The sequence below is a fragment of the Elaeis guineensis genome, chromosome 3 (genome assembly GCF_000442705.2).
Source record: "Elaeis guineensis isolate ETL-2024a chromosome 3, EG11, whole genome shotgun sequence".
Classification (NCBI taxonomy): domain Eukaryota; kingdom Viridiplantae; phylum Streptophyta; class Magnoliopsida; order Arecales; family Arecaceae; genus Elaeis; species Elaeis guineensis.
The window spans coordinates 109376589-109496364 of NC_025995.2; the positions used below are offsets into that span (position 1 = coordinate 109376589).

At 38.7% G+C, this 119776-nt stretch overlaps 8 protein-coding genes and 1 pseudogene across 10 annotated transcripts; 6 read left to right on the forward strand and 3 right to left on the reverse strand.

Annotated features, from left to right (window-relative positions):
• Positions 1–12468: 12468 nt before the first annotated feature.
• On the forward strand, positions 12469–14534 carry LOC140856315 (polyketide synthase 1-like). Its single transcript, XM_073253423.1, has 3 exons — positions 12469–12829; positions 13325–13920; positions 14244–14534. Exons 1-3 carry the CDS (start codon positions 12652–12654, stop codon positions 14532–14534), a joined length of 1065 nt encoding a protein of 354 aa, XP_073109524.1. The 5' UTR covers positions 12469–12651.
• A 14296-nt stretch (positions 14535–28830) lies between these two features.
• LOC140856580 (uncharacterized) lies at positions 28831–32107 on the reverse strand. The gene is made up of 3 exons (XM_073254340.1): positions 31718–32107; positions 31308–31375; positions 28831–29100 (listed from the first exon to the last, which is right to left on the reverse strand). The coding sequence occupies exons 1-3, from the start codon at positions 31899–31901 to the stop codon at positions 28963–28965; spliced, it is 390 nt and encodes a 129-aa protein (XP_073110441.1). The 5' UTR covers positions 31902–32107; the 3' UTR covers positions 28831–28962.
• Positions 32108–32343: 236 nt separating this feature from the next.
• Positions 32344–34306, forward strand: LOC140856579 (chalcone synthase-like). The gene is made up of 2 exons (XM_073254339.1): positions 32344–32602; positions 33086–34306. The coding sequence occupies exons 1-2, from the start codon at positions 32425–32427 to the stop codon at positions 34075–34077; spliced, it is 1170 nt and encodes a 389-aa protein (XP_073110440.1). The 5' UTR covers positions 32344–32424; the 3' UTR covers positions 34078–34306.
• Positions 34307–47268: 12962 nt separating this feature from the next.
• LOC105036416 (chalcone synthase-like) lies at positions 47269–65674 on the forward strand (annotated as a pseudogene).
• Positions 65675–66930: 1256 nt separating this feature from the next.
• Positions 66931–73437, reverse strand: LOC140856582 (uncharacterized). Of its 3 annotated transcripts, none has more exons than XR_012139942.1 (4): positions 72923–73437; positions 71092–71169; positions 69426–69493; positions 66931–67200 (listed from the first exon to the last, which is right to left on the reverse strand). XR_012139942.1 is itself a non-coding variant. In XM_073254343.1 (4 exons), exons 1-4 carry the CDS (start codon positions 73104–73106, stop codon positions 67063–67065), a joined length of 495 nt encoding a protein of 164 aa, XP_073110444.1. In that variant the 5' UTR covers positions 73107–73399; the 3' UTR covers positions 66931–67062. The 3 variants fall into 3 exon arrangements, 2 of the variants coding, with proteins under 2 accessions (XP_073110444.1, XP_073110445.1); XM_073254343.1 differs by lacking the exon at positions 71092–71169 and adding an exon at positions 72516–72620 and having other exon boundaries at positions 72923–73399; XM_073254344.1 differs by lacking the exon at positions 71092–71169 and having other exon boundaries at positions 72923–73380.
• Positions 73438–73553: 116 nt separating this feature from the next.
• On the forward strand, positions 73554–75417 carry LOC140856581 (chalcone synthase-like). Its single transcript, XM_073254341.1, has 2 exons — positions 73554–73807; positions 74292–75417. Exons 1-2 carry the CDS (start codon positions 73630–73632, stop codon positions 75281–75283), a joined length of 1170 nt encoding a protein of 389 aa, XP_073110442.1. The 5' UTR covers positions 73554–73629; the 3' UTR covers positions 75284–75417.
• Positions 75418–88951: 13534 nt separating this feature from the next.
• Positions 88952–92247, forward strand: LOC140856316 (chalcone synthase-like). The gene is made up of 3 exons (XM_073253424.1): positions 88952–89129; positions 89625–90424; positions 92227–92247. Exons 1-3 carry the CDS (start codon positions 88952–88954, stop codon positions 92245–92247), a joined length of 999 nt encoding a protein of 332 aa, XP_073109525.1.
• Positions 92248–98893: 6646 nt separating this feature from the next.
• On the reverse strand, positions 98894–105320 carry LOC140856586 (protein RKD1-like). Its single transcript, XM_073254356.1, has 3 exons — positions 104884–105320; positions 101386–101453; positions 98894–99161 (listed from the first exon to the last, which is right to left on the reverse strand). Exons 1-3 carry the CDS (start codon positions 105065–105067, stop codon positions 99135–99137), a joined length of 279 nt encoding a protein of 92 aa, XP_073110457.1. The 5' UTR covers positions 105068–105320; the 3' UTR covers positions 98894–99134.
• A 186-nt stretch (positions 105321–105506) lies between these two features.
• LOC140856585 (chalcone synthase-like) lies at positions 105507–107548 on the forward strand. The gene is made up of 2 exons (XM_073254354.1): positions 105507–105768; positions 106254–107548. The coding sequence occupies exons 1-2, from the start codon at positions 105591–105593 to the stop codon at positions 107243–107245; spliced, it is 1170 nt and encodes a 389-aa protein (XP_073110455.1). The 5' UTR covers positions 105507–105590; the 3' UTR covers positions 107246–107548.
• The last annotated feature ends 12228 nt before the right edge of the window (positions 107549–119776 follow it).

Genomic DNA, 119776 nt, shown 5'->3' on the forward strand with positions numbered 1-119776 from the left:
TTCAGAATGCCAAGAATACATAACCATTGCTGGAACGGTGTTTTTGTTTAATAATAAAATATTTTGTGATGTAAAATATCAAAATCTTTAAATAAAATATAAAATATTTAAAATATGTCATTATTTCACTCTCGTTTGTTGATACGAGCCATCATAACGGCTGCTGTGAGGACATGGGCGATAGTATGTTTCAAAACTGATGACATTTGTGGGCCAAATAACAACCCGTTATAATTTTGAGGTAGTTTATCATCCAAAAAAAAAGGGGGGGTGGGGGGAGGGGGGGGGGGGGCGGGGGGAGGGGGTGTAGTCATGACATGCCCCTGCTGTGGTTGTTTTATGAATATGGCAGCGTCACTACTTTTTTACTTCAATTTAAGTATTAGTATTAAGTTGATTTTGTTTTTCTTTGGATAGAGGGAGGGGAAATTATCCAACTTCATTCTAATTACCTAGGTCACCATAAGGACCAGTACAAGCATGTTTTTAGTCCAATATAAGTTATGCATTATGAAGATCTATGATACCTATACAGGGTCAAAGAACCTAACTAATATTATTTGGCTAGTCCTTTTTGATAAGGTCCTAGGCTGCTACAAAAGTATCAGAGTGGGATCCGTTATATGTCTATATGGATTAAGGGATATTATAGCATGCGCAGGCTCATTGGGTCATGGTGTTTGCAGTTAGATTCATAGTACTTATGAGTATACTTGAACGGATGTGGACTCTTAAATTGACAAGGATGTTAGGATTTAAATGGGGTATATTTGGTCATGTGTGGGTGCGCATGTGTTTTGTCCAACATCAATTATGCAATAAATGGATCTTTAAATTTATACAATGCCAAAGAATCCAAATAATATCCTCTTATTTGCTTTTTTAGTGAGGTATTACATTATTATAGTCCTAGTATATATTCGGATGCATTCTTGAATCAACCGAAAATCCTTTGTTGCAAAGTTGAGAAGCATGACCATTAGCATAAGCCTTAGCTTGAACATAAACCTATGATTTCTTTTCAAAACATTTAATTAACGCTGCGAGATGCTCCTTAGTAGTCAAATCCATTGCTTTGTATAAGAACAAAAAAGGAAAAGAAGAAGAAGAAAAAGATATGGCAAGAAAGACATCTTATAAAGCAAGGATAAAAGATTGCATAAAACTATATGTCAAACCATATCTACAAGGGTAACAAGATTAAGTATATGGTGGTTAATTCCTTATGATATACTTTTGGTATCTTAATGTACTTGCTTAGAGTTTTGCTAATTGGTGCGAATGATGAGAATCTCCATTACTTGAAAATTAGCTCTTTTTGAAAAGCTGAGAAAATCTATTCTAATTTATAAATTTTGAAAGGTTCTTTTGGCCTTCCAGGTAGATAAAACTATATAGACTATATAAAAAATACTACTATATATACCTTCTTGAGACCGACCAGATGTTATTCGCTCCTGATTAGTCTTGTTTAGAGATAGGTCATATCATATAAATGATCTGTATGCGCATATTATATTTGATTAATGAGTAGTTAAAGATATGATGGCAAATATAATTGCTCAGTTGGCTAGTAGGCTACTAGGGTTGCCGAACCAGCTATCTTTTCAATGGGCAGCTTGAGTTTCAGTTGGAAATTTGGCTCAAATATGTCTGCTTTAATTGCTAAACCGGACAACTTAGAATTGGATAGACTTGCTTGATTAAACTTGAAACATCCATATGTGCATATTGTATTAATTTGATTAATGAGTAATTAAAGATATAATGGCATATATAATTGCTCAGCTAACTGGTAGGCTATTAGGGTTGCCAAACCAACTATCTTTTCAATGAGCAGCTTGAGTTTTAGTGGGAAATTTGACTCAGATATGTCTCTTTTAATTGCTAAACAAGACAAATTAGGATTGGATAGACTTGCTTGATTAAACTTGAAACAATATATATAAATAAAATTATCATCATAATATTTAATTTTTATTTATAAATAAAATTATTTGATATCATAAATTATCATCATAATAGTTAAAAAAATATTTTTAACTGTGATGCAGATCAATAGCTCAAGGTATATGTATGCAGAAATTTTTGGTTTCCAGATGATCAGTTGTTCAAAGAGTGGCTCGAGTCCACTTAAAATGGCTGAAGTTGAAATGCGGAACCTGCGCTATCCTTGGTGTGTTTGAACCTGCCTTCTTTACACCCCCATTAGCCATAACAACTCTGGCACTCTTCACATACGAAATGATAACAGCTTAAGTTTATGGATCACACAACAAATCAGACCAATGGAGACAGGGCCACTAAATATATAGGATGAGTCAAGAAAGGTATTAAAACACCATATTGCCTCCCACTTTTGATTTTTCTGAGCCCTAAAAGGCGTTCAAGTCATGGAAAGTCCAATACATGTATTTTGTTCGCGGCTGTCATTTTCATTTTGGACCTGCCTTCTTTACACCCCCATTAGCCATAACAACTCTGGCACTCTTCACATACGAAATGATAACAGCTTAAGTTTGTGGATCACACAACAAATCAGACCAATGGAGACAGGGCCACTAAATATATAGGATGAGTCAAGAAAGATATTAAAACACCATATTGCCTCCCACTTTTGATTTTTCAGAGCCCTAAAAGGCGTTCAAGTCATGGAAAGTCCAATACATGTATTTTGTTCGAGGCTGTCATTTTCATTTTGGATGCATTAATTGTAGTTGAACCTACTCCCGGCCCGTGCAGTTGTTTAATGCCCTGTATTAGAAAAACTGCCCTTGCTTCTACTGAATTCCTAGCCTTACAACCAAAGAACCAACCAAAACACGTGCAAAATTATCTTATCCTTAAAGGAATCAAATTAAGACAAAACAACCTCAGGACGGAACAGAAACCGAGTCGCATCACGCCATGTGATCACAGGCGTACCGACTCGAAAGTCATCTCTTCCAATGAGCAAGGCAGTTACCACGAAGCCACCTTAATCTTAGTAAACAAATAATTATCCAAAATGTTGGTCCTACAAACGTGCTCGCGAAGACGTTTGGTGCGTTTGCCGGGTCTTAAATAACTGCTACTTTTTCCGTTTGCTTAAATAACATCTGATTAATGAGAGTATTTGCTCCAAGTACGTACGTTTTTAGTATGTTATCTACATTTCATTTTCGAATGCAACTACATTCACTTTGTATCGACATTCTTGGAAATTTGGATATCAACTATAAGTTGAATTGGCTCCTGGAATGGAGGTAGCTAGAAGATCGTGAATGGACCAGGCTGAAAAAGAAGTGCGAGGTTAAGATGACTCTCGATGTCCGAAAAACTACATGGCTAGTAGTGAAGTTGTTAAAAAGTCAGGTTGTAAGGAAAATGGGAAAGAGGCCGCAAGGAAGAAGTAGAGGTAGCGAGCTGCATTGAGGTAATTCATGACGCAAATCAGACACAAAGTTAGGTTTTGAATTGGCTTATGACCAGGTCGGTCAATTTTTGCGATCCCTAAAAAAAAAAAAAAGCACAGAAATTGAACGGTCCTAATTCTTTATCACGCGTGTGGGGATACAAAATAGGCCAGGCCCGGGCCAAGGATTTGCAAACTATTCCACAGAGCTGGCCCGAAAACCCCACAGAGAAAATTTTCTTCCTAAATGCTAAAGGCGCAGCTTGAAGCCTTTAGAATTAATGATACAAAGGCATTACTCCAGAATACGCAGTCAAATAGAAGTATCGTCCGAATCAAATCTAGCCGGCTGAATTTGGCTAATAAGCAATTTGGCCGTTGATGTCTTGCAACGGTTCTGAACGCAAAAGAACTGACCGGTAGGCTTGACCATTACGTAGGCCTGAGTGTCGGTCCAATCAGCCCAATATCACATCAATATGTCATCAAAGCTTGTATTCAAACAATGCTTGCGTATGCATTACATTTAAGTGGAGGCAAGTATCATCTTAAAATTAACTAGTTATGCATTTAGAAATTTTGAATTATTCTAATATTTCTGTGCATTCAAGCTACTCTTTCGCGATCACTTCCAACCACCATGTAACCTGATGTATTACATTAATTCCTAGCTACCCACTAGTCCCACGTGACTGTATGTCACATCATTCTTTGGCTGGTGGCTGCCACCGGTGCAAACTATGACTTTTTAGGAAAAGTTCATCTCCATTTTTGCGAGGCGACTTTTTGGATTAACTTATTAACACGTGCTTCACAATGCACATGAGAAAGTTTTTATGCACCACATACGTACAATAAGATGAACATGAAACACATCGCTCAACCGTATTAAAAAAAATAGTCATCATTGTCTAATATATATTTAATAATTTTTTTTAAATTTTTAATAATAAAAATATTTTTTTAAAAAAATTATAATATTTTATGATTATTTTTATAATTTTTTATATATAGAATATTATAATTTTTTTTAAAATTATAAAAATAAAAAATATTTTAATCATTAAAAATTTATAAATTTTTTAAATAATAAATATATATATTTTTTTATGACATACTGTATGCAAGAAGTCATAATTTGACTGTAGGATATTATAATATAGTCATGAGATATTATAATTTAAAAAAAAATATTTTTATCATTTAAAATTTTAAATAAAAAAAATTTATAAATGTTAAATATGTATAAAAAAAATGATGATTATATAATTTAATAAAATAAAATAATATATTTTTTTATATCAAATATGATGTATAAAAAATTACTCTAATACATATAAATGACATAATCGAGGATGGTACAAAACTAACATATTTCAATCTGAGAGCATCGTGGAGGTGAAAGTTGGTTGCCTCTTTGGGCTGCGCAGCAAGCTTACCATTCTATTATATTAGTTCTTGCTGAACGTGGCGTATAAAGAGTTACTCTAATGCATATAAATGACAAAATCAAGAACGGTACAAAGCCAATATATTTCAATCTGAGAGCGTCACGGAGGTGAAAGTTGGTTGCCTCTTTGGACCATGCAGCAGGCTTACCGTTCTATTATATTAGTTCTTTCTGGAGGTACGTTCATCATTTATTTTAATACTCTGGATAAGTGAAAAGTCATCTTTTCTTTTGATAATATTTTAATATTTCCGTATGGTAAAAGTGGCAGCTTGGAACGCTCGGTGAGCACTATCGGCAACATTGTAAGAACTTAGACTGAAGGGGAAGAACAGATCAGAAAGCGTCGCCCTGGAGGAAATAAAATCGAATCAATGCAGTGCATGTCGGAGTTGAGGTACCCCTAGTTCCTCAAATTATATCTATTAATTTGCTAAGCCGGCGATGTGCTAGTTTTCCTATTATTTTTCTAATTTTGGTAGTGCATGGGTACCATCTCTAGCAACAATATTTCTTGATCCTTCCAAGTGATCATATACAAACTTTTGGCCAATTTTTGGCCTATGTAGCAAACTTAGATGCCCTACAAACAATCCCTAAATCATGGAAAACTCAAAACTTAGATATATGTTAGAGAAATCCAGAGCTTGCGCCTCTAATTTGATAATGAAAAAAATAAAGATTTCCTTCAATTTATGCAATTCGAATTTCTAATAAAAAAAATAAAAAAAATAAAAAATTATGAAACTAAGCTTTACATTTTTTTTTCTTTATTTATGATCCAAAATAAAGTTACACATTCTTTGTTAATTATAATAAGATCCGTTCTTGTACAATTTGGATCGGATTCTTCTTTCTATTTCAGATAGTAATCTCTTTCTAAAAATAGACATGCCCAAAAAAAATAAATTTAAAAAAATATTTTTTTTTAAAAAATAGAACTCGATTTCTATATCAACTGTCTTTTATTATTTCGACTGATGATTTTTCTCGAGTTAAAAAATAAGTCCAATCAAAATCTTGCCAAAAAAGAAAATCTTCGATTTGATTGACCCATTTTAGATCTTAAATAATGGAGTTCAAACTTGATCGCTGGGGCGCCATCTCTAAAAGGTGTGGCATCATGTCATAGGTATTAAAAAATTATCAGATTTAAAAAAAAAATTATCTCAATTAAATATTGTGTGATCAAATTATAACTTTTAAATATTTAATTTATAACTGATCTTTCCGAAATAGTGGATCTTGCATCTGAATCTTGTCTAATCCTATTTATAGTGGCTAACATAGATAACATCGAATCTAGAGGTCCTTTTGGATCAGCCTCATTTCATTAGAAATTTATTAGAATAGTACAAAACTACTAGCCCGAGCACTAATTAACAAACTATTGCCAAGGAACCAATTCACTATTTTCACTTTATGAAACCAATTGATCTTCCTACAATATATGCATATTCTTATAGTAGCAAATTCCAACAGATGCACAAACAAAAAAATTTACAGAAGCAAGTGACAAGATATTCACTTCTAATTACATTATGATACCAACCATCTATGATGAAGTCTTCTTTTTCCCTCACAGGGTCAAGGATGATGGGGTGGGGGACGTTAAGAAAAGATACTTTGGGTTTGTTTAGTTGGATTTTGTCAAATTAAAGAATAATCTAAGGATTCTTGAAAATTATTTATTTAAAAAATAATTGCAAAAAAAGAAAATTTAGCATGTTTGGTGAAAAAATTATTCTAAAAAATGTCATCAAAAAGAAGATTATTATGTTGGGTTAGAGAGAATTTTTTATAGAAATATTGTTAAATTTTCAACAATATTTTTAAATAAATAATTCAACTAATAGTATTTCTCCTCAATCTATTTGTTATTCATTTATGGCCTACTATTAATATTTGTTATTTCAAATATTAAGGTATATTTACATGAATCAATAATTTTTTTAAAAAATTATTATATATATTAGAAAAAATCTTTCATATTATAAATAAATTTTAATTTATTTTGATATATAAATAAATATATTAAGTATTAATGAATCCTCTATCAAATTTATTGATAACTAATGAATATTTATTATTATTGTGATATAAAAGGGAGGGCATCATTAGTTTCACTTTAGTTGTGAGTCAAGAAAGACTCTAGCTTATATAAGAAGGGATCATTCTTCTCAAGTGAGATGTCTTTTGAAGGATAAAATCATGAGGTCCTAAATGGTCCATACAATTTCAAGGCTGTAAGCCAAATGTCAGAGCGGACAATACCTCACATGCTAAGCCATGAACTCTTGATCGTAATAATTATTATTTATTAATAATTAATATTTATAAATAAATATATTCATATATTAAAAATATTATTATCGATGAAGATTATTAGTTCATATGCCCAAATGGATAATACCCCACATATTGAGCCATGAACCCTTGATCACAATTATTATTATTTATTAATAATTAATATTTATAAATAAATATATTCATATATTAAAAATATTATTATGGGTGAAGATTATTAGTCAATATAATAATAATTCTCCAGCTCCAGTGCCCCTCTGGGCACTCCCACACCCCACCCTCCCCCCACCCCCACCATATGATGTCAGCGTCCATCCGTGAGCCCTTGGCCCCGCACCCTGTTTGATCTCGAGTGGATTTACCGACGTCCTCCACCTCCCTTCTTCCATCTCTTGCTCTCCCAAATGGCGTCGCCTCTGCTGCCACCACCACCTCGCCACCAAAGCGACCACCTCCTCCGCCCTCTTCTCCCTCCTTCCCTCGTTCTCCCGTGCCCAAGCCCTTCTCCCTCAGATGGTCTCACTCACCATCAATTTCTTCAACCTCGCCCCCTAATGTTCCCATTGGTTCACCACCTTCCACGGCACCCTCCTCGCCTTCCTTCCCTCTGCTTCTGCTGCCATCAAAACCCTTAGACTTCCAACACTAATAATAGTACAATTAAGTTTATTTACTAACACCCCCCTTAAATTTAACTATATTCCATCCTTCATGCCAAGTAAGTTCTTGAGCTTGTGAAAATAATTTGCTGCAAGTGGCTTGGTGAAGATATCGACAACTTGATCATGAGTCTTCGTATAAGTTAACTTCACATTCTTCTTTTTTACATGCTTCCTTATGAAATGAAAATGGATGTCGCTATGCTTACTCCTTTCATAATGGATAGGATTTTTTGCTAATGCCATTACCGACTTACTATCCATATATATCTTAGTAGCATCAATTTGAAAGAAATAGATATCTTGTAACAATCTTCTAAGCCATATAGCATGGCAAATACATGAAGATGCCGCAACATATTCCGCCTCACAAGTAGAAAGAGTCACAATAGCTTGCTTCTTAGAAAGCCAAGTGAATGCCATATTACCCAAGTAGAAAATAAATCCGATTGTACTCTTTCTATCATCCGAATCTCTTTCTCAATCACTATCCGAATAGTCAAGAAGCCGAAAATCATAAGGAGAATGCATTAATCCATGAGTTATAGTACCTTGATGTAATGAAGAATTCTTTTTGCAGCCTTCCAATGTGTAGATTTTGGTTCCTTCATAAAATCACTTAATAAGCCAACTCTATATAGAATGTTCGATCTTGTGCATGTGAGATATCTTAAGCTTCCAACTAAGCTTTTATAAAGAGTAGGATCCATCACCTTATCTTCTTCAAATTTTGATAGTTTGACTCTACAATCAATAGGGGTTCTTATTGGCTTATAATCTTCCATCTTAAATCTCTTAAGAATCTCCTTTGCATATGCTTCTTGAGAGATAAAGATGCCTTCATTGTTTTGCTTGACCTCTAAGTCGAGAAAATATGACATAAGCCTCAAATCTGTCATCTCAAACTCTAGGATCATAGCTTGTTTGAATTCTTCAAAAATTTGAGGGTTGCTTCCTGTAAAAATAAGATCATCTACATACAAAGAAACAAACAATATATCTTCATTCTTCTTCTTCACAGGCATGCTCATACGGACATTGCATGAAGTCATTAGCTTTGAAGTATGCATCAATTCTACTATTTCATGCTCTAGGTGCTTGTTTTCAGCTATAAAGTACCTTCTTCAACTTTAAAATCTTTTCTTCATGACCCTTCTTCACATACCCTCTGGGTTGATTCACATAGACTTCTTCTTCTAAAATTTCATTCAAAAAAGCTAATTTGACATCCATTTGAAGAATTGACCATTTAAATTGTGCTGCAATAGAGATGAGTAATCTTATAGTTTCTATGTGAGTAATCGGAGTGAACACTTCTTCATAGTCGATACCGGCTTGTTGCTTGTAGTCTTTGGCTACCAATCTTGCTTTGTACTTCTCTATATATCCTTGAGCATTCTTCTTCTTCTTGTAAATCCATTTAACATCTATGGATTTATGGCCTTTGGGGAGAGTAGTAAGTTTTTAAGTATCATTTTTCTCTATTGCTTTGATCTCCTCATCCATGGTGGCTTTTCAAATCTTATCTTGTATTGTTTCTTCAAAAGAAATATTTTCATTGTTAGCCGAAAGACAAACAAGATTAAGTTCATTTGTTATCTGATATAGCTCTTGCAAACTCCTTGTCTTTCTTTGCATTAGATTATCATCCAAAAGAGGTGATACTCTAGAATGTGAAGATGAAGATGGTGAAAAAACTTTAAAGTGCACCTTTGATTCTTTCTCTTCTTCTTTCTTCTCTTCATAAAATAGCTCTTTGTTTGATTGCCAACTCCACATACCATCTTCATGAAACTCCACATCTCTACTAATATGAATCTTTTTAGTTTTTAGATCAAAGAGCTTGTAAGCTTTAGATCGGGCATCATACCCAATAAAGATAAACTTTTTACTCTTGTCTTCAAGTTTCATTCTTCTTTGGTCTGGGGTATGAGCATAGACGATACTCTCGAAAATCTTCAAGTGTGAGATATTAGGTTGTCTTTCACTCCACACTTCTTATGGAGTTATGTCCTTTAGGCTCTTGGTAGGATATCGATTGAGCAAGTAGACCACACAATTTACGATCTCCACCCAAAATTCTTTCGGTATGACCTTCGTCTTTAACATACTTCGAATCATATCAAAAATAGTCTGATTCTTTCTCTCCGCCACTCCATTTTATTAAGGGGAATAGGGTGTCGTCAAGAGTCGTCGAATGCCATGCACCTTACAAAAATGTTCGAACTCTATGGATGTGAATTTGCCTCCATGATCGGATTGCAAGGCCTTGATGTAGTAGCCACATTCTTTTTCCACCATAGCTTTGAACTTCTTGAATATAAAAAATACTTCAGACTTCTCCTTCAAAAAATATGCCAAAATTTTTCTGCTAAAATCATCAATAAAGGTTAGAAAATAATGATGCTCTCCAAAAGATATTAGAGAAATTGGCCTACATATATCGGTGTGGATAAGTTTAAGTGGCTTCTTTGTGTGATAGGAAGCTTCTTTGGAAAAACTCTTTCTTGATTGCTTACTAAGAACACACCATTCACAAAATTATTCTAGAGAGTCAATATGTGGTAATCCCTTCACCATCTTCTTGCTTGATAATTGCTTAAGGCCACCAAAGTGAAGATGATCAAACCTCAAGTCCCAAAGCCATAAGCAATCCTTCACACTTGCATTCAAACATTTAGTATCAACATGTTTGATGTTAAGCATGAACGTTCTATTTTTTATCATTTGAACATGGACTATCAAATTATTCTTTTGATCTCTCAAAAATAGACTTCTATTTTTCATATGCACATCATATCCTTTCTTCAAAAGTTGCCCCAAACTCAAAATATTATTCTTCATCTCTGGTATATAATAAACATTAGAGATAAATTTATGACTTCCATCTTTTAATTGAATAAGAATTTTACCTTTGCCCTTCATGTCTACTTTGGAGGAGTCACCAAAAGACACATGTCTATTCACCGATTCGTCCAACTCCATGAACATATTCTTATAGCCACACATATGATTACTTGCACCGGTGTCCAAAAACCACATATTTTGCTCACCGATGTCATTTTCTTTGCAAGCAAGCGATAAGACTTCATCACCATCTTCTTTTTTTTTTTTTTGCTTAATGAGACTTCTCTTCAACTTGGTTAGTATCATTGTACCAACAAGCTGAAGCATAATGCCCAAGTTTGTTGCAATTAAAACAACGAACTTTGAAATTGTCATACCTTCTGCCTCTAGATGAGCCTCCTTGTCCACATCCTCCTTTTTGAACTTTGGCTTAACTCCTCTTTGTTATTGTGGCCTCCACATCATCGACCGTGTCCATAGCCTCTCCATTGGCCACGACCTCATCCTCAACCTCTTTGACACTTTTCATTTTTGGAGTCTTCTTTGTTCTCCTTCAAAAAAATTTTGGATTGAAGAACTTACTCGAAAGGCTCTTGCCTCCTCTTATTGAAGAACTTACTCCAAAGGCTCTTGCCTCCTCTTATTGAATCTTTCTTTATGAGCTTGTAAGAAACCCATAAGCTCGTCTATAGTCATCTCTTTCAAATCCTTTGACTCCTCGATGGCAACCACAATATAATCAAATTTGACATCCAATGAGCATAGAATTTTCTCTATTACTCTGGTGTCATCTATAGTTTCACCATTCCTCCTCAATTGATTGACAACGACTAAGACTCTTACGAAATAATTTGAAACACATTCGGATTCTTTCATTTGTAGGGCTTCAAATTTACCTCGAAGAGTTTGGAGACAAACTTTCTTCACCTTCTCTACTCCCTTATAAGAATTTTGAAAAATCTTCCATGCTTGCTTTGAAGTGGTTGCTGCCACGATCTTCTCGAAGACTGATTCATCTATAGATTGATAGATGAAATATAAAGCTTTCTTATCCCTCTTTCGAGACTCCCTTTGTTGATTGGTGAGAGCCTCTCCTTCTCTTGGCTCTTGATAGCTTTCTTCTGCTAGATTCCAAAGATCTTGAGACCCAAGTAGAGCCTTCATTTGCAAGCACCAATTTTCATAGTTTATTTTGGTGAGGCGAGAAAAAGAGGATTGGAGGAGACTATTGGTGGATATTATAGCTCTGATACCGCTTTGAAGTTGTCAATAGAAGAATGATGGGTTCAGAATAAAATAATATTATAATTTTTTGAAGGTACTCAGAGGTTTAAATGCTCATTGTTGCATTACAAAATGACCCCATGGGTATTTATAGCCACTAGAAAAATTTACTAGATACAATACATCACTAAATAAGTATTTATAACATTTTTTTCCAAGGATCACATTCATATTCCGAGATTATTAACTCATAATTATTCATGCATCTTCTAGATAATGAGAGTTTCTATATGACTCTTAGACTCCCAAAACTCTTAGACTTTCAATACTAATAATAGTACAATTAAGTTTATTTACTAATAGGGCAACGGCGGAAACAGTGGTAGGGGAGGTGGAGGGAGGGTGTTCAGGGTTTGGGCTAGGGTGGAGATTTGGGGAAAGAGAGGGGAAATGTGAATTGGCTGAGGCGGCAGAAATGGACGACACAGTGGTCATACCCATTGGTCAATTATACCACGGTCCCACGGATGATGTCCCTGGAGGTTGGTGGATGGCACAGGCTACCTTTTTGGTGGCTGGGACAGGATGAGTCGTGGCCAGACAACGCCTAGCAAAGACTGTCGCCATCCACTCCTCATTTTATAATTCCACCCAAAGGGGTATATGTATGGGAGCCAAGGGCATGACGCTCCTCACTCCTTGGTCTTCTTCCCTAAACAATTAAACCTTCAGTAACAGCTGCCCATCTCTCCATCTCCCTTCCACTTAGAATGGCCAGCATCCAGTCCATTCGCAAGGCACAGAGGGCCAACGGCCCGGCCACGATCATGGCCATCGAAACTACCAACCCTCCTCATGCCGTCGACCAGAGCACCTACCCCGACTTCTACTTCCGAATCACCAAAAATGAGCACAAGCTCGAGCTGAAAGAGAAGTTCAAGCGCATATGTAAGAGCTTAATTTTTGCATGCCTTGCTTCCTCGTATATTTTTGCTTATAATACATAAAATCAGTACTTGGGGACGTTCGCCTATCCCAGCACTCCTGCTTAGAATGCATGCATGATATGGAGGGAGCCGGAGCCTTCCCTAGTTCCCATCTTTCTTCTCAAAAGAAAAATGAAAAAAAAGAAGGGAATCTGGAGGGAGCTGTTCGTATATAATACATTTGTATCCAAATCATGTATGCATTCATATCCATACCCTCTCAGGCTGTTCCAGATTATCTGTCATAATTCCAGTATTTCTTCATCTTCCTGTTAGTGCTTGGCATCATCCAAGCTTCGACAAGACTTCGATTCTCTCTCTTAAACTAACCCCTATGTGCTCCTTGATGAGGAACAAAATGATCGATATTATTATTATTATCTAAATTAATGAATAAAAGATATTACATGAGTCTCCCGTTTCTTGATGCTAGTTAATCTGTTGCATCATTTTGAAGGTGAGAAATCTATGATCAAGAAGCTGTACATGTACCTCACCGAAGATGTCCTCGAGCAGAACCCGAACATGTGCGCCTACATGGCGTCCTCTCTGGATGCCCGGCAGGACATCCTGCTGGAGGAGATGCCGAAGCTAGGGAAGGAAGCCACCATGAAGGCCATCAAGGAGTGGGGCCACCACGAGTCCAACATCACCCACCTCGTTGTCTGCTCCACCAGTGGCGTCGACATGCCGGGGGCTGACTACCAGCTTATCAGACTCCTCGGTCTCAACCCATCCGTCAAGCGAGTCATGCTCTACCCCCAGGGCTGCTTCGCTGGAGGGACCGTACTCCGCATTGCCAAGGACCTCGTCGAGAACAACAAGGGTGCTCGCGTGCTTGTTGTATGCTCCGAGATCACTGTCGTTACCTTCCGAGGTACCGACGACATTCACTTCGATAATCTCGTAGGCCAGGCTCTCTTCGCTGATGGTGCAGTGGCACTTATCGTCGGAGCAGATCCAATGCAAGGTGTTGAGAGGCCGCTCTTTGAAATGGCTTCGGCAGCGCAGCTGATATTGCCAGACAGTGAGGGGGCCATCGAAGGGCACCTCGTAAAATTTTTTTTATAATTTTTTTTAAAATTATTAACTATAAAAATTAATTTTTATCGTAAATAATGTTATTAGTAAAGAAAAAATACGTCGCTAATACTCCTGCATTCAATCAATATCAAATCAACGTCTCTTCGTGCGAAACCACGCGAAATCCTTATTTCCCCCTCTCCTCTTCTTTCCATGATCTCTCTCGCTCTCCTTAAGCTCTCCTCTCTCCGTGCTCTCCCCTCCACCACCGTCGTCCACCGTCCGACCGCATCGCCCACCGTTTGTCGTTCGCCGAAGGTAAAGTTTTTCACTTTTTTTTTGTGTTGATCTAGCCACCGAGGGGCGAAGCCATCCGCCGGAGGGGGGGTTTCGTGGGCTGTCGACGACGCCATGGGATCAGGGAGGGGTCGATCGGCGAGGAGGGGGTGGGATCCAAATGGGGGTGGGGCGGGATGGTGCCAGAGGGGGGATGGGGTCGGAAAGGGGGTGGCCGACGGCGACGAGGTTGGGGAGGGGGTCGGTCGGTGGGGAGGTTGTCGGTCGGCGGGGAGGGTGTTTGGGGCATAGGCACGTGGGATGGGGTGGGGGGCGGGATGGGGCCGGGGATGGGCCACCGGCAGTGACGGGGATGGGGTCGGGGAGGGGGCGGTCGGCGGTCGGGGGAGACGAGGCCAGGGAGGGGGCGACAATGGGGAGGGGTTTGCACGGTGGGGAGGGAGGAAGGGAAGAGAGAAAGGAGGGGGAAAAAAAGAAAAAAAAAGAAAACAAAGAAAAAATAGAAATAAATAAAATAAATAAAATATTAATCAAATATTTTATTATTTAATTAATAAAAATAAAATCTAAATCATGATCCGAATTGGATCGATGTCAGAATCCAGGTTGAGACCTCGATTCAGATTGAGATCCAGATCAAGATCTGATCCGGACGGTGCAGGGTCTGTGACAGCGTCAGCATTGAGGGAGTGGGGGCTGTGGGAGGCCAAGTTCGGGCGGTGCAAAGTGTGTGACGGCACCAGCACCAGTGCCGTGGGAGCGGGGGTCACGGGGGCCGAGTCCAAGCACTACGGGGTGTGTGACAGCGCCGGCATCATAGTAAGGGCCATGGGAGGCCGAGTCTGAAGCTCGTTCAGAAAAAAAATTATTTTTAAAAAAATATTTTTAAATAAAAAATATTTTTAAAAAAAAATAAAAAATTTTAAAATAAATTTAGATAAAAATATTTAAAAAAAATCATCGAGTCCTCGGGATTAGGTTTTATGTTATTATTTTGCGTTAATATTATTTTGCATGCTCAACTGCTTATAGTTTATTTTATATTTGTTGCATAAATTTATTTTATATTTATTACTTGCTCAACTACTTATAGTTTTCATTATTATTATTTAATATTATATTCATTTATATATCAAAAGTTACAAGTATGGCATTAGGAGACAGACGATGATGTTCGTGTTCGCTGTCTACCTCAGAGGCTGAGGCACCTTCATCGATTTCTACTGCCGCACCAGTTCCATCATCAGAAGGTCCTGCACTGGTGGGTCCCAGCGAGACAGGTCCGAGTGAGACGGATCCGAATGGTATTATTATATTTTTTATATAATAAAATTTAATTCTTTTATTTGGATAGCTATCATACTAATGATTTATTTATTATTGTTTCAGGCCAGTCTTCATCGATAGTGAGGCGAGGGTGAGGTCCATCGAAGAACTTCGCTCTAGAGCGTTAGAGATGCGAGCACCCGAAACAGTATCTCCGTATCGAGATACCACCCGACTACACCAGGCCCATTAGGAGATAGTGCGAGCCGTGGCAGACTAAGCTGGGCATTATATGCCGCAGCTATGCCCCCATGATGCTTTTCGATTGGCGCCATGTTCTACCGGCTCAGACAGAGATTTTCTATACCCACTTACAGATAAAATAAATTATATTATGAATATTTAATTTACATAGTATTCTTCTAATATTTGTTATTGGCAAGGTGTATTCAACATCATTGAATTTTAGGAGGATCGTGTGCGGCGAGCAGTGGACACTCATTTATCGTTGCATTTCAAGGATTATCGCCATCACATGCATCAGCATTAGTACCATATGATGTAGGATCATGGAGAGGAGGCAGTGCGGCAGCAGCCCTATGGTAGCATCACTATGGATGATTGGACTGTCATATGCCGGCATTACGATGATTCGACATATCAGATTACACATCTAAACTTTTTTTTTTTTTTGAGTTTAATGATTGAATCATTTATTCTTAAATTAAATTTATTATTTACTAATTTGACTGATAACTGTACAGAGAAGATGTGCTTAGAATGCTGCGAATCAGACGAGACAGACCGTACTGCATGGTGGGGGTTCGAGATCGTTCGCTCGTCACATGGAGCACATGACAGATAATTTTTAATTTTTAATTAATATATAATTTTCTAGTTATTTAAAAAAATTTTAATTAATTATTCTCAAATTACAGAGAGATGCTGAGAGTGACGAGCTTCTTGGTAGGATCGATATCTACTAGTGGACCTACCAGTGACGGTCAGGAGAGTGGAAGACGGGGAGCCAGGAGCTCTTTATAAGTTTTTTCAATTATTTTTTCATTCACAGTCTGATTTTTATTACAAAATTAAAATAGCTATAACTTTAATTTTTAGGACTGTATGACAGACATGAGATCCCAGCCAACCCCTGAGGGTTCGACCACACCCACAGATGATGAGATCTGTGATCAGATGCTTGGTACGAGATCCTATTATATTAAGAATCTAGGGTATGAGATCACTACTCTCTCATCCTCACACTCGTCTAGGGCTAACATCCATTTTATCTGTGAGGCTCGATTGACGGAGGTATAGAGGCAGACTGTCGAGGATCGACAGCGGACTGAGCAGCGAGCTCAAGAGTTGGGTGCATGCGTCGACGAGTATCAGCAGCTTCAGATCCAGATGATGGAGTGGATGGCACAGATAGAACAGACGATACAGCTGATGAGGCAGCAGGAAGCCGGTCCGAGTTCTTTCGAGCGCTCTCTTTCCCCAGCTCGTTCTCCAAATGCCGACGCTTGATGGCTTCTTCATATAGTTTTTTATTTTTATTTCAAATATGTTATAATTTTAATTTAAAATAATAAAATAATAAAATTTATTTATGAATTTATTATGCAAATTTTTTATTTTTATTTTTTATTTTTAATTTATAAAAAATATTATAAATATAAATTAAAAATATATATTCATAAATTATTTTTTTAAAAAAATATATTTAAATTATTAGCGATGAAACTATTTTTGATGAAATATTGGTTGTCAAAAATATTTTAGTATGATAATTTAATTTTTTAATAAATACAAAATTATTAAAATTTTATATAAAATTAATAGCGACGAAAATTTATTCATCATAAATAATTATTAGTGACAAAAATTTTTGTCAAAAATTATTATATTTATGACGTAAATTTTATGTCACTAATATTATTTAAATTTGATTTTTAAAAAATTTATTATTAAATTAATAGCGATGAAAAATTTTCATTGCAAAAAATGTTATTTGCGATGCAAAATTTTTCATCGCTAAAAATTTTTAAAAATTTTATTTTAAAAAAATTTTAATTAAATTAAAAATGATGAAAATATTTTCATCGCTATTAATTTTTTATTTATTTACGATGTTATAATTCGTAGCAAATATTTTTTTTATGATTAAAATTTTTTATCAAAAATTTTTTAACAATGAAAATTGTTGGGTATAAAATACCCCCCAGTCGAAGTTCGTGTCAGGAGTGATCCTCCCGGGATTTTACCGACGTCCGACCTTCGACGACATCTTTCCGAACCTCTCCGACGGTCGAGCCTCCGCAACGTTCTCAAGTCCTGCCGACGGATAAACCCCCACCAGTGTCGACCGGGTTCTCCACGACGAACGGACTCCATCCAAGTTTCTACGGTGGCCGACCACCTTCTACACTTCGCCCGAGCTCCTATGGGAGCCGGACTTCTTCCCCGAACTCCGACTGCAGGTAAACTTCGTCCGAGCTCCTACGGGAGCCGGACTTCTTCCCCGAACTCCGACTGCAGGTAGACTTCGTCCGAGCTCCTACGGGAGCCGGACTTCTTCTCCGAACTCCGACTGCGGGTAGACTTCGTCCGAGCTCCTACGAGAGCCGAACTTCAGCCCCAAGCTCTTATCGCAGGTGGGCCTCATCTGAATTCTGACAAGGGTCGGACTCCAGGCCCCCACCACAAGCGGTCTCCTTCGAATTCCTACTACAAGCGGTCTGCTCTGAATTTCTACTACGAACGGTCCACGTTGGATTTCTACTGTAAGCCTCCACCTGAACTTCTATTGTGAACGAATTCCTTTCGAACTTCTATTGCAGGCAGGCTTCGGCCGAGCTTCCTCGACAAATGATCCCCATCCGGACTTCTACGGAGACCGGACTCCGATCGAACTTCTGTAGCAGATAGATTCTGGACGAACTCCTATGATGCACGGACTCCAGCAACCGAACCCCTCCAGTGGATGAACCTCTCCAGCGCCATTCGACATCCACGGTCGGTCGACCTTCTGTCGAATTCTGTGTGAAACCGAACTTCGTCTACGAAAAGCCCTTGACCGAGCTCCTACAGCGAATGGCCCTCGCCTGCAGTACTAGCGCCCAAAGCACCCAACGGTAGAAGGCTCGCCAGCAATCGAGCTTCGGCCGACAGGCCTGGACTCCCTGGCAGGCCACAGTAATGGCCATGACTCTGCTCCACTTCCTGCGATGGATTCCGCGCAGCTCCACCACTCTCTGGTAAGTCACGACAACAGACACTACTCCAGTCCCCGCGACAAGCTCCACGTGGCTCTGAACAGCCCCTGATGCCACTACTCTCCGCAACAAACTCCTTATGGCCTGGAACAGCCCACTACCAGGCGGTTACAAACGTCGCTATCAGTCTGTTGCACCCTCCACCTATAAAAAGGGGATCCCAGATAAGTTATTCTCTAAGCTCTAATTTCTATCTCAAAACTCTGCTAAAATTTCCGTTCGAGCACTCCATTCTTGTTGAGGCAGAGAACTGACTTGAGCGTCGGAGGGTCTTGCCGGAGCACCCCCAACTCCGGTTTAGACTTTCTTTGCAGGTCCCGATGGCGACCGCGACTCGCTCGACTCCAGCTTCTCCGACGCCGGCAGATTTTTGCACCAACAGGATTGGCGCTAGAGGAAGGGGGGCTGTCTTCGCAGTACCCTTGTTCTTAAAGGAGCACTCAACGGGACCACCTTCGGTCATCTTCTCCGACATCCTCTTCTCCTTCCTCTACTGGATCTTCGCCCAATACCTCCCCACAAAGCATCCACCCGGCGATCCACAGCCTCCGCGGCCAGATCTCAGGCTCCGGCCTCACCTCCAGTTTCCCAGGCTCCTCCTCCTCCTCCGACAACGGCGGTTGGCACGGAGCAATTCGACCTACTGGTTCAGCAGATCAGAGGCCTCACTGAAGCGGTGCAGGCCATGCAGCAGCAGCAACAGCCGCAGGCGTCAGTGCGACTGGAGAGAACGTCGTCGGAACTCCAAAATCCGACGGTAGGATGGGCCACTTGGGCCAGTCGCCTCGTCTTTCCCAGAAAGATGAATCCGAGGGTGGAGAGCCCTCAGTCGGATCATGATTCTACTCCTGGAAGATCTCTATCTCCATTCTGTCAGAAGACCCTCGAGACCCGTAGTCAAGAGGATTTCCTGGATCGAAAGCTCCAGGAGATGAACCGGCAGATCGAAGAACTCCGCCACGCTCCCCTCGCTTATGGTGAGGACATTTGTACTGACCCTCCGTTCTCTCAAATGATCATGCAGGAATCGATCCTGCCAAACTTCAAGCTCTCTCAATTTGAAAGCTACGACGGGACTTCAGACCCAGTTGACCACCTGGAGACCTTCCAGATAATGATGCTACTTCATGGCGCGTCGGACGCCATCCTGTGCTGAGCTTTCCCATCCACCTTGAAAGGAGCAGCGAGAAACTGGTACTCGGCGCTGAAGTCGGGTACCATCTTTTCCTTCGATCAGATGAGCCACCAGTTTGCAGCTCATTTTGTTAGCAGCCGGCGTCCTTGGAGGGGCTCGGAGTCCCTCATCAACATCAAGCAAAGGGAGGGGGAGTCCATCCGAGCTTACGTCAACCGTTTCAACGTCGCCGCGTTGGAGGTCTGAAACTTGGACCAATCGTTCGTGATGGCCACTCTAAAAGGCGGCCTTCAAAAGAACGACCTTCTATTCTTCCTGGAAAAGAAGTACCCCAGGGATTTTGCCGATTTGCTGGCTCGAGCCGAAGGGTACGCTCGAGCAGAAGAAGCCTTCAAGATGAAGGATGAGGAGACCGAGAGAGAGCGGCAGGCGGGAGACTCGAGTAAGCCCGCAGTCGAAAAAGGTCCGAGAGAAGCTCGGCCACGTTCTCGAACTCCTCCCGGATACAAATGCGCCCAGACTCCTCCCCGAGCGCGCGGGCAGAGAAGCCCGGAGTGCAGGGTTCGATGGGGCTCTCCTCCAGGAAGATTCCGCCGCTATGCCCCCCTCAACGCGTCGAAAACCCAGGTGCTGATGGAAGTCAGAGAGCAGCTCCCAAGGCCAGAAAGGATGCGCACACACCTCGGGAAGCACAATCCTAACAAGTTCTGCCTCTACCATCGTGACCACGGCCACGACACAGAGGAATGCATTCAACTCCGAGACGAGATCGAGGAGCTCATCAGACGAGATCGGCTCGACAGGTTCATTCGACGTCGGTCTGAGGGTAGAGAAAATCGGCCAAGGGCCCTGCCACAACCTGAGCCGCCGAGGAGGGAAGAGCAGCCCGGAGATCGACCTCCAATTGGGATCATCAACTCCATCTCTGGAGGACCTTGATGGGGAGTAGACCTCCTACAGCCCTGAGATTTGAAAAACCTGTAAATATATTGCGAACGACTTCGCTTTAAATTAAGATTCCTTTCAGATTTGCATATCTTTCTCTTTTTGCATGAACTTGTAACGACAGGGGATAACCCCTTCAGACAACGAAAACAGATCCTAATATGGGCAAGGCCGAAGGCCCGATTATTTTTAGACTGGATGGGGGGAGAGGCCCTACAATGCCCTTATGTGCCCCCACAGCCATGTTAGGGACAGGAGGAGAACCTCGCCCTAACATGAGCAAGGCCGAAGGCCTGATTATTTTTAGATCGGATGGGGGGAGAGGCCCTACAACGTCCTTATGTGCCCCCACAGCCATGTTAGGGACAGGAGGAGAACCTTGTCCTAACATGAGCAAGGCCGAAGGCCCGATTATTTTTAGACCGGATGGAGGGAGAGGCCCTACAACGCCCTTGTGTGCCCCCACAGCCATGTTAGGGACAGGAGGAGAACCTCGCCCTAACATGAGCAAGGCCGAAGGCCCGGTTATTTTTAGATCGAATGGGAGGAGAGGCCCTACAGCGCCCATATGTGCCCCCACCGCCTTATTAGGGAAGGAGGAGAACCTCGTCCTAACATGAGCAAAGTCGAAGGTCCAGTTATCCTTAGATCGGATGGGGGGAGAGGCCCTGCAATGCCCATATATGCCCCCACAGCCATGTTAGAAACAGGGGAGGAACCTCGTCCTAACTTGAGCTGAAATTGACTGCATCAGAAATAGGAGAAGAACCTCGTCCTGACACCAACTAAGATCCGACCATTCGAGATCTGATAAGAAAGAAGAGAACCTTCTCGACGGCCCTTCTACGCTACCGCGACCCCGTAAAGAGCTAGGGAGAACCCTTGCTTAAAAGGAGGAAGGAGATGTGTAGAAAAAGCGGCGGACTACACCAGCGAAAAATGGAAGCCAAACCATACCAAAGACACAAAGGATCTCGTCTCCGTGAAAAAGGAGAAAGAGAAAGGGAGATCTACGGTCACGAACGAAAAGGCAAATTAACACGACGACGGCTAGGAACCTTCAAACAATGTCGACGTCGAACAAATCAAAAAACACAAGAAATTCGATAATGACGACCTAATGCAAAAATGAACAAGGAACTTTCGGACAACATCGACATCGAACGAGATGAAAAATGAAAGAAGTTTGGTGGACGACAATTCAACACATCGCGCGGGCAAGGTAACAAAAATCTTCTTTTCATTTCGTTAGCAAGGTATGCGTTACAGAGCACAGAAGGCCAAAAAGAGAAAAAAAAATGGCAAAAGAAGACACATAGAAGGACGAAAGGCAAAAAGAGCCCTAAGGGGGCCCGGCTTCTTCTGACTTCGAACTTTCGGCTTCGACCCTCATCAGGGAGTGCCTTAAGCTTTCGACTTCTTCTTCCAATTCTTTCTCCCTCATTAGCATCTTCATATACCTCCGATGAAATCGTTGGCTTTCGTTCTATGCCTCTCGGAGCCTCTTTTTCAGGACCTCGGATTCCGCCTCCGCATCCTTGACCGTCTGCTGCTCGTATACCAGCTGGATCTTCAACTGCTGCAGCTCAGCCTTCCCCTCCCCAAGGGCGATGGATAGCCCTTCTATGGTTCCTCTCAGGGATTGGAGTTCGTCGGGATCTTGAACAGGAGCAAACTGGGCTCCTTCGGATAACTACCTTTGGAGGCGGGCAACCTCGTCGGTCGCCGTCCTGAGCTTCCTCCTATAGTCGTCCACCTGCTTGCACCAGCCGGCCCGGTACGCATTATAGTTCACCTCAGTGTCCTGGAGCTGTTGCTGAAGGTCAGAGAACTTCTTCGACCATTCTCGATCGCTGTCGGCCCGAGTCGAAAGCCAGGATGAGCTTCCTTCCAACTGGTCGATCCTTTCCTGTGCAGCCGACAGCTCCGCTCTAAGAGAGCTGATCTTGGAAGCTTGAGCCCAAGATCGATCGCTGGCGTGCTTCTTATGTTCCTCGAGCTCCTTCTCGAAGTTCGCTTTCCTCCGACTATACTCCATGATCCCCTTCACGTGGAGGTTCCGAAAGTAGGTGGCCTCCGCAGTGGCCTCAGAGTGGCTCTCCCTCAGTCTGCGAAGTTCGTCCTCCATCTTCTTCGACTTTTTTGTTAAATGACGAACTTTCTTCCTTAGATGTCGGATCGTGGACTTCAGCGGAACTCCTTGGGGCAAGGGAAGCGCTTCGGCAGGACACTGCCATCGGGAGACAAAAGCGTCAAGGCGCGACTCATTGCAGAAAAAAAAAAGAGAAGAAAAGAAAAGAGTAGAGAAGCCCCCCATAAGGAGAAACCCAATTTTATTGATTGAATATTTTTTTAAAGACAAAAGGGAAAAGAGAAATTGCAGTAAAAGAAAAATACAAAGTCAGAGGTCTCAAACCTCCGAAGTAGGAGTTGGGGAGCTCGGTGTTCTTGGAAGGGGGCTGCGGTGGCAGCGGCAGCAGGAGAGGGCCGGGCTTCATCTTCAGATGCCTCGTCCAAGAAGCTGAAGTCGAGCTCGAAAAATTTCTTGACCATCTTCTCTTGGCAGAGCTCGAATCCTTTGATGAATGCATCTTGGCCGAACTTGACGTTCAGGTCCCTCATCTCAGCAGAAGCCTTGAACTCCTCCACCGCTTGGACCCTGGCCTCCGAGATCAGAACCGGAATTTGCTTCGTCAAATTTGTGACCTCGGCCTCCGCCTTCCTCACCATCTCCTCCGAGGCCTGCTTTTCTTTCTCAAGAGCCTCTTGGAGGTTGGCTACCTCGACAGCTTTTTTCTTGAGGTGGGCGGCCTCGGTCCGGTGGCCCTCCTCCGCCTGGATGGCATCCCTCCTCGCCTTGTTCGTCGCCTCGATGTTGGCGAGGAGCTGGTGCCCGATCTGCAAGGGCGGCCAGGAGGTCAGAATGAAAGTTGAGAAGTTAATTGAATGAAGGAGCGAGGGGAAGGAGGAAAGTGAATCTGTTTACCTCGAGAAAGGACCCTGAGAGTCCCAAACCCGCTATTCGGGATCGGCGCGAACGATCCTCTGGACGACTTCGGGCAGGACGCACCCGTCGACCAGTCGCTTTATCAGGTCCCTGTCATTAAAGGGATTCTCCACCGGCTCTTCCTCGGAGCCGTGGGATTCTTCGATGGCGGCTCGGCGGCCGCTGACCCTGCGGGCCACCGTCTTCTTTCTCCTCCCCCTCTCAACCCCTGGCACCTCCTCGAAGCGGGCCCCCGAGGCGGGAACCTCGGCGGGAGAACTCCTTGAAGAGGCCCGGAGAACCGGAGGCTCAGCGTCTGAAGGAACATCGACCGTGAGAGCCGCCTGGGCAGGCGTGGCCGAGCTCGTTTCCTCCATTCTGGCCTTTTTTGCAGACCCGGAGGCCGCAGCGCCTTTTCTTTTGTGAACCTTGAGGCCCCTGGCAAGCATCCGTACTGCTTCGACGTCCATTCCTAAAAAAAAAAAAGAGAAAGAGAGAAAAAGAGATCAGCAATGGAGTAAAAAAGGAAGAGGTGACGTGCAGTTAAAAAAAAAAGGGGGGAGAGAAGAAGAAGAGAAGAAGAAAAGAAGAAGAAAGGAAAGATGAAATACTCGCAGGATCCAGGGGACTCAAGCCGATGTTAAACAGAAACTGCTCCTAAAGAAGGTTGGGAAGGGAAGGAGTTGGATAACTAAGGAGCTTCCGGACGGCCTGAAGGTCGTCCTTCCCCAGGCTAGGAGCCCGACGGACAGAGTCCCTCAAGGAGCTCCAAGGGGGCAATCCCAACTTTAAGGTTGGGCATTGGACGTGGAGGTACTTCCCCTTCCAGTTATGGATAGAAGAGGGAGCACCTTTCAGTAACCCCTTCTTGCCGAATTGGGGGGAGAAGTACCACCAGTCTTTTGCTGAGGGGTGGCGCTTGAAGGTGTAAAAATACCTAAACAAAGAAAGAGATGACTGAACTTCGACTACATGGCAAAGGGAGAGGATCCCTATCAAAAACCTAAAGAAATTCGACGTGACTGAAGCTAAAGAAATGTTTAGAAAACGGAAAAGAGCGACGACGAAGGACGGAAGCGGAAGCCGGAGCCCAGCACGGAAGGCCTCCTGGTACAGGCAGAAGCGGCCAGGTGGAGGGGGTGCTAGCCCGATCGACGGGATCAGGAAGCTCCAGATCGTACTCCGGAGGAACTCCATACTGAACATTTATCAGTAAGAGTTCATCCGGAGTCAGAGAACAGGGAATGACGCCCGACGCAAAAATCGAACGAGGCCCAGCCCTAGATGTGGGTTCGTCTACAGTATGAGGGCTCTGGAGGACTGAGGCAGACGAGCTCTTGGAACCGCTAGAGGCAGAGGTGCCAGAAGATATTTCAAGCAAGAACCCTAAAAATCCCGGAGAGATCAGGCGAAATAAGAGGCGAAAGGTTCGTGGGGGACCAAACAAGTAGAATGCGGCAGAAGAAAAATGGAGAAGAAGGGGCACCTAGATGGCAAAAGAAGGAACGAAAGTTTCGGGACTAACCTAAGTCGCTCCGAAGGATGCAGAGGTGCAGGGACAGGGATGACTCGAAGAACACCTAGGGCCAAAGCGGATGCCAAGGAAGGTCAGAGCTTTCGGAGAGTAGGCGGGGACCAACAGGACTTTCAGACAAAATGAAACTCCTGGAGGCGGAAGGGCGGGTTTAAATAGACCCTGAGATCCGGTGCTATAATGATCGCGGATCTCCCCAGGCCGACCTATGTTCGCCACGTGTCCCACTCGCCATAGCAGGCGGCTAAAAGCGGCTGACAGCTGACAAGGCCATTACTGCATCGTACCTGGAGTGACGCTCTAGCGGAAATTTCGAAAAGTCTCTTCGGATCGCCCCGATTTGAAAAGATCCCAGCACGCGCGCATTAAATGCCAAAATATCTGAGGGCGATCGTGCACAGGATTCAAGGGAGCAACTTCGGCTGTGAAAATTTCTCTGTACTTCCTTCATTCGAAACTCGAACTCGAAAGTAGGGGGACTAGTGTTGGGTATAAAATACCCCCCAGCCGAAGTTCGTGTCAGGAGTGATCCTCCCGGGATTCTACCGACGTCTGACCTTCGGCGACATCTTTCCGAACCTCTCCGGCGGCCGAGCCTCCGCAACATTCTCAAGTCCTGCCGACGGATAAACCCCCACCAGTGTCGACCGAGTTCTCCACGACGGACGGACTCCATCCAAGTTTCTACGGTGGCCGACCACCTTCTACACTTCGTCCGAGCTCCTATGGGAGCCGGACTTCTTCCCCGAACTCTGACTGCAGGTAGACTTCGTCCGAGCTCCTACGGGAGCCGAACTTCTTCCCCGAACTCCGACTGCGGGTAGACTTCGTCCGAGCTCCTACGAGAGCCGAACTTCAGCCCCAAGCTCCTATCGCAGATGGACCTCATCTGAATTCTGACAAGGGCCGGACTCCAGGCTCCCACCACAAGCGGTCTACTCTGAATTCCTACTACAAGCGATCTGCTCCGAATTTCTACTATGAGCGGTCCACATCGGATTTCTACTGTAAGCCTCCACCTGAGCTTCTATTGTGAACGAATTCCTTCCGAACTTCTATTATAGGCAGACTTCGACCGAGCTTCCTCGACAAATGATCCCCATCCGAACTTCTACGGAGACCGGACTCTGACCGAACTTCTGTAGCAGACAAATTTCGGACGAACTCCTACAATGCACGGACTCCAGCAACCGAACCCCTCCAGCGGATGAACCTCTCCAGCGCCATCCGACATCCATGGTCGGTCGACCTTCTGCCGAATTCTGCGTGAAACTGAACTTCATCTACGAAAAGCCCCTGACCGAGCTCCTACAGCGAATGGCCCTCACCTGCAGTACTAGTGCCCAAGGCACCCAACGGTAGAAGGCTCGCCAGCAACATCCGAGCTCCTCTCAGATGGAGAGCTACCTCTCTCTGCCAGACCTCAACCGAGCTTCGGCCGACAGGCCTAGACTCCCTGGCAGGCCACAGTAATGGCCACGACTCTGCTCCACTTCCTGCGACGGATTCCACGCGGCTCCACCACTCTCTGGCAAGTCGTGACAACAGACACTACTCCACTCCCTGCGACAAGCTCCACGTGGCTCTGAACAGCCCCTGACGCCACTACTCTCCGCAACCAACTCCTTATGGCCTGGAACGGCCCACTACCAGGCGGTTACAAACGTCGTTATCAGTCTGTTGCACCCTCCGCCTATAAAAAGGGGATCCCAGATACGTTATTCTCTAAGCTCTAATTTCTATCTCAAAACTCTGCTAAAATTTTCGTTCGAGCACTCCATTCTTGTTGAGGCAGAGAACTGATTTGAGCGTCGGAGGGTCTTGCCGGAGCACCTCTAACTCCGGTTTAGACTTTCTTTGCAGGTCGCGGCGGCGACTGCGACTCCCTCGACTCCAGCTTCTCCGACGCCGGCGGATTTTTGCACCAACAAAAATTATTCATCGCAAATAACTGTTATTAACGATGAAATATTTTTTTTATCATAAAATAGTATCAACGATACGATTATTTATAACTAAATATTAATGATAAAATTTTTATTATTAATAATTATGAATAATAAAAATATATTATTGTCAGTCCATTTATTTTCATAGGAACTTTTTCTCTTGTATCCTCCGGGCACTGTATATTACAGAGCGCTGAATCCCCAGGTGCTATCTGTATATGCAGGCTTAGGGTGGAATTACCCAGCCAGCCATTATACGCAATCATGCAGGCAGGCCCCAATTGCTGCCTACACATAGATGGCAGGATTTACACTATTCCTTAAAATGGATCGAAGTTTCATGTCAAATCAGCAAATTGCAACATCATGGTCTTTCTCACCGGTGCCCAAACCCCAAGCTACAAGTTTCAATATGTTCTGATTCAGTTGTTAATTTCCAACATCATATTCACCATTTATAAAGTTATCGATAGGATTAAATTACTTGAAATAATTGAGCATGCCTTTTGGATGATCATTTATATAATTTGTTTGGAAAAATATAATTTTACTGGCTAACATTTCATTTTGTAGATTACAGTAAATCCACAAAATAAACTTAACTGTTTCTTTAATTTACCTTTTATTTCCTTTGATTTTTTCCTAGCATATTGCAATTTTTTTAGTCATATGTACATATATTCCTATTTTAATCTATTTTTCAACATAATTCATCTAGAAACCGACACTTTACTAATTTTATGCAGTCCTCTGAGCATCTATGTATTGCAGTTGCCTGCTAAAACACTTTCATCACATAGTTACAACGTCAAATTACAAGTTACATTCACAAATAGCTAACACATATTGAGTGCACAGAACGTGGGGTTCACTGCACTAAAATAAAAATAACATCTAATAGCTTGAAAGCACCTAGTTTTTGCGAAAATGAGCTCTATGATGCTTAGTCCACAGAACTGAAAAAGCAATACGAAGCACTTAAACTACTTGAAAATTTGGTCTTTCTTTGCCTATTTTAGTTTTCTGAGAACAAAAGCAAATACCTTTCTTACTCTCTCTAGATATTCTTTTCTAATCCTTCAGGATATCTTTAATGACTTGACCAAACAAAATATTAAAATGAGAGACCGTCCATTTATCTAAACTTTTGATCACAATAGTTGATATCGGATCGGTTAATAAAATTCTAAAAGGTTGTTAAACAATTAATAATTGTTGCTACCCTTCTATGTAATTAATTCGGGGGATGCAGAACTAAGCATGAGAACTTCGGGAAATAAATTAAAATGGTGAGACTCTGAGAGATAAATTTAGCCCCTATCAGTAGTGTATTTAGTTATCCAAGATTGGTGCAAAAATTATTTAACATCAATATCACAAAGAAAAGAGCCAGTATCTTTTAGTTGTCTTTATTGTTTCGGGAGAAAGATCTCCTTGTGATTCATATATTTTCGGAAAAAGATAATTTTAACAGATGGGGAAATTTTCAAATGAACCAGTATGCTACATTGTAAGGTGTATCATTCTAAGTACTGGAAGAAGCACTGAAATGTGTAAAAGATACTAACTTGACAAAGCAGTCATGTACAGACAAAAGATATGTTGCATTATGTTAAACATTGTCAGATAAAAATAAAAATGAAGAGTTTTTTTGCACTAAAACAGTAAGGCAGCTTTGCTCGCTAGGTTGTTGATGATGAACCAACAGACGTTGAAGGCATCACTTTTGAAACATCAGTTCTTTGGTTCGCTATCTTTGGCAACTCAGTTAGCTCTTTATTTCTCTCTCTTTCAGCATCCTTTCTGATATCTTCCACAGTCTTCCCAGCAAGAAACAAAGGAACATGAAGTTCATAAGTTGCAATACCATAAAAAAAGGGGGGGAAAAATGAAAATTGTACCCCACAAGAAAAGGCTCTCAAGAACCAATAGAGCTGTGATAGCTGATGACATGACTATCGTGTGCTAAAGAGAACTTTTTGAGTGGGAGCTATAAAAAGATTTACCATAAAGGAAAGAACAAGAAATCATCGAGAATCTTTTTTTAGAAAAGCTTTTCTGTACTATTATGTTAATAAGCAAGCAAATGGTTGTTTGATCTAACTGAAATTTGATTTGAGATCATGCTGAAGATGCTCATAAGTAGCAGCTAAAATTTCAGATTTAGTGGATCAATTTCATTAAAATCTTTGTCACATCTTATGTGCCTTTTACCTGATCTAACAGCAAATAGAGTCCTTCTGTTGGAACAGATGGTACATTTCTCATGCTAGTGTTCTTTTTATTTTATCGGTTTGAATGATCACATTCCCCAATGAAGTGGAATGAAATTAAAAGAACATAATGAGACAGGTGATCTGTCCATCTTTAGCATGATGGTACCCAGTCATATGATCACGAACTGAACTACACAAGCAAGGTTTGTGGAACCGGTATCGGTGGCTAGATCGACCGGCCGGCGGTACGGTTCGGCACGCCTCCGTTCCGTTCTGAACCAAGATGAATCGACGAAGAAAAACGAGACCGAACCAGAGAAGAAAAAGAGAGAGAAATAGAGAAAGAGAGGGGGAAAAAAAAGGAAGGGCTTTTGCCGGAGGGGCCGTCGGAGGGCCTCCGGCGGACCACCGTGGCCCGCAGGCGGCGTTTACACCCCCTGCGGCTCCGTGGTGTGAAACAGGAGCGATCCGCCCCTATTTTCGTTTTTTTTTAAAAAAATATTTTTTTAAATGAAGCCGGCACTGGATTTGCCGGCATCACTTAAGTAAAGCCGGCAAACCCCATGCCGGCTTCATTTAAAAAAATATTTTTTAAAAAAAATATGAAAAACCGGGGCAGATCATCCCTGTTTCATGTCGCGGAGCTATGGGAGGTGTTTATGCCACCCGGCGGCCACGACAACCCATCGGAGGCCCTCTGACGGCCCTTCGGCGGACACCCTCCCTCTTTTTCTTCCTCTCTCTTTCTCTCCCTCTCTTTTCCTCTTTTTCTCTCTTTTCTTCCCCAGCACCGGCATGTGCCGTTTTCCATGCCCGAACCGTCTCGGTTCTCCGCCGGTACGGTTCGGCATGCCCCGTACCGGACGGTTCGGCTTGGTACGGCATTCTTTATATACATGATTTTTGATCTTATCCCTAATCTTGATTTGAATCCCACTTTGATTCTGATTTCATTCAAGATATTAACAATGATCTCAAATATTTACCAATTTCATTATGATCAAATGTATACACATTTATGTGCATATATCATTATGAATTATACAGGGTGTTGAAATGGTTAAAAGGAATCCACTGAAATAAAAATTATAGATGGAAGGTATGAAGAAATGATTTGTATCCAGTATTCCAAGTTTCTAGATGATAAATCATTTATTTCGAAGCAATATATACCTTGCATTAGAAGCAGTATTCATGCAGAATCCGTAGGATTAGACTTTGTTTAGCATAAAAATGTCTCTAATTTATATAGAAAGTACAATAAAATCTTCTAGGAAAAGTTAGATAAATCAGCATTGGTAGAAAAAAATTCAAGTGTTAAGCTTGCCGGAGCATATCAGATCACAAATAGAAGTCAACCTAAAGCACATCTCTCTCTCTCACTGTTGTATCAATTGATGTACATGTGCAGGTGTCTATATATGTAATTTTGTATGATGCGCACATATGACATAGCATCTAGCTACTAAACCATTAGCGCATACAAGTGTGGAGGGTAAGAAAAGCATTCAGAAAAGGAAAAAGAAAAGAACAGAGGAAGTTCTTAGGAAGCAAGATTTCAGAGAGGAGGGCATCTTAGGCAAAGATTCCAGCTAGCAAGTTATAACTAAGAAAGTTTATTTTCATGCTATTTACAAAAACATATCATTTTAAAAGAAGGCCATTTTACAATATGAGCATAATAGATAGAAAATACTTAAAAAATTTCTATGTATTTTTAACCCATAATCAGTATGAGATGATGGTATTCCTAAACAAGAAATAATGCAGTATTGGATACGAATAAAATACATCTTATGGATTGGACAGACCTTACGATATGGCCACCTTATAATACCATTTTCACGGCATATCCTCTTCAATGCACTAGTACAAACACCTGCAAAAAGCACATTATTCAAACTCCATTATATATATGACACAGATGTCAACATTTAACATAACACAACAAGTCTCCTTCCCACCATTTTGGAATCTACAGTTAAATTACAGCATTTTGGAAAGATAAATTTGCACAAAGAATCAAGAAAAACCAATCCAAGAACTTCTCGAAGACAAAAAAGACATGATCAGGACACTACATGTCAACACGAGAAAAATCCAAGCTTCTCAACGTCAAAAGAAGAGATCTTCGCTCGAACACATCAAACCAAAAAAGAAACACCCTAAAATTGAATTCTTGCAACAGAAATCATGAGGCAAAATAGGAAGAAAGAAGTACCGAGGCTAGATGCGGCCTCCGCGATGGGGAGAGAGAAGTACTTGGAGATCTCCTCAAAGGAGAGCTTCCCGCTGGGCGGCGGTGGGGCAGCAACCGGCGACGGGGTGGCGCTTCCGCCCGGCTGCAGCTGGTGATCGATCTGCTGCTGTTGTTGGGGGTTTTCTGACTGGGACGCGGACGTCATTTACAAACATCCAATCGTAATCCAACAGATACTAAATCCAGCGTGAGGAGCGTGTCGGAGGAGCAGCAGCCGCAAGAAGGATTGGATACCGTTTCTTTGGCTGGATTTGGGATTTCGTAGCAAAGGGGCTTAAATCGAAATAGGCTACAGAAATGTTGCGCAGAAATGTTCTACATCCATCTAGCCTAGATCCTTAGCGGCTCCGACTGACCAAGGGACGAAGATAAGAACAAGTTGATCTTATGGGAGAGCGACTCCTTGCCTAAAGGAGCAACCTAACAAGACAAACTCAAGAGGTTGGTGGATAGCACGGGCCACCTTTTTGGTAGCTGGGACAGGACGAGCCGTGGCCAGTCAACGGCCATCGAAGACTGTTGCCATCCACTCATTTTATAATGATCCACCCAGAGGGCTATATATATGGAAGCCAAGGGCATGCCATTCCTCACTCCTCAGCTTTCTTCCCTAAATAATTAAACCTTCAATAATCACTACCCATCTCTCCATCTCCCTTCCACTTAGAATGGCCAGCATCCAATCCATCCGCAAGGCACAGAGGGCCGACGGTCCGGCAACGATCATGGCCATCGGAACCGCCAACCCTCCTCATGCCGTCGACCAGAGCACCTACCCTGACTTCTACTTCCGAATCACCAAAAATGAGCACAAGGTCGAGCTGAAAGAGAAGTTCAAGCGCATATGTAAGAGCTTATATAATTGTTGCATGCCTTGCTTCCTCGTTTATTTTTGCTTATTATGTACATAAACCCAGCACTCAGGGACGTTTGCCCATCTCATCACTCCTTAGCATGCATCCATGATATGGAGGGAGGCGGAGCCTTCCTAGCTCCCATCTTTCTTCTCAAAAGAAAAATGAAAAAAAAGAGAATCCGGAGGGAGCTGTTCGTAATACATTTTTATCCAAATCATGCTTGCATACATATCCATACTCTCTCGGGCAGTTCCAGATTAACCCTGTCATAATCTCAGTATCTCTTCATCTTCTCATTAGTGATTGACATCATCCTAGCTACGACAAGATTTTTTTCTCTTAAACTAACTATGCTTCTTGATGAGAAACAAAACGATCAATATTATTATTATCTAAATTAATGAAGAAAAGATATTAATTGCACGCGTCTCCCATTTCCTGACACTGGTTAATCTGTTGCATCATTTTGAAGGTGAGAAATCTATGATCAAGAAGCGGTACATGTACCTCACCGAGGATGTTCTCAAGGAGAACCCAAATATGTGCGCCTACATGGCATCCTCTCTCGATGCCCGTCAGGACATCCTGGTGGAGGAGGTGCCGAAGCTGGGGAAGGAGGCGGCCGTGAAGGCTCTCAAGGAGTGGGGTCGTCCCAAGTCCAACATCACCCACCTTGTCGTTTGCTCCACTAGTGGCGTCGACATGCCTGGAGCAGACTACCAGCTCATTAGGCTCCTCGGTCTCAACCCATCTGTCAAACGAGTCATGCTCTATCACCAGGGTTGCTTCGCCGGAGGAACCGTGCTCCGCATTGCTAAGGACCTTGCTGAGAACAACAAGGGTGCTCGTGTGCTTGTCGTATGCTCCGAGATCACTGTCGTCACCTTCCGAGGTACTGACGACATCCACTTTGACAATCTCGTAGGCCAGGCTCTCTTCGCCGATGGTGCAGCGGCACTCATCGTCGGAGCTGATCCTATGCCAGATGTTGAGAGGCCACTCTTTGAAATGGCTTCAGCGGCACAGTTGATATTGCCAGACAGCGAAGGGGCCATCGAAGGGCACCTCAGGGAAGTGGGCCTCACCTTCCATCTTCTCAACCAAGTCCCCACCATTATCTCTAAGAACATCGAGAAGAGCCTGGAGGAGGCATTCCAGCCGCTGGGTATCTCCGACTGGAATTCTTTGTTCTGGATTGCGCACCCTGGTGGTCCGGCCATACTTGATGCATTTGAGTCGAAATTGAAGCTGAAGCCGGAGAAGCTACGAGCAACACGGCACGTGCTTAGTGAGTATGGAAACATGTCGAGCGCTTGTGTGTTCTTCATAATGGACGAGATGAGGAAGTGGTCCGCGGAGGAAGGAAAAGGAACCACCGGAGAGGGGCTTGATTGGGGAGTGCTCTATGGATTCGGTCCAGGGCTCACTATGGAGACTGTCGTCCTCAAAAGTATGGCTATCTAGGATTTCCATGCTACATTTTTTCCCGTCGGTTCATTTGATCCAATGTTCTACCAATCAACATTTTAAAAAACTATATATGTATGAGATATTCAATGAATAAATGGGCAAATAAAAAGCCTGATAGATTGTGATAATACTGAATTAGTAAGTGTATTTTCCTCCGAGATTTATTGAAGTGTTTGCCCACAGGAAAAAAAATTGCGTACTGAAGTGGGAGATGTTGGTGTAAGATCCTATATAAGTTAATTCCTCCTGTGGTCAATTCCTATATAACGTAAATGAACATTTCTCCCTTGTACTGAAGTTCTTCTTCCTCGTGCGGTCAATTCCTACTTTAAACGCGCGTGCTTGCGGTTAAATTAAATGAGGTATTTCTATTTCACTTCTTCTGAAATCAATTACGACTTTTGCTTGCATCAGAAATGTATAAATTAGGAAATTTAGAGGGAAACCATTAATTGTATTGCATTTTTTGCTGCCGAACATGCGTGCTTACAGGAACTTTTCCATCACCAGTCAAGCCAGGGATTTTTGACTGCCATGCTCGGCAGCCATTTTCAGAACGCCAAGAATACATAACCATTGCTGGAATGGTGTTTTTGTTTAATAATAAAATATTTTATGATGTAAAATATCAAAATCTTTAAATAAAATATAAAATATTTAAAATATGTCATTATTTCACTCTCGTTTGTTGATACGAGCCATCATAACGGCTACTGTGAGGACATGGGCGATAGTATGTTTCAAAACTGATGACATTTGTGGGCCAAATAACCACCCGTTATAATTTTGAGGTAGTTTATCATCCAAAAAAAAAGGGGGGGGGGTGGGGGTTGGGGGTGTGGTCATGACATGCCCCTGCTGTGGTTGTTTTATGAATATGGCAGCGTCACTACTTTTTTACTTCAATTTAAGTATTAGTATTAAGTTGATTTTGTTTTTCTTTGGATAGAGGGAGGGGAAATTATCCAACTTCATTCTAATTACCTAGGTCACCATAAGGACCAGTACAAGCATGTTTTTAGTCCAATATAAGTTATGCATTATGAAGATCTATGATACCTATACAGGGTCAAAGAACCTAACTAATATTATTTGGCTAGTCCTTTTTGATAAGGTCCTAGGCTGCTACAAAAGTATCAGAGTGGGATCCGTTATATGTCTATATGGATTAAGGGATATTATAGCATGCGCAGGCTCATTGGATCATGGTGTTTGCAGTTAGATTCATAGTACTTATGAGTATACTTGAACGGATGTGGACTCTTAAATTGACAAGGATGTTAGGATTTAAATGGGGTATATTTGGTCATGTGTGGGTGCGCATGTGTTTTGTCCAACATCAATTATGCAATAAATGGATCTTTAAATTTATACAATGCCAAAGAATCCAAATAATATCCTCTTATTTGCTTTTTTAGTGAGGTATTACATTATTATAGTCCTAGTATATATTCGGATGCATTCTTGAATCAACCGAAAATCCTTTGTTGCAAAGTTGAGAAGCATGACCATTAGCATAAGCCTTAGCTTGAACATAAACCTATGATTTCTTTTCAAAACATTTAATTAACGCTGCGAGATGCTCCTTAGTAGTCAAATCCATTGCTTTGTATAAGAACAAAAAAGGAAAAGAAGAAGAAGAAAAAGATATGGCAAGAAAGACATCTTATAAAGCAAGGATAAAAGATTGCATAAAACTATATGTCAAACCATATCTACAAGGGTAACAAGATTAAGTATATGGTGGTTAATTCCTTATGATATACTTTTGGTATCTTAATGTACTTGCTTAGAGTTTTGCTAATTGGTGCGAATGATGAGAATCTCCATTACTTGAAAATTAGCTCTTTTTGAAAAGCTGAGAAAATCTATTCTAATTTATAAATTTTGAAAGGTTCTTTTGGCCTTCCAGGTAGATAAAACTATATAGACTATATAAAAAATACTACTATATATACCTTCTTGAGACCGACCAGATGTTATTCGCTCCTGATTAGTCTTGTTTAGAGATAGGTCATATCATATAAATGATCTGTATGCGCATATTATATTTGATTAATGAGTAGTTAAAGATATGATGGCAAATATAATTGCTCAGTTGGCTAGTAGGCTACTAGGGTTGCCGAACCAGCTATCTTTTCAATGGGCAGCTTGAGTTTCAGTTGGAAATTTGGCTCAAATATGTCTGCTTTAATTGCTAAACCGGACAACTTAGAATTGGATAGACTTGCTTGATTAAACTTGAAACATCCATATGTGCATATTGTATTAATTTGATTAATGAGTAATTAAAGATATAATGGCATATATAATTGCTCAGCTAACTGGTAGGCTATTAGGGTTGCCAAACCAACTATCTTTTCAATGAGCAGCTTGAGTTTTAGTGGGAAATTTGACTCAGATATGTCTCTTTTAATTGCTAAACAAGACAAATTAGGATTGGATAGACTTGCTTGATTAAACTTGAAACAATATATATAAATAAAATTATCATCATAATATTTAATTTTTATTTATAAATAAAATTATTTGATATCATAAATTATCATCATAATAGATAAAAAAATATTTTTAACTGTGATGCAGATCAATAGCTCAAGGTATATGTATGCAGAAATTTTTGGTTTCCAGATGATCAGTTGTTCAAAGAGTGGCTCGAGTCCACTTAAAATGGCTGAAGTTGAAATGCGGAACCTGCGCTATCCTTGGTGTGTTTGAACCTGCCTTCTTTACACCCCCATTAGCCATAACAACTCTGGCACTCTTCACATACGAAATGATAACAGCTTAAGTTTATGGATCACACAACAAATCAGACCAATGGAGACAGGGCCACTAAATATATAGGATGAGTCAAGAAAGGTATTAAAACACCATATTGCCTCCCACTTTTGATTTTTCTGAGCCCTAAAAGGCGTTCAAGTCATGGAAAGTCCAATACATGTATTTTGTTCGCGGCTGTCATTTTCATTTTGGACCTGCCTTCTTTACACCCCCATTAGCCATAACAACTCTGGCACTCTTCACATACGAAATGATAACAGCTTAAGTTTGTGGATCACACAACAAATCAGACCAATGGAGACAGGGCCACTAAATATATAGGATGAGTCAAGAAAGATATTAAAACACCATATTGCCTCCCACTTTTGATTTTTCAGAGCCCTAAAAGGCGTTCAAGTCATGGAAAGTCCAATACATGTATTTTGTTCGAGGCTGTCATTTTCATTTTGGATGCATTAATTGTAGTTGAACCTACTCCCGGCCCGTGCAGTTGTTTAATGCCCTGTATTAGAAAAACTGCCCTTGCTTCTACTGAATTCCTAGCCTTACAACCAAAGAACCAACCAAAACACGTGCAAAATTATCTTATCCTTAAAGGAATCAAATTAAGACAAAACAACCTCAGGACGGAACAGAAACCGAGTCGCATCACGCCATGTGATCACAGGCGTACCGACTCGAAAGTCATCTCTTCCAATGAGCAAGGCAGTTACCACGAAGCCACCTTAATCTTAGTAAACAAATAATTATCCAAAATGTTGGTCCTACAAACGTGCTCGCGAAGACGTTTGGTGCGTTTGCCGGGTCTTAAATAACTGCTACTTTTTCCGTTTGCTTAAATAACATCTGATTAATGAGAGTATTTGCTCCAAGTACGTACGTTTTTAGTATGTTATCTACATTTCATTTTCGAATGCAACTACATTCACTTTGTATCGACATTCTTGGAAATTTGGATATCAACTATAAGTTGAATTGGCTCCTGGAATGGAGGTAGCTAGAAGATCGTGAATGGACCAGGCTGAAAAAGAAGTGCGAGGTTAAGATGACTCTCGATGTCCGAAAAACTACATGGCTAGTAGTGAAGTTGTTAAAAAGTCAGGTTGTAAGGAAAATGGGAAAGAGGCCGCAAGGAAGAAGTAGAGGTAGCGAGCTGCATTGAGGTAATTCATGACGCAAATCAGACACAAAGTTAGGTTTTGAATTGGCTTATGACCAGGTCGGTCAATTTTTGCGATCCCTAAAAAAAAAAAAAAGCACAGAAATTGAACGGTCCTAATTCTTTATCACGCGTGTGGGGATACAAAATAGGCCAGGCCCGGGCCAAGGATTTGCAAACTATTCCACAGAGCTGGCCCGAAAACCCCACAGAGAAAATTTTCTTCCTAAATGCTAAAGGCGCAGCTTGAAGCCTTTAGAATTAATGATACAAAGGCATTACTCCAGAATACGCAGTCAAATAGAAGTATCGTCCGAATCAAATCTAGCCGGCTGAATTTGGCTAATAAGCAATTTGGCCGTTGATGTCTTGCAACGGTTCTGAACGCAAAAGAACTGACCGGTAGGCTTGACCATTACGTAGGCCTGAGTGTCGGTCCAATCAGCCCAATATCACATCAATATGTCATCAAAGCTTGTATTCAAACAATGCTTGCGTATGCATTACATTTAAGTGGAGGCAAGTATCATCTTAAAATTAACTAGTTATGCATTTAGAAATTTTGAATTATTCTAATATTTCTGTGCATTCAAGCTACTCTTTCGCGATCACTTCCAACCACCATGTAACCTGATGTATTACATTAATTCCTAGCTACCCACTAGTCCCACGTGACTGTATGTCACATCATTCTTTGGCTGGTGGCTGCCACCGGTGCAAACTATGACTTTTTAGGAAAAGTTCATCTCCATTTTTGCGAGGCGACTTTTTGGATTAACTTATTAACACGTGCTTCACAATGCACATGAGAAAGTTTTTATGCACCACATACGTACAATAAGATGAACATGAAACACATCGCTCAACCGTATTAAAAAAAATAGTCATCATTGTCTAATATATATTTAATAATTTTTTTTAAATTTTTAATAATAAAAATATTTTTTTAAAAAAATTATAATATTTTATGATTATTTTTATAATTTTTTATATATAGAATATTATAATTTTTTTTAAAATTATAAAAATAAAAAATATTTTAATCATTAAAAATTTATAAATTTTTTAAATAATAAATATATATTTTTTTTTATGACATACTGTATGCAAGAAGTCATAATTTGACTGTAGGATATTATAATATAGTCATGAGATATTATAATTTAAAAAAAAATATTTTTATCATTTAAAATTTTAAATAAAAAAAATTTATAAATGTTAAATATGTATAAAAAAAATAATGATTATATAATTTAATAAAATAAAATAATATATTTTTTTATATCAAATATGATGTATAAAAAATTACTCTAATACATATAAATGACATAATCGAGGATGGTACAAAACTAACATATTTCAATCTGAGAGCATCGTGGAGGTGAAAGTTGGTTGCCTCTTTGGGCTGCGCAGCAAGCTTACCGTTCTATTATATTAGTTCTTGCTGAACGTGGCGTATAAAGAGTTACTCTAATGCATATAAATGACAAAATCAAGAACGGTACAAAGCCAATATATTTCAATCTGAGAGCGTCATGGAGGTGAAAGTTGGTTGCCTCTTTGGACCATGCAGCAGGCTTACCGTTCTATTATATTAGTTCTTTCTGGAGGTACGTTCATCATTTATTTTAATACTTTGGATAAGTGAAAAGTCATCTTTTCTTTTGATAATATTTTAATATTTCCGTATGGTAAAAGTGGCAGCTTGGAACGCTCGGTGAGCACTATCGGCAACATTGTAAGAACTTAGACTGAAGGGGAAGAACAGATCAGAAAGCGTCGCCCTGGAGGAAATAAAATCGAATCAATGCAGTGCATGTCGGAGTTGAGGTACCCCTAGTTCCTCAAATTATATCTATTAATTTGCTAAGCCGGCGATGTGCTAGTTTTCCTATTATTTTTCTAATTTTGGTAGTGCATGGGTACCATCTCTAGCAACAATATTTCTTGATCCTTCCGAGTGATCATATACAAACTTTTGGCCAATTTTTGGCCTATGTAGCAAACTTAGATGCCCTACAAACAATCCCTAAATCATGGAAAACTCAAAACTTAGATATATGTTAGAGAAATCCAGAGCTTGCGCCTCTAATTTGATAATGAAAAAAATAAAGATTTCCTTCAATTTATGCAATTCGAATTTCTAATAAAAAAAATAAAAAAAATAAAAAAATTATGAAACTAAGCTTTACATTTTTTTTCTTTATTTATGATCCAAAATAAAGTTACACATTCTTTGTTTATTATAATAAGATCCGTTCTTGTACAATTTGGATCGGATTCTTCTTTCTATTTCAGATAGTAATCTCTTTCTAAAAATAGACATGCCCAAAAAAAATAAATTTAAAAAAATAAATTTTTTTAAAAAATAGAACTCGATTTCTATATCAACTATGTCTTTTATTATTTCGACTGATGATTTTTCTCGAGTTAAAAAATAAGTCCAATCAAAATCTTGCCAAAAAAGAAAATCTTCGATTTGATTGACCCATTTTAGATCTTAAATAATGGAGTTCAAACTTGATCGCTGGGGCGCCATCTCTAAAAGGTGTGGCATCATGTCATAGGTATTAAAAAATTATCAGATTTAGAAAAAAAATTATCTCAATTAAATATTGTGTGATCAAATTATAACTTTTAAATATTTAATTTATAACTGATCTTTCCGAAATAGTGGATCTTGCATCTGAATCTTGTCTAATCCTATTTATAGTGGCTAACATAGATAACATCGAATCTAGAGGTCCTTTTGGATCAGCCTCATTTCATTAGAAATTTATTAGAATAGTACAAAACTACTAGCCCGAGCACTAATTAACAAACTATTGCCAAGGAACCAATTCACTATTTTCACTTTACGAAACCAATTGATCTTCCTACAATATATGCATATTCTTATAGTAGCAAATTCCAACAGTTGCACAAACAAAAAAATTTACAGAAGCAAGTGACAAGATATTCACTTCTAATTACATTATGATACCAACTATGATGAAGTCTTCTTTTTCCCTCACAGGGTCAAGGATGATGGGGTGGGGGACGTTAAGAAAAGATACTTTGGGTTTGTTTAGTTGGATTTTGTCAAATTAAAGAATAATCTAAGGATTCTTGAAAATTATTTATTTAAAAAATAATTGCAAAAAAAGAAAATTTAGCATGTTTGGTGAAAAAATTATTCTAAAAAATGTCATCAAAAAGAAGATTATTATGTTGGGTTAGAGAGAATTTTTTATAGAAATATTGTTAAATTTTCAACAATATTTTTAAATAAATAATTCAACTAATAGTATTTCTCCTCAATCTATTTGTTATTCATTTATGGCCTACTATTAATATTTGTTACTTCAAATATTAAGGTATATTTACATGAATCAATAATTTTTTTAAAAAATTATTATATATATTAGAAAAAATCTTTCATATTATAAATAAATTTTAATTTATTTTGATATATAAATAAATATATTAAGTATTAATGAATCCTCTATCAAATTTATTGATAACTAATGAATATTTATTATTATTGTGATATAAAAGGGAGGGCATCATTAGTTTCACTTTAGTTGTGAGTCAAGAAAGACTCTAGCTTATATAAGAAGGGATCATTCTTCTCAAGTGAGATGTCTTTTGAAGGATAAAATCATGAGGTCCTAAATGGTCCATACAATTTCAAGGCTGTAAGCCAAATGTCAGAGCGGACAATACCTCACATGCTAAGCCATGAACTCTTGATCGTAATAATTATTATTTATTAATAATTAATATTTATAAATAAATATATTCATATATTAAAAATATTATTATCGATGAAGATTATTAGTTCATATGCCCAAATGGATAATACCCCACATATTGAGCCATGAACCCTTGATCACAATTATTATTATTTATTAATAATTAATATTTATAAATGAATATATTCATATATTAAAAATATTATTATGGGTGAAGATTATTAGTCAATATAATAATAATTCTCCAGCTCCAGTGCCCCTCTGGGCACTCCCACACCCCACCCTCCCCCCACCCCCACCATATGATGTCAGCGTCCACCTGTGAGCCCTTGGCCCCGCACCCTGTTTGATCTCGAGTGGATTTACCGACGCCCTCCACCTCCCTTCTTCCATCTCTTGCTCTCCCAAATGGCGTCGCCTCTGCTGCCACCACCACCTCGCCACCAAAGCGACCACCTCCTCCGCCCTCTTCTCCCTCCTTCCCCCGTTCCCCCGTGCCCAAGCCCAAGCCCTCCTCCCTCAGATGGTCTCACTCACCATCAATTTCTTCAACCTCGCCCCCTAATGTTCCCATTGGTTCACCACCTTCCACGACACCCTCCTCGCCTTCCTTCCCTCTGCTTCTGCTGCCATCAAAACCCTTAGACTTCCAACACTAATAATAGTACAATTAAGTTTATTTACTAACACCCCCCTTAAATTTAACTATATTCCATCCTTCATGCCAAGTAAGTTCTTGAGCTTGTGAAAATAATTTGCTGCAAGTGGCTTGGTGAAGATATCGACAACTTGATCATGAGTCTTCGTATAAGTTAATTTCACATTTTTCTTTTTTACATGCTTCCTTATGAAATGAAAATGGATGTCGCAATGCTTACTCCTTTCATAATGGATAGGATTTTTTGCTAATGCCATTACCGACTTACTATCCATATATATCTTAGTAGCATCAATTTGAAAGAAATAGATATCTTGTAACAATCTTCTAAGCCATATAGCATGGCAAATACATGAAGATGCCGCAACATATTCCGCCTCACAAGTAGAAAGAATCACAATAGCTTGCTTCTTAGAAAGCCAAGTGAATGCCATATTACCCAAGTAGAAAATAAATCCGATTGTACTCTTTCTATCATCCGAATCTCTTTCCCAATCACTATCCGAATAGTCAAGAAGCCGAAAATCATAAGGAGAATGCATTAATCCATGAGTTATAGTACCTTGATGTAATGAAGAATTCTTTTTGCAGCCTTCCAATGTGTAGATTTTGGTTCCTTCATAAAATCACTTAATAAGCCAACTCCATATAGAATGTTCGGTCTTGTGCATGTGAGATATCTTAAGCTTCCAACTAAGCTTTTATAAAGAGTAGGATCCATCATCTTATCTTCTTCAAATTTTGATAGTTTGACTCTACAATCAATAGGGGTGCTTATTGGCTTATAATCTTCCATCTTAAATCTCTTAAGAATCTTCTTTGCATATGCTTCTTGAGAGATAAAGATGCCTTCATTGTTTTGCTTGACCTCTAAGTCGAGAAAATATGACATAAGCCCCAAATCTGTCATCTCAAACTCTAGGATCATAGCTTGTTTGAATTCTTCAAAAATTTGAGGGTTGCTTCCTGTAAAAATAAGATCATCTACATACAAAGAAACAAATAATATATCTTCATTCTTCTTCTTCACAGGCATGCTCATACGGACGTTACATGAAGTCATTAGCTTTGAAGTATGCATCAATTCTACTATTTCATGCTCTAGGTGCTTGTTTTCAGCTATAAAGTACCTTCTTCAACTTTAAAACCTTTTCTTCATGACCCTTCTTCACATACCCTCTGGGTTGATTCACATAGACTTCTTCTTCTAAAATTTTATTCAAAAAAGCTAATTTGACATCCATTTGAAGAATTGACCATTTAAATTGTGCTGCAATAGAGATGAGTAATCTTATAGTTTCTATGTGAGTAATCGGAGTGAACACTTCTTCATAGTCGATACCGGCTTGTTGCTTGTAGTCTTTGGCTACCAATCTTGCTTTGTACTTCTCTATATATCCTTGAGCATTCTTCTTCTTCTTGTAAACCCATTTAACATCTATGGATTTATGGCCTTTGGGGAGAGTAGTAAGTTTTTAAGTATCATTTTTCTCTATTGCTTTGATCTCCTCATCCATGGCGGCTTTCCAAATCTTATCTTGTATTGTTTCTTCGAAAGAAATATTTTCATTGTTAGCCAAAAGACAAACAAGATTAAGTTCATTTGTTACCTGATATAGCTCTTGCAAACTCCTTGTCTTTCTTTGCATTAGACTATCATCCAAAAGAGGTGATACTCTAGAATGTGAAGATGAAGATGGTGAAAAAACTTTAAAGTGCACCTTTGATTCTTTCTCTTCTTCTTTCTTCTCTTCATAAAATAGCTCTTTGTTTGATTGCCAACTCCACATACCATCTTCATGAAACTCCACATCTCTACTAATATGAATCTTTTTAGTTTTTAGATCAAAGAGCTTGTAAGCTTTAGATCGAGCATCATACCCAATAAAGATAAACTTTTTACTCTTGTCTTCAAGTTTCATTCTTCTTTGGTCTGGGGTATGAGCACAGACGATACTCTCGAAAATCTTCAAGTGTGAGATACTAGGTTGTCTTTCACTCCACACTTCTTATGGAGTTATGTCTTTTAGACTCTTGGTAGGATATCGATTGAGCAAGTAGACCACACAATTTACGATCTCCACCCAAAATTCTTTCGGTATGACCTTCGTCTTTAACATACTTCGAATCATATCAAAAATAGTCTGATTCTTTCTCTCCGCCACTCCATTTTATTGGGGGGAATAGGGTATCGTCAAGAGTCGTCGAATGCCATGCACCTTACAAAAATGTTCGAACTCTTTGGATGTGAATTTGCCTCCATGATCGGATTGCAAGGCCTTGATGTAGTAGCCACATTCTTTTTCCACCATAGCTTTGAACTTCTTGAATATAAAAAATACTTCAGACTTCTCCTTCAAAAAATATGCCAAAATTTTTCTGCTAAAATCATCAATAAAGGTTAGAAAATAATGATGCTCTCCAAAAGATATTAGAGAAATTGGCCTACATATATCGGTGTGGATAAGTTCAAGTGGCTTCTTTGTGTGATAGGAAGCTTCTTTGGAAAAATTCTTTCTTGATTGCTTACTAAGAACACACCATTCACAAAATTATTCTAGAGAGTCAATATGTGGTAATCCCTTCACCATCTTCTTGCTTGATAATTGCTTAAGGCCACCAAAGTGAAGATGATCAAACCTCAAGTCCCAAAGCCATAAGCAATCCTTCACACTTGCATTCAAACATTTAGTATCAACATGTTTGATGTTAAGCATGAACGTTCTATTTTTTGTCATTTGAACATGGACTATCAAATTATTCTTTTGATCTCTCAAAAATAGACTTCTATTTTTCATATACACATCATATCCTTTCTTCAAAAGTTGCCCCAAACTCAAAATATTATTCTTCATCTCTGGTATATAATAAACATTAGAGATAAATTTATGACTTCCATCTTTTAATTGAATAAGAATTTTACCTTTGCCCTTCATGTCTACTTTGGAGGAGTCATCAAAAGACACATGTCTATTCACCGATTCGTCCAACTCCATGAACATATTCTTATAGCCACACATATGATTACTTGCACCGGTGTCCAAAAACCACATATTTTGCTCACCGGTGTCATCTTCTTTGCAAGCAAGCGATAAGACTTCATCACCATCTTCTTTTTTTTTTTTGCTTAATGAGACTTCTCTTCAACTTGGTTAGTATCATTGTACCAACAAGCTGAAGCATAATGACCAAGTTTGTTGCAATTAAAACAACGAACTTTAAAATTGTCATACCTTCTGCCTCTAGATGAGCCTCCTTGTCCACGTCCTCCTTTTTGAACTTTGGCTTAACTCCTCTTTGTTATTGTGGCCTCCACATCATCGACCGTGTCCATAGCCTCTCCATTGGCCACGGCCTCATCCTCAACCTCTTTGACTCTTTTCATTTTTGGAGTCTTCTTTGTTCTCCTTCAAAGAAATTTTGGATTGAAGAACTTACTCGAAAGGCTCTTGCCTCCTCTTATTGAAGAACTTACTCCAAAGGCTCTTGCCTCATCTTATTGAATCTTTCTTTATGAGCTTGTAAGAAACCCATAAGCTCGTCTATAGTCATCTCTTTCAAATCCTTTGACTCCTCGATGGCAACCACAATATAATCAAATTTGACATCCAATGAGCATAGAATTTTCTCTATTACTCTGGTGTCATCTATAGTTTCACCATTCCTCCTCAATTGATTGACAACGACTAAGACTCTTATGAAATAATTTGAAACACATTCGGATTCTTTCATTTGTAGGGTTTCAAATTTACCTCGAAGAGTTTGGAGACAAACTTTCTTCACCTTCTCTACTCCCTTATAAGAATTTTGAAAAATCTTCCATGCTTGCTTTGAAGTGGTTGCTGCCACGATCTTCTCGAAGACTGATTCATCTATAGATTGATAGATGAAATATAAAGCTTTCTTATCCCTCTTTCGAGACTCCCTTTGTTGATTGGTGAGAGCCTCTCCTTCTCTTGGCTCTTGATAGCTTTCTTCTGCTAGATCCCAAAGATCTTGAGACCCAAGTAGAGCCTTCATTTGCAAGCACCAATTTTCATAGTTTATTTTGGTGAGGCGAGAAAAAGAGGATTGGAGGAGACTATTGGTGGATATTATAGCTCTGATACCACTTTGAAGTTATCAATAGAAGAATGATGGGCTCAAAATAAAATAATATTATAATTTTTTGAAGGTACTCAGAGGTTTAAATGCTCATTGTTGCATTACAAAATGACCCCATGGGTATTTATAGCCACTAGAAAAATTTACTAGACACAATACATCACTAAATAAGTATTTATAACATTTTTTTCCAAGGATCATATTCATATTCCGAGATTATTAACTCATAATTATTCATGCATCTTCTAGATAATGAGAGTTTCTATATGACTCTTAGACTCCCAAAACTCTTAGACTTTCAATACTAATAATAGTATAATTATGTTTATTTACTAATAGGGCAACGGCGGAAACAGTGGTAGGGGAGGCGGAGGGAGGGTGTTCAGGGTTTGGACTAGGGTGGAGATTTGGGGAAAGAGAGAGGAAATGTGAATTGGCTGAGGCGGCGGAAATGGACGACACAGTGGTCATACCCATTGGTCAAGTATACCACGGTCCCATGGATGATGTCCCTGGAGGTTGGGGGATGGCACAGGCTACCTTTTTGGTGGCTGGGACAGGATGAGTCGTGGCCAGACAACGCCTAGCAAAGACTGTCGCCATCCACTCCTCATTTTATAATTCCACCCAAAGGGGTATATGTATGGGAGCCAAGGGCATGACGCTCCTCACTCCTTGGTCTTCTTCCCTAAACAATTAAACCTTCAGTAACAGCTGCCCATCTCTCCATCTTCCTTCCACTTAGAATGGCCAGCATCCAGTCCATTCGCAAGGCACAGAGGGCCAACGGCCCGGCCACGATCATGGCCATCGAAACTACCAACCCTCCTCATGCCGTCGACCAGAGCACCTACCCCGACTTCTACTTCTGAATCACCAAAAATGAGCACAAGCTCGAGCTGAAAGAGAAGTTCAAGCGCATATGTAAGAGCTTAATTTTTGCATGCCTTGCTTCCTCGTATATTTTTGCTTATAATACATAAAACCAGTACTTGGGGACATTCGCCTATCCCAGCACTCCTGCTTAGAATGCATGCATGATATGGAGGGAGCCGGAGCCTTCCCTAGTTCCCATCTTTCTTCTCAAAAGAAAAATGAAAAAAAAGAAGGGAATCTGGAGGGAGCTGTTCGTATATAATACATTTGTATCCAAATCATGTATGCATTCATATCCATACCCTCTCAGGCTGTTCCAGATTATCTGTCATAATTCCAGTATTTCTTCATCTTCCTGTTAGTGCTTGGCATCATCCAAGCTTCGACAAGACTTCGATTCTCTCTCTTAAACTAACCCCTATGTGCTCCTTGATGAGGAACAAAATGATCGATATTATTATTATTATCTAAATTAATGAATAAAAGATATTACATGAGTCTCCCGTTTCTTGATGCTAGTTAATCTGTTGCATCATTTTGAAGGTGAGAAATCTATGATCAAGAAGCTGTACATGTACCTCACCGAAGATGTCCTCGAGCAGAACCCGAACATGTGCGCCTACATGGCGTCCTCTCTGGATGCCCGGCAGGACATCCTGCTGGAGGAGATGCCGAAGCTAGGGAAGGAAGCCACCATGAAGGCCATCAAGGAGTGGGGCCACCACGAGTCCAACATCACCCACCTCGTTGTTTGCTCCACCAGTGGCGTCGACATGCCGGGGGCTGACTACCAGCTTATCAGACTCCTCGGTCTCAACCCATCCATCAAGCGAGTCATGCTCTACCCCCAGGGCTACTTCGCTAGAGGGACCGTACTCCGCATTGCCAAGGACCTCACCGAGAACAACAAGGGTGCTCGTGTGCTTGTCGTATGCTCCGAGATCACTGCCGTTACCTTCCGAGGCACCGACGACATTCACTTCAATAATATCGTAGGCCAGGCTCTCTTCGCTGATGGTGCAGCGGCACTTATTGTCGGAGCAGATCCAATGCAAGGGGTTGAGAGGCCGCTCTTTGAAATGGCTTCGGCAGCGCAGCTGATATTGCCAGACAGTGAGGGGGCCATCGAAGGGCACCTCAGAGAAGTAGGCCTCACCTTCCACCTCCTCAACCAAGCCCCCACCATTATCTCCAAGAACATTGAGAAAAGCTTGGAGGAGGCATTCCAACAGTTGGGTATCTCTGACTGGAATTCATTATTCTGGATTGCACACCCCGATGGCTCGACCATACTTGACGTGATTGAGTCGAAGCTGAAGTTTACGATAAAAATTAAATTCATTGCTAATAATAAAATATTTATGATAAAAATTATTTTTCATCGTCAATAGCTCCATATTTGCAACAAAAAAATTTTATTATAAATATTTATTATTTATGATAAAAATAATCATCGTAAATAATATAATATTTATTTTAATTTTATATTTTTAAATATTTATGATGAAAATAATTTCATCATAAATAATATAAATATTTACAATGAAAACTCATTTTTTGTCACCAATACTTGTGAATTACGATAAAAAATTTTCATCACTAATATTTTAAAAAAATTTTTAAAAATTTAAAAATTATAGATTATTTATTACAAAAATATTACATCATGAATAATGGAGTATTGATGATGAAAACTAAACTTTCACCGCAAATACCACATTATTTATGATGAAAATTTTTTATCACTAATATTTAAAAAATAAAAATATTAAAAATTTAAAAATTATAGATTATTTATGATAAAAATATTATGTCATAAATACTTGAGTATTGATAATGAAAAATAATTTTTTATTATAAATATCTGATTATTTACGATAAAAATCTTTCATCATTAATACATGAAAAAAATTAAAATATATTAAAAATTTAAAAATTATAGATTATTAGCGATAAAAATTTTACGTTACAAATACTTGAGTATTTATGATAGAAAGTCATTTTTCATCACAAATATTCAACTATTTACGATAAAAACTTTTTATCACTAATATTTTTAAAAAAATAAAAAATTTAAAAATTATAAATTATTCATGATTAAAATATTACATCATAAATAGTGGAGTATTTACGATGAAAAATGACTTTGCATCGCTAATACGCAAGTATTTATGATGAAATATTTTCATCACTAATAGATAAAAAATATTAAAAAATTTTAAAAATTTAAAAATTATAGATTATTAGAGACAAAAATATTACATCGTAAATACTTGAGTATTAGCGATGCAAAGTAATTTTTCATCGTCAATACTCTAGTATTTACGATGAAAAATTATCATTGCTAATATTTAAAAAAAAATAAAAAATTTTAAAAATTTAAAAATTATAAATTTTTTATGATTAAAATATTACATCGTAAATACTATAGTATTAGCGATAGATAATAATTTTTCATCATAAATATCTAATTATTTATGAGAAAAATTTTTCATTGCTCATATATGAAAAGAATTAAAAAAATTTAAAAATTTAAAAACTACAGATTATTAGCGACGAAAATGTTACATCACAAATACTTAAGTATTTGCGATGAAAAGTCATTTTCCGTCATAAATACTCTACTATTTACGATGAAAAATTTTCATCGCTAATATTTAAAAAATAAAAAAATTTAAAAATTACATATTATTTACGATGAAAATATTACATCGTAAATAATCAAATTTTTACGATGGATAGTGACTTTTCATCGTAAATACCTAATTATTTATGATAAAAATTTTTCATCGCTAATAGATAAAAAAATTAAAAAATTTTAAGAATTCAAAAACTGCAAATTATTAGCAACAAAAAATTTTTTTCATCGTAAATAGTCAATTATTTATGACGAAAATATTTTTGTAGTCAATATTTTTAAAAAAATAAAAAAATTTAAAAAATATAAAAATTACAGATTATTTACGATAAAAAATTGCATCGTAAATAACTTAGTATTTGCGATGAAAGTATATTTTTCATCGTAAATAGTCTATTATTTACAATAAAAAAATCAAAAATTGATCATTATTTGCGACAATACTTTTCGTCTCTAAGTTTATCTGAATCTGTCTCATTGCTCAATTTTGCATAGATTATTGGTTCTATGGACTGACCAATGGTCACAAAGTACAAATGCCTTGTATCTGCCCAAAAATATAGAAAGGAGATGATACTGAATCTTTATTCGTTAAAACATAATCTACAAAAAATTTATTCACATAGTACTTGATCTTTATAAAGAACAAAATATTATCAACTTCCAATTATATAAAGAACAAAATTTTATCAACTGTTCGATGGACTAAATTGTATTATATACTTCTAAACTGTATGCGAAAGGCTTTTGCTGGGTCTTTCAGTATTATTTTTCTAGGGTACATTCATGGTCTTAATTAGTATGCGATGATTATTTGTCGCAGATACTCTCTAACTAGTTGAACTCTTATTATTACTATCCAGTTCAAGATTTATCCTAAGATTGACATACCTTGAGCTGGTATTATCTTTTCTACTATGCTCTTTTTGTGTCGGATCTCAAGAGTTTTAGCTGCTCGCAGATTAAATTTGAGTTCAGATATCGATTTAAACTTTTTGATCAACACATAGTAATGTTACCATCAAAAAAATAAATCTAATTAGTTAGATTTTTTTAATTATAAATTATGTTTGATTGTTAGTTAACATTTATAATGTATCAGTAGAAAAATGATTCTCATCCGATAGTACATGATTACGTAATTTTTTTATGTATGTAATTTTTTTTGAAGAAAAAATTATAAATTAACTATTTATATATTTTTTTATTAATATTTTATTTTTCATCATGAATATTTTTTTGCTGTCATTTTTTATTGTTAAATTTTTTGGATTGAAAATTTTCTCAGTTAGAAAAATCTAAAATTAATTTTTTATGAAATTAATATTGAAAATTTTTTTTACAGAAATTATTTTTGACGAAAATTATATTTACATTGCTAATAAGATTATTAACCACTACAATTTAGTTTTCATCATAAATAATTTTTTTTATGAAATTTTTTAAGGAAAAATTTTTAGTGAATTTTTTTTTATTTTTTTGATAGAATTATGGACGATAAAATTTTAATTTTCGTTACTAATAACATTATTGACGATGAATTTTTTTCATCGCAAATAATTTTTTTATTTTTTGATAGAAATTATTAGCAATAAAAAATATTTTTCATTGCTAATAAGATAATTAATGAAGAAATATTTCATTTTCATCACAAATAATTTTTTAAAAAATGAGGATAATTTTTTTTGATAGAAATTATTAGCGATGAAAATTATTTTTTCGTTGCTAATAACTTACTTAACGATGAAATTTTTTTTTCATCGTAAATAATTTTTTTGGTAGGAAAGAAATTTTTTAGTTGAAAAATGGGAGAAAATTTTTTTGACGAGAATTATTAGTGACGAAAATTATTTTTCCGTCGCTAATAAGGTTATTAGCAATGAAATTTTTAACAACGAAATTTTTTTCATCATAAATTTTTTTTTTATAATTTTTTTTAAAATTATTAACTATAAAAATTAATTTTTATCATAAATAATGTTATTAGTAAAGAAAAAATACGTCGCTAATACTCTTGCATTCAATCAATATCAAATCAACGTCTCTTCGTGCGAAACCATGCGAAATCCTTATTTCCCCCTCTCCTCTTCTTTCCATGATCTCTCTCGCTCTCCTTAAGCTCTCCTCTCTCCGTGCTCTCCCCTCCACCACCGTCGTCCACCGTCTGACCGCATCGCCCACCATTTGTCGTTCACCGAAGATAAAGTTTTTCACTTTTTTTTTGTGTTGATCGGGCCACCGGGGGGCGAAGCCATCCGCCGGGGGGGGGGGGGTTTCGTGGGCTGTCGACGGCGCCATGGGATCGGGGAGGGGTCGATCGGCGAGGAGGGGGTGGGATCCAAATGGGGGTGGGGCGGGATGGTGCCAGAGGGGGGATGGGGTCGGAAAGGGGGTGGCCGGCGGTGACGAGGTTGGGGAGGGGGTCGGTCGGTGGGGAGGTTGTCGGTCGGCGGGGAGGGTGTTTGGGGCATAGGCACATGGGATGGGGTGGGGGGCGGGATGGGGCTGGGGATGGGCCACCGACGGTGACAGGGACGGGGTCGGGGAGGGGGCGGTTGGCGGTCGGGGGAGACGAGGCCAGGGAGGGGGCGACAGTGGGGAGGGGTTTGCACGGTGGGGAGGGAGGAAGGGAAGAGAGAAAGGAGGGGGAAAAAAAAAAAAAAAGAAAAAAAAAAAAACAAAGAAAAAATAAAAAAAAATAAAATAAATAAAATATTAATCAAATATTTTATTATTTAATTAATAAAAATGAAATCTGAATCACGATCCGAATTGGATCGATGTCAGAATCCAGGTTGAGACCTCGATTCAGATTGAGATCCAGATCAAGATCTGATCCGGACGGTGCAGGGTCTGTGACAGCGTCAGCACTGAGGGAGTGGGGGCTGTGGGAGGCCAAGTTCGGGCGGCGCAAAGTGTGTGACGGCACCAGCACCAGTGCCGTGGGAGCGGGGGTCACGGGGGCCGAGTCCAAGCAGTACGGGGTGTGTGACAGCGCCGGCATCATAGTAAGGGCCATGGGAGGCCGAGTCTGAAGCTCGTTCAGAAAAAAAATTATTTTTTAAAAAAATATTTTTAAATAAAAAAATTTTTTAAAAAAAATAAAAAATTTTAAAATAAAATTTAGATAAAAATATTTAAAAAAAATCATCGAGTCCTCGGGATTAGGTTTTACGTTATTATTTTGCGTTAATATTATTTTGCATGCTCAACTGCTTATAGTTTATTTTATATTTGTTGCATAAATTTATTTTATATTTATTACTTGCTCAACTACTTATAGTTTTCATTATTATTATTTAATATTATATTCATTTATATATCAAAAGTTACAGGTATGGCATTAGGAGACAGACGATGATGTTCGTGTTCGCTGTCTACCTCGAAGGCTGAGGCACCTTCATCGATTTCTACTGCCGCACCAGTTCCATCATCAGAAGGTCCTGCACTAGTGGATCCCAGCGAGGCAGGTCCGAGTGAGACAGATTCGAATGGTATTATTATATTTTTTATATAATAAAATTTAATTCTTTTATTTGGATAGCTATCATACTAATGATTTATTTATTATTGTTTCAGGTCAGTCTTCATCGATAGTGAGGCGAGGGTGAGGTCCATCAAAGAACTTCGCTCTAGAGCGTTAGAGATGCGAGCACCCGAAACAGCATCTCCGTATCGAGATACCACCCGACTACACCAGGTCCATTAGGAGATAGTGTGAGCCGTGGCAGACTAAGCTGGGCATTATATACCGCAGCTATGCCCCCATGATGTTTTTCGATTGGCGCCATGTTCTACCGGCTCAGATAGAGATTTTCTATACCCACTTATAGATAAAATAAATTATATTGTGAATATTTAATTTACATAGTATTCTTCTAATATTTGTTATTGGCAAGGTGTATTCAACATCATTGAATTTTAGGAGGATCGTGTGCGGCGAGCCGTGGACACTCATTTATCGTTGCATTTCAAGGATTATCGCCATCACATGCATCAGCATTAGTACCATATGATGTAGGATCATGGAGAGGAGGCAGTGCGGCAGCAGCCCTATGGTAGCATCACTATGGATGATTGGACTGTCATATGCCGGCATTACGATGATTCGACATATCAGATTACACATCTAAACTTTTTCTTTTTTTTGAGTTTAATGATTGAATCATTTATTCTTAAATTAAATTTATTATTTACTAATTTGACTGATAACTGTACAGAGAAGATGTGCTTAGAATGCTGCGAATCGGACGAGACAGACCGTACTGCATGGTAGGGGTTCGAGATCGTTCGCTCGTCACATGGAGCACATGCCAGATAATTTTTAATTTTTAATTAACATATAATTCTCTAGTTATTTAAAATTTTTTTAATTAATTATTCTCAAATTACAGAGAGATGCTGAGAGTGACGAGCTTCTTGGTAGGATCGATATCTACTAGTGGACCTACCAGCGACGGTCAGGAGAGTGGAAGACGGGGAGCCAGGAGCTCTTTATAAGTTTTTTCAATTATTTTTTCATTCGCAGTCTGATTTTTATTACAAAATTAAAATAGCTATAACTTTAATTTTTAGGACTGTATGACAGATATGAGATCCCAGCCTACCCCTGAGGGTTCGACCACACCCACAGATGATGAGATCTGTGATCAGGTGCTTGGTACGAGATCCTATTATATTAAGAATCTAGGGTATGAGATCACTACTCTCTCATCCTCACACTCGTCTAGGGCTAACATCCATTTTGTCTGCGAGGCTCGATTGACGGAGGTATAGAGGCAGACTGTCGAGGATCGACAGCGGACTGAGCAGCGAACTCAAGAGTTGAGTGCATGCGTCGACGAGTATCAGCAGCTTCAGATCCAGATGATGGAGTGGATGGCACAGATAGAACAGACGATACAGCTGATGAGGCAGCAGGAAGCCGGTCCGAGTTCTTTCGAGTGCTCTCTTTCCCCAGCTCGTTCTCCAAATGCCGACGCTTGATGGCTTCTTCATATAATTTTTTATTTTTATTTCAAATATGTTATAATTTTAATTTAAAATAATAAAATAATAAAATTTATTTATGAATTTATTATGTAAATTTTTTATTTTTATTTTTTATTTTTAATTTATAAAAAATATTATAAATATAAATTAAAAATATATATTCATAAATTATTTTTTTAAAAAAATATATTTAAATTATTAGCGATGAAACTATTTTTGATGAAATATTGGTTGTCAAAAATATTTTAGTACGATAATTTAATTTTTTAATAAATATAAAATTATTAAAATTTTATATAAAATTAATAGCGATGAAAATTTATTCATCGTAAATAATTATTAGTGACAAAAATTTTTATCAAAAATTATTATATTTATGACGTAAATTTTATGTCACTAATATTATTTAAATTTGATTTTTAAAAAATTTATTATTAAATTAATAGCGATGAAAAATTTTCATTGCAAAAAATATTATTTGCGATGCAAAATTTTTCGTCGCTAAAATTTTTTAAAAATTTTATTTTAAAAAAATTTTAATTAAATTAATAACGATGAAAATATTTTCATCGCTATTAATTTTTTATTTATTTACGACGTTATAATTCGTAGCAAATATTTTTTTTATGATTAAAATTTTTTATCAAAAATTTTTTAGCAATGAAAATTGTTGGGTATAAAATACCCCCCAGCCGAAGTTCGTGTCAGGAGTGATCCTCCCGGGATTCTACCGACGTCCGACCTTCGACGACATCTTTTCGAACATCTCCGACGGCCGAGCCTCCGCAACGTTCTCAAATCCTGCCGACGAATAAACCCCCACCAGTGTCGACCGGGTTCTCCATGACGAACGGACTCCATCCAAGTTTCTACGGTGGCCGACCACCTTCTACACTTCGCCCGAGCTCCTATGGGAGCCGGACTTCTTCCCCGAACTCCGACTGCAGGTAAACTTCGTCCGAGCTCCTACGGGAGCCGGACTTCTTCCCCGAACTCCGACTGCAGGTAGACTTCGTCCGAGCTCCTACGGGAGCCGGACTTCTTCTCCGAACTCCGACTGCGGGTAGACTTCGTCCGAGCTCCTACGAGAGCTGAACTTCAGCCCCAAGCTCCTATCGCAGGTGGGCCTCATCTGAATTCTGACAAGGGTCGGACTCCAGTTCCCCGCCACAAGCGGTCTCCTTCGAATTCCTACTACAAGCGGTCTGCTCTGAATTTCTACTACGAGCGGTCCACATTGGATTTCTACTGTAAGCCTCCACCTGAACTTCTATTGTGAACGAATTCCTTCCGAACTTCTATTGCAGGCAGGCTTCGGTCGAGCTTCCTCGATAAATGATCCCCATCCGGACTTCTACGGAGACCGGACTCCAACCGAACTTCTGTAGCAGACAAATTCTGGACGAACTCCTACGAAGCACGGACTCCAGCAACCGAACCCCTCCAGCGGATGAACCTCTTCAGCGCCATTCGACATCCACGGTCGGTCGACCTTCTGTCGAATTCTGCGTGAAACTGAACTTCATCTACGGAAAGCCCCTGACCGAGCTCCTACAGCGAATGGCCCTCGCCTGCAGTACTAGCGCCCAAAGCACCCAACGGTAGAAGGCTCGCCAGCAATCAAGCTTCGGCCGACAGGCCTGGACTCCCTGGCAGGCCACAGTAATGGCCATGACTCTGCTCCACTTCCTGCGATGGATTTCGTGCGGCTCCACCACTCTCTGGCAAGTCACGACAACAGACACTACTCCACTTCCCGCGACAAGCTCCACGTGGCTCTGAACAGCCCCTGATGCCACTACTCTCCGCAACAAACTCCTTATGGCCTGGAACAGCCCACTACCAGGCGGTTACAAACGTCGCTATCAGTCTGTTGCACCCTCCACCTATAAAAAGGGGACCCCAGATACGTTATTCTCTAAGCTTTAATTTCTATCTCAAAACTCTGTTAAATTTTCGTTCGAGTACTCCATTCTTGTTGAGGCAGAGAACTGACTTGAGCGTCGGAGGGTCTTGCCGGAGCACCCCCAACTCCGGTTTAGACTTTCTTTGCAGGTCCCGATGGTGACCGCGACTCCCTCGACTCCAACTTCTCCGACGCCGGCAGATTTTTCACCAACAGGATTGACGCTAGAGGAAGGGGGGCTGTCTTCGCAGTACCCTTATTCTTAAAGAAGCGCTCAACGGGACCACCTTCGGTCATCTTCTCTGACATCCTCTTCTCCTTCCTCTACTGGATCTTCGCCCAATGCCTCCCCGCAAAGCATCCACCCGGCGATCCACGGCCTCCGCGGCCAGATCTCAGGCTCCGGCCTCACCTCCAGTTTCCCAAGCTCCTCCTCCTCCTCCGACAACAGCGGTTGGCACGGAGCAATTCGACCTACTGGTTCAGCATATCAGAGGCCTCACTGAAGCGGTGCAGGCCATGCAGCAGCAGCAACAGCCGCAGGCGTCAGTGCGACTGGAGAGAACGTCGTCGGAACTCCAAAATCCGACGGTAGGACGGGCCACTTGGGCCAGTCGCCTCGTCTTTCCCAGAAAGATGAATCCGAGGGTGGAGAGCCCTCAGTCGGATCATGATTCTACTCCTGGAAGATCTCTATCTCCATTCTGCCAGAAGACCCTCGAGACCCGTAGTCAAGAGGATTTCCTGGATCGAAGGCTCCAGGAGATGAACCGACAGATCGAAGAACTCCGCCACGCTCCCCTCGCTTATGGTGAGGACATTTGTACTGACCCTCCGTTCTCTCAAATGATCATGCAGGAACCGATCCTACCAAACTTCAAGCTCCCTCAATTTGAAAGCTACGACGGGACTTCAGACCCAGTTGACCACCTGGAGACCTTCCAGATAATGATGCTACTTCATGGCGCGTCGGACGCCATCCTGTGCCGAGCTTTCCCATCCACTTTGAAAGGAGTAGCGAGAAACTGATACTCGACGCTGAAGTCGGGTACCATCTTTTCCTTCGATCAGATGAGCCACCAGTTTGCAGCTCATTTTGTTAGCAGCCGGCGTCCTTGGAGGGGCTCGGAGTCCCTCATCAACATCAAGCAAAGGGAGGGGGAGTCCATCCGGGCTTACGTCAACCATTTCAACGTCGCCGCGTTGGAGGTCTGGAACTTGGACCAATCGGTCGCGATGGCCACTCAAAAAGGCGGCCTTCAAAAGAACGACCTTCTATTCTCCCTGGAAAAGAAGTACCCCAGAGATTTTGCCGATTTGCTGGCTCGGGCCGAAGGGTACGCTCGAGCAGAAGAAGCCTTCAAGATGAAGGATGAGGAGACCGAGAGAGAGCGGCAGGCGAGAGACTCGAGTAAGCCCGCAGTCGAAAAAAGCCCGAGAGAAGCTCGGCCACGTTCTCGAACTCCTTCCGGGTACAAATGCGCCCAGACTCCTCCCCGAGCGCGCGGGCAGAGAAGCCCGGAGTGCAGGGTTTGATGGGGCTCTCCTCCAGGAAGATTCCGCCGCTATGCCCCCCTCAACGCGTCGAAAACCCAGGTGCTGATGGAAGTCAGAGAGCAGCTCCCAAGGCCAGAAAGGATGCGCACACACCCCGGGAAGCGCAATCCTAACAAGTTCTGCCTCTACCATCGTGACCACAGCCACGACACAGAGGAATGCATTCAACTTCGAGACGAGATCGAGGAGCTCATCAGACGAGGTCAGCTCGACAGGTTCATTCGACGTCGGTCTGAGGGTAGAGAAAATCGGCCAAGGGCCCTGCCACAACCTGAGCCGCCGAGGAGGGAAGAGCAGCCCGGAGATCGACCTCCAATTGGGATCATCAACTCCATCTCTGGAGGACCTTGATGGGGAGTAGACCTCCTACAGCCCTGAGATTTGAAAAACCTGTAAATATATTGCGAACGACTTCGCTTTAAATTAAGATTCCTTTCAGATTTGCATATCTTTTTCTTTTTGCATGAACTTGTAATGACAGGGGATAACCCCTTCAGACAACGAAAACAGATCCTAATATGGGCAAGGCCGAAGGCCCGATTATTTTTAGACTGGATGGGGGGAGTGGCCCTACAATACCCTTATGTGCCCCCACAGCCATGTTAGGGACAGGAGGAGAACCTCATCCTAACATGAGCAAGGTCGAAGGCCCGATTATTTTTAGATCGGATGGGGGGAGAGGCCCTACAACGCCCTTATGTGCCCCCACAGCCATGTTAGGGACAGGAGGAGAACCTTGCCCTAACATGAGCAAGGCCGAAGGCCCGGTTATTTTTAGACCGGATGGAGGGAGAGGCCCTACAACGCCCTTATGTGCCCCCACAGCCATGTTAGGGACAGGAGAAGAACCTCACCCTAACATGAGCAAGGCCGAAGGCCTGGTTATTTTTAGACCGGATGAAAGGAGAGGCCCTACAGCGCCCATATGTGCCCCCACTGCCTTATTAGGGAAGGAGGAGAACCTCGTCCTAACATGAGCAAAGTCGAAGGTCCAGTTATCCTTAGATCGGATGAGGGGAGAGGCCCTGCAATGCCCATATATGCCCCCACAGCCCTGTTAGGAACAGAGGAGGAACCTCATCCTAACTTGAGCTGAAATTGACTGCATCAGAAATAGGGGAAGAACCTCATCCTGACACCAACTAAGGTCCAACCATTCGAGATCTGATAAGAAAGAAGAGAACCTTCTCGACGGCCCTTCTACGCTACCGCGACCCCGTAAAGAGCTAGGGAGAACCCTTGCTTAAAAAGAGGAAGGAGATGTGTAGAAAAAGCGGCGGACTACACCAGCGAAAAATGGAAGCCAAACCATACCAAAGACACAAAGGACCTCGTCTCCGTGAAAAAGGAGAAAGAGAAAGGGAGATCTACGATCACGAACGAAAAGGCAAATTAACACGACGACGGCTAGGAACCTTCAAACAATGTCGACGTCGAACAAATCAAAAAATTCAAGAAATTCGATAATGACGACCTAATGCAAAAATGAACAAGGAACCTTCGGACAACATCGACATCGAACGAGATGAAAAATGAAAGAAGTCTGGTGGACGACAATTCAATACATCGCGCGGGCAAGGTAACTAAAATCTCCTTTTCATTTCGTTAGCAAGGTATGCGTTACAGAGCCCAGAAGGCCAAAAAGAGAAAAAAAAAACAGCAAAAGAAGATACATAGAAGGACGAAAGGCAAAAAGAGCCCTAAGGGGGCCCGGCTTCTTCTGACTTCGAACTTTTGGCTTCGACCCTCATCAGGGAGTGCCTTAAGCTTTCGACTTCTTCTTCCAATTCTTTCTCCCTCATTAGCATCTTCATATACCTCCGATGAAACCATTGACTTTCGTTCTCCGCCTCTCGGAGCCTCTTTCTCAGGACCTCGGATTCCGCCTCCGCATCCTTGACCGTCTGCTGCTCGTATACCAGCTGGATCTTCAACTGCTGCAGCTCAGCCTTCCCCTCCCCAAGGGCGATGGATAGCCTTTCTACGGTTCTTCTCAGGGATTGGAGTTCGTCAGGATCTTGAACAGGAGCAAACTGGGCTCCTTCGGATAACTGCCTTTGGAGGCGGGCAACCTCGTCGTCGCCGTCCTGAGCTTCCTCCTATAGTCGTCCACCTGCTTGCACCAGCCGGCCCGGTATGCATTATAGTTCGCCTCGGTGTCCTGGAGCTGTTGCTGAAGGTCGGAGAACTTCTTCGACCATTCTCGATCGCTGTCGGCCCGAGTCGAAAGCCAGGACGAGCTTCCTTCCAACTGGTCGATCCTCTCCTGTGCAGCCGACAGCTCTGCTCCAAGAGAGCTGATCTTGGAAGCTTGAGCCCAAGATCGATCGCTAGCGTGCTTCTTATGTTCCTCGAGCTCCTTCTCGAAGTTCGCTTTCCTCCGACTATACTCCATGATCTCCTTCACGTGGAGGTTCCGAAAGTAGGTGGCCTCCGCAGTGGCCTCAGAGTGGCTCTCTCTCAGTCTGCGAAGTTCGTCCTCCATCTTCTTCGACTTTTTTGTTAAATGATGAACTTTCTTCCTTAGATGTCGGATCATGGACTTCAGCGGAACTCCTTGGGGCAAGGGAAGCGCTTCGGCAGGACACTGCCATCGGGAGACAAAAGCATCAAGGCGCGACTCATTGCAGAAAAAAAAAAGAGAAGAAAAGAAAAGAGTAGAGAAGCCCCCCATAAGGAGAAACCCAATTTTATTGATTGAATATTTTTTTAAAGACAAAAGGGAAAAGAGAAATCGCAGTAAAAGAAAAATACAAAGTCAGAGGTCTCAGACCTCCGAAGTAGGAGTTGGGGAGCTCGGTGTTCTTGGAAGGGGGCTGCGGTGGCAGCGGCAGCAGGAGAGGGCCGGGCTTCATCTTCAGATGCCTCGTCCAAGAAGCTGAAGTCGAGCTCGAAAAATTTCTTGACCATCTTCTCTTGGCAGAGCTCGAATCCTTTGATGAATGCATCTTGGCCGAACTTGACGTTCAGGTCCCTCATCTCAGCAGAAGCCTTGAACTCCTCCACCGCTTGGACCCTGGCCTCCGAGATCAGAACCAGAATCTGCTCCGTCAAATTTGTGACCTCGGCCTCCGCCTTCCTCACCATCTCCTCCGAGGCCTGCTTTTCTTTCTCAAGAGCCTCTTGGAGGTTGGCTACCTCGGCAGCTTTTTTCTTGAGGTGGGCGGCCTCGGCCCGGTGGCCCTCCTCCACCTGGATGGCATCCCTCCTCACCTTGTTCGTCACCTCGATGTTGGCGAGGAGCTGGTGCCTGATCTGCAAGGGCGGCCAAGAGGTCAGAATGAAAGTTGAGAAGTTAATTGAATGAAGGAGCGAGGGGAAGGAGGAAAGTGAATCTGTTTACCTCGAGAAAGGACCCTGAGAGTCCCAAACCCGCTGTTCGGGATCGGCGCGAACGATCCTCTGGACGACTTCGGGCAGGACGCACCCGTCGACCAGTCACTTTATCAGGTCCCTGTCATTAAAGGGATTCTCCACCGGCTCTTCCTCGGAGCCGTGGGATTCTTCGATGGCGGCTCGGCGGCCGCTGACCCTGCGGGCCACCGTCTTCTTTCTCCTCCCCCTCTCAACCCCTGGCACCTCCTCGAAGCGGGCCACCGAGGCGGGAACCTCGGTGGGAGAACTCCTTGAAGAGGCCCGGGGAACTGGAGGCTCAGCGTCTGAAGGAACATCGACCGTGAGAGCCGCCTGGGCAGGCGTGGCCGAGCTCGTTTCCTCCATTCTGGCCTTCTTTGCGGACCCGGAGGCCGCAGCGCCTTTTCTTTTGTGAACCTTGAGGCCCCTGGCAAGCATCCGTACTGCTTCGGCGTCCATTCCTAAAAAAAAAAAAGAGAAAGAGAGAAAAAGAGATCAGCAATGGAGTAAAAAAGGAAGATGTGACGTGCAGTTAAAAAAAAAAAGGGGGGGAGAGAAGAAGAAGAGAAGAAGAAAAGAAGAAGAAAGGAAAGATGGAATACTCGCAGGATCCAGGGGACTCAAGCCGATGTTAAACAGAAACTGCTCCTTCAGAAGGTTGGGAAGGGAAGGAGTTGGATAACTAAGGAGCTTCCGGACGGCCTGAAGGTCGTCCTCCCCCAGGCTAGGAGCCCGACGGACAGAGTCCCTCAAGGAGCCCCAAGGGGGCAATCCCAACTTTAAGGTCGGGCATTGGACGTAGAGGTACTTCCCCTTCCAGTTATGGATAGAAGAGGGAGCACCTTTCAGCAACCCCTTCTTGCCGAACTGGGGGGAGAAGTACCATCAGTCTTTTGCCGAGGGATGGCGCTTGAAGGTGTAAAAATACCTAAACAAAGAAAGAGATGACTGAACTTCGACTACATGGCAAAGGGAGAGGATCCCTATCAAAAACCTAAAGAAATTCGACGTGACTGAAGCTAAAGAAATGTTTAGAAAATGGAAAAGAGCGACGACGAAGGACGGAAGCGGAAGCCGGAGCCCAGCACGGAAGGCCTCCTGGTACAGGCAGAAGCGGCCAGGTGGGGGGGTGCTAGCCCGATCGACGAGATCAGAAAGCTCCAGATCGTACTCCAGAGAAACTCCATACTGAACCTTTATCAGTAAGAGTTCATCCGGAGTCAGAGAACAGGGAATGGCGTCCGACGCAAAAATTGGACGAGGCCCAGCCCTAGATGTGGGTTCGTCTACAGTATGAGGGCTCTGGAGGACTGAGGCAGACGAGCTCTTGGAACCGCTAGAGGCAGAGGTGCCAGAAGATATTTCAAGCAAGAACCCTAAAAATCCTGGAGAGATCAGGCGAAATAAGAGGCGAAAGGTTCGTGGGGGACCAAACAAGTAGAATGCAGCAGAAGAAAAATGGTGAAGAAGGGGCACCTAGATGGCAAAAGAAGGAACGAAAGTTCCAGGACTAACCTAAGTCGCTCCGAAGGATGCAGAGGTGCAGGGACAGGGATGACTCGAAGAACACCTAGGGCCAAAGCGGATGCCAAGGAAGGTCAGAGCTCTCGGAGAGTAGGCGGGGACCAACAGGACTTTCAGGCAGAATGAAACTCCTGGAGGCGGAAGGGCGGGTTTAAATAGACCCTGAGATCCGACGCTATAATGATCGCGGATCTCCCCAGGCCGACCCATGTTCGTCATGTGTCCCACTCGCCATAGCAGGCAGCTAAAAGCAGCTGACAGCTGACAAGGCCATTACTGCATCGTACCTGGGGTGACGCTCTAGCAAAAATTTCGAAAAGTCTCTTCGGATCGCCCTAATTTGAAAAGACCCCAGCACGCACGCATTAAATGCCAGAATATCTGAGGGCGATCGTGCACAGGATTCAAGGGAGCAACTTCGGCTATGAAAATTTCTCTGTGCTTCCTTCATTCGAAACTCGAACTCGAAAGTAGGGGGACTAGTGTTGGGTATAAAATACCCCCCAGCCGAAGTTCGTGTCAGAAGTGATCCTCTCGGGATTCTACCGACGTCTGACCTTCGGCGACATCTTTCCGAACCTCTCTGGCGGCCGAGCCTCCGCAACATTCTCAAGTCCTGCTGACGGATAAACCCTCACCAGTGTCGACTGGGTTCTCCACGACGGACGGACTCCATCCAAGTTTCTACGGTGGCCGACCACCTTCTACACTTCGTCCGAGCTCCTATGGGAGCCGGACTTCTTCCCCGAACTCTGACTGCAGGTAGACTTCGTTCGAGCTCCTACGGGAGTCGGACTTCTTCTCCGAACTCTGACTGCAGGTAGACTTCGTCCGAGCTCCTACGGGAGCCGAACTTCTTCTTCAAACTCCGACTGCGGGTAGACTTCGTCCGAGCTTCTACGAGAGCCGAACTTCAGCCCCAAGCTCCTATCGCAGATGGACCTCATCTGAATTCTGACAAGGGCCGGACTCCAGGCTCCCACCACAAGCGGTCTACTCTGAATTCCTACTATAAGCGGTCTGCTCCGAATTTCTACTATGAGCGGTCCACGTCGGATTTCTACTGTAAGCCTGCACCTGAGCTTCTATTGTGAACGAATTCCTTCCGAACTTCTATTGTAGGCAGACTTCGATCGAGCTTCTTCGACAAATGATCCCCATCCGGACTTCTACGGAGACCGGACTCCGACCGAACTTCTGTAGCAGACAAATTTCGGACGAACTCCTACAACGCACGGACTCCAGCAACCGAACCCCTCTAGCGGATGTACCTCTCCAGCGCCATCCGACATCCATGGTCGGTCGACCTTCTGCCGAATTCTGCGTGAAACCGAACTTCGTCTATGGAAAGCCCCAGACCGAGCTCCTACAGCGAATGACCCTCGCCTGCAGTACTAGTGCCCAAGGCACCCAACGGTAGAAGGCTCGCCAGCAACATCCGAGCTCCTCTCAGATGGAGAGCTACCTCTCTCTGCCAGACCTCAACCGAGCTTCGGCCAACAGGCCTAGACTCCCTGGCAGGCCACAGTAATGGCCACGACTCTGCTCCACTTCCTGCGACGGATTCCACGCGGCTCCACCACTCTCTGGCAAGTCGTGACAACAGACACTACTCCACTCCCCGCGACAAGCTCCACGTGGCTCTGAACAGCCCCTGACGCCACTACTCTCCGCAACCAACTCCTTATGGCCTGGAACGGCCCACTACCAGGCGGTTACAAACGTCGTTATCAGTCTGTTGCACCCTCCGCCTATAAAAAGGGGATCCCAGATACGTTATTCTCTAAGCTCTAATTTCTATCTCAAAACTCTGCTAAAATTTTCGTTCGAGCACTCCATTCTTGTTGAGGCAGAGAACTGATTTGAGCGTCGGAGGGTCTTGCCGGAGCACCTCCAACTCCGATTTAGACTTTCTTTGCAGGTCCCGACGGCGACTGCGACTCCCTCGACTCCAGCTTCTCCGACGCCGGCGGATTTTTGCACCAACAAAAATTATTCATCGTAAATAACTGTTATTAACGATGAAATATTTTTTTTATCGTAAAATAGTATCAACGATATAATTATTTATAACTAAATATTAATGATAAAATTTTTATCATTAATAATTATGAATAATAAAAATATATTATTGTCAGTCCATTTATTTTCATAGGAACTTTTTCTCTTGTATCCTCCGGGCACTGTATATTACAGAGCGCTGAATCCCCAGGTGCTATCTGTATATGCAGGCTTAGGGTGGAATTACCCAGCCAGCCATTATACGCAATCATGCAGGCAGGCCCCAATTGCTGCCTACACATAGATGGCAGGATTTACACTATTCCTTAAAATGGATCGAAGTTTCATGTCAAATCAGCAAATTGCAACATCATGGTCTTTCTCACCGGTGCCCAAACCCCAAGCTACAAGTTTCAATAGGTTCTGATATTCAGTTGTTAATTTCCAACATCATATTCACCATTTATAAAGTTATCCATAGGATTAAATTACTTGAAATAATTGAGCATGCCTTTTGGATGATCATTTATATAATTTGTTTGGAAAAATATAATTTTACTGGCTAACATTTCATTTTGTAGATTACAGTAAATCCACAAAATAAACTTAACTGTTTCTTTAATTTACCTTTTATTTCCTTTGATTTTTTTCCTAGCATATTGCAATTTTTTTTAGTCATATGTACATATATTCCTATTTTAATCTATTTTTCAACATAATTCATCTAGAAACCGACACTTTACTAATTTTATGCAGTCCTCTGAGCATCTATGTATTGCAGTTGCCTGCTAAAACACTTTCATCACATAGTTACAACGTCAAATTACAAGTTACATTCACAAATAGCTAACACATATTGAGTGCACAGAACGTGGGGTTCACCGCACTAAAATAAAAATAACATCTAATAGCTTGAAAGCACCTAGTTTTTGCAAAAATGAGCTCTATGATGCTTAGTCCACAGAACTGAAAAAGCAATACGAAGCACTTAAACTAATTGAAAATTTGGTCTTTCTTTGCCTATTTTAGTTTTCTGAGAACAAAAGCAAATACCTTTCTTACTCTCTCTAGATATTCTTTTCTAATCCTTCGGGATATCTTTAATGACTTGACCAAACAAAATATTAAAATGAGAGACCGTCCATTTATCTAAACTTTTGATCACAATAGTTGATATCGGATCGGTTAATAAAATTCTAAAAGGTTGTTAAACAATTAATAATTGTTGCTACCCTTCTATGTAATTAATTCGGGGGATACAGAACTAAGCATGAGAACTTCGGGAAATAAATTAAAATGGTGAGACTCTGAGAGATAAATTTAGCCCCTATCAGTAGTGTATTTAGTTATCCAAGATTGGTGCAAAAATTATTTAACATCAATATCACAAAGAAAAGAGCCAGTATCTTTTAGTTGTCTTTATTGTTTCGGGAGAAAGATCTCCTTGTGATTCATATATTTTCGGAAAAAGATAATTTTAACAGATGGGGAAATTTTCAAATGAACCAGTATGCTACATTGTAAGGTGTATCATTCTAAGTACTGGAAGAAGCACTGAAATGTGTAAAAGATACTAACTTGACAAAGCAGTCATGTACAGACAAAAGATATGTTGCATTATGTTAAACATTGTCAGATAAAAATAAAAATGAAGAGTTTTTTTGCACTAAAACAGTAAGGCAGCTTTGCTCGCTAGGTTGTTGATGATGAACCAACAGACGTTGAAGGCATCACTTTTGAAACATCAGTTCTTTGGTTCGCTATCTTTGGCAACTCAGTTAGCTCTTTATTTCTCTCTCTTTCAGCATCCTTTCTGATATCTTCCACAGTCTTCCCAGCAAGAAACAAAGGAACATGAAGTTCATAAGTTGCAATACCATAAAAAAAGGGGGGGGAAAATGAAAATTGTACCCCACCAGAAAAGGCTCTCAAGAACCAATAGAGCTGTGATAGCTGATGACATGACTATCGTGTGCTAAAGAGAACTTTTTGAGTAGGAGCTATAAAAAGATTTACCATAAAGGAAAGAACAAGAAATCATCGAGAATCTTTTTTTAGAAAAGCTTTTCTGTACTATTATGTTAATAAGCAAGCAAATGGTTGTTTGATCTAACTGAAATTTGGTTTGAGATCATGCTGAAGATGCTCATAAGTAGCAGCTAAAATTTCAGATTTAGTGGATCAATTTCATTAAAATCTTTGTCACATCTTATGTGCCTTTTACCTGATCTAACAGCAAATAGAGTCCTTCTGTTGGAACAGATGGTACATTTCTCATGCTAGTGTTCTTTTTATTTTATCAGTTTGAATGATCACATTCCCCAATGAAGTGGAATGAAATTAAAAGAACATAATGAGACAGGTGATCTGTCCATCTTTAGCATGATGGTACCCAGTCATATGATCACGAACTGAACTACACAAGCAAGGTTTGTGGAACTGGTATCGGTGGCTAGATCGACCGGCCGGCGGTACGGTTCGGCACGCCTCCGTTCCGTTCTGAACCGAGATGAATCGACGAAGAAAAACGAGACCGAACCAGAGAAGAAAAAGAGAGAGAGAGAAATAGAGAAAGAGAGGGGGAAAAAAAAGGAGGGACTTTTGCCGGAGGGGCCGTCGGAGGGCCTCCGGCGGACCACCGTGGCCCGCAAGCGGCGTTTACGCCCCCTGCGGCTCCGTGGTGTGAAACAGGGGCGATCCGCCCCTATTTTCGTTTTTTTTTAAAAACTTTTTTTTTAAATGAAGCCGGCACTGGATTTGCCGGCATCACTTAAGTAAAGCCGGCAAACCCCATGCCGGCTTCATTTAAAAAAATATTTTTTTAAAAAAATATGAAAAACTGGGGCAGATCATCCCTGTTTCATGTCGCGGAGCTATGGGAGGTGTTTATGCCACCCGACGGCCACGACAACCCATCGGAGGCCCTCTGACGGCCCATCGACGGACACCCTCCCTCTTTTTCTTCCTCTCTCTTTCTCTCCCTCTCTTTTCCTCTTTTTCTCTCTTTTCTTCCCCAGCATCGGCATGTGCCGTTTTCCATGCCCGAACCGTCTCGGTTCTCCGCCGGTACGGTTCGGCATGCCCCGTACCGGACGGTTCGGCTTGGTACGGCATTCTTTATATACAAGATTTTTGATCTTATCCCTAATCTTGATTTGAATCCCACTTTGATTCTGATTTCATTCAAGATATTAACAATGATCTCAAATATTTACCAATTTCATTATGATCAAATGTATACACATTTATGTGCATATATCATTATGAATTATACAGGGTGTTGAAATGGTTAAAAGGAATCCACTGAAATAAAAATTATAGATGGAAGGTATGAAGAAATGATTTGTATCCAGTATTCCAAGTTTCTAGATGATAAATCATTTATTTCGAAGCAATATATACCTTGCATTAGAAGCAGTATTCATGCAGAATCCGTAGGATTAGACTTTGTTTAGCATAAAAATGTCTCTAATTTATATAGAAAGTACAATGAAATCTTCTAGGAAAAGTTAGATAAATCAGCATTGGTAGAAAAAAATTCAAGTGTTAAGCTTGCCAAAGCATATCAGATCACAAATAGAAGTCAACCCAAAGCACATCTCTCTCTCTCTCTCTCTCACTGTTGTATCAATTGATGTACATGTGCAGGTGTCTATATATGTAATTTTGTATGATGCGCACATATGACATAGCATCTAGCTACTAAACCATTAGCGCATACAAGTGTGGAGGGTAAGAAAAGCATTCAGAAAAGGAAAAAGAAAAGAACAGAGGAAGTTCTTAGAAAGCAAGATTTCAGAGAGGAGGGCATCTTAGGTAAAGATTCCAGCTAGCAAGTTATAACTAAGAAAGTTTATTTTCATGCTATTTACAAAAACATATCATTTTAAAAGAAGGCCATTTCACAATATGAGCATAATAGATAGAAAATACTTAAAAAATTTCTATGTATTTTTAACCCATAAATCATAATCAGTATGAGATGATGGTATTCCTAAACAAGAAATAATGCAGTAATGGATATGAATAAAATACATCTTATGGATTGGACAGACCTTACGATATGGCCACCTTATAATACCATTTTCACGGCATATCCTCTTCAATGCACTAGTACAAACACCTGCAAAAAGCACATTATTCAAACTCCATTATATATATGACACAGATGTCAACATTTAACATAACACAACAAGTCTCCTTCCCACCATTTTGGATTCTACAGTTAAATTACAGCATTTTGGAAAGAGAAATTTGCACAAAGAAATTCTACAACTTATTGTTGATTACCTACTAAACAAGTCCAGCAAGTTTCAAGAGACAAGGAAATTTGGCCAATTAACAGAATAGCATATTCAAATTTTTGATCCAGTAGCCACAAATTTCAGTCGTTTCAATTTGGCACTAAAAACTAATGAATGTTTTTTTGCTCTTCTAAATTAGGATATTCACAAACAACATTTGAGTGGAAGGGGCATTTTGACCTTATTAAGTTTCAGTTGCAAAATAGAGTCCATTCCTTCTATTCTCTATTTTATTTTTACATCCAACAATGGCACCCTCTTTGAATTCCATCTGACTTTAAGTTGGATCACTTCCCCTTCCAGAAACTTGCAAAACTCATTTTGCTTGGCCTTCCACACCTCTGGCTCCATCTAGGAGCATCCGACCAGTTTCCAATCAACTTCTGGCCTTCCACATCTCCTTCCCCTCCACCCCCAACTTCCTCCTATCCCTCCCTGCCTCTCACTCCATCCTCTACCACACCAATCCATTCTCCTTCTCCCTTCCACTTCTGCTTCTTCTACCTACATACGGTCAATGTGATATGCAGTAACCTAAAGAACCATTTTTTTTTTTAATAGCATCTGTCCTTCTATTTTGAATTCAGCATATTTCTGGAAGGGCATACTATAGTACCACATCATAGATGCCTAACCCTGAGTATACCTTCCCTACCTTAAAACAATCATCTAACGTGGATATCATTGATCAAGACGACAATAACCATGACCATTGGAACTGCAATAAATAACAATTTCAATCACATAAAAAGTCTAAGTAATTTATTATAATTTTTTTTTTACGCCTTTTCATGACTATGCAAATGTTTCTACAGTCAGCATGATATGTCATTAAGGTTGTTTAACAAGAATAACAATTGGCTGTGTTACACAATTCTGAATTGCAGTTGAAGGTTCTATAATTCTGAATTGTAATTGAGGGATAACTTCCTCAGCTTCACATACCAGAAGTTTTCAAAAATACATCTATGACTAAGTTTTTCAATTATATAGCTATCATAATGGGCAGTGTTAAGTGAGGTAGCTTAGAAAATTAAACTGAGGCTCCACACTACTATATGACTTGAGAATCCATCTGATTATCCATCTGACTGACCATAGAATGAGAAGAATTGAAAATTTGTGGCCCGAGTTCCTATGTAAACATCAAAGCAATAAACGTGTCTCCTCTTCAACTTCTGCTCCCCCTTTATTAATTTGAGTTAATTCATCAATGTTATGAAGCTAGTCTGATCTAAAACATATATTAAAAATCCTATTTTCAACTCTTATATGCATTCAAATCATTCCTCAATATGTCAAAAGATTCAAACTGATTTCCAACACATGAAAACCACAAAGCCCAAAAATTGCCTCCTTCCTTTTTCAGTTATTGATTTGTGGTCAATTTTGTTCTGAAAATGATGGGATAGCAAACCTTCAAAAAGTCTCAAACATAACAAAAGCTTGTCTCAACTAGAGTTGCACGAAGCACGAGCAGGAACGAAGTGTGAACCTAGAAAGTGAGAGGAAGAAAGATGGAGCATTTGAAATAATTAGGATCATACTTATTAAAAACAAAAAAACCTGAAAACAGCAATTTTTAAACAAAATAAAAATGATGTAGATCAAATCAGGCACTCAAAAAGGGAAACAAAAGATTAATCCAAAATCTACATAGTTCTAAGATGGTTCTGCTTAGTTTTCCTCCTTTCTCTTTCCTATTCATTTCTGGGCATTAATCGAGAAGCAATGAGGTTAAAATTTTCATTTGTTTAATATGTTTCTATCTCTCAGCCAACTGAAAAGCCATACAATAGAGAATCTAATAAAAAGAATAAACGAGACTTTAAAAAAAAAAAGATATTCGAATCAAAGAAAAAAGATAAATTAAAATAGCATCCTATGCCCTAGAACATAATGGGGGCAAATATGATTTGGTATCTCTATGGTGGAAAACAAATTCTTAGGACTCGTTTGGTTCATGGGAAGAGACGGGGAAAATATGGTCAACAAGAAAATGAAGGAACCCCTCTTGTTTGGTTGGAGTTTTCGAAAGAGACAGAGAGATTAGAAAGTGGCATTCCCATGGGTATAAACTTCTCATATTTCGCAGGAAAGAAAAACCCATGTCCACAAGCAGAAAATTCGGATCCTTTTTTTACCAAACGTGCCCTTAAAACCATGAATAGAATCGGGTAAGATTTTTTCTTTTATTAAAGATATAATATGTATTTTATATAGCTTTTCTAAGAACATAGATGCTCAAACAAATATAAGACACTTTGCAATGTGCCACTTTCCAATGGTCAATCAAGCATGCCAAAACCACTTTCCTAGACATCATATTCCTAGAAATCAGCTTTCTAGGAAAAACATTCTAGTGAGGAATAATTCTCCCCACGAACCAAACAAGCCCTTAAGTTTAACTCTTAGGACTAAGCTAAATAGGTCAATGGATCTTAGTCACAGTTAAGATGTGAACCATGTGAGTAACTTTGAAGTCATACATATCATCCATAGCAATATCATATTTGCACTTTAACATGTCATTTAATGAATACCAGGATGCTTTCAGCCTTTCACGATGTTCTCTTGACAAAAGTGGCATTTCACTAGTATGATTAAAAACATGCTCTTGAACACTACAATCAGTTATCATCATTAACAATCTTGCCTATGATTTAAATAGAAATCTCATATATTTAATTGGGTCTAAGAGAAACAAGAAACCGTCTTTAACATTGCCAAGCACAAATGTTTCGCTTTCCTCCAGCAAAAGAACAATGAAGCATTCTGACAACAATGATAATGAAAGCAAACAGAATGGAGCAAGAAAAGGGGGGAAATCAAGTTGTACACCTTCAATTTTTAGTTCAAGAAATGCCTCAAGCCATCTCCCACAACAAGAAGGAATTTTGAAGCTAATGATCCGCCAAAGAACAAAGAAAACAGATCTGAGAAATTCTAGAAGACAAAAAAAAGGACATAAGCAAGCCATTACATGCCAATGGAAGAAAAATCCAAGTTTCTCCACCTCAGAAGATTAGATCTTTCGTCAGCCAAAGAATCAAGAAAAACCAATCCAAGAACTTCTCGAAGACAAAAAAGACATGATCAGGACACTACATGTCAACACGAGAAAAATCCAAGCTTCTCAACGTCAAAAGAAGAGATCTTCGCTCGAACACATCAAACCAAAAAAGAAACACCCTAAAATTGAATTCTTGCAACAGAAATCATGAGGCAAAATAGGAAGAAAGAAGTACCGAGGCTAGATGCGGCCTCCGCGATGGGGAGAGAGAAGTACTTGGAGATCTCCTCAAAGGAGAGCTTCCCGCTGGGCGGCGGTGGGGCAGCAACCGGCGACGGGGTGGCGCTTCCGCCCGGCTGCAGCTGGTGATCGATCTGCTGCTGTTGTTGGGGGTTTTCTGACTGGGACGCGGACGTCATTTACAAACATCCAATCGTAATCCAACAGATACTAAATCCAGCGTGAGGAGCGTGTCGGAGGAGCAGCAGCCGCAAGAAGGATTGGATACCGTTTCTTTGGCTGGATTTGGGATTTCGTAGCAAAGGGGCTTAAATCGAAATAGGCTACAGAAATGTTGCGCAGAAAAGTTCTACATCCATCTAGCCTAGATCCTTAGCGGCTCCGACTGACCAAGGGACGAAGATAAGAACAAGTTGATCTTATGGGAGAGCGACTCCTTGCCTAAAGGAGCAACCTAACAAGACAAACTCAAGAGGTTGGTGGATAGCACGGGCCACCTTTTTGGTAGCTGGGACAGGACGAGCCGTGGCCAGTCAACGGCCATCGAAGACTGTTGCCATCCACTCATTTTATAATGATCCACCCAGAGGGCTATATATATGGAAGCCAAGGGCATGCCATTCCTCACTCCTCAGCTTTCTTTCCTAGGCAATTAAACCTTCAATAATCACTACCCATCTCTCCATCTCCCTTCCACTTAGAATGGCCAGCATCCAATCCATCCGCAAGGCACAGAGGGCCGATGGTCCGGCAACGATCATGGCCATCGGAACCGCCAACCCTCCTCATGCCGTCGACCAGAGCACCTACCCCGACTTCTACTTCCGAATCACCAAAAATGAGCACAAGGTCGAGCTGAAAGAGAAGTTCAAGCGCATATGTAAGAGCTTATATAATTGTTGCATGCCTTGCTTCCTCGTATATTTTTGCTTATTATGTACACAAACGCAGCACTCAGGGACGTTTGCCCATCTCATCACTCCTTAGCATGCATCCATGATATGGAGGGAGCCGGAGCCTTCCTAGCTCCCATCTTTCTTCTCAAAAGAAAAACGAAAAAAAAGAGAATCTAGAGGGAGCTGTTCGCAATACATTTTTATCCAAATCATACTTGCATACATATCCATACTCTCTCGGGCAGTTTCAGATTAACCCTGTCATAATCTCAGTATCTCTTCATCTTCTCATTAGTGATTGACATCATCCTAGCTACGACAAGATTTTTTCTCTATTAAACTAACTATGCTTCTTAATGAGAAACAAAACGATCAATATTATTATTATCTAAATTAATGAAGAAAAGATATTAATTGTATGAGTCTCTCATTTCATGACACTGGTTAATCTGTTGCATCATTTTGAAGGTGAGAAATCCATGATCAAGAAACGGTACATGTACCTCACTGAGGATGTTCTCAAGGAGAACCCAAATATGTGCGCCTACATGGCATCCTCTCTCGATGCCCGTCAGGACATCCTGGTGGAGGAGGTGCCGAAGCTGGGGAAGGAGGCGGCCGTGAAGGCTCTCAAGGAGTGGGGTCGTCCCAAGTCCAACATCACCCACCTTGTCGTTTGCTCCACTAGTGGCGTCGACATGCCTGGAGCAGACTACCAGCTCATTAGGCTCCTCGGTCTCAACCCATCTGTCAAACGAGTCATGCTCTATCACCAGGGTTGCTTCGCCGGAGGAACCGTGCTCCGCATTGCTAAGGACCTTGCTGAGAACAACAAGGGTGCTCGTGTGCTTGTCGTATGCTCCGAGATCACTGTCGTCACCTTCCGAGGCACCGACGACATCCACTTCGACAATCTCGTAGGCCAGGCTCTCTTCGCCGATGGTGCGGCGGCACTCATCGTCGGAGCTGATCCAATGCCAGATGTTGAGAGGCCACTCTTTGAAATGGCTTCAGCGGCACAGTTAATATTGCCAGACAGTGAAGGGGCTATTGAAGGGCACCTTAGGGAAGTGGGCCTCACCTTCCACCTTCTCAACCAAGTCCCCACCATTATCTCTAAGAACATCGAGAAGAGCTTGGAGGAGGCATTCCAGCCGTTGGGTATCTCCGACTGGAATTCTTTGTTCTGGATTGCGCACCCTGGTGGTCCGGCCATACTTGATGCATTTGAGTCGAAATTGAAGCTGAAGCCAGAGAAGCTACGAGCAACACGGCACGTGCTTAGTGAGTATGGAAATATGTCGAGCGCTTGTGTGTTCTTCATAATGGACGAGATGAGGAAGTGGTCTGCGGAGGAAGGAAAAGGAACCACCGGAGAGGGGCTTGATTGGGGAGTGCTCTATGGATTCGGTCCAGGGCTCACTATGGAGACTGTCGTTCTCAAAAGTATAGCTATCTAGGGTTTTCCTGCTACATTTTTTCCCGTCGGTTCATTTGATCCAATGTTCTACCAATCAACATTTTAAAAAACTATATATGTATGAGATATTCAATGAATAAATGGGCAAATAAAAAGCCTGATAGATTGTGATAATACTGAATTAGTAAGTGTATTTTCCTCCGAGATTTATTGAAGTGTTTGCCCACAGGAAAAAAAATTGCATACTGAAGTGGGAGATGTTGGTGTATGATCCTATATAAGTTAATTCCTCCTGTGGTCAATTCCTATATAACGTAAACGAACATTTCTCCCTTGTACTGAAGTTCTTCTTCCTCGTGCGGTCAATTCCTACTTTAAACGCGCGTGCTTGCGATTAAACTAAATGAGGTATTTCTATTTCACTTCTTCTGAAATCAATTGCGACTTTTGCTTACATCAGAAACGTATAAATCAGGAAATTTAGAGGGAAACCATTAGTTGTATTGCATTTTTTGCTGCCGAACATGCGTGCTTACAGGAACTTTTCCATCACCAGTCAAGCCAGGGATTTTTGACTGCCATGCTCAGCAGCCATTTTCAGAATGCCAAGAATACATAACCATTGCTGAAACGGTGTTTTTGTTTAATAATAAAATATTTTGGGATGTAATAAAGATATTTTGTGATGTAAAATACCAAAATCTTCAAATAAAATATAAAATATTTAAAATATGTCATTATTTCACTCTCGTTTGTTGATAGGAGCCATCATAACGGCTGCTGTGAGGACATGGGCGATAGTATGTTTCAAAACTGATGACATTTGTGGGCCAAATAACAACCCGTTATAATTTTGAGGTAGTCTATCATCCAAAAAAAAAGGGGGGGTGGGGTGGGGGTGTAGTCATGACATGCCTCTGCTGTGGTTGTTTTATGAATATGGCAGCGTCACTACTTTTTTACTTCAATTTAAGTATTAGTATTAAGTTGTTTTTGTTTTTCTTTGGATAGAGGGAGGGAAAATTATCCAACTTCATTCTAATTATCTAGGTCACCATAAGGACCAGTACAAGCATGTTTTTAGTCCAATATAAGTTATGCATTATGAAGATCTATGATACCTGTATAGGGTCCAAGAACCTAACTAATATTATTTGGCTAGTCCTTTTTGATAAGGTCCTAGGCTGCTACAAAAGTATCAGAGTGGGATCCGTTATATGTCTATATGGATTAAGGGATATTATAGCATGCGCAGGCTCATTGGGTCATGGTGTTTGCAGTTAGATTCATAGTACTTATGAGTATACTTGAATGGATGTGGACTCTTAAATGGACAAGGATGTTAGGATTTAAATGGAGTATATTTGGTCATGTGTGGGTGTGCATGTGTTTTGTCCTACATCAATTATGCAATAAATGGATCTTTAAATTTATACAATACCAAAGAATCCAAATAATATCCTCTGGTTTGCTTTTTTAGTGAGGTATTACATTATTATAGTCCTAGTATATATTCGGATGCATCCTTGAATCAACCGAAAATCCTTTGTTGCAAAGTTGAAAAGCATGACCATTAGCATAAACCTTAGCTTGAACATAAACCTATGATTCCTTTTCAAAACATTTAATTAACACTGCGAGATGCTCCTTAGTAGTCAAATCCATTGCTTTGTTTAAGAACAAAAAAGGAAAAGAAGAAGAAGAAAAAGATAGGGCAAGAAAGACATCTTATAAAGCAAGGATAAAAGATTGCATAAAACTATATGTCAAACCATATCTACAAGGGTAATAAGATTAAGTATATGGTGGTTAATTCCTTATGATATACTTTTGGTATCTTAGTGTACTTGCTTAGAGTTTTGCTAATTGGTGCGAATGATGAGAATCTCCATTACTTGAAAATTAGCTCTTTTTGAAAAGCTGAGAAAATCTATTCTAATTTATAAATTTTGGAAGGTTCTTTTGCCCTTCCAGGTGGATAAAACTATATAGACTATATAAAAAATACTACTATATATACCTTCTTGAGACTGACCAGATGTTATTCGCTCCTGATTAGTCTTGTTTAGAGATAGGTCATATCATATAAATGATTTGTATGCGCATATTATATTTGATTAATGAGTAGTTAAAGATATGATGGCAAATATAATTGCTCAGTTGGCTAGTAGGCTACTAGGGTTGCCGAACCAGCTATTTTTTCAATGGGCAGCTTGAGTTTCAGTTGGAAATTTGGCTCAAATATGTCTGGTTTAATTGCTAAACCAGACAACTTAGGATTGGATAGACTTGCGTGATTAAACTTGAAACATCCATATGTGCATATTGTATTAATTTGATTAATGAGTAATTAAAGATATAATGGCAAATATAATTGCTCAGCTAACTGGTAGGCTATTAGGGTTGCCAAACCAACTATCTTTTCAATGAGCAGCTTGAGTTTTAGTGGGAAATTTGGCTCAGATATGTCTCTTTTAATTGCTAAGCAAGACAAATTAGGATTTGATAGACTTGCTTGATTAAACTTGAAATAATATATATAAATAAAATTATCATCATAATATTTTATTTTTATTTATAAATAAAGTTATTTGATATCATAAATTATCATCATAATAGATAAAAAAATATTTTTAACTGTGATGCAGATCAATAGCTCAAGGTATATGTATGCAGAAATTTTTGGTTTCCAGATGATTAGTTGTTCAAAGAGCGGCTCGAGTCCACTTAAAATGGCTGAAGTTGAAATGCGGAACTTGCGCTATCCTTGGTGTGTTTGAACCTGCCTTCTTTACACCCCCATTAGCCATAACAACTCTGGCACTCTTCACATACGAAATCATAACAGCTTAAGTTTGTGGATCACACAACAAATCAGACCAATGGAGACAGGGCCACTAAGTATATAGGATGAGTCAAGAAAGGTATTAAAACACCATATTGCCTCTCACTTCTGATTTTTCTGAGCCCTAAAAGGCGTTCAAGTCATGGAAAGTCCAATACATGTATTTTGTTCGAGGCTGTCATTTTCATTTTGGATGCATTAATTGTAGTTGAACCTACTCCCGGCCCGTGCAGTTGTTTAATGCTATGAGAGTTGACAATTTATCCTGTCTTAGAAAAACTGCCCTTGCTTCTACTGAATTCCTAGCCTTGCAACCAAAGAACCAACCAAAACACGGGCAAAATAATCTTATCCTTACAGGAATCAAATTAAGACAAAACAACCTCAGGATGGAACAGAAACCGAGTCGCATCACGCCATGTGATCACAGGCGTACCGACTCGAAAGTCATCTCTTCCAATGGGAAGGCAGTTACCACGAAGCCACCCTAATCTTAGTAAACAAATAATTATCCAAAATGTTGGTCCTACAAACGTGCTCGCGAAGACGTTTGGTGCGTTTGCCGGGTCTTAAATAACTGCTACTTTTTCCGTTTGCTTAAATAACATCTTATTAATGAGAGTATTTGCTCCCAGTATGTCCGTTTTTAGTATGTTATCTACATTTCATTTTTGAATGCAACTACATTCACTTTGTATCGACATTCTTGGAAATTTGGATATCAACTATAAGTTGAATTGGCTCCTGGAATGGAGGTAGCTAGAAGATCGTGAATGGAATTCTCAACTTCCAGACTGAAAAAGAAGTGCGAGGTTAAGATGACTCTCGATGTCCGAAAAACTACATGGCTAGTAGTGAAGTAAAGCTTCGTCTGCGTGACCTGACGTAAAGAAGTTGTTAAAAAGTCAGGTTGTAAGGAAAATGGGAAAGAGGCCGCAAAGAAGAAGTAGAGGTAGCGAGCTGCATTGAGGTAATTCATGACGCAAATCGGACACAAAGTTAGGTTTTGAATTGGCTTATGACCAGGTCGGTCAATTTTTGCGATCCCTAGAAAAAGGCACAGAAATTGAACGGTCCTAATTCTTTATCACGCGTGTGGGGACACAAAATGGGCCAGGCCCGGGCCAAGCATTTGCAAACTATTCCACAGAGCTGGCCCGAAAACCCCACAGAGAAAATTTTCTTCCTAAATGCCAAAGGCGCAGCTTGAAGCCTTTAGAATTAATGATACAAAAGCATTACTCCAGAATACGCAGTCAAATAGAAGTATCGTCCGAATCAAATCTAGCCGGCTGAATTTGGCTAATAAGCAATTTGGCCGTTGATGTCTTGCAACGGTTCTGAACGCAAAAGAACTGACCGGTAGGCTTGACCATTACGTAGGCCTGAGTGTCGGCCCAATCAGCCCAATATCACATCAATATGTCATCAAAGTTTGTATTCAAACAATGCTTGCGTATGCATTACATTTAAGTGGAGGCAAGTATCATCTTAAAATTAAGTATATATGCATTTAGAAATTTTGAATTATTCTAATATTTCACTGCATTCAAGCTACTCTATCGCGATCACTTCCAACCACCATGTAACCTGATGTATTACATCAATTCCTAGCTACCCACTAGTCCCACGTGACTGTATGTCACATCATTCTTTGGCTGGTGGCTGCCACCGGTGCAAACTATGACTTTTTAGGAAAAGTTCATCTCCATTTTTGCGAGGTGACTTTTTGGATTAATTTATTAACACGTGCTTCACAATGCACATGAGAAAGTTTTTATGCATCACATACGTACAATAAGATGAACATGAAACACACCGCTCAACCGTATTAAAAAATATAGTCATCATTGTCTAATACATATTTAATAATTTTTTTAAATTTTTAATAATAAAAATATTTTTTTTAAAAAATTATAATATTTTATGATTATTTTATAATTTTTTATATATAAAATATTATAATTTTTTTTAAAAATTATAAAAATAAAAAATATTTTCATTATTAAAAATTTATAAATTTTTTAAATAATAAAAATATATATTTTTTTATAACATCCTATATGTAAGGAGTCATAATTTGACTATAGGATATTACAATATAGTCATGAGATATTATAATTTAAAAAAAATATTTTTATCATTTAAAATTTTAAATAAAAAATAAATTTATAGATATTAAATATGTATTAAAAAATAATGATTATATAATTTAATTAAATAAAATAATATTTTTTTTATATCAAATGTGATGTATAACAAATTACTCTAATATATATAAATGACATAATCGAGGATGGTACAAAGCTAACATATTTCAATCTGAGAGCGTCGCGGAGGTGAAAGTTGGTTGCCTCTTTGGACTGCGCAGCAGGCTTACCGTTCTATTATATTAGTTCTTGCTGAACGCGGTGTATAAGGAGTTACTCTAATGCATATAAATGACAAAATCAAGAACGGTACAAAGCCAACATATTTCAATCTGAGAGTGTCATGGAGGTGAAAGTTGGTTGCCTCTTTGGACCGTGCAGTAGGCTTACCGTTCTATTATATTAGTTCTTCCTGGAGGTATGTTCGTCATTTATTTTAATACTTTGGATAAGTGAAAAGTCATCTTTTCTTTTGATAATATTTTAATGTTTCCGCATGGTAAAAGTGGCAGCTTGGCACGTTCAGTGAACACTATCGGCAACATTGTAAGAACTTAGACTGAAGGAGAACAACAGATCAGAAAGCGTCGCCCCGGAGGAAGCTTTCACATCTGGATGCCGAGAAGAAGCTCTTTCTGTTTCGTAAGAGAATACCGGTCTTAGGATAGCGAGGAGGAGACTGATTTGACTCATCACCAATACATCGCAGGGTTCATCATGACAGGAGCCTTTGCTCAAAATCGAATCAATGCAGTGCATGTCGGAGTTGAGGTACCCCTAGTTCCGCAAATTATATCTATTAATTTGCTAAGCCGGCGATGTGCTAGTTTTCCTATTATTTTTCTAATTTTGGTAGTGCATGGGTACCATCTCTGGCAACAATATTTCTTGATCCTTCCGAATGATCATATACAAACTTTTGGCCAATTTTTGGCCAATGTAGCAAACTTAGATGCCCTACAAACAATCCCTAAATCATGGAAAACTCAAAAATTAGATATGTGTTAGAGAAATCCAGAGCTTGCACCTCTAATTTGATAATGAAAAAATAAAGATTTCCTTCAATTTGTGCAATTCGAATCTCTAATAAAAAAAATAAAAAAAATAAAAAAATTATGAAACTAAGCTTTACATCTTTTTTTTTTTTTATTTATGATCCAAAATAAAGTTACACATTCTTTGTTTATTATAATAAGATCTGTTCTTGTACAATTTGGATCGGATTCTTCTTTCTATTTCAGATAGTAATCTCTTTCTAAAAATAGACATGCCCAAAAAAAATAAATTTAAAAAAATAAATTTTTTTAAAAAATAGAACTCGATTTCTATATCAACTATATCTTTTATTATTTCGACTGATGATTTTTCTCGAGTTAAAAAATAAGTCCAATCAAAATCTTGCCAAAAAAGAAAATCTTCGATTTGATTGACCCATTTTAGATCTTAAATAATGGAGTTCAAACTTGATCGCAGGGGCGCCATCTCTAAAAAGTGTGGCATCATGTCATAGGTATTAAAAAATTATCGGATTTTGAAAAAAAATTATCTCAATTAAATATTGTGTGATCAAATTATAACTTCTAAATATTTAATTTATAACTGATCTTTCCGAAATAGTGGATCTTGCATCTGAATCTTGTCTAATCCTATTTATAGTGGCTAACATAGATAACATCAAATCTAGAGGTCCTTTTGGATCAGCCTCATTTCATTAGAAATTTATTAGAATAGTACAAAACTACTAGCCCGAGCACTAATTAACAAACTGTTGCCAAGGAACCAATTCACTATTTTCACTTTATGAAACCAATTGATCTTCCTATAATATATGCATATTCTTATAGTAGCAAATTCCAACAGATGCACAAACAAAAAAATTTACAGAAGCAAGTGACAAGATATTCACTTCTAATTACATTATGATACCAACCATCTATGATGAAGTCTTCTTTTCCCTCACAGGGTCAAGGATGATGGGGTGGGGGACGTTAAGAAAAGATACTTTGGGTTTGTTTAGTTGGATTTTGTCAAATTAAAGAATAATCTAAGGATTCTTGAAAATTATTTATTTAAAAAATAATTGCAAAAAAAGAAAATTTAGCATGTTTGGTGAAAAAATTATTCTAAAAAATGTCATCAAAAAGAAGATTATTATGTTGGGTTAGAGAGAATTTTTTATAGAAATATTGTTAAATTCTCAACAATATTTTTAAATAAATAATTCAACTAATAGTATTTCTCCTCAATCTATTTGTTATTCATTTATGGCCTACTATTAATATTTGTTATTTCAAATATTAAGGTATATTTACATGAATCAATAATTTTTTTAAAAAATTATTATATATATTAGAAAAAATCTTTCATATTATAAATAAATTTTAATTTATTTTGATATATAAATAAATATATTAAGTATTAATGAATCCTCTATCAAATTTATTGATAACTAATGAATATTTATTATTATTGTGATATAAAAAGGAGGGCATCATTAGTTTCACTTTAGTTGTGAGTCAAGAAAGACTCTAGCTTATATAAGAAGGGATCATTCTTCTCAAGTGACGTGTCTTTTGAAGGATAAAATCATGAGGTCCTAAATGGTCCATACATTTCCAAGGCTGTAAGCCAAATGTCAGAGCGGACAATACCTCACATGCTAAGCCATGAACTCTTGATCGTAATAATTATTATTTATTAATAATTAATATTTATAAATAAATATATTCATATATTAAAAATATTATTATCGATGAAGATTATTAGTTCATATGCCCAAATGGATAATACCCCACATATTGAGCCATGAACCCTTGATCACAATTATTATTATTTATTAATAATTAATATTTATAAATGAATATATTCATATATTAAAAATATTATTATGGGTGAAGATTATTAGTCAATATAATAATAATTCTCCAACTCCAGTGCCCCTCTGGGCACTCCCACACCCCACCCTCCCCCCACCCCCACCATATGACGTCAGCGTCCACCCGTGAGCCCTTGGCCCCGCACCCTGTTTGATCTCGAGTGGATTTACCGGCGTCCTCCACCTCCCTTCTTCCATCTCTTGCTCTCCCAAATGGCATCGCCTCTGCTGCCACCACCACCTCGCCACCGAAGCGACCACCTCCTCCGCCCTCTTCTCCCTCCTTCCCTCGTTCCCCCGTGCCCAAGCCCTCCTCCCTCAGATGGTCTCACTCACCACCAATTTCTTCAACCTCGCCCCCTAATGTTCCCATTGGTTCACCACCTTCCGCGGCACCCTCCTCGCCTTCCTTCCCTCTGCTTCTGCTGCCATCAAAAAGATGTCCCCTCCACCAAAGATGTCCTTGGACACTTCATCGCTCTCCAGACCTAGATCCTCATGGCCATCACAAAACTCTAGAACATGCACCCGGATGTCTACCTCATGCTCGCCCATGAGATCCACACTAAGGACAACAGCATCCTCTCCACCAAAAAGATCCACGAAATTTGAGTAAAACAACGGATGCATAAGCAAAGACACCGCCCACCGTCGAGAGAGGTGGGGGCAGGAGTGTCAGGATGGTGGTGGGCATGAAGTTGTCAATGGAAGAATGATAGGTTCAGAATAAAATAATATTATAATTTTTTGAAGGTACTTAGAGGCTCAAATGCTCATTGTTGCATTATAAAATGACCCCATGGATATTTATAGCCACTAGAAAAACTTACTAGACACAATACATCACTAAATAAGCATTTATAACACTTTTTCCCAAGGGTGACATCCATATTCGGAGATTAACTCATAATTACTCATGCATCTTCTAGATAATAGGAGTTTCTATATGACTCTTAGACTCCCAAAACCCTTAGACTTTCAACACTAATAATAGTACAATTAAGTTTATTTATTAACACCCCCCTTAAATTTAACTGTATTCCATCCTTCATGCCAAGTAAGTTCTTGAGCTTGTGAAAATGATTTGCTGCAAGTGGCTTGGTGAAGATATCAACAACTTGATCATGAGTCTTCGTATAAGTTAACTCCACATTCTTCTTTTTTATATGCTTCCGTATGAAATGAAAATGAATGTCGATATGCTTACTCCTTTCATAATGGATAGGATTTTTTGCTAATGCCATTACCGACTTACTATCCATATATATCTTAGTAGCATCAATTTGAAAGAAATAGATATCTTGTAACAATCTTCTAAGCTATATAGCATGGCAAATACATGAAGATGCCGCAACATATTCCGCCTCACAAGTAGAAAAAGTCACAATAGCTTGCTTCTTAGAAAGCCAAGTGAATGCCATATTACCCAAGTAGAAAATAAATCCGATTGTACTCTTTCTATCATCCGAATCTCCTCCCCAATCACTATCCGAATAATCAAGAAGCCGAAAATCATAAGGAGAATGCATTAATCCATGAGTTATAGTACCTTGATGTAACGAAGAAATCTTTTTGCAGCCTTCTAATGTGTAGATTTTGGTTCCTTCATAAAATCACTTAATAAGCCAACTCCATATAGAATGTTCGGTCTTGTGCATGAGAGATATCTTAAGCTTCCAACTAAGCTTTTATAAAGAGTAGGATCCATCACCTTATCTTCTTCAAATTTTGATAGTTTGACTCCACAATCAATAGGAGTGCTTATTGGCTTATAATCTTCCATCTTAAACCTCTTAAGAATCTCCTTTGCATATGCTTCTTGAGAGATAAAGATGCCTTCATTGTTTTGCTTGACCTCTAAGCCGAGAAAATATGACATAAGCCCCAAATCTGTCATCTCAAACTCTAGGATCATAGCTTGTTTAAATTCTTCAAAAATTTGATGGTTGCTTCCTGTAAAAATAAGATCATCTACATACAAAGAAACAAACAATACATCTTCATTCTTCTTCTTCACAGGCATGCTCATACGGACATTGCATGAAGTCATTAGCTTTGAAGTATGCATCAATTCTACTATTTCATGCTCTAGGTGCTTGTTTCCAGCTATAAAGTATCTTCTTCAACTTTAAGACCTTTTCTTCATGACCCTTCTTCACATACCCTCCAGGTTGATTCACATAGACTTCTTCTTCTAAAATTTCATTCAAAAAAGCTAATTTGACATCCATTTGAAGAATTGGCCATTTAAATTATGCTACAATAGAGATGAGTAATCTTATAGTTTCTATGTGAGTAATCGGGGTGAACACTTCTTCATAGTCGATACCGGCTTGTTGCTTGTAGTCTTTGGCTACCAATCTTGCTTTGTACTTCTCTATATATCCTTAAGCATTCTTCTTCTTCTTGTAAACCCATTTAACATCTATGGATTTTTGGCCTTTGGGGAGAGTAGTAAGTTTCTATGTATCATTTTTCTCTATTGCTTTGATCTCCTCATCCATGGCGGCTTTCCAAATCTTATCTTGTATTGTTTCTTCAAAAGAAATATTTTCATTGTTAGCCAAAAGACAAACAAGATTAAGTTCATTTATTATCTGATATAGCTCTTGCAAACTCTTTATCTTTCTTTGCATTAGACTATCATCCAAAAGAGGTGATACTCTAGAATGTGAAGATGAAGATGGTGAAAAAACTTTAAAGTGCACCTTTGATTCTTTCTCTTCTTCTTTCTTCTCTTCATAAAATAGCTCTTTATTTGATTGCCAACTCCACATACCATCTTCATGAAACTCCACATCTCTACTAATATGAATCTTTTTAGTTTTTAGATCAAAGAGCTTGTAAGCTTTAGATCGAGCATCATACCCAATAAAGATAAACTTTTTACTCTTGTCTTCAAGTTTCATTCTTCTTTGGTCTGGGGTATGAGCATAGACGATACTCCCGAAAATCTTCAAGTGTGAGATACTAGGTTATCTTCCACTCCACACTTCTTATGGAGTTATGTCCTTTAGGCTCTTGATAGGACATCTATTGAGCAAGTAGACCGCACAATTTACGGTCTCCACCCAAAATTCTTTCGGTATGACCTTCGTCTTTAACATACTTCGAATCATATCAAAAATGGTCTGATTCTTTCTCTCCGTCACTCCATTTTATTGGGGGGAATAGGGTGTCGTCAAGAGTCGTCGAATGCCATGCTCCTTACAAAAATGTTCGAACTCTTTGGATGTGAATTTGCCTCCATGATCGGATTGCAAGGCCTTGATGTAGTAGCCACATTCTTTTTTCACCATAGCTTTGAACTTCTTGAATATGAAAAATACTTCAGACTTCTCCTTCAAAAAATATGCCGAAATTTTTTTGCTAAAATCATCAATAAAGGTTAGAAAATAATGATGCTCTCCAAAAGATATTAGAGAAATTGGCCTACTTATATCGGTGTGGATGAGTTCAAGTGGCTTCTTTGTGTGATAGGAAGCTTCTTTGAAAAAATTCTTTCTTGATTGCTTACTAAGAACACACCATTCACAAAATTATTCTAGAGAGTCAATATGTGGTAATCCCTTCACCATCTTCTTGCTTGATAGTTGCTTAAGGCCACCAAAGTGAAGATGATCAAACCTCAAGTCCCAAAGTCATAAGCAATCCTTCACACTTGCATTCAAATATTTAGTATCAACATGTTTGATGTTAAGCATGAACATTCTATTTTTTGTCATTTAAACATGGACTATCAAATTATTCTTTTGATCTCTCAAAAATAGACTTCTATTTTTCATATGCACATCATATCCTTTCTTCAAAAGTTGCCCCAAACTCAAAATATTATTCTTCATCTCTGGTATGTAATAAACATTAGAGATAAATTTATGACTTCCATCTTTTAATTGAATAAGAATTTTACCTTTGACCTTCATGTCTACTTTGGAGGAGTCACCAAAAGACACATGTCTATTCACCGATTCGTCCAACTCCATGAACATGTTCTTATAGCCACACATATGATTACTTACACCGGTGTCCAAAAATCACATATTTTGCTCATCGGTGTCATCTTCTTTGCAAGCAAGCGATAAGACTTCATCACCATCTTCGTTTTTCTTTTTTGCTTAATGAGCTTTCTCTTCAACTTGGTTAGTATCATTATACCAACAAGCTGAAGCATAATGATCAAGTTTGTTGCAATTAAAACAACGAACTCTGAAATTATCATACCTTCTGCCTCTAGATGAGCCTCCTTGTCCACGTCCTCCTTTTTGAACTTTGGCTTAACTCCTCTTTGTTATTATGGCCTCCACATTGTCGACCGTATCCACAGCCTCTCCATTGGCCACGGCCTCATCCTGAACCTCTTTGACTCTTTTCATTTTTGGAGTCTTCTTTGTTCTCCTTCAAAAAAATCTTGGATTGAAGAACTTACTCCAAAGGCTCTTGCCTCCTCTTATTGAAGAACTTACTCCAAAGGCTCTTGCCTCCTCTTATTGAATCTTTCTTTATGAGCTTGTAAGAAACCCATAAGCTCGTCTATAGTCATCTCTTTCAAATCCTTTAACTCCTCGATGGCAACTACAATATAATCAAATTTGACATCCAATGAGCATAGAATTTTCTCTATTACTCTGGTGTCATCTATAGTTTCACCGTTCCTCCTCAATTGATTGACAACGACTAAGACTCTTATGAAATAATCTGAAATACATTCGGATTCTTTTATTTATAGGGCTTCAAATTTACCTCGAAGAGTTTGGAGGCGAACTTTCTTCACCTTCTCTACTCCCTTATAAGAATTTTGAAAAATCTTCCATGCTTGCTTTGAAGTGGTTGCTGCCATGATCTTCTCGAAGACTGATTCATCTATAGATTGATAGATGAAATATAAAGCTTTCTTATCCCTCTTTCAAGACTCCCTTTGTTGATTGGTGAGAGCCTCTCCTTCTCTTGGCTCTTGATAGCTTTCTTCTGCTAGATCCCAAAGATCTTGAGACCCAAGTAGAGCCTTCATTTGCAAGTACCAATTTTCATAGTTTATTTTGGTGAGGCGAGAAAAAGAGGATTGGAGGAGAGTTTTGATGGATATTATAGCTCTGATACCACTTTGAAGTTGTCAATAGAAGAATGATGGGCTCAGAATAAAATAATATTATAATTTTTTGAAGGTACTCAGAGGTTCAAATGCTCATTGTTGCATTACAAAATGACCCCATAGATATTTATAGTCACTAGGAAAACTTACTAGACACAATACATCACTAAATAAGTATTTATAACATTTTTTTCCAAAGATCACATTCATATTCCGAGATTATTAACTCATAATTATTCATGTATCTTCTAGATAATGAGAGTTTCTATATGACTCTTAGACTCCCAAAACTCTTAGACTTTCAACACTAATAATAGTACAATTAAGTTTATTTACTAACAGGGCAACGGCGGAAACAGTGGTAGGGGAGGCGGAGGGAGGGTGTTCAGGGTTTGGGCTGGGGTGGAGATTTGGAGAAAGAGAGGGGAAATGTGAATTGGCTGAGGCGGCAGAAATGGACGACACAGTGGTCATACCCATTGGCCAAGTATACCATGGTCCCACGGATGATGTCCCTGGAGGTTGGTGGATGGCACAGGCTACCTTTATGGTAGCTGGGACAGGATGAGTCGTGGCCAGACAATGCCCAGCAAAGACTGTTGCCATCCACTCCTCATTTTATAATTCCACCCAAAGGGGTATATGTATGGGAGCCAAGGGCATGACGCTCCTCACTCCTTGGTCTTCTTCCCTAAACAATTAAACCTTCAGTAACAGCTGCCCATCTCTCCATCTCCCTTCCACTTAGAATGGCCAGCATCCAGTCCATTCGCAAGGCACAGAGGGCCAACGGCTCGGCCACGATCATGGCCATCGAAACTGCCAACCCTCCTCATGCCGTCGACCAGAGCACCTACCCCGACTTCTACTTTCGAATCACCAAAAATGAGCACAAGCTCGAGCTGAAAGAGAAGTTCAAGCGCATATGTAAGAGCTTAATTTTTGCATGCCTTGCTTCCTCATATATTTTTGCTTATAATACATAAAACCAGTACTCGGGGATGTTCGCCTATCCCAGCACTCCTGCTTAGAATGCATGCATGATATGGAGGGAGCCGGAGCCTTCCCTAGTTCCCATCTTTCTTCTCAAAAGAAAAATCAAAAAAAAGAAGGGAATCTGGAGGGAGCTGTTCGTATATAATACATTTGTATCCAAATCATGCATGCATTCATATCCATACCCTCTCAGGCTATTCCAGATTATCTGTCATAATTCCAGTATTTCTTCATCTTCCCGTTAGTGCTTGGCATCATCCAAGCTACGACAAGACTTCGATTCTCTCTCTTAAACTAACCCCTATGTGCTCCTTGATGAGGAACAAAACGATCGATATTATTATTATTATCTAAATTAATGAATAAAAGATATTACACGAGTCTCCCGTTTCTTGATGCTAGTTAATCTGTTGCATCGTTTTGAAGGTGAGAAATCTATGATCAAGAAGCTGTACATGTACCTCACCGAAGATGTCCTCGAGCAGAACCCGAACATGTGCGCCTACATGGCGTCCTCTCTGGATGCCTGGCAGGACATCCAGGTGGAGGAGATGCTGAAGCTAGGGAAGGAAGCCACCATGAAGGCCATCAAGGAGTGGGGCCACCATGAGTCCAACATCACCCACCTCGTTGTCTGCGCCACCAGTGGCGTCGACATGCCTGGGGCCAACTACCAGCTTATCAGACTCCTCGGTCTCAACCCATCCGTCAAGCGAGTCATGCTCTACCACCAGGGCTGCTTTGCTGGAGGGACCGTACTCCGCATTGCCAAGGACCTCGCCGAGAACAACAAGGGTGCTCGTGTGCTTGTCATATGCTCCGAGATCACTGCCGTTACCTTCCGAGGCACTGACGACATTCACTTCGATAATCTCGTAGGCCAAGCTCTCTTCGCTGACGGTGCAGTGGCACTTATCGTCGGAGCAGATCCAATGCAAGGTGTTGAGAGGCCGCTCTTTGAAATGGCTTCGACAGTGCAGCTGATATTGCCAGACAGTGAGGGGGCCATTGAAGGGCACCTCAGAGAAGTAGGCCTAACCTTCCACCTCCTCAACCAAGTCCCCACCATTATCTCCAAGAACATCGAGAAAAGCTTGGAGGAGGCATTCCAACAGTTGGGTATCTCTGACTGGAATTCATTATTCTGGATTGCACACCCCGATGGCCCGACCATACTTGACGCGATTGAGTCGAAGCTGAAGTTTACGATAAAAATTAAAGTCATTGTTAATAATAAAATATTTATGATAAAAATTATTTTTCATCGTCAATAGCTCCATATTTATGATAAAATTTTTTTTATTATAAATATTTATTATTTATGACAAAAATAATCATCGTAAATAAAATAATATTTATTTTAATTTTATATTTTCAAATATTCATGATGAAAATAGTTTCATCATAAATAATATAAATATTTACGATGAAAACTTATTTTTTATCACAAATACTTGTTAATTACGATAAAAAATTTTCGTCACTAATATTTCAAAATTTTTTTAAAAATTTAAAAATTACAGATTATTTGTGATGAAAATATTATGTCATAAAAAATGGAGTATTGATGATGAAAACTAAACTTTCATCATAAATACCATATTATTTACGATGAAAATTTTTCATCACTAATATTTAAAAAATAAAAATTTTAAAATTTTAAAAATTATAGATTATTTATGATAAAAATATTATGTCATAAATACTTGAGTATTGATGATAAAAAATAATTTTTTATTATAAATATCTAATTATTTATGATAAAAATCTTTCATCGCTAATACATGAAAAAAATTGAAACATATTAAAAATTTAAAAATTACAGATTATTAGCGATAAAAATTTTACGTTACAAATACTTGAGTATTTATGATAGAAAGTCATTTTTCATCACAAATACTCAACTATTTACGATAAAAACTTTTTATCGCTAATATTTCAAAAAAAAATAAAAAATTTTAAAAATTTAAAAATTATAAATTATTCATGATTAAAATATTACATCATAAATAGTAGAGTATTTACGATGAAAAATGACTTTGCGTCGCTAATATGCAAGTATTTATGATGAAATATTTTCATCGCTAATAGATAAAAAATATTAAAAAATTTTAAAAATTCAAAAATTATAGATTATTAGTGATGAAAATATTACGTCGTAAATACTTGAGTATTAGCAATGCAAAGTAATTTTTTATCGTCAATACTCTAGTATTTACGATGAAAAATTATCACTGCTAATATTTGAAAAAAAATAAAAAAATTTAAAAAATTTAAAAATTATAAATTTTTTATGATTAAAATATTACATCGTAAATATGTATTAGCGACAGATAATAATTTTTCATCATAAATATCTAATTATTTATGAGAAAAATTTTTCATTGCTCATATATGAAAAGAATTAAAAAATTTTAAAAATTTAAAAACTACAGATTATTAGCGACGAAAATGTTACATTGCAAATACTTAAGTATTTGCGATGAAAAGTCATTTTTCGTCGCAAATACTCTACTATTTATGATGAAAAATTTTGATCGTTAATATTTAAAAAAATAAAAAAAATTTAAAAATTATAGATTATTTAAGATAAAAATATTATATCATAAATAATTAAATTTTTATGATGGATAGTGACTTTTCATCGTAAATACCTAATTATTTATGATAAAAATTTTTCATCGCTAATAGATGAAAAAAATTAAAAAATTTTAAGAATTCAAGAACTACAGATTATTAGCAACAAAAAATTTTTTCCATCGTAAATAGTCAATTATTTATGACAAAAATATTTTCGTAGTCAATATTTTTTAAAAAAATAAAAAATTTAAAAAATATAAAAATTATAGATTATTTACGATGAAAATATTACATCATAAATAACTTAGTATTTGCGACGAAGATATATTTTTCATCGTAAATAGTCTATTATTTGCAATAAAAAAAATCAAAAGTTGATCATTATTTGCGATAATATTTTTTGTCTCTAAGTTTATCAGAATCTGTCTCATTGCTTAATTTTGCATAGGTTATTGGTTCTATGGACTGACCAAAGGTCATAAAGTACAAATGCCTTGTATCTGCCCAAAAATATAGAAAGGAGATAATACTGAATCTTTATTCGTTAAAACATGATCTACAAAAAATTTATTCACATAGTACTTGATCTTTATAAAGAACAAAATATTATCAACTTCCAATTATATAAAGAACAAAACTTTATCAACTGTTCGATGGACTAAATTGTATTATATACTTCTAAACTGTATGCGGAAGGCCTTTGCTGGGTCTTTCAGTATTATTTTTCTAGAGTACATTCATGGTCTTAATTAGTATACGATGATTGTTTGTCACAGATACTCTCTAACTAGTTGAACTCTTATTATTGCTATTCAGTTCAAGATTTATCCTAAGATTGACATACCTTGAGCTGGTATTATCCTTTCTACTATACTCTTTTTGCGTCAGATCTCAAGAGTTTTAGCTGCTCGCAGATTAAATTTGAGTTCAGATATCCATTCAAACCTTTTGATCAACACATAGCAGTGTTACCATCAAAAAAGTAAATCTAATTAGTTAGATTTTTTTAATTATAAATTATGTTTGATTGTTAGTTAACATTTATAATGTATCAGTAGAAAAATGATTTTCATCCGATGGTACATGATTACGTAATTTTTTTATGTACATAATTTTTTTTGAAGAAAAAATTATAAATTATCTATTTATATATTTTTTTATTAATATTTTATTTTTCATCATGAATATTTTTTTTACTGTCATTTTTTATTGTTAAATTTTTTGGATTGAAAATTTTCTTAGTGAGAAAAATTTAAAATTAAATTTTTATGAAATTAATATTGAAAATTTTTTTTACAGAAATTATTTTTGACGAAAACTATATTTATATTGCTAATAAGATTATTAACCACTATAATTTAGTTTTCATCACAAATAATTTTTTTTACAAAATTTTTTAAGGAAAAATTTTTTAGTGAAAATTTTTTATTTTTTGATAGAATTATTGACGATAAAATTTTAATTTTCGTTACTAATAACATTATTGACGATGAATTTTTTTCATCACAAATAATTTTTTTATTTTTTGACAGAAATTATTAGCGATAAAAAATATTTTTCATTGCTAATAAGATAATTAATGATGAAATATTTCATTTTCATCGCAAATAATTTTTTTAAAAAATGAGGATAATTTTTTTTGATAGAAATTATTAGCGATGAAAATTATTTTTTCGTTGCTAATAACTTAACAATGAATTTTTTTTTCAACGTAAATAATTTTTTTGGTAGGAAAGAAATTTTTTAGCTGAAAAATGGGAGAAATTTTTTTTTGATGAGAATTATTAGTGAGGAAAATTATTTTTTCGTCGCTAATAATGTTTTTAGCGATGAAATTTTTAACGACGAAATTTTTTTCATCGTAAAATTTTTTTTTATAATTTTTTTTAAAATTATTAACTATGAAAATTAATTTTCATCGCTAATAATATTATTAGCAAAGAAAAAATACGTCGCTAATACTCCTGCATTCAATCAATATCAAATCAACGTCTCTTCATGCGAAACCACGCGAAATCCTTATTTCCCCCTCTCCTCTTCTTTCCATGATCTCTCTTGCTCTCCTTAAGCTCTCCTCTCTCCGTGCTCTCCCCTCCACCACCGTCGTCCGTCGTCCGACCGCATCGCCCACCGTTTGTCGTTCGCTGAAGGTAAAGTTTTCAACTTTTTTTTTTGTGTTGATCGGGCCACCGGGGGGCAGAGCCATCCGCCGGGGGGGAGGGGGTTCGTGGGCTGCCGACGGCGCCATGGGATCAGGGAGGGGTCGATCGGCGAGGAGGGGGTGGGATCCAAATGGGGGTGGGGCGGGATGGTGCCAGAGGGGGGATGGGGTCGGAAAGGGAGCGGCCGGCGACGACGAGGTTGGGGAGGGGGTCGGTCGGAGGGGAGGTTGTCGGTCGACGGGGAGGGTGTTTGGGGCATAGGCACGTGGGATGGGGTGGGGGGCGGGATGGGGCCGGGGATGGGCGGCCGGCGGCAACGGGGACGGGGTCAAAGAGGGGGCGGTCGGCAGTCGGGGGAGACGAGGCCAGGGAGGGGGCGGCAGTGGGGAGGGGTTTGCACGGTGGGGAGGGAGGAAGGAAAGAGAGAAAGGAGGGGGAAAAAGAGAAAATAAAGAAAATAAAGAAAATAAAGAAAAAAAAATAAAAAAAAATAAAAAAAATAAAAAAATAAAATATTAATCAAATATTTTATTTTTTAATTAATAAAAATAAAATCTGAATCACGATCCGAATTAGATCGATGTCAGAATCCAGGTTGAGACCTCGATTTAGATTGAGATCCAGATCAAGATCTGATTCGGACGGTGCAGAGTCTGTGACAGTGTCAGCACCGAGGAAGTGGGGGCTGTGGGAGGCCATGTTCGGGCGGTGCAAAGTGTGTGACGGCACCAGCACCAGTGCCGTGGGAGCGGGGGTCACGGGGGCCGAGTCCAAGCAGTACGCGGTGTGTGACGGCGCCGGCATCATAGTAGGGGCCATGGGAGGCCGAGTCCGAAGCTCGTTCAGAAAAAAAATTATTTTTAAAAAAATATTTTTAAATAAAAAATATTTTTAAAAAAATAAAAAATTTTAAAATAAAATTTAGATAAAAATATTTTAAAAAAAATCATCGAGTCCTTGGGATTAGGTTTTATGTTATTATTTTGCGTTAATATTATTTTGCATGCTCAACTGCTTATAGTTTATTTTATATTTATTACATAAATTTATTTTATATTTATTACTTGCTTAACTACTTATAGTTTTCATTATTATTATTTAATATTATATTCATTTATATATCAAAAGTTACAGGTATGGCACTAGGAGATAGACGATGATGTTCGTGTTCGCTGTCTACCTCGGAGGCTGAGGCACCTTCATCGATTTCTACTGCCGCACCAGTTCCATCATCAGAATGTCCTGCACTGGTGGGTCCCAGTGAGGCAGGTTCGAGTGAGACGGATCCAAATGGTATTATTATATTTTTTATATAATAAATTTTAATTTTTTTTATTTGGATAGCTATCATACTAATGATTTATTTATTATTGTTTCAGACCAGTCTTCATCAGTAGTGAGGCGAGGGTGAGGTCCATCGAAGAACTTCGCTCTAGAACGTTAGAGATGCGAGCACCCGAAACAGCATCTCCGTATCGAGATACCACCCGACTACACCAGGCCCATTAGGAGATAGTGCGAGCCGTGGCAGACTAAGCTGGGCATTATATGCCGCAGCTATGCCCCCATGACACTTTTCGATTGGCGCCATATTCTACCGACTCAGAGAGAGATTTTCTATACCCACTTACAGCTAAAATAAATTATATTGTAAATATTTAATTTACATAGTATTCTTCTAATTTTCGAGCTGTGGACACTCATTTATCGTTGCATTTTAAGGATTATCACCATCACATGCATCGCAATAGTACCATCTGGTGTAGGATCATGGAGAAGAGGCAGTGCGGCAGCAGCCCTATGGTAGCATCACTATGGATGATTGGACTGTCATATGCCGGCATTATGATGATTCGACATATCAGATTACACATCTAAATTTTTTCTTTTTTTTGAGTTTAATGATTGAATCATGTATTCTTAAATTAAATTTATTATTTACTAATTTGATTGATAACTGTACAGAGAAGATGTGCTTAGAATGCTGCGAATCGGACGAGACAGACCGCACTGCATTGTGGGGGTTCGAGATTGTTCGCTCGTCACATGGAGCACATGGCAGGTAATTTTTAATTTTTAATTAACATATAATTCTCTAGTTATTTAAAAAAATTTTAATTAATTATTCTCAAATTACAGAAAGATGCTGAGAGTGACGAGCTTCTTGGTAGGATCGATATCTACTAGTGGACCTACCAGCGACGGTCAGTAGAGTGGATGACGGAGAGCCAGGAGCTCTTTATAAGTTTGTTCAATTATTTTTTCATTCACAGTCTAATTTTTATTACAAAATTAAAATAGCTATAACTTTAATTTTCAGGACTGTATGACAGACATAAGATCCCAGCCTACCCCTAAGGGTTCGACCACACCCACAGATGATGAGATCTGTGATCAGGTGCTTGGTACGAGATCCTGTTATATTAAGAATCTAGGGTATGAGATCACTACTCCCTCATCCTCACGCTCGTCTAGGGCTAACATCCATTTTGTCTGCGAGGCTCGATTGACGGAGGTATAGAGGTAGACCGTCGAGGATCGACAGCGGACTGAGCAGTGGGCTCAAGAGTTGGGTGCATGCGTCGATGAGTATCAGCAGCTTCAGATCCAGATGATGGAGTGGATGGCACAGATAGAACAGACGATACAGCTGATGAGACAGCAGCAGGCCAGTCCGAGCTCTTTCGAGTGCTCTCTTTCCCCAGCTCGTTCTCCAAATGCCGACGCTTGACGGCTTCTTCATATAGTTTTTTATTTTTATTTCAAATCTCTTGTAATTTTAATTTAATATAATAAAATAATAAAATTTATTTATGAATTTATTGTGTAAATTTTTTATTTTTATTTTTATTTTTTATTTTTAATTTATAAAAAATATTATAAATATAAATTAAAAATATATATTCATAAATTATTTTTTAAAAAAAATATATTTAAATTATTAGCGATGGAACTATTTTCGATGAAATATTGGTTGTCAAAAATATTTTAGTATGATAATTTATTTTTTTAATAAATATAAAATTATTAAAATTTTATATAAAATTAATAGCGATGAAAATTTATTCGTCGTAAATAATTATTAGCGACAAAAATTTTTGTTGAAAATTGTTGTATTTATGACGTAAATTTTATGTCACTAATATTATTTAAATTTGATTTTTAAAAAATTTATTATTAAATTAATAGCGATGAAAAATTTTCATTGCAAAAAATATTATTTGCGATGCAAAATTTTTCGTCGCTAAAAATTTTTAAAAATTTTATTTTAAAAAATTTTTAATTAAATTAATAACGATAAAAATATTTTCATCACTATTAATTTTTTATTTATTTGCGACGTTATAATTCATAGCAAATATTTTTTTTATGATTAAAATTTTTTATCAAAAATTTTTTAACAATGAAAATTATTCATTTAATAACGATGAAATATTTTTTTTATCGTAAAATAGTATCAACGATACGATATTTATAACTAAATATTAATGATGAAATTTTTATCATTAATAATTATTAACAATAAAAATATATTATTGTCAGTCCATTTATTTTCACAGGAACTTTTTCTCTAATATCCTCCGAGCACTGTATATTACAGAGCGCTGAATCCGTAGGTTGTATCTGTATATGGGTGGAATTACCTAGCCAGCCATTATACGCAATCATGCAGGCAGGCCCCAATTGCTGCCTACACATAGATGGCAGGATTTACACTATTCCTTAAAATGGATCGAAGTTTCATGTCAAATCAGCAAATTGCAACATCATGGTCTTTCTCACCGGTGCCCAAACCCCAAGCTACAAGTTTCAATAGGTTCTGATTCAGTTGTTAATTTCCAACATCATATTCACCATTTATAAAGTTATCCATAGGATTAAATTACTTGAAATAATTGAGCATGCCTTTTGGATGATCATTTATATAATTTGTTTGGAAAAATATAATTTTACTGGCTAACATTTCATTTTGTAGATTACAGTAAATCCACAAAATAAACTTAACTGTTTCTTTAATTTACCTTTTATTTCCTTTGATTTTTTCCTAGCATATTGCAATTTTTTTAGTCATATGTACATATATTCCTATTTTAATCTATTTTTCAACATAATTCATCTAGAAACCGACACTTTACTAATTTTATGCAGTCCTCTGAGCATCTATGTATTGCAGTTGCCTGCTAAAACACTTTCATCACATAGTTACAACGTCAAATTACAAGTTACATTCACAAATAGCTAACACATATTGAGTGCACAGAACGTGGGGTTCACTGCACTAAAATAAAAATAACATCTAATAGCTTGAAAGCACCTAGTTTTTGCGAAAATGAGCTCTATGATGCTTAGTCCACAGAACTGAAAAAGCAATACGAAGCACTTAAACTAATTGAAAATTTGGTCTTTCTTTGCCTATTTTAGTTTTCTGAGAACAAAAGCAAATACCTTTCTTACTCTCTCTAGATATTCTTTTCTAATCCTTCAGGATATCTTTAATGACTTGACCAAACAAAATATTAAAATGAGAGACCGTCCATTTATCTAAACTTTTGATCACAATAGTTGATATCGGATCGGTTAATAAAATTCTAAAAGGTTGTTAAACAATTAATAATTGTTGCTACCCTTCTATGTAATTAATTCGGGGGATACAGAACTAAGCATGAGAACTTCGGGAAATAAATTAAAATGGTGAGACTCTGAGAGATAAATTTAGCCCCTATCAGTAGTGTATTTAGTTATCCAAGATTGGTGCAAAAATTATTTAACATCAATATCACAAAGAAAAGAGCCAGTATCTTTTAGTTGTCTTTATTGTTTCGGGAGAAATATCTCCTTGTGATTCACATATTTTCGGAAAAAGATAATTTTAACAGATGGGGAAATTTTCAAATGAACCAGTATGCTACATTGTAAGGTGTACCATTCTAAGTACTGGAAGAAGCACTGAAATGTGTAAAAGATACTAACTTGACAAAGCAGTCATGTACAGACAAAAGATATGTTGCATTATGTTAAACATTGTCAGATAAAAATAAAAATGAAGAGTTTTTTTGCACTAAAACAGTAAGGCAGCTTTGCTCGCTAGGTTGTTGATGATGAACCAACAGACGTTGAAGGCATCACTTTTGAAACATCAGTTCTTTGGTTCGCTATCTTTGGCAACTCAGTTAGCTCTTTATTTCTCTCTCTTTCAGCATCCTTTCTGATATCTTCCAGTCTTCCCAGCAAGAAACAAAGGAACATGAAGTTCATAAGTTGCAATACCATAAAAAAAGGGGGGGAAAAATGAAAATTGTACCCCACCAGAAAAGGCTCTCAAGAACCAATAGAGCTGTGATAGCTGATGACATGACTATCATGTGCTAAAGAGAACTTTTTGAGTGGGAGCTATAAAAAGATTTACCATAAAGGAAAGAACAAGAAATCATTGAGAATCTTTTTTTAGAAAAGCTTTTCTGTACTATTATGTTAATAAGCAAGCCAATGGTTGTTTGATCTAACTGAAATTTGGTTTGAGATCATGCTGAAGATGCTCATAAGAAGCAGCTAAAATTTCAGATTAAGTGGATCAATTTCATTAAAATCTTTGTCACATCTTATGTGCCTTTTACCTGATCTAACAGCAAATAGAGTCCTTCTGTTGGAACAGATGGTACATTTCTCATGCTAGTGTTCTTTTTATTTTATCAGTTTGAATGATCACATTCCCCAATGAAGTGGAATGAAATTAAAAGAACATAATGAGACAGGTGATCTGTCCATCTTTAGCATTATGGTACCCAGTCATATGACCACGGACTGAACTACACAAGCAAGGTTTGTGGAACCGGTATCGATGGCTAGATTGACCGGCCGGCGGTACGGTTCGGCACGCCTCCGTTCCGTTTTGAACCGAGACGAATCGACGAAGAAAAACGAGACCGAACCAGAGAAGAAAAAGAGAGAGAGAGAGAAATAGAGAAAGAGGGGGGAAAAAAGAAAAGGAGGGAGGGGCTTTTGCCGGAGGGGCCGTCGGAGGGCCTCCGGCGGACCACCGTGGCCCGCAGGCGGCGTTTACGCCCCCTGCGGCTCCGTGGTGTGAAATAGCGGCGATGTGCGACTATTTCTATTTTTTTTTTAAAAAAATATTTTTTTAAATGAAGCCGGCACTGGATTTGCCGGCATCACTTAAGTAAAGCCGGCAAACCCCATGCCGGCTTCATTTAAAAAAATATTTTTTAAAAAAAATATGAAAAACCGGGGCAGATCGTCCCTGTTTCACGTCGCGGAGCTATGGGAGGTGTTTATGCCACCTGACGGCCACGACGACCCATCGGAGGCCCTCCGACGGCCCTTCAGCGGACACCCTCCCTCTTTTTCTTCCTCTCTCTTTCTCTTCCACTCTTTTCCTCTTTTTCTCTCTTTTCTTCCCCAGCGCACCGGCATGTGCCGTTTTCCATGCCCGAACCGTCTCGGTTCTCCGCTGGTACGGTTCGGCATGCCCCGTACCAGGCGGTTCGGCTTGGTACGGCATTCCTTATATACAAGATTTTTGATCTTATCCCTAATCTTGATTTGAATCCCACTTTGATTCTGATTTCATTCAAGATATTAACAATGATCTCAAATATTTACCAATTTCATTATGATCAAATGTATACACATTTATGTGCATATATCATTATGAATTATACAGGGTGTTGAAATGGTTAAAAGGAATCCACTGAAATAAAAATTATAGATGGTAGGTATGAAGAAATGATTTGTATCCAGTATTCCAAGTTTCTAGATGATAAATCATTTATTTCGAAGCAATATATACCTTGCATTAGAAGCAGTATTCATGCAGAATCCGTAGGATTAGACTTTGTTTAGCATAAAAATGTCTCTAATTTATATAGAAAGTACAATGAAATCTTCTAGGAAAAGTTAGATAAATCAGCATTGGTAGAAAAAAATTCAAGTGTTAAGCTTGCCAAAGCATATCAGATCACAAATAGAAGTCAACCCAAAGCACATCTCTCTCTCTCTCACTGTTGTATCAATTGATGTACATGTGCAGGTGTCTATATATGTAATTTTGTATGATGCGCACATATGACATAGCATCTAGCTACTAAACCATTAGCGCATACAAGTGTGGAGGGTAAGAAAAGCATTCAGAAAAGGAAAAAGAAAAGAACAGAGGAAGTTCTTAGAAAGCAAGATTTCAGAGAGGAGGGCATCTTAGGTAAAGATTCCAGCTAGCAAGTTATAACTAAGAAAGTTTATTTTCATGCTATTTACAAAAACATATCATTTTAAAAGAAGGCCATTTTACAATATGAGCATAATAGATAGAAAATACTTAAAAAATTTCTATGTATTTTTAACCCATAATCAGTATGAGATGATGGTATTCCTAAACAAGAAATAATGCAGTATTGGATACGAATAAAATACATCTTATGGATTGGACAGACCTTACGATATGGCCACCTTATAATACCATTTTCACGGCATATCCTCTTCAATGCACTAGTACAAACACCTGCAAAAAGCACATTATTCAAACTCCATTATATATATGACACAGATGTCAACATTTAACATAACACAACAAGTCTCCTTCCCACCATTTTGGAATCTACAGTTAAATTACAGCATTTTGGAAAGAGAAATTTGCACAAAGAAATTCTACAACTTATTGTTGATTACCTACTAAACAAGTCCAGCAAGTTTCAAGAGACAAGGAAATTTGGCCAATTAACAGAATAGCATATTCAAATTTTTGATCCAGTAGCCACAAATTTCAGTCGTTTCAATTTGGCACTAAAAACTAATGAATATTTTTTTGCTCTTCTAAATTAGGATATTCACAAACAACATTTGAGTGGAAGGGGCATTTTGACCTTATTAAGTTTCAGTTGCAAAATAGAGTCCATTCCTTCTATTCTCTATTTTATTTTTACATCCAACAATGGCACCCTCTTTGAATTCCATCTGACTTTAAGTTGGATCACTTCCCCTTCCAGAAACTTGCAAAACTCATTTTGCTTGGCCTTCCACACCTCTGGCTCCATCTAGGAGCATCCGACCAGTTTCCAATCAACTTCTGGCCTTCCACATCTCCTTCCCCTCCACCCCCAACTTCCTCCTATCCCTCCCTGCCTCTCACTCCATCCTCTACCACACCAATCCATTCTCCTTCTCCCTTTCACTTCTGCTTCTTCTACCTACATACGGTCAATGTGATATGCAGTAACCTAAAGAACCATTTTTTTTTAATAGCATCTGTCCTTCTATTTTGAATTCAGCATATTTCTGGAAGGGCATACTATAGTACCACATCATAGATGCCTAACCCTGAGCATACCTTCCCTACCTAAAAACAATCATCTAACGTGGATATCATTGATCAAGACGACAATAACCATGACCATTGGAACTGCAATAAATAACAATTTCAATCACATAAAAAGTCTAAGTAATTTATTATAATTTTTTTTTTTTACGCCTTTTCATGACTATGCAAATGTTTCTACAGTCAGCATGATATGTCATTAAGGTTGTTTAACAAGAACAACAATTGGCTGTGTTACACAATTCTGAATTGCAGTTGAAGGTTCTATAATTCTGAATTGTAATTGAGGGATAACTTCCTCAGCTTCACATACCAGAAGTTTTCAAAAATACATCTATGACTAAGTTTTTCAATTATATAGCTATCATAATGGGCAGTGTTAAGTGAGGTAGCTTAGAAAATTAAACTGAGGCTCCACACTACTATATGACTTGAGAATCCATCTGATTATCCATCTGACTGACCATAGAATGAGAAGAATTGAAAATTTGTGGCCCGAGTTCCTATGTAAACATCAAAGCAATAAACGTGTCTCCTCTTCAACTTCTGCTCCCCCTTTATTAATTTGAGTTAATTCATAAATGTTATGAAGCTAGTCTGATCTAAAACATATATTAAAAATCCTATTTTCAACTCTTATATGCATTCAAATCATTCCTCAATATGTCAAAAGATTCAAACTGATTTCCAACACATGAAAACCACAAAGCCCAAAAATTGCCTCCTTCCTTTTTCAGTTATTGATTTGTGGTCAATTTTGTTCTGAAAATGATGGTATAGCAAGCCTTCAAAAAGTCTCAAACATAACAAAAGCTTGTCTCAACTAGAGTTGCACGAAGCACGAGCAGGAACGAAGTGTGAACCTAGAAAGTGAGAGGAAGCAAGATGAAGCATTTGAAATAATTAGGATCATACTTATTAAAAACAAAGAAACCTGAAAACAGCAATTTTTAAACAAAATAAAAATGATGTAGATCAAATCAGGCACTCAAAAAGGGAAACAAAAGATTAATCCAAAATCTACATAGTTCTAAGATGGTTCTGCTTAGTTTTCCTCCTTTCTCTTTCCTATTCATTTCTGGGCATTAATCGAGAAGCAATGAGGTTAAAATTTTCATTTGTTTAATATGTTTCTATCTCTCAGCCAACTGAAAAACCATACAATAGAGAATCTAATAAAAAGAATAAACGAGACTTTAAAAAAAAAAAAGATATTCGAATCAAAGAAAAAAGATAAATTAAAATAGCATCCTATGCCCTAGAACATAATGGGGGCAAATATGATTTGGTATCTCTATGGTGGAAAACAAATTCTTAGGACTCGTTTGGTTCATGAGAAGAGACGGGGAAAATATGGTCAACAAGAAAATGAAGGAACCCCTCTTGTTTGGTTGGAGTTTTCGAAAGAGACAGAGAGATTAGAAAGTGGCATTCCCATGGGTATAAACTTCTCATATTTCGCAGGAAAGAAAAACCCATGTCCACAAGAAGAAAATTCGGATCCTTTTTTTACCAAACGTGCCCTTAAAACCATGAATAGAATCGGGTAAATTTTTTTCTTTTATTAAGGATATAATATGTATTTTATATAGCTTTTCTAAGAACATAGATACTCAACCAAATATAAGGCACTTTGCAATGTGCCACTTTCCAATGGTCAATCAAGCATGCCAAAACCACTTTCCTAGACATCATATACCTAGAAATCAGCTTTCTAGGAAAAACATTCTAGTGAGGAATAATTCTCCCCACGAACCAAACAAGCCCTTAAGTTTAACTCTTAGGACTAAGCTAAATAGGTCAATGGACCTTAGTCACAGTTAAGATCTGAACCATGTGAGTAACTTTGAAGTCATACATATCATCCATAGCAATATCATATTTGCACTTTAACATGTCATTTAATGAATACCAGGATGCTTTCAGCCTTTCACGATGTTCTCTTGACAAAAGTGGCATTTCACTAGTATGATTAAAAACATGCTCTTGAACACTACAATCAGTTATCATCATTAACAATCTTGCCTATGATTTAAATAGAAATCTCATATATTTAATTGGGTCTAAGAAAAACAAGAAACCGTCTTTAACATTGCCAAGCACAAATGTTTCGCTTTCCTCCAGCAAAAGAACAATGAAGCATTCTGACAACAATGATAATGAAAGCAAACAGAATGGAGCAAGAAAAGGGGGGAAATCAAGTTGTACACCGTCAATTTTTAGTTCAAGAAATGCCTCAAGCCATCTCCCACAACAAGAAGGAATTTTGAAGCTAATGATCCGCCAAAGAACAAAGAAAACAGATCTGAGAAATTCTAGAAGACAAAAAAAAAGGCATAAGCAAGCCATTACATGCCAATGGAAGAAAAATCCAAGTTTCTCCATCTCAGAAGATTAGATCTTTCGTCAGCCAAAGAATCAAGAAAAACCAATCCAAGAACTTCTCGAAGACAAAAAAGACATGATCAGGACACTACATGTCAACACGAGAAAAATCCAAGCTTCTCAACGTCAAAAGAAGAGATCTTCGCTCGAACACATCAAACCAAAAAAGAAACACCCTAAAATTGAATTCTTGCAACAGAAATCATGAGGCAAAATAGGAAGAAAGAAGTACCGAGGCTAGATGCGGCCTCCGCGATGGGGAGAGAGAAGTACTTGGAGTTCTCCTCAAAGGAGAGCTTCCCGCTGGGCGGCGGTGGGGCAGCAACCGTCGACGCGGTGGCGCTTCCGCCCGGCTGCAGCTGGTGATCGATCTGCTGCTGTTGTTGGGGGTTTTCTGACTGGGACGCGGACGTCATTTACAAACATCCAATCGTAATCCAACAGATACTAAATCCAGCGTGAGGAGCGTGTCGGAGGAGCAGCAGCCGCAAGAAGGATTGGATACCGTTTCTTTGGCTGGATTTGGGATTTCGTAGCAAAGGGGCTTAAATCGAAATAGGCTACAGAAAAGTTGCGCAGAAAAGTTCTACATCCATCGAGCCTAGATCCTTAGCGGCTCCGACTGACCAAGGGACGAAGATAAGAACGAGTTGATCTTATGGGAGAGCGACTCCTTGCCTAAAGGAGCAACCTAACAAGACAAACTCAAGAGGTTGGTGGATAGCACGGGCCACCTTTTTGGTAGCTGGGACAGGACGAGCCGTGGCCAGTCAACGGCCATCGAAGACTGTTGCCATCCACTCATTTTATAATGATCCACCCAGAGGGCTATATATATGGGAGCCAAGGGCATGCCATTCCTCACTCCTCAGCCTTCTTCCCTAAACAATTAAATCTTCAATAATCGCTGCCCATCTCTCCATCTCCCTTCCACTTAGAATGGCCAGCATCCAGTCCATCCGCAAGGCACAGAGGGCCGACGGCCCAGCAACGATCATGGCCATCGGAACCGCCAACCCTCCTCATGCTGTCGACCAGAGCACCTACCCCGACTTCTACTTCCGAATCACCAAAAATGAGCACAAAGTCGAACTGAAAGAGAAGTTCAAGCGCATATGTAAGAGCTTATATAATTGTTGCATGCTTTGCTTCCTCGTATATTTTTGCTTATTATGTACACAAACCCAGCACTTAGGGACGTTTGCCCATCTCATCACTCCTTAGCATGCATCCATGATATGGAGGGAGCCTGAGCCTTCCTAGCTCCCATCTTTCTTCTCAAAAGAAAAACAAAAAAAAAAGAGAATCCGGAGGGAGCTGTTCGTAATACATTTGTATCCAAATCATGCTTGCATACATATCCATACTCTCTCGGGCAGTTCCAGATTAACCCTGTCATAATCTCAATATCTCTTCATCTTCTCATTAGTGATTGACATCATCTTAGCTACGACAAGATTTTTTCTCTATTAAACTAACTATGCTTCTTGATGAGAAACAAAATGATCAATATTATTATTATCTAAATTAATGAAGAAAAGATATTAATTGCATGCGTCTCCCATTTCCTGACACTGGTTAATCTGTTGCATCATTTTGAAGGTGAGAAATCCATGATCAAGAAACGGTACATGTACCTCACCGAGGATGTTCTCAAGGAGAACCCAAATATGTGCGCCTACATGGCATCCTCTCTCGATGCCCGTCAGGACATCCTGGTGGAGGAGGTGCCGAAGCTAGGGAAGGAGGCGGCCGTGAAGGCTCTCAAGGAGTGGGGTCGTCCCAAGTCCAACATCACCCACCTTGTCGTTTGCTCCACTAGTGGCGTCGACATGCCTGGAGCAGACTACCAGCTCATTAGGCTCCTCGGTCTCAACCCATCTGTCAAACGAGTCATGCTCTATCACCAGGGTTGCTTCGCCGGAGGAACCGTGCTCCGCATTGCTAAGGACCTTGCTGAGAACAACAAGGGTGCTCGTGTGCTTGTCGTATGCTCCGAGATCACTGTCGTCACCTTCCGAGGCACCGACGACATCCACTTCGACAATCTCGTAGGCCAGGCTCTCTTCGCCGATGGTGCAGCAGCACTCATCGTCGGAGCTGATCCAATGCCAGATGTTGAGAAGCCACTCTTTGAAATGGCTTCAGCGGCACAGTTAATATTGCCAGACAGTGAAGGGGCCATCGAAGGGCACCTTAGGGAAGTGGGCCTCACCTTCCACCTTCTCAACCAAGTCCCCACCATTATCTCTAAGAACATCGAGAAGAGCTTGGAGGAGGCATTCCAGCCATTGGGTATCTCCGACTGGAATTCTTTGTTTTGGATTGCACACCCTGGTGGTCCGGCCATACTTGATGCATTTGAGTCGAAATTGAAGCTGAAGCCGGAGAAGCTACGAGCAACACGGCACGTGCTTAGTGAGTATGGAAATATGTCGAGCGCTTGTGTGTTCTTCATAATGGACGAGATGAGGAAGTGGTCTGCGGAGGAAGGAAAAGGAACCACTGGAGAGGGGCTTGATTGGGGAGTGCTCTATGGATTCGGTCCAGGGCTCACTATGGAGACTGTCGTCCTCAAAAGTATGGCTATCTAGGGTTTTCATGCTACATTTTTTCCCGTCGGTTCATTTGATCCAATATTCTACCAATCAACATTTTAAAAAACTATATATGTATGAGATATTCAATGAATAAATGGGCAAATAAAAAGCTTGATAGATTGTGATAATACTGAATTAGTAAGTGTATTTTCTTCCGAGATTTATTGAAGTGTTTGCCCACAGGAAAAAAAATTGCATACTGAAGTGGGAGATGTTGGTGTAAGATCCTATATAAGTTAATTCCTCCTGTGGTCAATTCCTATATAATGTAAACGAACATTTCTCCCTTGTACTGAAGTTCTTCTTCCTCGTGCAGTCAATTCCTACTTTAAACGCACGTGCTTACAGTTAAATTAAATGAGGTATTTCTATTTCACTTCTTCTGAAATCAATTGCGACTTTTGCTTGCATCAGAAACGTATAAATCAGGAAATTTAGAGGGAAACCATTAGTTGTATTGCATTTTTTTGCTGCCGAACATGCGTGCTTACAGGAACTTTTTCATCACCAGTCAAGCCAGGGATTTTTGACTGCCATGCTCAACAGCCATTTTCAGAATGCCAAGAATACATAACCATTGCTGGAACGGTGTTTTTGTTTAATAATAAAATATTTTGGGATGTAATAAAGATATTTTGGGATGTAAAATACCAAAATCTTCAAATAAAATATAAAATATTTAAAATATGTCATTATTTCACTCTCATTTGTTGATAGGAGCCATCATAACGGCCGCTGTGAGGACATGGACGATAGTATGTTTCAAAACTGATGATATTTGTGGGCCAAATAACAACCCGTTATAATTTTGAGGTAGTCTATCATCCAAAAAAAAAGGGGGGGGTGGGGTGGGGGTGTAGTCATGACATGCCCCTGCTGTGGTTGTTTTATGAATATGGCAGCGTCACTACTTTTTTACTTCAATTTAAGTATTAGTATTAAGTTGTTTTTGTTTTTCTTTGGATAGAGGGAGGGGAAATTATCCAACTTCATTCTAATTATCTAAGTCACCATAAGCACCAGTACAAGCATGTTTTTAGTCCAATATAAGTTATGCATTATGAAGATCTATGATACATGTATAGGGTCCAAGAACCTAACTAATATTATTTGGCTAGTCCTTTTTGATAAGGTCCTAGACTGCTACAAAAGTATCAGAGTGGGATCCGTTATATGTCTATATGGATTAAGGGATATTATAGCATGCGCAGGCTCATTGGGTCATGGTGTTTGCAGTTAGATTCATAGTACTTATGAGTATACTTAAATGGATGTGGACTCTTAAATGGACAAGGATGTTAGGATTTAAATGGAGTATATTTGGTCATGTGTGGGTGTGCATGTGTTTTGTCCTACATCAATTATGCAATAAATGGATCTTTAAATTTATACAATGCCAAAGAATCCAAATAATATCCTCTGGTTTGCTTTTTTAGTGAGGTATTACATTATTATAGTCCTAGTATATATTCGGATGCATCCTTGAATCAACCGAAAATCCTTTGTTGCAAAGTTGAAAAGCATGACCATTAGCATAAACCTTAGCTTGAACATAAACCTATGATTCCTTTTCAAAATATTTAATTAACACTGCGAGATGCTCCTTAGTAGTCAAATCCATTGCTTTGTATAAGAACAAAAAAGGAAAAGAAGAAGAAGAAAAAGATATGGCAAGAAAGACATCTTATAAAGCAAGGATAAAAGATTGCATAAAACTATATGTCAAACCATATCTACAAGGGTAACAAGATTAAGTATATGGTGGTTAATTCCTTATGATATACTTTTGGTATCTTAGTGTACTTGCTTAGAGTTTTGCTAATTGGTGCGAATGATGAGAATCTCCATTACTTGAAAATTAGCTCTTTTTGAAAAGCTGAGAAAATCTATTCTAATTTATAAATTTTGGAAGGTTCTTTTGGCCTTCCAGGTGGATAAAACTATATAGACTATATAAAAAATACTACTATATATACCTTCTTGAGACTGACCAGATGTTATTCGCTCCTGATTAGTCTTGTTTAGAGATAGGTCATATCATATAAATGATTTGTATGCGCATATTATGTTTGATTAATGAGTAGTTAAAGATATGATGGCAAATATAATTGCTCAGTTGGCTAGTAGGCTACTAGGGTTGCCGAACCAGCTATTTTTTCAATGGGCAGCTTGAGTTTCAGTTGGAAATTTGGCTCAAATATGTCTGGTTTAATTGCTAAACCAGAAAACTTAGGATTGGATAGACTTGCTTGATTAAACTTGAAACATCCATATGTGCATATTGTATTAATTTGATTAATGAGTAATTAATGATATAATGGCAAATAAAATTGCTCAGCTAACTGGTAGGCTATTAGGGTTGCCAAACCAACTATCTTTTCAATGAGCAGCTTGAGTTTTAGTGGGAAATTTGGCTCAGATATATCTCTTTTAATTGCTAAACAAGACAAATTAGGATTGGGTAGACTTGCTTGATTAAACTTGAAACAATATATATAAATAAAATTATCATCATAATATTTAATTTTTATTTATAAATAAAGTTATTTGATATCATAAATTATCATCATAATAGATAAAAAAATATTTTTAACTGTGATGCAGATCAATAGCTCACGGTATATGTATGCAGAAATTTTTGGTTTCCAGATGATCAGTTGTTCAAAGAGTGGCTCGAGTCCACTTAAAATGGCTGAAGTTGAAATGCGGAACTTGCGCTATCCTTGGTGTGTTTGAACCTGCTTTCTTTACACCCCCATTAGCCATAACAACTCTGGCACTCTTCACATATGAAATGATAACAGCTTAAGTTTGTGGATCACACAACAAATCAGACCAATGGAGACAGGACCACTAAATATATAGGATGAGTCAAGAAAGGTATTAAAACACCATATTGCCTCCCACTTTTGATTTTTCTGAGCCCTAAAAGGCGTTCAAGTCATGGAAAGTCCAATACATGTATTTTGTTCGAGGCTGTAAATTTCATTTTGGATGCATTAATTGTAGTTGAACCCACTCCCGGCCCGTGCAGTTGTTTAATGCTATGAGAGTTGACTATTTATCCTGTCTTAGAAAAACTGCCCTTGCTTCTACTGAATTCCTAGCTTTACAACCAAAGAACCAACCAAAACACGTGCAAAATTATCTTATCCTTACAGGAATCAAATTAAGACAAAACAACCTCAGGACGGAACAGAAACCGAGTCGCATCACGCCATGTGAATCACAGGCGTACCAACTCGAAAGTCATCTCTTCCAATGAGGAAGGCAGTTACCACGAAGCCACCTTAATCTTAGTAAACAAATAATTATCCAAAATGTTGGTCCTACAAACGTGCTCGCGAAGACGTTTGGTGCGTTTGCCGGGTCTTAAATAACTGCTACTTTTTCCGTTTGCTTAAATAACATCTGATTAATGAGAGTATTTGCTCCCAGTATGTCCGTTTTTAGTATGTTATCTACATTTCATTTTTGAATGCAACTACATTCACTTTGTATCGACATTCTTGGAAATTTGGATATCAACTATAAGTTGAATTGGCTCCTGGAATGGAGGTAGCTAGAAGATCGTGAATGGAATTCTCAACTTCCAGACTGAAAAAGAAGTGCGAGGTTAAGATGACTCTCGATGTCCGAAAAACTACATGGCTAGTAGTGAAGTAAAGCTTCGTCTGCGTGACCTGACGTAAAGAAGTTGTTAAAAAGTCAGGTTGTAAGGAAAATGGGAAAGAGGCCGCAAGGAAGAAGTAGAGGTAGCGAGCTGCATTGAGGTAATTCATGACGCAAATCGGACACATCCGGGCCAAGAATTTGCAAACTATTCCACAGAGCTGGCCCGAAAACCCCACAGAGAAAATTTTCTTCCTAAATGCTAAAGGCGCAGCTTGAAGCCTTTAGAATTAATGATACAAAAGCATTACTCCAAAATACGCAGTCAAATAGAAGTATCGTCCGAATCAAATCTAGCCGGCTGAATTTGGCTAATAAGCAATTTGGCCCGTTGATGTCTTGCAACGGTTCTGAACGCAAAAGAACTGACCGGTAGGCTTGACCATTAGGTAGGCCTGAGTGTCGGTCCAATCAGCCCAATATCACATCAATATGTCATCAAAGCTTGTATTCAAACGATGCTTTCGTATGCATTACATTTAAGTGGAGGCAAGTATCATCTTAAAATTAATTATTTATGCATTTAGAAATTTTGAATTATTCTAATATTTCTCTGCATTCAAGCTACTCTTTCGCGATCACTTCCAACCACCATGTAACCTGATGTATTACATCAATTCCTAGCTACCCACTAGTCCCACGTGACTGTATGTCACATCATTCTTTGGCTGGTGGCTGCCACCGGTGCAAACTATGACTTTTTAGGAAAAGTTCATCTCCATTTTTGCGAGGTGACTTTTTTATTAACACGTGCTTCACAATGCACATGAGAAAATTTTTATGCACCACATACGTACAATAAGATGAACATGAGACACACCGCTCAACCGTATTAAAAAATATAATCATCATTGTCTAATACATATTTAATAATTTTTTTAAATTTTTAATAATAAAAATATTTTTTTAAATAAAATTATAATATTTTATGATTATTTTATAATTATATATATATAAAATATTATAATTTTTTTAAAAATTATAAAAATAAAAAAATATTTTCATTATTAAAAAATTATAAATTTATAAATAATAAAAATATATATTTTTTTATGACATTTCGTATGCAAGAAATCATAATTTGACTGTAAGATATTATAATATAGTTATATGATATTATAATTTAAAAAAAATATTTTAATCATTTAAAATTTTAAATAAAAAATAAATTTATAGATATTAAATATGTATCAAAAAAAATGATGATCATACAATTTAATTAAATAAAATAATATATTTTTTTATATCAAATGTGATGTATAAAAAATTATTTTAATACATATAAATGACATAATCGAGGACGGTACAAAGCTAACATATTTCAATCTGAGAGCATCGCGGAGGTGAAAGTTGGTTGCCTCTTTGGACTGCGCAGCAGGCTTACCGTTCTATTTATTAGTTCTTGCTGAACGCGGCGTATAAAGAGTTACTCTAATGCATATAAATGACAAAATCAAGAACGGTACAAAGCCAACATATTTCAATCTGAGAGCGTCACGGAGGTGAAAGTTGGTTGCCTCTTTGGACCGTGCAGCAGGCTTACCATTCTATTATATTAGTTCTTTCTGGAGGTATGTTCATCATTTATTTTAATACTTTGGATAAGTGAAAAGTCATCTTTTCTTTTGATAATATTTTAATGTTTCCGCATGGTAAAAGTGGCAGCTTGGCACGTTCGGTGAACACTATCGGCAACATTGTAAGAACTTAGACTGAAGGGGAACAACAGATCAGAAAGCGTCGCCCCGGAGGAAATAAAATCGAATCAATGCAGTGCATGTCGGAGTTGAGGTACCCCTAGTTCCGCAAATTATATCTATTAATTTGCTAAGCCGGCGATGTGCTAGTTTTCCTATTATTTTTCTAATTTTGGTAGTGCATGGGTACCGTCTCTAGCAACAATGTTTCTTGATCCTTTCGAGTGATCATATACAAACTTTTGGCCAATTTTCGGCCTATGCAGCAAACTTAGATGCCCTACAAACAATCCCTAAATCATGGAAAACTCAAAACTTAGATATGTGTTAGAGAAATCCAGAGCTTGCGCCTCTAATTTGATAATGAAAAAATAAAGATTTCCTTCAATTTGTGCAATTCGAATCTCTAATAAAAATAATAATAAAAAAAAAAATTATGAAACTAAGCTTTACATTTTTTTTTCTTTATTTATGATCCAAAATAAAGTTACACATTCTTTGTTTATTATAATAAGATCCGTTCTTGTCCAATTTGGATCGGATTCTTCTTTCTATTTCAGATAGTAATCTCTTTCTAAAAATAGACATGCCCAAAAAAAATAAATTTAAAAAAATAATTTTTTTTAAAAAATAGAACTCGATTTTTATATCAACTATGTCTTTTATTATTTCGACTGATGATTTTTCTCGAGTTAAAAAATAAGTCCAATCAAAATCTTGCCAAAAAAGAAAATCTTCGACTTGATTGACCCATTTTAGATCTTAAATAATGGTTCAAACTTGATGGGCGCCATCTCTAAAAGGTGTGGCATCATGTCATAGGTATTAAAAAATTATCAAATTTTGAAGAAAAATTATCTCAATTAAATATTGTGTGATCAAATTATAACTTCTAAATATTTAATTTATAACTGATCTTTCCGAAATAGTGGATCTTGCATCTGAATCTTGTCTAATCCTATTTATAGTGGCTAACATAGATAACATCAAATCTAGAGGTCCTTTTGGATCAGCCTCATTTCATTAGAAATTTATTAGAATAGTACAAAACTACTAGCCCGAGCACTAATTAACAAACTGTTGCCAAGGAACCAATTCACTATTTTCACTTTATGAAACCAATTGATCTTCCTACAATATATGCATATTCTTATAGTACCAAATTCCAACAGATGCACAAACAAAAAAATTTACAGAAGCAAGTGACAAGATATTCACTTCTAATTACATTATGATACCAACCATCTATGATGAAGTCTTCTTTTTCCCTCACAGGGTCAAGGATGATGGGGTGGGGGACGTTAAGAAAAGATACTTTGGGTTTGTTTAGTTGGATTTTGTCAAATTAAAGAATAATCTAAGGATTCTTGAAAATTATTTATTTAAAAAATAATTGCAAAAAAAGAAAATTTAGCATGTTTGGTGAAAAAATTATTCTAAAAAATGTCATCAAAAAGAAGATTATTATGTTGGGTTAGAGAGAATTTTTTATAGAAATATTGTTAAATTTTCAACAATATTTTTAAATAAATAATTCAACTAATAGTATTTCTCCTCAATCTATTTGTTATTCATTTATGGCCTACTATTAATATTTTTTATTTCAAATATTAAGGTATATTTACATGAATCAATATTTTTTTAAAAAAATTATTATATATATTAGAAAAATCTTTCATATTATAAATAAATTTTAATTTATTTTGATATATAAATAAATATATTAAGTTTTAATGAATCCTCTATCAAATTTATTGATAACTAATGAATATTTATTATTATTGTGATATAAAAGAGAGGGCATCATTAGTTTCACTTTAGTTGTGAGTCAAGAAAGACTCTAGCTTATATAAGAAGGGATCATTCTTCTCAAGTGAGGTGTCTTTTGAAGGATAAAATCATGAGATCCTAAATGGTCCATACAATTCCAAGGCTGTAAGCCAAATATCAGAGCGGACGATACCTCACATGCTAAGCCATGAAATCTTGATCGTAATAATTATTATTTATTAATAATTAATATTTATAAATAAATATATTCATATATTAAAAATATTATTATCGATGAAGATTATTAGTTCATATGCCCAAATGGATAATACCCCACATGAACCCTTGATCACAATTATTATTATTTATTAATAATTAATATTTATAAATGAATATATTCATATATTAAAAATATTATTATGGGTGAAGATTATTAGTCAATATAATAATAATTCTCCAGCTCCAGTGCCCCTCTGGGCACTCCCACACCCCACCCTCCCCCCACCCCCACCATATGACGTCAGCGTCCACCCGTGAGCCCTTGGCCCCGCACCCTGTTTGATCTCGAGTGGATTTACCGGCGTCCTCCACCTCCCTTCTTCCATCTCTTGCTCTCCCAAATGGCGTCGCCTCTGCTGCCACCACCACCTCGCCACCGAAGCGACCACCTCCTCCGCCCTCTTCTCCCTCCTTCCCTCGTTGCCCCGTGCCCAAGCCCTCCTCCCTCAGATGGTCTCACTCACCACCAATTTCTTCAACCTCGCCCCCTAATGTTCCCATTGGTTCACCACCTTCCGCGGCACCCTCCTCGCCTTCCTTCCCTCTGCTTCTGCTGCCATCAAAAAGATGTCCCCTTCACCAAAGATGTCCTTGGACACTTCATTGCTCTCCATACCTAGATCCTCGTGGCCATCACAAAGCTCTAGAACATGCACCTGGATGTCTACCTCATGCTCACTCATGAGATCCACACCAAGGACAACAGCATCCTCTCCACCAAAAAGATCCACGAAATTTGAGTAAAACAACAGATGCATAAGCAAAGACACCGCCCACCGTCGAGAGAGGTGGGGGCAGGAGTGTTAGGATGGTGGTGGGCATGAAGTTGTCAATGGAAGAATGATAGGTTCAGAATAAAATAATATTATAATTTTTTGAAGGTACTCAGAGGCTCAAATGCTCATTGTTGCATTATAAAATGACCCCATGGGTATTTATAGCCACTAGGGAAATTTACTAGACACAATACATCACTAAATAAGCATTTATAACACTTTTTCCCAAGAGTCACATCCATATTCGGAGATTAACTCATAATTACTCATGCATCTTCTAGATAATGGGAGTTTCTATATGACTCTTAGACTCCCAAAACCCTTAGACTTCCAACACTAATAATAGTACAATTAAGTTTATTTATTAACACCCCCCTTAAATTTAACTGTATTCCATCCTTCATGCCAAGTAAGTTCTTGAGCTTAGGAAAATGATTTGCTGCAAGTGGCTTGGTGAAGATATCAACAACTTGATCATGAGTCTTCATATAAGTTAACTCTACATTCTTCTTTTTTACATGCTTCCTTATGAAATGAAAATGGATGTCGATATGCTTACTCCTTTCATAATGGATAGGATTTTTTGCTAATGCCATTACCGACTTACTATCCATATATATCTTAGTAGCATCAATTTGAAAGAAATAGATATATTGTAACAATCTTCTAAGCCATATAGCATGGCAAATACATGAAGATGCCGCAACATATTCTGCCTCACAAGTAGAAAGAGTCACAATAGCTTGCTTCTTAGAAAGCCAAGTGAATGCCATATTACCCAAGTAGAAAATAAATCTGATTGTACTCTTTCTATCATCCGAATCTCCTCCCCAATCACTATTCGAATAATCAAGAAGCCGAAAATCATAAGGAGAATGCATTAATCCATGAGTTATAATACCTTGATGTAACGAAGAATTCTTTTTGCAGCCTTCCAATGTGTAGATTTTGGTTCCTTCATAAAACCACTTAATAAGCCAACTCCATATAGAATGTTCGATCTTGTGCATGTGAGATATCTTAAGCTTCCAACTAAGCTTTTATAAAGAGTAGGATCCATCACCTTATCTTCTTCAAATTTTGATAGTTTGACTCCACAATCAATAGGGGTGTTTATTGGCTTATAATCTTCCATCTTAAACCTCTTAAGAATCTCCTTTGCATATACTTCTTGAGAGATAAAGATGCCTTCATTATTTTGCTTGACCTCTAAGCTGAGAAAATATGACATAAGCCCCAAATCTGTCATCTCAAACTCTAGGATCATAGCTTGCTTGAATTCTTCAAAAATTTGAGGGTTGCTTCCTGTAAAAATAAGATCATCTACATACAAAGAAACAAACAATATATCTTCATTCTTCTTCTTCACAGGCATGCTCATACGGATATTGCATGAAGTCATGAGCGTTGAAGTATGCATCAATTCTACTATTTCATGCTCTAGGTACTTATTTCCAGCTATAAAGTACCTTCTTCAACTTTAAGACCTTTTCTTTATAACCCTTCTTCACATACCCTCCGGATTGATTCACATAGACTTCTTCTTCTAAAATTTCATTCCAAAAAGCTAATTTGACATCCATTTGAAGAATTGGCCATTTAAATTGTGCTGTAATAGAGATGAGTAATCTTATAGTTTCTATGTGAGTAATCGGGGTGAACACTTCTTCATAGTCGATACCGGCTTGTTGCTTGTAGTCTTTGGCTACCAATCTTGCTTTGTACTTCTCTATATATCCTTGAGCATTCTTCTTCTTCTTGTAAATCCATTTAACATCTATGGATTTATGGCCTTTGGGGAGAGTAGTAAGTTTCTAAGTATCATTTTTCTCTATTACTTTGATCTCCTCATCCATGGCGGCTTTTCAAATCTTATCTTGTATTGTTTCTTCAAAAGAAATATTTTCATTGTTAGCCAAAAGACAAACAAGATTAAGTTCATTTGTTACCTGATATAGCTCTTGCAAACTCCTTATCTTTCTTTGCATTAGACTATCATCCAAAAGAGGTGATACTCTAGAATGTGAAGATGAAGATGGTGAAAAAACTTTAAAGTGCACCTTTGATTCTTTCTCTTCTTCTTTCTTCTCTTCATAAAATAGCTCTTTGTTTGATTGCCAACTCCACATACCATCTTCATGAAACTCCACATCTTTACTAATATGAATCTTTTTAGTTTTTAGATCAAAGAGCTTGTAAGCTTTAGATCGAGCATCATACCCAATAAAGATAAACTTTTTACTCTTGTCTTCAAGTTTCATTCTTCTTTGGTCTGGGGTATGAGCATAGACGATACTCTCGAAAATCTTTAAGTGTGAGATACTAGATTGTCTTCCACTCCACACTTCTTATGGAGTTATGTCCTTTAGGCTCTTGGTAGGACATCGATTGAGCAAGTAGACTGCACAATTTACGGTCTCCACCCAAAATTCTTTCGGTATGACCTTTGTCTTTAATATACTTCAAATCATATCAAAAATGGTCTGATTCTTTCTCTCCGTCACTCAATTTTATTGGGGGGAATAGGGTGTCATCAAGAGTCGTCGAATGCCATGCTCCTTACAAAAATGTTCGAACTCTTTGGATGTGAATTTGCCTCCATAATCGAATTGCAAGGCCTTGATGTAGTAGCCACATTCTTTTTCTACCATAGCTTTGAACTTCTTGAATATGAAAAATACTTTAGACTTCTCCTTCAAAAAATATGTCGAAATTTTTCTGCTAAAATCATCAATAAAGGTTAGAAAATAATGATGCTCTCCAAAAGATATTAGAGAAATTGGCCTACATATATCGGTGTGGATGAGTTCAAGTGGCTTCTTTGTGTGATAGGAAGCTTCTTTGAAAAAATTCTTTCTTGATTGCTTACTAAGAACACACCATTCACAAAATTATTCTAGAGAGTCAATATGTGGTAATCCCTTCACCATCTTCTTGCTTGATAGTTGCTTAAGGCCACCAAAGTGAAGATGATCAAACCTCAAGTCCCAAAGCCATAAGCAATCCTTCACACTTGCATTCAAACATTTAGTATCAACATGTTTGATGTTAAGCATGAACATTCTATTTTTTGTCATTTGAATATGGACTATCAAATTATTCTTTTGATCTCTCAAAAATAGACTTCTATTTTTCATATGCACATCATATCCTTTCTTCAAAAGTTGCCCCAAACTCAAAATATTGTTCTTCATCTTTGGTATGTAATAAACATTAGAGATAAATTTATGACTTCCATCTTTTAATTCAATAAGAATTTTACCTTTGCCCTTCATGTCTACTTTGGAGGAGTCACCAAAAGATACATGTCTATTCACCGATTCGTCTAACTCCATGAACATGTTCTTATAGCCACACATATGATTACTTGCACCGATGTCCAAAAACCACATATTTTGCTCACCGGTGTCATCTTCTTTGCAAGCAAGCGATAAGACTTCATCACCATCTTCTTTTTTCTTTTTTGCTTAATGAGCCTTCTCTTCAACTTGGTTAGTATCATTATACCAACAAGCTAAAGCATAATAATCAAGTTTGTTACAATTAAAATAACGAACTTTGAAATTGTCATACCTTCTACCTCTAGATGAGCCTCCTTGTCCACGTCCTCCTTTTTGAACTTTGGCTTAACTCCTCTTTGTTATTGTGGCCTCCACATCGTCGATCGTGTCCACAGCCTCTCCATTGGCCACGACCTCGTCCTGGACCTCTTTGACTCTTTTCATTTTTGGAGTCTTCTTTGTTCTCCTTCAAAGAAATCTTGGATTGAAGAACTTACTCCAAAGGCTCTTACCTCCTCTTATTGAAGAACTTACTCCAAAGGCTCTTGCCTCCTCCTATTGAATCTTTCTTTATGAGTTTGTAAGAAACCGATAAGCTCATTTATAGTCATCTCTTTCAAATCCTTTGACTCCTCGATGGCAACCATAATATAATCAAATTTGACATCCAATGAGCATAGAATTTTCTCTATTACTCTGGTGTCATCTATAGTTTCATCGTTCCTCCTCAATTGATTGACAACGACTAAGACTCTTATGAAATAATCTGAAATACATTCGAATTCTTTCATTTGTAGGGCTTCAAATTTACCTCGAAGAGTTTGGAGGCGAACTTTCTTCACCTTCTCTACTCCCTTATAAGAATTTTGAAAAATCTTCCATGCTTGCTTTGAAGTGGTTGCTGCCATGATCTTCTCGAAGACTGATTCATCTATAGATTGATAGATGAAATATAAAGCTTTCTTATCCCTCTTTCGAAACTCCCTTTGTTGATTGGTGAGAGCCTCTCCTTCTCTTGGCTCTTGATAGCTTTCTTCTGCTAGATCCCAA

What these genes read in the sequence shown, in the direction of transcription:
- LOC140856315 (XM_073253423.1), top strand. Translation starts at nt 12,652, where the DNA reads ATGGCCAGCATCCAGTCCATTCGCAAGGCACAGAGGGCCAACGGCCCG. An exon ending in AGAGAAGTTCAAGCGCATAT is followed by an intron (nt 12,830 to 13,324) that starts GTAAGAGCTTAA and finishes ATCATTTTGAAG; the next exon opens with GTGAGAAATCTATGATCAAG. An exon ending in GGGCCATCGAAGGGCACCTC is followed by an intron (nt 13,921 to 14,243) that starts GTAAAATTTTTT and finishes GTGTTGATCTAG; the next exon opens with CCACCGAGGGGCGAAGCCAT.
- LOC140856580 (XM_073254340.1), bottom strand. Translation starts at nt 31,901, where the DNA reads ATGACGTCCGCGTCCCAGTCAGAAAACCCCCAACAACAGCAGCAGATC. An exon ending in GGAGGCCGCATCTAGCCTCG is followed by an intron (nt 31,376 to 31,717) that starts GTACTTCTTTCT and finishes TGCTTTTTGCAG; the next exon opens with GTGTTTGTACTAGTGCATTG. An exon ending in TAAGGTGGCCATATCGTAAG is followed by an intron (nt 29,101 to 31,307) that starts GTCTGTCCAATC and finishes CTTGCTGGGAAG; the next exon opens with ACTGTGGAAGATATCAGAAA.
- LOC140856579 (XM_073254339.1), top strand. Translation starts at nt 32,425, where the DNA reads ATGGCCAGCATCCAATCCATCCGCAAGGCACAGAGGGCCGACGGTCCG. An exon ending in AGAGAAGTTCAAGCGCATAT is followed by an intron (nt 32,603 to 33,085) that starts GTAAGAGCTTAT and finishes ATCATTTTGAAG; the next exon opens with GTGAGAAATCTATGATCAAG.
- LOC140856582 (XM_073254343.1), bottom strand. Translation starts at nt 73,106, where the DNA reads ATGACGTCCGCGTCCCAGTCAGAAAACCCCCAACAACAGCAGCAGATC. An exon ending in GGAGGCCGCATCTAGCCTCG is followed by an intron (nt 72,621 to 72,922) that starts GTACTTCTTTCT and finishes TTTGTCTTCTAG; the next exon opens with AATTTCTCAGATCTGTTTTC. An exon ending in TAAGGTGGCCATATCGTAAG is followed by an intron (nt 67,201 to 69,425) that starts GTCTGTCCAATC and finishes CTTGCTGGGAAG; the next exon opens with ACTGTGGAAGATATCAGAAA.
- LOC140856581 (XM_073254341.1), top strand. Translation starts at nt 73,630, where the DNA reads ATGGCCAGCATCCAATCCATCCGCAAGGCACAGAGGGCCGATGGTCCG. An exon ending in AGAGAAGTTCAAGCGCATAT is followed by an intron (nt 73,808 to 74,291) that starts GTAAGAGCTTAT and finishes ATCATTTTGAAG; the next exon opens with GTGAGAAATCCATGATCAAG.
- LOC140856316 (XM_073253424.1), top strand. Translation starts at nt 88,952, where the DNA reads ATGGCCAGCATCCAGTCCATTCGCAAGGCACAGAGGGCCAACGGCTCG. An exon ending in AGAGAAGTTCAAGCGCATAT is followed by an intron (nt 89,130 to 89,624) that starts GTAAGAGCTTAA and finishes ATCGTTTTGAAG; the next exon opens with GTGAGAAATCTATGATCAAG. An exon ending in CGATAAAAATTAAAGTCATT is followed by an intron (nt 90,425 to 92,226) that starts GTTAATAATAAA and finishes AATTTTGCATAG; the next exon opens with GTTATTGGTTCTATGGACTG.
- LOC140856586 (XM_073254356.1), bottom strand. Translation starts at nt 105,067, where the DNA reads ATGACGTCCGCGTCCCAGTCAGAAAACCCCCAACAACAGCAGCAGATC. An exon ending in GGAGGCCGCATCTAGCCTCG is followed by an intron (nt 101,454 to 104,883) that starts GTACTTCTTTCT and finishes TGCTTTTTGCAG; the next exon opens with GTGTTTGTACTAGTGCATTG. An exon ending in TAAGGTGGCCATATCGTAAG is followed by an intron (nt 99,162 to 101,385) that starts GTCTGTCCAATC and finishes CTTGCTGGGAAG; the next exon opens with ACTGGAAGATATCAGAAAGG.
- LOC140856585 (XM_073254354.1), top strand. Translation starts at nt 105,591, where the DNA reads ATGGCCAGCATCCAGTCCATCCGCAAGGCACAGAGGGCCGACGGCCCA. An exon ending in AGAGAAGTTCAAGCGCATAT is followed by an intron (nt 105,769 to 106,253) that starts GTAAGAGCTTAT and finishes ATCATTTTGAAG; the next exon opens with GTGAGAAATCCATGATCAAG.